Source organism: Oncorhynchus gorbuscha, linkage group LG21 (genome assembly GCF_021184085.1).
Source record: "Oncorhynchus gorbuscha isolate QuinsamMale2020 ecotype Even-year linkage group LG21, OgorEven_v1.0, whole genome shotgun sequence".
Taxonomy (NCBI): Eukaryota; Metazoa; Chordata; class Actinopteri; order Salmoniformes; family Salmonidae; genus Oncorhynchus; species Oncorhynchus gorbuscha.
Window position 1 is genome coordinate 14,142,646 of NC_060193.1, and position 109,068 is coordinate 14,251,713.

The 109,068-nt window shown below is 42.8% G+C and overlaps 5 protein-coding genes and 2 long non-coding RNA genes across 10 annotated transcripts in view; 3 read left to right on the forward strand and 4 right to left on the reverse strand.

Moving 5' to 3' along the window:
* The first annotated feature begins 324 nt into the window (after positions 1 to 324).
* On the forward strand, positions 325 to 10,177 carry LOC124007801. Its single transcript, XR_006834011.1, has 3 exons — positions 325 to 359; positions 497 to 547; positions 9,523 to 10,177. It is a non-coding gene; the product is annotated as an uncharacterized LOC124007801 (long non-coding RNA).
* On the reverse strand, positions 6,327 to 22,656 carry LOC124007785 (zinc finger protein 354C-like). Its single transcript, XM_046318545.1, has 5 exons — positions 22,083 to 22,656; positions 17,842 to 17,933; positions 17,517 to 17,592; positions 14,812 to 15,624; positions 6,327 to 7,274 (listed from the first exon to the last, which is right to left on the reverse strand). The coding sequence occupies exons 1-5, from the start codon at positions 22,345 to 22,347 to the stop codon at positions 6,871 to 6,873; spliced, it is 1,650 nt and encodes a 549-aa protein (XP_046174501.1). The 5' UTR covers positions 22,348 to 22,656; the 3' UTR covers positions 6,327 to 6,870.
* Positions 22,284 to 30,154, forward strand: LOC124007788 (E3 ubiquitin/ISG15 ligase TRIM25-like). Of its 2 annotated transcripts, none has more exons than XM_046318550.1 (9): positions 22,284 to 22,573; positions 23,901 to 24,209; positions 24,303 to 24,488; positions 24,808 to 25,026; positions 25,916 to 26,011; positions 27,566 to 27,799; positions 28,072 to 28,094; positions 28,281 to 28,426; positions 28,594 to 30,154. In XM_046318550.1, exons 2-9 carry the CDS (start codon positions 23,952 to 23,954, stop codon positions 28,842 to 28,844), a joined length of 1,413 nt encoding a protein of 470 aa, XP_046174506.1. In that variant the 5' UTR covers positions 22,284 to 22,573; positions 23,901 to 23,951; the 3' UTR covers positions 28,845 to 30,154. The 2 variants fall into 2 exon arrangements, with proteins under 2 accessions (XP_046174506.1, XP_046174507.1); XM_046318551.1 differs by having other exon boundaries at positions 23,929 to 24,209.
* Positions 30,155 to 33,002: 2,848 nt separating this feature from the next.
* On the reverse strand, positions 33,003 to 37,264 carry LOC124007802. The gene is made up of 3 exons (XR_006834012.1): positions 37,222 to 37,264; positions 36,388 to 36,471; positions 33,003 to 36,163 (listed from the first exon to the last, which is right to left on the reverse strand). It is a non-coding gene; the product is annotated as an uncharacterized LOC124007802 (long non-coding RNA).
* Positions 37,265 to 38,668: 1,404 nt separating this feature from the next.
* On the forward strand, positions 38,669 to 44,564 carry LOC124007792 (zinc finger protein 2-like). The gene is made up of 2 exons (XM_046318556.1): positions 38,669 to 38,707; positions 41,996 to 44,564. Exons 1-2 carry the CDS (start codon positions 38,695 to 38,697, stop codon positions 43,069 to 43,071), a joined length of 1,089 nt encoding a protein of 362 aa, XP_046174512.1. The 5' UTR covers positions 38,669 to 38,694; the 3' UTR covers positions 43,072 to 44,564.
* Positions 44,124 to 82,474, reverse strand: LOC124007777 (sterile alpha motif domain-containing protein 9-like). 3 transcript variants are annotated; one of them, XM_046318530.1, is made up of 8 exons: positions 82,412 to 82,474; positions 67,201 to 67,370; positions 67,004 to 67,054; positions 51,300 to 54,290; positions 49,600 to 49,637; positions 45,862 to 45,923; positions 45,354 to 45,565; positions 44,124 to 45,237 (listed from the first exon to the last, which is right to left on the reverse strand). In XM_046318530.1, the coding sequence occupies exons 4-8, from the start codon at positions 54,217 to 54,219 to the stop codon at positions 45,020 to 45,022; spliced, it is 3,450 nt and encodes a 1,149-aa protein (XP_046174486.1). In that variant the 5' UTR covers positions 54,220 to 54,290; positions 67,004 to 67,054; positions 67,201 to 67,370; positions 82,412 to 82,474; the 3' UTR covers positions 44,124 to 45,019. The 3 variants fall into 3 exon arrangements, 2 of the variants coding, with proteins under 2 accessions (XP_046174486.1, XP_046174487.1); XR_006834005.1 differs by lacking the exon at positions 44,124 to 45,237 and adding an exon at positions 50,886 to 50,923 and having other exon boundaries at positions 45,524 to 45,565; XM_046318531.1 differs by lacking the exon at positions 82,412 to 82,474 and having other exon boundaries at positions 67,201 to 68,405.
* A 24,571-nt stretch (positions 82,475 to 107,045) lies between these two features.
* LOC124007798 (astrocytic phosphoprotein PEA-15-like) overlaps positions 107,046 to 109,068 on the reverse strand; it is a 60,130-nt gene continuing 58,107 nt past the window's right edge. The window contains exons 2-4 of the mRNA XM_046318569.1: positions 108,279 to 108,453; positions 107,802 to 107,957; positions 107,046 to 107,186 (exon numbers count right to left, since the gene is read on the reverse strand). Of these exons, the coding sequence (XP_046174525.1) occupies positions 107,122 to 107,186; positions 107,802 to 107,957; positions 108,279 to 108,450 (393 nt within the window). The 5' untranslated portion in view covers positions 108,451 to 108,453 and the 3' untranslated portion in view covers positions 107,046 to 107,121. The remainder of the gene's footprint in view (positions 107,187 to 107,801; positions 107,958 to 108,278; positions 108,454 to 109,068) is intronic.

Below are 109,068 nucleotides of genomic sequence, written 5' to 3' on the forward strand. Positions count from 1 at the left end.
ATGGCACTCCCAGCCACAGCCGGTTGTGGCACAGCCCAGGAATGAACCCGGGGCTGTAGTAACACCTCTAGTACTGCACTGTGCCTTAGACCGCTGCGCCACTCGGGAGGTCCCCCAGCTTATTTTCATTTACAGTGAAATGTAACTTAAGTTAACAATGACAACTTCATCGTCATCTAATCTGTCTAGTTCATCCAGTTTACCTTGGAAACTTGGCACAGACTGATGCATAGAGACCAAATACACAGGGGAAAAACATCAACCTGAACCGGTTTGAATGTGGGTGGCTCAACTCAAATTTGACTATAAAAGGGACACATCATCCAGGGTCAGTCATTGCATTTCAAGAGCCAAGATAGGTAATAACTTAGCAACCTACGATTAGAAACCATTTCATGTATACAATACAAAGGTTGTACTTTCAGATGAACCTGATTTCAGATTAAAGTAATTGATTCTCTGAAGTGTAAATGTGATATAATGCATTTCTTTCCAGACTCGGCCGTGATTCCCACAAAGATATAGAACCTTCTTCAAACAGACAAAGGTAAGAGTAATGTCTATTTTCCATGGAATATTTTATCTTGGTAGGGAATATCAAATGTACTCATTGAAGTTAGTCAATCAATTCTGTGTGTTGTTGACTATGAACGATTGACTAACTTTACACTCAAGGGAATTGGCCTATATGGACAGGGCACAATTTCTAACCGAATCAATGTATTTATTTATTTGAGATGGACAATGCAAATCAATGAACTTTTCTGTAAATGTGTCAGATTTTGTCAGCTGGCTAGTTTTCAGCTGTAGTCCCCGGGGAGATATATATGTATATATATATAAAACATTTAAAAAAGCTTCCTAAACATTTCACATAACAACCCCCCCATAGGTTCTCAAAGTAGGGTCCGTGGACAGTTAGCAAGAATATAAAATATTTAAGAAAATTGCTCTGCCCCATGACAAGATGTGTAGAATGGCAGGAAATTGGCTAGAAAACGGCAACATTTTCTCTCCAATGGTAAGACGCAAATGTTCCTTGCCTGGGCCCTAAGACATAGTTCGTCCGGCCATGCTCCGCAAAAGTGATATTAAAACATACATCCAGGATAGTGTTAAGGCTTGTGTTAATAAACATTTGTTGAAGCCCCAAAACCTATTCCTTCCATTTTTGTCATTGTTAAATTTCTAGACTTTGAAAGTAGAATGCACCCTTTCAATGACCTCAGTCACTTTCTCCGGACAAGAGGAAGACAATAAACGTGTCCGGATGAAGCATCCAATGATAGCTGATCAGTGTGCCAAGTTACTGGCTATGTCCAGTGTGAAAAGGGGTGCCACAACAATAAACTTCTTGGAGTACTTTTGTAAGGCAGAGGTGCCACAACATTTAGTGGCCGTCATCAAAGACATGCTAACAAAGAGGGAAATCACAGAAGCAAAAGCACTAGTGGACGAACAGCAGACCGCAGAAGAGGAAACACAGGATTCCTTTTCCAAACTGATTCAAGATATAAAGAAGGATGAAGGATTAGCCATGTGTGAACACATTCTGAAAGAAGCAGTGGATAAGTTTGGGGCAAATCCTTTTTTCCCTCAAGCTCTAGCACACCTCTACTACATTGAAATTCAAAACTACGAAAAAGCTGAATATTGTGGTTTAAAGGCTAAAAAGAGGGCTCCCAACAATTCCTTCATCGCAGATACTCTTGGGCAAGTTCACAAGGGCAATTTAAGAAAGAAAATAGGACACACACCGTGTCCACCTGCATGTGAGATTTTGGAAATAGCAGGAAAGGCTATAATCGCTTTCAAAGAAGAGGAGAAGGCTGCAGAAAAAGAAGTGGAACTAGAATCAAAGAGTTTCAATGACAGGGGAAGCTTTGGCTATCTACAAGTGGCTAACTATCTTCTTGAGGCACTCACAACGTGTGATAATAGGTGGAAAGACATTCTCACAGGGAAAAAGCAAACTCCCTACATAGCTGATGATTTTCCCGGAGGAAATCTCAATGAGTATTTGCCTCTCATTGCACAACTCAAAGACGGAGTGAAGAAAAGGTATGAGTTCTTTGAAAAGTACCTGACTTACTCAAAGCCCAAAATAGGAAAAGAGGAACCAGGGTGCTTCCATGATGATGTTATCGGTTGCTACCAGAAATACACTGGAATGATGCCAATCAGCTTTCCTGGACTGCTCTCATGTCTTGATCAAGAGATAATTGATCCTAACCTGCAGTGGATGGAACAGCACTACAGAACAATCAATGGTGAAAAAAGGTCAGATGCCCAAGCTACTCAAAACTACATTCTTGTCAACATCCTTCTGAGCCAAAGGGGAGTAAGACGTCAAACGAGAACCATGCCTCTACAAACCTTACAAGACATGCTAAAGAAATATGTCAGTGAACAGATTGACCAACCCACTGAATTTCATCTCTTGGCTTTGATGTTGTTTTGGCCTGAGGGTGGGGCCACCCACAACTTTCCCTATGAACAAACCATTGATCTCCTGAGAGGGTCCTTTGAGTGGGACCTCAGTATGTACTTCCGCTCCAGGTACCTTGTTCCATTGTTCCTACTCGGAAAGGGTCAGGGTTTAAGCAGATTGGTCCACAAATCAAGAGTGGACATTCTGATCATGAATAATCTTTCCCCAAAGCAGAACAGAAAACTGGGTAAAGTGTGGAGCAGTGGAAAGATATGGGAACTTGAAGCAATCAAGGATCGTCTACTTAGGATCAGGGGCGTGGTCAAACAGTATGAAATATTCCTGAACATTGCAGACAACAGAATCAAGATTTTCCCGGATCAATTGGCCAGCATTCGGAATCCTGGACCAGTTTCGTTCTACCTTGGCATCAACATCGGAGGACCTGTGGCCTTCAACATCAAGTATGAGGCCAAGTGAAACATTAACATCTGAGAAAATCTCAAAGTCAGTCTACCATGTTAGACATCCAAACAGTAGAGTCTAACCCACTGTATATATTTCAGCATCAACAAAATGGTGTAGGGATCTTTCCTTATTATACCTAGTTTACTTATTATACCTGTAACAAGCATGTGGTAGCATGCTTGTATTGTGAGACCAAAGACAAAATAAATAAAGTGACATGTAAGGGGAAGTTGTGAACATGTTATTGTAATATCTTTGAAATGTTGACATGAATGTGTTTATACTGTATTATGTGATCTTGAAATGTGATAACTACAGCACTGCATTGTAAAAAAGAAAAGGGCCAGTAGGTAGCCCAGCTATCTGAAGGGTGTTCAGATCCTGACAACAATTCCCTACTGTTGGGCCCTTGAGCAAGGCCCTAACCCCACTGCATGCTTTCTACATAGAAAAGCTGCATTGCAACTCTGTGTATGAGATGTGTCCTATCTGAGGGAGTTGAGCAATCAGAGGACAAATGTTCACTGTAACACGAACAAAGTTGCATTGTATGTGTAATCAATCACAGCATAGACCCACCATTTAATTTAATGCGTAAAAGAACAATGTACGGTTTGATATGAAAAGCTGACGTGACACTCATAATATTACCAATAAAAGTAAAGTACTTCAATTAAATAAACCAGTTATTTTGCATACTTTACTCCTATATCTGATGTCAATGGTGCAACAAAACAACACAATTACAAGTCCATATACAGTGCACTTCAAAGTATTCAGACCACTTGGATTGACACATTTTCATCTTAATATTTTATCAATGTATTTTACCTTATTTTTTTTATACTGACAGATTGTTGACCAAAAAAATAAAAAAAGACAAATCTATTTTAAGTCCACTTTGTAACGCAATGTGATGAAAACAAAGGGGTCTGAATACTTTTGCAAGGCACTGCATCAATGCATGAATCTGTGGGAGAAACAAAAATATAGCAAATGATAACTGAATAATTATGATCAAATGAAAGTAAAGAGTCAGTGTCCAAACATCCTCCTGACAGAACAATTAAATATTACTCCAAGAACTTCCTTCCACCAAAGAGTACACATGAACATGTATTTGGGTTCAATCACTTCAACAGAAAACATTGGCATCCGCAGATGGTGTTAGTGTATTTGTCTGAAAGAGACATTTAGTATGCTAGCTAGTAACTACACTACAGTATAGTACCATATGATCTGCCTAGGTAGGGTCAGGAGTGCTTCAAACATGGTTTGACCAGAGGAGTATAATACAAAGTAGGATCAAAGCCAGCTAACTTTGATAAAACCAGAAATAATTATTTTATCATTGATAAAATAACTTAAGATATGCATTTTTGGTTGTCGAGTTAAGTAGACCATGCTCATCTTTCAATTTTTGTTTTGTTATTTCAGAATATTTAGGCAATTTAGCAGGTTTACTCCTTGAGCCTGCATTGTAGTATAGCCCTCTGGACATCTAGGGCCCAGAATGTTTTCCTGATCAGGAGAAACTGCCTCAGTACCTAGGGGAATGTAAATGTCATACTCCTCGAGTCCTCCGTAACAAAACCAATTGTAGGAGAAGGTCAAAGTGGAGGGACCTCTGGCTTTCTCATCCAATGGATTTTGAGAAGGAGGCACGGAGAAAGGACGTGAGGAATATGGAATTGAGAATCTCACATGGTGTTCTATAACATTATCAGTGTATGAGTACAACGAGGTGTGTTATCCATTGTTGTAAGGACCATAGTGTTCATAGTTATAGGTCAGCCATCTTAGGAAGAGGCATGCAAAACACTAGTTTCTAATGGTGCGTTCAAGACAACAAGGTCAAATCATGACATCAGTGATCTTAAAGGTCGGTTCTAGAAAGAATACCGTGTTCCCGACTTGGAATACCGTAAAAAAAACTGACACGGAAAATGTGTTTTGATCACAATTTCCCAGTTGTCTTGAACGCACTGATATCTGACATTTCCGATCTCCGAATCGGCATAAGGCTTAGAGTATGCAACAACCAGGCAGGAAAGACCTTTTCTCAACATCCTGGCTCATCATTCACTGTGTCAACAGCATCCAGCTCTAACCTTTCTCTCACGTACACACTTTGTTTTCAAAGTCTGTCAGCAAGTGGTTTTCCTGTGTACAATATGAAACATCTAAATGGATCTAACATGTTTTGAAGGATGGATCTACAACATATTGAAGGACTTTACACATGGTCATAGCTTTACAGTTGAAGTCGGAAGTTTACATACACTTAGGTTGGAATCATTAAAACTTGTTTTTAAACCACTCCACAAATTTCTTGTTAACAAACTATTAGGGCATCTACTTTTGTGCAAGTAATTTTTCCAACAATTGTTTACAAACGTATAATTCACTGTATCACAATTCCAGTGGGTCAGAAGTTAACATGCACTAAGCTGACTGCCTTTAAAAAGCTTGGAAAATTCAAGAAAATGACAATATGGCTTTAGAAGCTTCTGCTAGGCTAATTGACACCATTTGAGTCAATTGGAGGTGCACCTGTGGATGTATTTCAAGGCCTACCTTCAAACAACTCAGGGCCTCTTTGCTTGACATCATGGGAAATTCAAAAGAAAATCGGCCAAGACCTCAGGACATTTTTTTTTTTGATCTTCACAAGTCTGGTTCATTCTTGGGAGCAATTTCCAAACGCCTGACGGTACCACGTTTATCTGTACAAACAATAGTACGCAAGTATAAACACCATAGGACCACGCAGCCATCATACCGCTCAGGAAGGAGATGCTTTCTGTCTCCTAGAGATGAACGTGCTTTGGTGAAAAAGTGCAAATCAATCCCAGAACAACAGCAAAGGACCCTGTGAAGATGCTGGAGGAAACTGGTGCAAAAGCATCTATATTCACAGTAAAACGAGTCCTATATTGACATAACCTGAAAGGCTGTTCAGGAAGGAAAAAGTCACTGCTCCAAAACCACCATGTAAAAAAGCCAGACTACAGTTTGCAACTGCACATGGTGACAAAGATTGTGCACTTTGGAGAAATGTCCTCTGGTCTGATGAAACTGTTTGAACATAATGACCATTGTTATGTTTGGAGGAAAAAGGGAGGCTGGTAAGCCGAAGAGCACCATTCCAACCGTGAAGCACAGGGGGTGACAGCATCATGTTGGGGGGGTGCTTTGCAGCAGCAGGGACTGGTGCACTTCACAAAATAGATAGCATCATGAGGCAGGAACATTATGTGGATATATTGAAGCAACAGCAAGACAGTCAGGAAGTTAAAGCTCGGCTGCAAATGGGTCTTCCAAATGGACAGTGACCCCAAGCATACTTCCAAAGTTGAGGCAAAATGGCTTAAGATAAAGTCAAGGTATTGGAGTGGCCATCACAAAGCTCTGACCTCAATCCTATAGAAAATGTGTGGGCAGAACTGAAAATGCGTGTGTGAGCAAGGAGGCCTCCAAACCTGACTCAGTTACACCAGCTCTTTCAAGAGGAATGGGCCAAAATTCACCCAACTTATTGTGGGAAGCTAGTGGAAGTAAACAGCTGAAATATAACACTCTACTATTATTGACATTTCACATTCTTAAAATAAAGTGGTGATCCTAACTGACCTAAGACAGGGACTTTTTTTTACTACGATTCAATCTCAGGAATTGTGAAAAACTGAGTTGAAATGTATTTGGTTAAGGTGTATGTAAACTTCCGACTTCAACCGTAGTTGTAGATCTCTAGATAACACGAAGGCCGCCTACACTGCATCCCACTAAAGTATTCTATCCAGAATCTTCTACTATTCAGTCTTTCACTGTATTGGGGTGGTCTTTCACCTCAATGTCTTTATGTCTGGATGTCATGTGTCGAGTTCTTCCGCCCCTTGTTCCCAGAGGGAGCAATATAATACAAAAGTAGTGTAATACAAAAGGGAATAGGGTACCATTTTGGACGTGTTCTAACGGTTAAGACATCGGCCAGGGTGTGGGTGTGCGGTGGCTATGTGTGTCTTTAAGTTCTTTAGCACCCTGTATTTTTTCCTACAGAGGGTGCAGCCGAAGGGTTTCTCCCCTGTGTGAAATCTCATGTGGGTCGTCAGTTTCCCGTTGCACCGGAACTGCTTCCCGCAGTCTTTACAGTGGTACGGTTTCTCACCTGTGTGGGCCCTCTGGTGGTGCTTCAGATTCTTCCGGAGCGAGAACGCCCGGTGACACTGGGAGCAGCAGTACGGTTTCTCTCCGGTGTGGATTAAACGGCGGTGCCACCTCAGCTTCCGTTTCCGGTAGAAGATCTTGCCACAGTCCCAGCAGATGCGCAGAGGACGGTGGCAGTGTCCCACCAGCCGCAAGTCCTCAAGCTTCACTAGGGAGAATGAGATAAAATAGGATAAAATAGGTTTATGAATGCAAGACTCCAGTAATTTGTAAAGTGGGAAACCTGGCAAATTTGGGAAAGTTACCAGAATTTTGCACCCCTGGATAAGATAAGACAGGACAAATTATCCACTGGGGTAAAACTGGGGCGGCAGGTAGCTTTGTGGTTAGAGCGTAGGGCCAGTAAGGTTTGCTGATTCGAATCCCCAAGCTAACAAGGTAAAAAAAGTCATTCTGCCCCTGAACAAGGCAATTAACCCACTGTTCCCCGGGTAGGTGTTATTGTAAATAAGAATTTGTTCTTAACTGACTTGCCTAGCTAAATAAAATAAAAACTATACATTGAACACAACACATACAGGTCCTTCAGAAAGTATTTATATCCCATTTTGTTGTGTTTCAGTCTTCATTAGATTAAGTCAAAACTGTATCTCGGTCACTGAGGAACATTCACTGTGTAAGCAGCTCCAGTGAAGATTTGGCCTTGTGTTTAAGGTTATCGTGCTGAAAGATTAACTCATCTCCTGTTGTCTGGTGTAAAGCGAACAACCAGTTTTTCCCTCTAGTCTTTTGTCTGTGCTTAGCGCCATTATATTTATTTTTTTAAATCATGAAACAAGCCCAAGTACTTAAATTACAAGCACACCCAAGTATTACTTTAGTGCCTTGTTGCAAACAGGATGCATCTTTTGAAATATTTTTGTTCTGCACAGGCTTCCTTTTCACTCTGTCAAATAGATTAGTATTGTGTAGTAACTACAATGTTGTTGATCCATCCTCAGTTCTCATATCCAAACTATTAAACTTGGTTTTAAAGTCTAAAGTGAAAGTGAAAAAGTGAAAGTGAGACAGATTTTTTGTTTGAGGAATCTTTGAGTGTTATGATTCAAACAGGAACTGAGGAGCTGTTTCTGCAAAACTCCTGGACAGTCTGTGGTGCAACATGGCGTTGGTGGATGGAGCGAGACATGATGTCCCAGATGTGCTCAATTGGATTCAGGTCTGGGGAACATGCGGGCCAGTCCATAGCATCAATGCCGTCCTCTTGTAGGAAGTGCTGACACACTCCAGCTACATGAGGTCTAGCTGGGGAGGTCTACCAACCGCCCCAGCATATGGTCTCACAAGGGGTCTGAGGATCTCATCTCGGTACCTAATGGCAGTCAGGCTACCTCTGGCGAGCACATGGAGGGCTGTGCGGCCCCCCAAAGAAATGCCACCCCACACCATGACTGACCCACCGCCAAACCGGTCATGCTGGAGGATGTTGCAGGCAGCAGAACGTTCTCCACAGTGTCTCCAGACTGTGTCACATGTGCTCAGTGTGAACCTGCTTTCATCTGTAAAGAGCACAGGACGCCAGTGGCGAATTTGCCAATCTTTGTGTTCTCTGGCAAATGCCAAGCGTCCTGCACGGTGTTGGGCTGTAAGCACATCCCCCCCCACCTGTGGACGTCGGGCCCTCATAACACCCTCATGGAGTCTGTTTCTGACCGTTTGAGCAGACACATGCACATGTGTGGCCTGCTGGAGGTCATTTTGCACAAAGGCGGGGGTAGCGTTCCTGCTGCTGGGTTGTTGCCCTCCTACGGCCTCCCCCATGTCTCCTGATGTACTGGCCAGTCTCCTGGTAGCGCCTCCATGCTCTGGACACTACGCTGACAGACACAGCAAACCTTCTTGTGACCAAAACATCAGCCAGGAAGCATAGGAACTGAGAAGTGGTCTGTGGTCAGCACCTGCAGAACCACTCCTTTATTGGGGGTGTCTTGCTAATTGCCTATAATTTCCACCGGTTGTCTATTCCATTTGCACAACAGCATGTGAAATTTATTTTCAATCAGTGTTGCTTCCTAAGTGGACAGTTTGATTTCACAGAAGTGGGATTGACTTGGAGTTACATTGTTTAAGTGTTCCCTTTATTTTTTTGAGCAATGTATATATATATATATATATTTTTTTCATGTCAGATTATATTTTACATTTTTTTATTCAAATGGAATAGAGTAGAACAGCAAACACACACTTGGCCACTGCCACTGCGCCTGCTACTCCTCTCCATTTCCATATGAAATAGCCACTGGCTGCTGTTCAGGGGAGGGCAGGCCCACAACAATGGCCGGAGTTGAATGGAACAGCACTTTACCTTAGTGACCGTTTCCTCTGCTCTATACAATACATATGTTTACTTTGTGATGATAAAAGGCTCATACAATTTTTAAAATGTTCTTTCACAGTGATAGTGACTCCGACTGGGAGCCCCCGTTGCCAAGCTGCCCGCTCTACCTGTGCCCCCGTGGTGTTCATATGCCACAGTTCATTACTGCAGGCATGACTGTTCCTCAGGGCCAAAAGAGCACAGCATGGAGGAGTCGTGTTCTGTGTCGCATGAACTGCACCACTTGTTCAGTTTGCCTCTGCTTTACATCAGAAAGAGACTGCTATGGGACATGGCACAGGCAGCAAAATACTGTGACGAGGACTTCCAAAGGGTGTATTGTTTTTTATTTTTTTAAACATTTTTTTTCCTAATATTTTTTTAAACATTTGTGTGTGTTAGAATTGCTTTTTTATATGTTGTATATAGTTATATGTCATTTCACCAATTTGGCCACTTGGGTACATTTGGGCAACTTGTGTGGGACACTTGGGTGACTTCATGCTAAATGTCATGTAGCTCCACCCATTCCTGAAGTTATCAGTCTGAAACTTTGCACACCTACAGTTGCCCTCTTGTGTTATCCATCACAATTCTCCAGCATCCTATCTGACTGTGTGGCTATTCTAATACATGTGAAAGATGATACTACAACAATAAAAGACAGAAAATGTATGCTCTTTCTTGCTCTTTTCTTGCACCAGATATACTGTGTTAGACTCTCCTACCTTCTATTAACATTTCCACAAACTTCAGAATGTTTACATTCAAATGATACCAAGAATATGCATATCCTTGCCTCTGGGGACTGAGCTACGGGCAGTTAGATTTGGGTATGTCTTCAGGCGGAAATTGAGAACAAAGGGATGTAGCCATAACAGGTTAAACAGCTCCTTGCGCGTTTCTCTTCAATTGTTTTATCCATTTCAATAAAATAATTTTCCAGCTGGTCAACAATTTGTTATTAAACCAATAGAACATGTTTTCAAGGTTTGTCGTTCTTGACACAAACCTGTGCACCTACTACCATACCCTGTTCAAACACACTGAAGCCTTGTCCTGCCCATTCACCCTCTTAACACACATGCACAATACATGTTAACTCATTATTTTAAAGTGTCTAGACCTCTCCTCCCCTTTATCTACACTGACTTGAAGTGGATTTAACAAATGACATCAATAAGGGATGATAGTATACCCCTGGTTAGTCTGTCAAGGAAAGAGCAGTTGTTAAATGGTTTGTATGCTCCGTGCCATAAAAGTATTCACACCCATTGACTTATTCCACATTTTGTTATAGCATTCATTTGAAATCTATTAAATAGATTTTAAAAAATAAAGTCAAAGTGAACTCCAAAAGACAAGCTGAAATATCTTGAGTCAAGTATTTAAGGGAATACTTTAGCTCCCCTAATTTCTACTGAATGTGTAAGCTGCTCACCTGTACATTCTGACTCCTTTTAGAAGCAAGAATTACTTTGTACCTCCAGCCAATCACAAGCACTATTGAGACATTGCAGACTTTAACCAGATGTTGGTAATCTCCTTAACATGTCCTTCCATAATTTACCTAAGGACGAACAATCTTTGCTTTACAATCTGATAACTCAAGTCCTTATTCATCCTGCTGATAAGGGTGGGTCGGTTGTACTCATGGACTGGACATCTTATGTAAATTACTGTCATAGACAACTGCTTGACAACACCTTTTACAAGAAACGCATAAGTGACCCCACTTCGCAATTTCAGAACATTATCTACCACCGTCCTAGATAGGCAAGTTCTGGTCAAATCACCAAAATAAGAACAACCTTTTGGACATTCAACACCCTAAAATTGCCACTTTCTATACTTTGTCAAAATTACACAAGAATGTTACAAAAACCTCCAGGGCGCCCTATTGTTACGGGCTTTGATGCAGTAACGGCTCCCTTATCAACTTTATTTATTAGACCACTTGCAGAACAGCTCCCTTCCTTTGTAAAGGACACTAGTAGTATCATCTATATTATTGAATCTCTTGATCCTCTCTATGATAAAACTTTTAGTTACTTTTTGATGTGGGGTCGTTATACACTAATATTCCACACTCGGCGGTATTGAAGCAATGGAACATTTTCTTCTGCAACGTGACCCTAATGAAATACCTTCCAGTGAATGCACTGTAACATTGGCTGAAATAGTACTCTCACACACACGTTTCTAAAGGATTTCTTTATTCAGACGAAGGGTACTGCTATGGGACCCCATATGGCTCCTAACTACACTAATTGTATGTGGGTTACATGGAAACAGTCCATTTTCAATCCCTTCAAAAATATCAACGTACCAGTTTCCAAAAAGTAATGTTAGAAATTACAACACTTTTCGTTCTATGGAGGTGTGATGCAAAATAGATCCAGGCATTCCATGCTTCTCATCTCTTGTTTTGAGCACCTGATATTTACTATGCAATCTGACACAAGTCAAATCAGTTTCCTTGATCTGCTGATTTTGTGTGATAATGTTCCATACACTGATCTTTACAGGAAACCTACTGACTGTTTGTTGAGGGCTGATGGTTGTCACCCGCTTCCCTTGAAAAACTGTTCGACCTACAGCCAATTGTCGAATCAAAAGAATTTGCAATAGAACTGTCAGATTGCGACAGAAATATGGCTGAGACACAAAGAACACTCAACGAGAGAGAGTACAAAAACCGTTTGCTTAATACAGACATTGAGAATTTTAAACAAGGAGACATCTTTCAAGGATAGTATCCCAAAAATAAGCATTCTAACTACCCGCTACTCAAAGTGCTCTGAACAAATTAAAGCAATTGTTCAAACATTGGCACATTCTAAGATCCGATGACAGTATCCGTAATGTGTTTTTGGACCCTCCCTTGATTGGAATCTCACAGGGCAGAAATCTCAGAGATCAGTTGGTAAACTCTGATTTACCACTTCAAAATATCCCTTCACAACATGTATTTGCACCTCTACCGGATGGAAACTAAAAGTGTAATAGCTGCACTCAATACAATGGCACTTGCAAATGTAGAGCCTGCAAACACCCAAACAGGAAAATAGATCCCAATGAAAGGTGTTATGTGCTCCACTAAGGCAGTATTTTTGTACATAATGCTTCTGCAACCATCTCTTATGGCAGAAAAGAGCTTCTGGATATCAGGACAGCGATCACTCACCTCGGATTAGACAAAGATTTTTTCTACAACAACCAAGACACGCAGGACATTCTCCAAAAACCCGGCAGGGTCGACATCCCCGTTATTTGCAAGAGGAAACGACGCAGGTACAGAGGACAAAGAGCCGGTTGCCTCGTCGGGACCCGCAGAAGGCGAGTGGGAAAGCCGCACCACATCAGTCACTGGCGTTATCAATAAGCGCACCGAGGACGTCGTCCCCACAGTGACTGTACGTACATACCCCAACCAGAAGCCATGGATTACAGGCAACACTCGCACTGAGCTAAAGGGTAGAGCTACTGCTTTCAAGGTGCTGGACTCTAACCCGGAAGCTTACAAGAAATACTGCTATGCCCTGTGACGAACCGTCAAACAGGCAAAGCGTCAATACAGGGCTAAGATTGAATCATACTACACTGGCTCCGACACTAGTCTTGTGGCAGGGCTCACTAACTATTACAGAATACAAAAAAGGGAAGCACAGCCACGAGCTGCCCAGTGACACAAGCCTAACAGACTAGCTAAATCACTCCTATGCTTAGCTAAATCACTTCCATGTTCGCGTCGAGGCAAGCAACACTGCGGCATGCATGAGAGCATGAGCTGTTCGGGACGACTGATCTTGCGTCGGCTACAGGTCAACATACACAAGGCTGTGGGACCAGACGGATGACCAGGACGTGTGCTCCAGGCATGTGCTGACCAACCTGCAGGTGTCTTCACTGACATTTTCAACATGTCCCTGATTGAGTCTGTAATGCCAACATGTTTTAAGCACACCACCATAGTCCCTGTGCCCAAGAACACAAAGGCAACCTGCCTAAATGACCAGACCCGTAGCACTCACGTCCTTAGCCATGAAGTGCTTTGAAAGGCTGGTAATGGCTTACATCAACACCATTATCCCAGAAACCCTAGACCCACTCCAATTTGCATACTGCCCCAACAGATCCACAGATGATGCAATCTGTTGCACTCCACTGCCCTTTCCCACCTGGACAAAAGGGACACTTATGTGAGAATGCTATTCATTGACTCCAGCTCAGCATTCAACACCATAGTACCCTCAAAGCTCATCGCTAAGGATCCTGGGACTAAACTTATCCCTCTGCAACTGGATCCTGGAGTTCCTGACAGGCCGCCCCCAGGTGGTGAGGGTAGGTAGCAACATATCTGCCATGCTGATCCTCAACACTGGAGCTTCCCAGGGACAGCCTATAGGGAAGGAGGTCAGAGACCTGGCCAGGTGGTGCCAGAATAACAACCTATCCCTCAATGTAACAAAGACTAAGTAGATTATTGTGGACTACAGGAAAAGGAGGACAGAGCACACCCCTATTCTCATCGACAGGGCTGTAGTGAAGCCGGTTGAGAGCTTCAACCTGCTTCAACCTGTGTCCACATCAACAAACTAGAATGGGCCAAACACAACAACTGCCTGGATCTTTAATTTAAAGACCCTTGCTCCCTTCAAGGTCCACGTTGAGACCGATCTGAAGTCATTCTTGTGTATTTTCTATTCATTGTTAATGTTTGTAGGCCTATGTAGCCAAATTGTATCTATTATCATATGCTATGCATTCATGTTTTTGTATGTTCTTATATCTGAGAATATACCAATGATGTCAATCCACCCGGTCATGATTAGACACCTGTGTGCGTCCTTTGACACTTCACAAACTAGTGACCCACAGCGTTTGTCATGATACCCTGATGAAGACAGCTTCTGTTGAAACGTTGGTTATTACATTATTGCATCTAGGCTCCTAGAGTGTACAGCTGTGTTTCTTTTTCAAAAACTGCAAACACAGTAGCGTTCATGCTCAGTTTCCTGTGTGTATCAAGAATGGTCCACCATCCAGACAACTGGGAAACAAGAATCAACATCCCTGTGGAACGCTTTCGACACCTTGTAGAGTCAATGCCCCAACAAATTGAGGCTGTTCTGAGGCCAAAAGGGGGTGCAACTCAATATTAGGATTGTGTTCCTAACGTTTGGTATACTCAGTGTATATTGCACAAATGAGAAGGGAGTGTTCTTTCTCAATTCCTTGCATACTCACCGCCTTCTCAAAACGCATTGGAAAAGGTCAGAGGAGGCTTGGACTTCCTCATCCAATAAGGTTGAGGAGGCGAGGAGATCCGATTCAAGGAATTGAGAGTTACAGCATGGGTAAATACCTGAACAGGTTCTCATCTGCTTCTCTAGCTCATGGGGTAGTAGTGATGGAGTGGAGGGGGTGAGGGGAGAGTGGTGAGGTGATATGGAGGAGGTGGCTTGAAGTGCTGTGAAAGTGGTGTCACAGCCTTTTCTGCTTCTGGTCCCGCTCAACACTGGTCCCCCTCGGTCTCGCTGCTCTTCCTTTGCTGCTGGGTTTAGTATAATGCTTGCTTGTGTGGCCTCATGTACATTGGGCTTTACTTGGGTGAGAATGGGCTCTTGTAGCGTGCTTCGTTGTGTTGTTTCTGTAATGTCATTGTACCGTTGTGTACTTGGTTGTGCAGTATGCCGGACCAGCTCAATCTCCTCCTTGACTTCCGCTTCTTTGAGAGCAGCACCACTGATGTCGTAGTCAGTGAGTGCTTCCAGGTGTCCCACAGGTGTTCTAAGCATGGGTTCTGCATCTATAATCCTAAGGATGTTGGCTGGCTGTTGCTCCGAATCCACCGGCGTGCTGATGGCAATGGGAACAGGCTCCAGTTTCCCACTTTCTAATTCCACTTTTTTTACTGGGCCGACCGAGATAGGAAGAGGAAATAGAAGCCATTTCAGGGGCACTGGATGTGGGGCCTGGGAAGAACCCACCTGCACCTCCTGTTCAGTCAGTCTGTCTGTCGGGGAGTTAAACAATACGGTGTCATTTGAACACAGTGACAGGGTGGTGGTGGCGGTGGCACTGTCTTCAGTGTGTATGCAGTGGGGGTCCGAGACCTCTAAGGATGTTGATGGTTCAAACGTCAATTCAGAGACAAGACATTCATATTCTTGACTCTCTGGAACAAACAAAGAAACATACTGTTGGCCTCGTAACATTCATCTTTTTCATATCAGTGAGAAACAAAGCACAAATATTGCCCTCCAAATGCACTTAATACAGAAACCTATACAGTGCATTCAGAAAGTATTCAGATGACCTTTCCCACATTTTGTTACAGCCTTATTTCAAGATTAATTACATTTATTAAATATATATATACAATTTAAAAAAAGATTACATTTACAAAAGTATGACGCTACAAGCTTGGCACACGTGTATTTAGGAAGTTTCTCCCATTCTTCTCTGCAGGTCTCTCAAGCACTGACAGGTTGGACGAGGTGAGTTGCAGTACATGTTCAATTGGGTTTGAGTCTGGGCTCTGGCTGTGCCCCTCAAGGATATTCAGAGACATGTCCCGAAGCCACTCCTGCTTTGTCTTGGCTGTGTGGTTAGGGTCATTGTCCTGTTGGTAGGGGAACTTTTGCCCCAGTCTGCTCTGGAGCAGATTCATCAAGGAACTCTGTACTTTGCTCCGTTCATCTTTCCCTAGATCCTGGCTGGTCTCCCAGTCTCTGTCACTTAAAAAAATAAATAAAAGGGCATGATGCTGCCAACACCAAAGCTTTACCGTAGGGATGGTGCGAGGGTTCCTCCAGACGTACTGCTAGTCATTCAGGAAAAATAATTCACTCTTGACTTCATCAGACCTGAGAATCTTGTTTCTCATGGTCTGACAGTCCTGTAACTCCAAGCAGGCTGTCATATGCATTTTACTGAGGAGTGGCTTCAGTCTGGCCACTATCATAAAGGACTGATTGGTGGAGTGGTGCAGAGGTTGTTGTCCTTCTGGAAGATTCTCCCAGAACTCTGGAGCTCTGTCAGAGTGACCATCAGGTTCTTGGTCACCTTCCTGGCCAAGCCCCCCCGATTGGCCAGCTCGAGGAATAGTCTTGGTGGTTCCAAACTTCTTCCATTTAAAAATGGTGGGGGCCGCTGCGTTCTTGGGCACTCTTCCCCAGATCTGTGCCTCGACACAATCCTGTCTCAGACGATTCCTTAGTCCCCATGGCTTGGTTTTTGCTCTGACATGCAATGTCAACTCTGGGACCTTATATAGACAGGTGTGTGCCTTTCCAAATCATGTCCAGTCAATTGAACTTACCACAGGTGGACTGCGATCGAGTTGTAGAAACAGCTCGAGGATGATGAATGGAAACAGGATGCACTGGAGCGCAATTTCAAGTCTCATAGCAAAGGATCAGGATACTTATGTAAATAAGGTTTTTCATTTATGAGAAATAGATTGAGGAAAAATATTAATTTAATACATTTTAGAAAAAGGCTGTAACGTAACAAAATGTGGGGAAAGTCAAGGGGTCCGAATTCTTTCCGAATGCACTGTAGATGATTGTTGTTTCACACTGGCTGCACTATGAATGTCCCAATGGCAAACATGCATAAAGATGGAGGAATTCAGATATGTCATCATCATTTTAGCACTATCCACTGAGTTGGTAAACTACGTTGCGTGACATGGTTCAATAAATATCTAAATAATCTACCTTTTGCGGCAATTAGGAAAAAACCTCAAGATAGAATTGGGATCATGTATACGGTGCTAATGAACATACAAATAAATTATAAGGAGTGTGATGTACACTACGGCAAACTTAGGCAAACGAGTCATTTGTGGTAAGTGCATGAGGGCCATCATCTTTATGCACCTCTACTACTGGGACAATAAAGGCATGACTTAAATTCTTTCCATCCACTACTCTGTCATTTCAATAACTCAAATCCAACGCATTTTATAAAGCCCTTTTACACCAGAAGTTGTCACAAAGTGCTTTATGGTTACCCAGCCTAAATCCCCAAATAGCAAGAAATCCACTTGTCTGGTCCACTTACTTTGCATGCTTTTCCCAATGCTGTCACCCTCCTCGAAGACACCAACCTTCACCACCTCCCAGTCCATGTCCAATCTCTACAGGCATAACAATGAATATACTGTTTACTTACATTAGCATTTAGATACTGCTACAGAAGGAAACTACTGACACTAAACATTATAGGGGCCATTAAGTCAAATGGTCCACTAAAAGGGAGGCTGTGTTTCACACACAATCCAGAGCATTCTAACCACAGAACTAGGATGCGCAGAACGGGATTCCCCATTCAGGTCACTGATGCTGTTCCGTTTCATTCATTCCATCTTTTATTTTAACCATCTCACCTCATATTTAAGATTAACGTGCATGTCTTCACCATCACGTCTTGGCATAGCAACAGAGCCACTGGGGGCCTCACCACTATCATGTCGAGTTGCTAGGGTCAACACAACAGAAGATGAACAACACACAGAAAACTTTTTTTTTTTTTTTACAAATAAACATACCTTTCTGTTAAAGAAAGGTCCAGTAAGCAAAATTACATTGAAAAGACACTTAAAAAAAACATGTTCCCTGGACATTAACGTTATGTTAAATTTAGGTTCTGGGTGGCATTTTCCAGGATGTTGCAATCAGGCTCATTTTTGGTTCTTAACCTCTTCAAGATAGGGGGCGCTCTTTTAATTTTTGGATAAAAAACGTTCCCGTTTTAAACAAGATATATTGTCACGAAAAGATGCTCGACTATGCATGTAATTGACAGCCTTGGAAAGACAAAACTCTGACGTTTCCAAAACTGCAAAGATATTATCTGTGAGTGCCCCAGAACTAATGCTACAGGCGAAACCAAGATGAAGTTTCATACAGGAAATGCCCCAGATTCTGAAGGCGCTGTGTTCCAATGTCTCCTTATATGGCTGTGAATGCGCCAGGAATGAGCCTGCGCTTTGTCGTTTCCCCCCCCATTGTCTGCAGCATTGTGAAGTGTTTGTAGGCATATCATTGGAAGATTGACCATAGACTACATTTACCTGGTGTCCCGCCCTGTGTCCTGTGTCGAAATTATTGCGTAATATGTAGGTCCATGCGCGTTCCATTTCTTCAGAAGAGAAAGTCAACTGCCACGATGGATTTTATCATCGATAGATATGTGAAAAAAACCTTGATTGATTCTAAACATCGGTTGGCCATGTTCGTCGATATTATGGAGTTAATTTGGGAAAAAGTTTGCGTTTTAATGGACTTATTATTATTTTTTCTTACCCAAACGTGATGAACAAAACGGAGCGATTAGTCGACACAGATAATATTTTTTTGTAAAAACGGAACATTTGCTATCTAACAGAGTCTCCTCACTGAAAACATCTGAAGTTCTTCAAAGGTAAATGATTTTATTTGAATTATTTTCTGGTTTTTGTGGAAAATGTTGCATGCTGAAATAGAGGAATAATCCTATGCTAGGCTAATACTAATACTGTTACACAAATGCTTGTTTAGCTATGGTTCAAAAGCATATTTTGAAAATCTGAGATGACAGTGTTGTTAACAAAAGGCTAAGCTTGAGAGCAAATATATTAATTTCATTTCATTTGCGATTTTCATGAATAGTTAACATTGCGTTATGGTAATGAGCTTGAGGCTGTAGTCACGATACCGGATCCGGGATGGCTCGACGCAAGAAGTTAATGGTTCTTAATGAAAGTGTGTCAAAGTGTTACTTGAAATGGCATTTTATGAACGCCCATCTATGCGTTAAGCCCAGTGTTGCCAAATCCCCAGTAAGGACTAGAGGTCGACCAAAAAAGCAGATCGATTAAATCGGACGATTTTTATGAATTTATATTAATGACAATTACAACAATACTGAATGAACACTTATTTTTAACTTAATATAACACAGCAATAAAATCAATGTAGCCTCAAGTAAATAATTAAACATGTTCAACTTGGTTTAAATAATGCAAAAACAAAGTGTTGGAGAAGAAAGTAAAAGTGCAATATGTGCTATGTAAGAAAGCTAACATTCCAGTTCCTTGCTCAGAACATGAGAACATATGAAAGCGGGTGGTTCCTTTTAACATGAGTCTTCAATATTCCCAGGTAAGAAGTTTTAGATTATTATTATTATAGGACTAGTTCCCCATATACCATTTGTATTTCATTAACCTTTGACTATTGGCACTTTAGTATTGATTTAATATAGCTTCCGTCTCGAAGCAGTGTTACCCATGCAGAGCAAGGGAAACAACCACTGCAAGGCTCAGAGCGAGTGACGTTTGAAATGCTATTAGCGATTCGGTTACACCAGCCTCATCTCGGGAGTTGATAGGCTGGAAGTCATAAACAGCGCAATGCTTGACACACAACGAAGAGCTGCTGGCAAAACGCACAAGAGTGCTGTTTGAATGAATGTTTACGGGCCTGCTTCTATCTACCACCGCTCAGTCAGATACTTGTATGCTTAGTCATATTTTATGCAACGCAGGACACGCTAGATAATATCTAATAATATCAACCATGTAAAGTTAACTAGTGATTCATTGTTTTTTTAAAAGATAAGTTTAATGCTAGCTAGCAACCTACCTTGGCTTACTGCATTCGCGTAACAGGCAGTCTCCGTGGAGTGCAACGAGAGAGCCAGGTCGTTATTGCGTTGGACTAGTTAACGGTAAGGTTGCAAGATTGTGTCTCCTGACCCCTCCTGTCTCAGCCTCCAGTATTTATGCTGCAGTAGTTTGTGTCGGGGGGCTAGGGTCAGTTTGTTATATCTGGAGTACTTCTCCTGTCCTAGTCGGTGTCCTGTGTGAATCTAAGTGTGCGTTCTCTAATTCTCTCCTTATCTCTTTCTTTCTCTCGGAGGACCTGAGCCCTAGGACCATGCCCCAGGACTACCTGACATGATGACTCCTTGCTGTCCCCAGTCCACCTGGCCATGCTGCTGCTCCAGTTTCAACTGTTCTGCCTTACTATTATTCGACCATGCTGGTCATTTATGAACATTTGAACATCTTGGCCATGTTCTGTTATAATCTCCACCCGGCACAGCCAGAAGATGACTGGCCACCCCACATAGCCTGGTCCCTCTCTAGGTTTCTTCCTAGGTTTTGGCCTTTCTAGGGAGTTTTTCCTAGCCACCGTGCTTCTACACCTGTATTGCTTGCTGTTTGGGGTTTTAGGCTGGGTTTCTGTACAGCACTTTGAAATATCAGCTGATGTACGATATCAGCTGATGTATATAAATAAATTTGATTTGAGTTGATTGTGTCCCCCAAGCTGACAAGGTGAAAATCTGTCTTTCTGCTCCTGAACGAGGCAGTTAACCCACCGTTCATAGGCAGTCATTGAAAATAAGAATGTGTTCTTAACTACAAGGCCATGCTAGGCAAAGAGGCCTTATCTCAGCTCACTGGTCACGATGGCAACACCCATCCGTAGCACTCGCTCCAGCAGGTGTATCTCATTGATCATCCCTAAAGCCAACACCTCAGTCGGCCGCCTTTCGTTCCAGTACTCTGCTGCCTGTGATTGGAACGAATTGCAATTATTCGCCTACCTCATGCCTTTTGCACACATTGTATATTGTATATTATATTGTTATTGACTTGTTAATTGTTTACTCCATGTGTAACTCTGTGTTGTCTGTTCACACTGCTATGCTTTATCTTGGCCAGGTCGCAGTTGCAAATGAGAACCTGTTCTCAACTAGCCTACCTGGTTAAATGAAGGTGAAATAAATAAAAAAATAAGAATGTGTTCTTAACTGACGTGCAGTTAAATTAAGGTATATTTAAAAAAATAAAAACAATTCCAACCCTCCGTTATCTGGGCTTGGGACCGGCAAAAGTGACCCAAAAGAGACACTGTCAGAGTTACTTCGTTTTTTATTTTATTTATTTTAATTTGATTTTAACCTTATGGTCCACTTAGGAGCCTACAACAGGTCACAATAAAACATGATTTTTTTTGCATAGAATCTACATTAACAATCTAAATGGACTAAAAAGAGAATAGAAAAAAAGTCGAAGGCAATGTGAGAAAATTATGGTAACTTGTCTGGCCCTAATTCAGGATAAAAACCATTCTCTTTTTTTAATGTAAACCAGGGCGGGATAAACCAGGGGCGGCTTCCCGCATGCGCAATTCATTTGCAGTCTGGACGTGGAGGAGTGAATATCTCCTGTTCTGACTACAGCTGGGAGGGACTGCTGCGCGAGGACTGGGCCGCCTGTGAGTGCTTTGGGACGGGGGTGGGATCCACAACAGCACCAGCTGCTCGTTGAGAAGAGTAAGAACGATACGTGCTTTCACGTCAGTCTCAAAGTCTCCAATAACACCAGAAGTCCCTAGATTTGTCGCTAGTCGCTTTTAAAAACATTTTTCGTTAGAGGGGTCTGAATACTCGCTAAATATAGCAACAAAGTCGCTAAATTGGCAACGCCGGTTAAGCCTACCGTTTGGAAACCACACAAAAAGACGTGTGCACGTGCAGCCTTATTCTCCAGCCCATTAATTCAACTAACGCTGAGACTTCCTGGCAATGTTACATTAGGCCTACTTTAAAATTATGTATGTTAAAGTTACTCACCACGTGGTGTCACTTCAGTGGTTTCCCGTGTGTATGTGGATATTGCCATCTCCAATGCATTCTTCAGTCTGCATGCCTGCACCGCCTCTATGGTGTGGTCTCCGGCGCAAAGAGCAACGGGTAATACTGTATTCTGGATATTAGCATTACCCGAAGTGCCTTGGAAAACATGCGTTATCTCCGATATGGCGACATTTAACAGAATATCCAAAACCATTTTAACTTGTGTTTTAAAAGTGTTCACGAAGTCTTCGCGTCCCTCCATAACTGAATCAGAAGAGATTCTGCGCGCGCATTTCTTTGATTTTGTCCCAGGTGTCACGTGCTCCAGGTGTCACGAGGTTACGGATTGAGCCCACCTGCTGTTCCCCGGCAGGAATGGTCAAACAACAATTGTTAGTGCCTGAATCGTGTTCGCCTGAGATTTCGCTGACCAGGAACCAGAGAGACTAAATAAGAAGTTGTAAAATACGGTGTCTTCTGAGATCTAGGTAAGCGACCAATGTTTGTAAATAAGTTACCGTTAGTTGTCAACTGTAGCTAGTTAGCTCCACAAGGTGCGCTCGGGCTGCTATTATGCCACAGACTTGGCTAGAAGGGATCCAGCTTTTGTCAAGTTAACGTCAGACTTTACATTTAATAGTAGGTTAGAAGAATTTACGCAGCATGTTAGTATAATTATGTTAAGGTTAGGAAAAGCGTTGGCGTTAGCTAAAATGCAAAAAATTAACTTTTGAATTCAATTTGACAAAATATGGATCCCGTCTAGCCATGACCTTATCCCACCTTCTAAACTAGAGCAGCTAGTTAGTTAATTCGATTCTCAGCCCTCTAAACTGGAACATGCCATCCATGTAGGTCAGCGTAATCTATTTAAAATATAAATACGTTTCAATTCAACTACGGCTATTTAGAAGCATTGCACTTGCATACAACACACCCCAAACCCACGGCTATATTTGCAGTGTCTTGAAATATATATATATATTGGTTATTATGGTGATTTACAGTGGTGTAAAAATACTGCATTTTTGGGGGTATCTGCACTTTACTATTTATATTTTTGACTACTTTTACTTCACTACATTCCTAAAGAATATACTCGATACATTTCCCCTGACATACTTCCCCTGACATCCAAAAGTACTCGTTACATTTGAATGCTTAGCAGGACCGGAAAATGGTCTAATTCACACAGTAGGGATGAACATCACTGGTCATCCCTACTGTCTCTGATCTGGGGGACTCGCTAAACACATGCTTCATTTTGTAAATCATGTCTGAGTGGCGGAGGTGCCCCTGGCTATCTATAAATGTTTGCTTAATATAAGGAATTTGAAATTATTTCTACTTTTACCTTTGATACTAAAGTATATTTTAGCACTTACATTTAATTTGGATACTTAAGCTTATTTAAACTCTTAGACTTTTACTCAAGTAGTATTTTACTGGATGACTTTCACTTTTAATTGAGTCATTTTCTAATAAGGTATCTTTACTTTTACCCAAGTATGACAATTTGGTACTTTTTTCCACCACTGGTGATTAATGAGGCTACTATTGAAATTTAAATTGGCCTATTAGCAGTCATGCAACTATGGCCACACATTACCTTTTGAACTTTAGGTTTACATCAGCAAGTTCAGAGCTGGTCCAACATCAACATTGTTGATAGGAAAGGGGAAGTGAAAAGTTTAAAAATAGTTTTGTTATAAACTGCCACATTGGTTACTTCTTAGATGATTACCTTATTATTTAGGCTTTTAGGTTTGTCATTGTTTTACTACTCTGCATATATATCCCCCCCCCCAACATCAGCTTTCCCCTTCCCCCTTCCCATCATCAGCTTTCCCCTTCCCCCTTCCCATCATGGCTACCTCTATGGACCAGTCCACTCTTCTAGAAGACGAGCTCACCTGTCCCGTGTGCTTGGACCTGTTCCGGGACCCCCACCTGCTGCCCTGCGGCCACAATTTCTGCCTGCTGTGCGTCCGCCGGCTCAAACGCCAAGCGGAGCGAGGCCGCTTCCGTTGCCCCGAGTGCAGAGAGAGCCACCGCTGCTCCACGGCCTTCCAGAAGAACTTTAAGCTCGCCAACATCGCAGACGACTTCCGCTGCAGGGGACGGGTATGTGCTGTCTGGGGGCTGTATTCATAGCCTATAGGCCCCACCCAACAAACACGCTACCTCTCTTCCTCTTCCTTTCTCTATGATGTCCAGGCAGTATCGTCAAGACAACAACAACCAGACAGCAGCCCGACAACAGCCAAGACCCCCGTATCCGTGCCGTGTGACTACTGCTCTCCAGGGGACACTAGCGAGGCGGGGAAAGGGGAACCTGGGGCTGGAGTGGTGGTCGAGGTAGCGGTCAAGACGTGTCTGAAATGCGAGGTGTCCATGTGTCAGGTAAAGATCTGAGAGGCATCCATAATTTTAGCATCCATAATTTTAGCATCCATAATTTTAGCATCCATAATTTTAGCATCCATAATTCCAAATTCACCCATGGTAAAGCACTGGGGAGCAGAAATATTCCAATATTCTTATTCCGTTATCTAAGCACTCTTTTTTTTGCACAGCACCAGTATTCTCAACACATTCAAGTGTTGGATGTGCATAACACCTTTTTTTTTTTTTTTTTTTAAAGCTTTGTTTTATATTACATTTTCAATCAGCAGGTAAGTCAAGACAAACATGAACTTTTTCTTCATTTTGTCCATTTCAGGAGCACGTGAAGCCCCACCTGGAGCTGCCTGCGTTTAGGGAGCACCCCCTGACTGAACCCCTGGGGGATCTGAGGAAGCGGAAGTGTCCTGAACATGATGAGATGTACCGCTACTACTGCATAGACGACCGGGTGTGTGTCTGCAACGCCTGTACCATCGAGGGGGGCCACGCGGGACACACCATCAAGACCCTGAAGAACACTATGAAGGATCTGAAGGTAACGGGTCTAAAGTTATAAAACCTCTAAAACAGTGAATAGGTTAATGACTGTGTGTTTAAGTCACGGGCACAACTTTCACTGGGGACAGGGGTGACATGCCCCCACCCCACACATTCTGAAATTGCATTTTTGTCCGAGGCAAATGTCTGCTTTAGGACCATGCGGACGCCTCTGAGCGTGTTGGAGTGTTTAACTGACTGGATACCCCCACTTCTAAAACCAAAATTGCACCCCTGGTTTAGGTTACATATCGTTATGGAGGAGTGGTAGAGTTAAGAGGTCTCTGTTTGTTGGTCTACTGGTCAGGAGGGGGATGTACAGGACTAAATGAAGCACTCTAAAAATGAAAGACCGTCACTTAGAACACACTCGCACACAATAAGTATGTACTCCCTATCACTTTCGATCAAACAAAAGGTACACCCACAAAGAACACACCTCTATACTCTAGACGAGGCCTCCACAGAATGGCAATTGATGAGTCTAGAACACAGGTGAATGTCATTGTCACTGCTGTTGTCTGACATGGTTTAGCGAATGAGAGACAATGGGTGGGTCCCAAATGTCACCCGAAACCTAAATAGTGGGGAAGAGAGAGATCCAATAGGGCTCTGGTCAAAAGCAATGCACTATAACGGGAATAGGGTCCATTCGGGACTGTGACAAAACATAATGTGATCTCACTGTTTGAATGAATTGTTCAAGCTGCTTCCTGAAGTGACTTGTCTGAACCAATGTGAAAAAGGGAGACATTTCCAGTTGAGTTCACCATTTAACCTCACTATAGTCTTGTTGTCATAGTGAATGTAATCTATCTCCCCTCCCTCAAACCCACTCTCTCCCTCTGTTTCTCTCTCTCTCTCCCAAACTCCCTCTCTGTTCTCAGGGCTCTCTGGAGAACCAGCTACAGAAGGTGGACAGGAAGCTGAACAAAGCAGAGAAAAATCTCCAGGAGCAAAAGGAACAAGAACGACTGAACAAGGTGATATTGCTGATCTAGGATGAGGGCAGCCGGTGATTGTCACGCAAATAACTGCCGGTCTCACGGTAATTGACCGTTAATTAACATAAACACATTTCCCATCTCCTGGCTCCTACGCATAGCCTATAAGCCAATGATGCAGAACTTTGGAACATCTACATAAAAAGTTAATATAGCCTACACCATCACAATAAATCCATTATTTATTTTAGTCTAAAGAAAAATGATATGAAGAAAATTAAGTGTTATTTCAGAACAGCATAATCTGAGTTGTCTTTGTTAGGCTGTGATATGGCTGTGGGCTACCCTAGTTCATTTAGCAGACGAGATTTGTTTAGAATTCCGTGGCATTATTTTATAGTGTGAAAAATACAGTTGAACATAGCTGAATAAAATAGGAGTGCGCACATGGGCCTATTCTGTGTTGAGCGGTTAACAAAGAAACTGTTCCTCCTATATGCTTCATTTAGAGTTATTTATGCAACTTTAGTTGTTCTACAAACGTTGGGCTATATGTTTTGATTTTTAATATATTCTAAGTCGAAATCAAAGGCATGACCTCTGCTTTGTTTATTGCTCGGGCTGTACACACTTAATCAGTCTCTCATTCACAATTTAACAAGCTCTTGATAATGCCCCGAATTTCCCGGCCGCATCTACTTTGTGTGGCCGTAATGCCCCCTAAAAAAAATGTAATGCCCCCCCCATGCATTCTTTTGGCCGTTGTGCCCTTGTGCTGAATATAATATTTATAATTTCCTTCTCCCAGCTTCATGCTCCAAAGCACCTCACTCACATGGCTCTCTCAGATTACTCAATTCTTATTGGCCAATGCCCGTCATGTGATCAGGTCCTTCTCACAGGCTAGGTGCATATTAAAGACATTAGAATAACTGTCCACATTTACTTTTTGGCATACTATTCTTGATTTAATATTGTCTTTACATATACTAAATCATATAAGTGTGAAATTAGTTTTAATTTAGAATGGACCATTATCATGCACCTGTCTCGAAACAGGGGCAGTGGGAAAAAATACATGTCATCTCTGCTCTTAAATAGCAAATGGAAGACTCTTTTCACGTGGTTCATTTTCATGCCAACCAGTGTGTTCGATTAGATTTTTGATTACATTTGCATTGATGTCAGAGTGATTAGAAGGACAGTAGAGGCTACTAATGACCATCAGCAACAACAGAGTTTGGAGAAGCCTAATTACAGTGACTAAACTGTCACATGAAATGTGACTGCCATCATGACTTGTGACCACCCGTGTGGCGTTAATATGATCACCGCAACAGACCTATCTAGGATCAGTTTTGCATTTAAGATTGTAATGAACAAGATTATGGACAGGTGTTCGCACCTGATCCTTGATCAACACTCCTTTTTGTTTACAGAGCTGTATATATATTTTTTTATTTGTTGTATTAAAAAAATATATATATTTCATCTATTTTCATGTCTGAAGATGAGGAAACTTTTGATCACTGATTAGTTTGTTTTTGGTTAAACACACACCTACCTCTCAACCCTCTCCCTCTCTCTGTGCAGAGGTTCCTGGAGGACTCAGACCAGGGGGTCACAGCCTTGGGAGAGGTGTTACAAGTCCACTTGGAGGGCTTCCTCACCTCCCTCAGGGACTGTTCCTGCTCCCACGGGGTCGAGTGTGGCCCCAGCATCCAGCGGAACATAGCCAAGGCGGTCCAGGACCAGTCCCGTCTGCAGGATGTCCACAGTGGCATCCAGACCCTCGCCCAGGAGAACGACCCCTTCCGCTTCCTAGAGGTCAGTGTGCGGATGAATTGATATACATGGACAAATGGATGTGCCTTTAACATTCTTTTTAAAACCGTCCTGCTGTTCCTAAGTAGCTTTATTGTTTTATTTTCATTAACTAAATGTTATACTTTTTTTGATGGGGATTGGAAAAGATGCAGACAATTACATTGATGCAAGCCACAATCCCTGCAATAGTAAAGCTGATCTACCACCCAAAAATAAAAATAAAATAAAATAATGAATGTTGTTATTCTTTGCTTCTCTGATTTGCTGTTTAGGCATACAAGTCATCAAGCAAAAAGTAAGTGGGTTGTGTGTATGTCTCCAACTGTCTATGGGTGTTGCGCCATTTGCAGTGTGTTTGTACGTGTGTGTGAGCTATGTCTATGGGTGACATTTCATTTGTAATGCGTGTCTTTCTCTCTCCATCTGTCTATGGGTGATGTGCCATTGCTAATGCGAGTGTGTTTGTGTGTGTTTGTCCCAGTTTCTGCAGGCAGTTGAAGAAGCCTCTGTTCCACCCAGAATGCGCTTGTGTGGACTCAGACGGCCTGGCCGAGTCCATGGAGGCTAAACAGGAAGACTTCCTCACTGAAGTACACTCTCACGTCTCTCACCTCATCAACGAGCTCTGTAAGTAACAGACTGGTGGGTGTGTGAAAGGGTAGAGGGAACAACGCTGTCGCACGCTCCTCTTCTCTGTTTCATCAACAAAACCAATAACAAAAGGCTCTGAGGCGAACAGTGGCACATTTTCACCAAATGTGGATTCTACCTTTAACAGTTTTGTCTTCTACCAGGTCCCGTAGTCCGGGAAGAGGAGGAGAGCGGAGGAGAGGAGGAGGATGAAGATTATGACAACAGCAGTGATGGCGATGAGCAAGAAGAAGCTGAGGAGGAGATGAGGAGTGAGGAAGAGGAGGCTGTACACGACCAGAGTGAGTCATCAGATGAACTTTACAGTCCCGAAGGGCAGGAAGAGGAGGAGGAGGAGGAGGAGGAAGAAGAAGAGGAGGAGGAGGAAGAAGAGGAGGAGATTCATTCAGACTGATGAAATGACTTCCATTTAAGTCTGATTTTCAGTCAAAAAGTTATGTATTGATGTCAGCGGGAGAATGTGTGAAAAGGCTACTTTGGATTTTTCCATAAATGACCAAAATAACCATTTTGGGAAACCTTTTAAATATTATACATCAATCTTTAGAAGATGAGCTGTTTGAGTGCATCCCAAATGGCACCCTATTTCTTATATAGGGCACTACTTTTGACCAGGGCCCTATATAGGCAATAGGGTGTCATTTGGAACAGAGAGTCTTTTTTTTTTGCTCAAGATTATACTGTAATAACTATACACTTGAAACTGGGTTTTCATTCTAACCTCATACATTCTTTTTTTGACTAAAGCACTTTATGTGCCCAACCTCTCTTTTGTAGACCTGGGTTCAAATAGTATTTGCTATATATATTTTTTTTAAAGTATTTTTTTGATTCTCAGGAAGATGTATTACGATGTGTTTATTATTTGATGGCACTTTGATAAATAATTATACATAATATAAATAATTGAAAGGTATTGCACTGACCACTTGCAGAAATGTATCTCTTCATAAACTACAATGGGCTACCTGACTAATTATACACTATTATTGCATTTAGTTAGCATGGTCCCAGATCTGTTTGTGCTGTCTTGCCAGCACCAATATGAATGACCATCAGAGTTGGCAAGACAGCAGAAATAGATCTGGGACCAGGCTAGCATTTAGGTGTTCATGTGTGACCAGACAAATGTGAATTCTGATTGATGTGAATTTTATACCAATGAAAGTTAGATGATGGAAGACTTGTGGATGAGTGTATGAAGCGTGGGTGTGTTTTTCAAAAGCTGTTTGAAAGTTATGTAAAAGTTGGTGAGCTATATGTTTATCAGTCTATCATTTTAATAATTAATTGTTCTTATGTTATTATGTTTCATCAGTTGCATGCCTGGGTTGTATTCATTAGGCATCAAATATATAACAGACTGAAACAGAGGGAGCTCTACCAGCACTGGTCCAATAAGTAGCCCTTGTTGTCGTTTGGAAAAGGTGTGCACTAATGAACACAACCCATGTCTCATGACTTGTAGTTCTGAGAAATATTTGAAGGCCTACTTCTAGTGGTTGTAGCAATAGATAACTTGTTAGTTTAGACATGTTTTGTATCGTTATCAATTTGCACAGTTCTGCAAAGAACATAGTGAAAAACTGCTTTTTTGTCCAGCAAGGGATTGAAAAAAAAAAATGTGATCTGAAAAATCGATAATATTTTGGGGGGATTTTCATACTGGTGATTTTGTATGTGGTAAAATTGTCATTCTATCCAGCCAATGAACTCAGCATGAATGTTATTATAATAGCACATTGCATTGATATTTATAATATTTCATTGGCTTCTTTCAGACCCCCTATTCTTTTACATTAGACTGTCAAATTGCATTTGGATTGTTAATTATTTTCTTCCTTTCACTTTTATGAATTCTTGAAACTGTAATTCCAAGAAATGTATAATATGTCAGCCTGACCTCAAAGATGTAACATAGTATCTGTGACACAAAGGTTAAATAAAAAAAGAATACCCATTAAACCTAGCGGTTAAACAGGGAAACAGTTTTTCCACTGTCCTTTTTTCCCATAAGGGATTTTAGAAACACAATAAGGGCTGTATTTCATGTAGGCTTACCTTGGTGTAACGTTTTGATAACAATGTAAATCTTATGAGGACCAGATTCATTTTATCAATATATTTGGCTCTATTTACTCCCAGATTCGAAAATGCTAATTCACACCGGAGTAGACTTAATGTAAAACAACAAATCCCTGCAAGCTCCTGCACGTCATCTCTAGCTGACACCTTTGGCCTGGGAGTATGGGTGGGTGTATAAAGTGAATGTTCGAATCACATCACAGACAATTTTAGCAACATTGCAACTACTTAGCATGTTAGCTAACCCTAACTCCTAAATTGAACCCTAAACTTAACCCAGCTAATGAAACAGCTGGAGGCAGGGCTTTCTCCTATCAAGCTCAATTTTTATGGAATGGTCTGCTTACCCATGTGAGAGACGCAAACTCGGTCTCAACCTTTAAGTCTTTACTGAAGTCTCATTTCTTCAGTGGGTCATATGATTGAGTGTAGTCTGGCCCAGGAGTGTGAAGGTGAACGGAAAGGCTCTGGAGCAACGAACCGCCCTTGCTGTCTCTGCCTGCCCGATACCCCTCTTTCCACTGGGATTCTCTGCCTCTAACCCTATTACAGGGGCTGAGTCACTGGCTTACTGGTGCTCTTTCATGCCATCCCTAGGAGGGGTGCGTCACTTGAGTGGGTTGAGTCACAGATGTGATCTTCCTGTCTGGGTTGGCGCCCCCCCCCTTGGGTTGTGCCGTGGCGGAGATCTTTGTGGGCTATACCCGGCCATGTCTCAGGATGGTAAGTTGGTGGTTGAAGATATCCCTCTAGTGGTGTGGCGGCTGTGCTTTGGAAAAGTGGGTGGGGTTATATCCTTCCTATTTGTCCCTGTCCGCGGGTATCATTGGATTGGGTCACAGTGTCTCCTGACCCCTCCTGTCTCAGCCTCCAGTATTTATGCTGCAGTAGTTTATGTGTCGGGGGGCTAGGGTCAGTTTGTTATATCTGGAGTACTTCTCCTGTCCTATCCGGTGTCCTGTGTGAATTTAAGTATGCTCTCTCTAATTCTCTCTTTCTTTCTATATTTCTCTCGCCTGGAGGACCTGAGCCCTAGGACCATGCCTCAGGACTGCCTGGCATGATGACTCCTTGCTGTCCCCAGTCCACCTGGCCGTGCTGCTGCTCCAGTTTCAACTGTTCTCAAGAGCAATTCCTGAGGGACACACCAAAAGTAGTGCTGTAACACATAGCCTACGTCAGGGGTGTCAAACTCATTTCGCATCGTGGGCCACATACGGCCTAGGGAGATGTCAAGTGGGCCGGACCATTAAAATTATACCATACTCTGCTATAAATAACCAAAATATCATGTCTTTCCTTTGTTTTGGTGTAAAGAAGCACAAGAACATTAGGAAAATATTGAAATTTAATGAACTATCCTTTTACAAAACATTTCATGAAACACCTCATATTTCCTTAGACAAATGTGCAATTTACTTTTATCATTCACAAATATGCATTGCTACTGATCCCAGACCCGCCAGCAATTCGTTAATCTTATCTCTTCTCAGTTGTCCTTGCAAGCCGTCATATTTTTCGCTGTGATGAGTCTCGTAGTGGCGTCGAATATTATATTCCTTCAATACCGAAACTTGTTGCAAACACACCAAGCACAAAGGTTTTCCGTGCATCTCTGTAAATAGGACGTGGTCCATTTTTCTTTGAAAATTCTACACTCCTTATCTACTTTTCTCCGTTTGGATAACGACATTTTGGCTAATGAGGGTGTAGCGGAGAGGTAGAGACCAAGGTATTAACAACGTCGTAACAAGCAGCAGATGGCGCATTGATACCGTCTGCTGTTTTCAGTCTGTCTCAGTGATGCGGCTTGTCTTCTACTCTGATGGAAAGAGTGCGCCCCTTAGCGGATAATCCACGAATTGCAGCGAATTAAAAATATTAATTCCATGTCTTTTATGCATTTTTTCCACTTTCAAATTATCCTGCGGGCCTGATCGAACCTCCTTGGGGGCCGGTTCCGGCCCGCGGGCCGTATGTTTGACACCCCTGGCCTACGTTGTAATTTGTTAAATGTATATTGAGGAACCATAATTACTACTTCTGGATAATTGATAGGTACCGCAGTTAACTGAAGGGTTGTACCAATTTGTTCAGATGTTTAAATTATTATAAGACTACTACTGGATAATAGTTATAGCAGTGTTCCTTATCAGTCCAGCATGTATGCAGGTATTTGTATTTACAACCAGCAATATGAAGAAAGGCCAGTAGGTGGCAATAGTACTGTACACTGTATGGGTGCAGTTTTTGTAAATACAATGAACATGTGATCTCATCTAATAGAATCTCCATTGAGAACCATCACAAAGTTGGCCTTTTAATTAGACCTTTTCTGATATTTATATAGTCTTATATAGTCATTAAATATGTCTACTACAATATTTTTACAAGAACAAAAAGCTCAAAATAAGGAGTTCTAAAAGTGAAAGAACTACTTCAATGAATAACCAAAATATCCTTCAAAAATACTTATTTATTGTTCAGTCAGTGTCTCAACTCTTCAAACAACAACTATGGACAAGTATATCACACAAAGTATGCAATTTTAAATAAAATAACAAAATAAATCATTAGTAAGTGTACTGTCTGTCATGTAATAAAAACTGAAAACTACTAAACAAAATAACAAATATCATACTATACACCAGGGGTTCTCAAACAGGGGTCAGTGGACCCCTAGGGGTCCCTGGTGTAATTTCAAGGGGTCCGTGAAATAAAAAAGTGTAAAGAACATATTCAGCACCACAAGGTTTCCAGTAACTTTATATATACATAGTACTGAACATAAGAACCAAACATGTTTGTGGGTTTCAATGGATCCAACAAATTGCTGGCAGATATATTCCCTCCAGTCTGTCTTTATGTACATTACAGACAACTACGCTGTTCCGTCTCTTTTCGCCCATGCCAGCTCGTAGCCAAGTCTTGAACCTACGGAGTGCACTGAAACTCCTCTAAGCCTCACATGAAGACACTGGCACCACAAACAAAATCCTGATCAGCACCTCAACTTGGTCAAACAACCCCCGCACCTCCACTGGAACCTTCCTGAGGACCTCCGCTGCCTCTCCACTGCTGCTACAGGGGTATTTGTTGTGAAATAGAGGCAACTGCACTGAAAGAGAATCTATGTTCAGCTCAGGGTACTGATCTAGAGACTCATCCAACTCCCCCGTGAGAAGCGTTCTTTCCAACTTGTGCAGGACGTTTAGACTGTCCTGGTCAAAACGGCCGAACACTGAACCTCCATAGCATCCAACACTTAAAAAAATGATGCCCTATAGTGATCCACGCTTTGCCAGCAAATCATCTTGAGTGTGTCTCAATGGATTCAATCAATGTTGTTGCTTTCTCATACAGTGCAAGGTAGCTTTCATCATTTCTCTTGCACCTAAGAGATGACCGCACACACTCGACTGCAGCCTGCACACCAGAGACAATCCAAGTTTTTTTCTGCAGTGAAATAATGTTTAGGCATTCAAGTTCTTCAAGAACAGCAGAGGCAAGTGTGACGCCCAACATACTCTTGCCTTTGCTGAAGTGCTCAAATAAGCCACTGGCAGTTGAAGCTGTCTTGGATGCAGTTTTTGCCATCTCCTCTAGGCTGCTTAGTACCCGTTCATACTGCCCTAGCACAGCTCTAATTGCAGTATTCTGCACAGCACCTTGTTGGACATAGGGGTTTCATGGTGGTCAGATGTGTATCTTTGGACGTGGCAATTGATTCCAACATGCTCTTAAACTTTCCTGACTGGCCATAGAGGACACCTAACTGATGGACCCAAGAAAGGGAATCCCGGATCAGTGGGGAGGCTGAGCAGACAGCCTGTGTAATCAGATTAACACAGTGTGCTCCACAATGCACATAGAGCTCTAATGGCTGCTGCCTCCTCACAATTGCCTGTGCACCTCTGTATGTTCCTGTCATGTTTGAGGCACTATCGTTACTCTGCCCACGTAAGTCAGACAAGGGGCAAATTGAGCTTCAACAACACATAATTTGCCACTTTTGCAATGCCCTCGCCTGTTGTCTCCGACACCTTGTATAGCCCAATAAACTCCTCGTTAGGGACACGGTCATGGTGAACATAATGCAGGCAGACACTCTCCTGTTCAGCACCAGAAACATCTTACATTTACATTTACATTTAAGTCATTTAGCAGACGCTCTTATCCAGAGCGACTTACTTCAGTACCATCAACAATTACTGAAAATTCTTCAATCGGAAGATACCTAATCTCAGCTGCAAGGCCTCGAATGACTGTATTGGCCATGATGTACAGAACTTTATTCTGTGCTTTGGGGCCTGTGTACATTGTGGTATGCTCTGTTAACCACTTCAGTAAAATGGGATCATCCTCTTCTGCCCTAAGTTTCAAAAGCTGGTATAAATTCCCACTGTCATCCGTATGGCATCTAAAGGCTTGTCCCTGTCTTACTACATGCCACACCTATTGGAGATGCTCCAGTACATGTTGTGCATCTTAGGGTAAGCAGAATCCATGTGAATGTGCAAAGCTGGTACGCAGAATCAATATAAGGGTTAACCATTAGACATGCGTAAGCAGAATCCATGTGAATGTGCAAAGCTGTATCAACACAGGCCTAACGATTCTGGGTCATGCCTGGTCTTGTGCAGGCCATTGTACATACACATTAGTTAATCATTTACAAGCACCATAAGACATGTACGTGCATGAAGAGCATGGGTTTGTATTGCTTAAGCACCATTAGACATGCACCAGCATTAGGAGTGTGCATGTCTGTTTATTTCTGTCATTGCTATGGTTACGCCACGAATAGAATCTATGCCCTAATGTCTGTGCCAATAAGAATGAGGAAACTAAGCTAAAATGAGTACAAGTCAAAAAGATAATGGTGGCCAGTACCAGAGGTGATGAAGCATTAACATAAAGAGGAGATAATGTGTGTGACGTAAGGATGAGAACTGTATAGAAAGTGTGTGCCGAAGCTGGGAAGACAGTTGATCCATGGACCAGCTCGGCTTGTTACTTTGTAATAAAGTCTATTTGAATTCACAAGTTCCGGTATCTGAGAAATATTATTGACCAAATATTTCTACGAAACACCGAACTAACAATTTTCATCAAGCAATGCCTTGCGTCCTCCTGCTGTTTACCCCACTTGCTGGATAACTGGACACTGATTGGATTTAGCTGGTGTGCTGATACAGTTACAAAGTGGAGGTGGGATGGGCAGTTTTGATGTGCTGTGAATTTTACAATGGCTTTTCTCCAGTTCCTAAATCCTGCACTAATGAAGGCAGCATCCTCTCTTTGGCCAAAAGATGGCTGGCTTGAAAACAATTGGCTACAGTGAAAACACAACACTCATTTTATTGATGGATTATAATGTAGCCAGGGGAAATCGCAAAACCATTTCTATTGAAACATCAACACTCTGTTGGCAAGAGTTTGCGGTTCTATAAATTGATATGGTTTTGTGCCATAACTGAGGTAACTGGACAATGCTGTGCCACTGTTCCATATACTGGTGCTGCTGGCAACAAGGTTGACACCTGGTCCTGCCGTGGCTGTGACACTGTCCTCTGAAGTCTCTCTCCCTGGCTCTTTCACCACCCTCATTGCCTCACAGTCTGTCTCCTAGAAAATAAATGAGGTGTTTGCCATACTCCTAACAACAGATTTCCAAAACTACACAATTAATCACAATAGCAATACCATTGCCTTAAACAAATCTTGGTTCAGTCACCAGTTTAAGTTGAGTGGGGGTATCCATGGTATTTTCCAATTATGTCCCTATTTTACAGGTCTAAAAAAGAGAGAACCTTTCATTATTTTGCCAAAGAAAGACTCAACAAACTTACCTGAGACTCCTTGTCTCTGCCAGTCTGTCCCTGCCGATCTGTCCCCAGCTCTGCTGTCTGTGTGCCATCTGTTGCTTGCTCTGCCTAATGAGATCATTGTGAAACATTTCCATCGGCATGGCTCCTGGGCTTGAGGAGGAGCAACTGAAGTCGCTGTCCATTCCTTGGTCGGTTCCTTCTGTCATGCTGGTGAAAGAGGACCCAAACGCGACTTAACAGAAACAGAGTTTATTAACTGAAATCCTCTAGATAGTAAAAAAATGAGAACTAGGGACAGACTGAGACACAGCAAGGGCAGGGACAAGAACACCTGAGAGATGCGAAGGCACAAAACAGACAGAGACAGCAAGACCAAGCAGAAGCAAAAAACACGACAGACTTCTTCTGCGGGTCTGAAACGCAGCCACAAAACAGGGACGCTCCTGAGTCGGAGAACGGCAAAGGAATAAATAGGGCAAATAGACGCAAGAGTGATCAGAACTGCAGAGCAGGAAACAGGAACGAAAAAGGAGTTAAGACAAGAGCGAGAGCAGTGTAGAAGGAGGGAGAGACTGCAAGGGACAACGAATAGAAGAAATCCCCTCGGGACAAGAACAAGAAGAATAAATGAGGCTGCCGATCTGTCCCCAGCTCTGCTGTCTGTGTGCCATCTGTTGCTTGCTCTGCCTAATGAGATCATTGTGAAACATTTCCATTAGCATTTCACTTCTTATTATGGCTAGACTTTAAACTCTCCTTCCAGACTCACATTAAGCATCTCCAATCACAAATGTAATCTAGAATCGGCTTCCTATTTCGCAACAAAGCTTCCTTCACTCATGCTGCCAAACATACCCTCGTAAAACTGACCATCCTACCGATCCTTGACTTTGGCGATGTCATCTATAAAATAGCCTCCAACACTCTACTCAGCAAACTGGATGTAGTCTATCGCAGTGCCATCCGTTTTGTCACCAAAGCCCCATATACTACCCACCACTGTGGCCTGTACGCTCTCGTTGGCTGGCCCTCGCTTCATACTCGTCGCCAAACCCACTGGCTACAGGTTATCTACAAGTCTCTGCTAGGTAAAGCCCCACCCTATCTCAGCTCGCTGGTCACCATAGCAGCACCCACTCATAGCACACGCTCCAGCAGGTATATCTCACTGGTCACCCCCAAAGCCAATTCCTCCTTTGGTTGCCTTTCCTTCCAGTTCTCTGCTACCACTGACTGGAACGAACTGCAAAAATCACTGAAGCTAGAGATTCCCATCTCCCTCACTAGCTTTAAGAACCAGCTGTCAGAGCAGCTCACAGATCACTGCACCTGTTCATAGCCCATCTGTATACAGCCCATCTATCTACCTCATCCCCATACTGTATTTATTTATTTTGCTCCTTTTGCACCACAGTATCTCTACTTGCACATCCATCTCTTGCACATCTACCATTCCAGTGTTTAATTGCCATATTGTAATTACTTCGCCACCATGGCCTATTTATTGCCTTAACTCCCTTATTTGACCTTATTTGCACTCATTGTATATAGACTTTTTTTCTACTGTATTATCGACTGTATGTTTTATTCATTCCATGTGTAACTCTGTGTTGTTGTATGTGTCAAACTGCTACGCTTTATCTTGGCCAAGTCGCAGTTGCAAATGAGAACTTGTTCTCAACTAGCTTACCTGGTTAAATAAAGGTGAAAAAAAAATGTATCAACTAGTCTTTGTGATATTAGGCTACTAGGGTTCTTACCTTGCGTTTTGGTGTACTGAAAAATGCTCTGATGTCCGTCTTTTTACTGTCATTTTTCTACCTGGCTGGCTGGACACACACATAGTGTGTAGGTTATTTACAGTAGGAGATGGGCTTCTATCATCTATTAGCTTCTATCATTCTATAATGGGCTTCGATCTACAAGGAAGCGAGCTGGTCAGCTAGCAAATGTGAACGGATTGCAGTGACAAAGGTTGACAGCTGTATGTATGAGTTCACCATTTACACAACGTAAGCTGCAACATTTTGTAATTTTAATATAGTTTCTGTTGTCATTTTATATTTGCTGGCTTCCCACAATAGCTGCATTTGCAGAGCTAGCGAGCACCAATTCCGTTTCTGTGAGGAACCCGTCCGTAAAAACGCTTCTTGGTAGAGTGTGCGCATAGAATTACATATAACTTTAACGTACCTCTTAGGGGGTGGGGTGGGGCAGTGGATATTTAGCTACTTTGGGTTGGGCTGCGCAACCAGGGGACTTTCCTCTTTCAGTTTACAGAAAGACACGTCTTTTGTGAGAAGCGAAGGAAATATAGAGGTCTGATACATGGAGAAATGTGGTAAGTCAGAGGAAGTAGATTTTCTGCGTTATTTGCTAAAACTAGTCAGTAGCCTACAACTGAATTGTGTCATCAAAACCTCCGAACTGTTGAGTTGTCTGGAATATATCGGCATGCTGGAGAGAATCTACTCTAGGATACAGTTTGCCAGATGCACGTGTCTATTACCACCTTAAATTGTAGTTGAACCATGTGCACCTTTGTAAAGGAGAGTTCGACATGTGCGCAATAGTTACCAGTATTAAAATAGGGCAGGGTCATGCGTTTTCATTTACAGCCAGAGGGAGGGTTTCTTATTTTTATTATATTTTTGAGTCAATGGGAGGGTAATGTAATTTGCAATCGATTAAATGTCATATTTCTCATTTGAGAATGAGTGGCTTATTATTATTATTATTACAATATCAAGTGCGCCTAGTGTGGTCTCCATAAAATGATGCATAGCCTATACTATAGGCCCCCTCAAACCTGAACCTCGAAGCCAGTTCTGCTGCATTTTTTATTGTCCCCTTTACTCAGGGACTGATTTAGACCAGGGACACCTGGTGGGTGCAATTAATTATCAAAATACAACAGAAAACCGGCCAGCTCCTGACCTCGTGGTGTAAGAGTTGAATACCCCTGCTATCGGCCTAGGCTATGCGAGGAGCGTGCTCAGAGAAACACAGGGCAAAGTTATATTTCTAAGAAAATGTACTTCCTTTCCGAGTGATTGCGGCGCACTGATGGTGTAGGCTATATACAACTAGGCCACACTTCATTACATGTTGCAACTGATAGGCGTTCCTTATCCTGAACCCCGGCCTACCCTGCTCTTGCTGATGGAAGCCCCTTTCTGCTGCCTAATCAAAGACTGTGCTGTGTACAGAGGCACTTCAGGAGTCGAGTCAATTTGTCCCAAATAATCTATATCTGTGCACGCAAACTAGGCCTACTGATGTCCTGTTCGGTTTGAGAGGGAGAGCTTGAATATGAGTTTGGGCTCCCGAGTGGCGCAGCGGTCTGCATCTCAGTGCTAGAGGCGTCACTACAGACCTTAGTTCGGTTCCAGACTGTATCACAACCGGCCGTGATTTGGAGTCCCATAGGGCGACGCACAATTGGCCCAGCGTCTTCCGGGTTTGGCCAGGGTAGGCCGTCATTTGAAATAATAAGTTGTTCTTAATTAACTGACTTGCCTAGTTAAATTAAAATAAAAAATTAGGACCGGAGTTTTATAATTTATTCCGGAACCCTAGTAGTTGCTGCCAAGTCAGCAGCTACTCTTCCTGGGGTTCAAAGCTTGCTACTGATATAATATATTTTATTAAAAATCAAATTAACCTGATTCATATAAAACGATGTATTACGACGCTTTAGCCCCCAATACTTTATCCTAAAAACAAGCTATAAAATGCCAGGGAAAGACGTGTCTCCGATGCATATGTGATTGGGATATTTTTGGTTTGTCCCTATGACATTCAGATGAAGCGTTACGACTTCTATTGAGCTATTTCTATGCGAGGGAGCGCAAAAAATGTTTTTAATTAAAATAATTTCTCAAAGTTTGTAAGACTGTAACAATTGAAGGATGCATTTCATATTGTAACGATATTCAATCTGTCCTTACAAACACGTCTTTCCCTGGCATTTTCAAGGTAGGCCATTATCACTGTCAATCGTTAATGATAATTCTTCACATTTTACCGGTAAAATGTCCAAAATGCGTCTGAATGGCAATCATTTGATCTCAATCAGTTTCATGGGAATATGCTCTTGAAAAACTATTTTGCGGGCGAATTAAAGCAAGTGCTGTTAACAAACTATTAGCATTTCTTGTAAGCATATTTTTTTCTACAATCAAAGCATAGCGTTCGCGCACGCAGGTTGTGTGTTTAGAAAATATTTGACTATTCAGCTTCAGATAAACAATGACTGAGGTGTTTTTCGTGTAACATATTATAGGCATACTATGCTACAGTATGATTATTACATTCTGATCTGCTATGTAAAATACTAATGAATCATTATGTGATCTTGCAAGACATTAATTCACACTTTACTAAACGAACACCATTGCGAGACGTGATCATCTTCTATTTGTAATAATAAATCATGCGTAGAACTACTAGTAGGCAACATCTTGATGAGCTTTCTTTCTTTCTTTTTTTTAAAACCAATTTGAGCGCCCTTCGAATCGTGGTGCTGGAATGTCAGCAGTGGTCACGTATCCTTCTGGGTTCCACTGAGGGAGGGGGTCCGTGGAGTTTAATCATCATGACAGACACGCAGTACATTTGAATAGTACATATTGTTGGTGTGATGATGTATTTGATGATAAGGTTCATGCGGTGGATCTGTTTGTCTGCATATGCAATAGAAGTGGTACGTTTCTGTAAGCTATTTGACAAGGCATTCAGATGGATTCTGTCACCAAGCTGTCAGTGATTGGGTTCCAAGGTCACGTGTCGAGTTGCAGCGCTCTGTAACCACTCGGACAGTAGGGCGAGTGCAATACTGTAGGGCGAGTGCAATACTCTTTCAGATGTGAAGCTTTTTCTTTTCCCGCACTCGGAGCAGCAGTGTGGTTTCAGTCCGGAATGAAGGAGCTTTGTGTACGTTTAACTCTGTAAGACTCATCAACCCTCGGTTGCACGTGGTGCATCGGTGAGGTTTACTTCGTTCAACCGGCCTCTGCACACACGCCTTATGTAAAATCATTCGTGCCACAGCGATAGAGAAAGAATACAGGGGGAAAACACGATTTAGGATATCTACAAATAGGCTGCTATAGCCTACATACTTATTATGTTTGTCATTCTATCGTTTCCATGGAATTAATTTTAGTGGTAATTAGGCTTAAATACACTGAACAAAAATAGAAACACAACAAGTGTTGGTCCCATGTTTCTTGAGCAGAAATAAAAGCCCCCAGAAATGTTCTATATGCAATTTTTTTTTCTCTCTCTCAAATTTGGGGCACAAATTGGTTTACATCCCTATTAGTAAGTATTTCTTATTTGCCAAGATAATCCATCCACCTGACAGGTGTGGCATATCAAGAAGCTGATTAAAAAGCATGATCATTACACAGATGCACCTTGTGCTGGAGAGAATAAAAGGACACTGTAAAATGTTCCGTTTTGTCACACAACACAATGCCACAGATGTCTCAAGTTTTGAGGGAGCGTGCAATTGGCATGTTGACTGCAGGAATGTCCAACAGAGCTGTTGCCTGAGAAATTAATGTCTATTTTCTACTATAAGCAGTCGTTTCTGTTCTGATATGTTGATCATTTGTATTTGCAGAATATCTACACTGTAAACTACCCCACACTGACACTGAGATGGATTCTCCCAGAGCCTCTGGAACAGAACCCCTTGTTGCTACGGTGGACACTGGGCAGATAACCAGTAAACCTAATTGGTCACAGGTTAAAACAGATGATGGTGAAACGGAATGGGATTGTTTTCTGCAGGCGTACCTCACAAACCAAAAACGCCAAGATGGAATGTTTGGGAACTCTCTGGACATTTACATCAATATTCCAGAGGAGGAGGACACTGGGTTGGATCTTCTTGAAGACCAACCACATAATTCTGAATCGCTGTCGGACGTTGAATGCGTCTCCAACAGTGTCTCCACTTCAGAGAAAGGGACCAGTAGATGGGACACAAGCCCTAAGACACAGAAGCCCACATGGGGTCCTGACCCCCAGTATGGGAACTGCAGCACTAAGTCCAATCGTGAATGTGTGAATATAAAACCTTCCAGAGAACACTGTGCAAGAACTGACCAACAACAGAGTGACTCAAGTGAGTCAGTTGTTACCGAAAGCAGCCTTGTGATTGTTGCACTGGACAAGCGGGTCAGAATGGCTCCGGAGCAGTCACGTGACCAAAGGAATTGTACAGGTAGATATGACAAGGAGAGTGTTATGCGGTCAAACGCTCATCCATCTATCAGAGATATGCCCCGGTGTTATGTCCAGTGTGGGAAAAGACTAAGCAAGGCAGACATTTTGAAAATACAACAGCAAACTAGAATGCGAGGGAGACACAAATGTGACACCTGTGGGAAAACGTTCACCAAATCCACTTACTTAAAACTACACATCTTGACGCACACGGGAGAGAGGCCACACGGTTGTAAACTCTGTGGGAATCGGTTCACCCAGTCATCTTATTTAAACACCCACATGCGCAGACACACAGGACTGAAGCCATTTTCATTTCCTGTATGTGGGCAAACATTTATCGACTCAAAATCCTGCCAGATCCACCAGCGAACGCACACAGGTGAAAAGCCGTACCCTTGTTCTCAATGTGGCCAGGCCTTCAGTCACACCGGTAACTTTAAAAAAACACATGATGGCCTTCCATAGCACTGATGGTGCAGGGAAACCTCACCGATGCACCATGTGCGACCGATGCTTCATGAGTCTTACAAAGTTAAATGTTCACAAGCTCCTTCATTCCGGACTGAAACCACACTGCTGCTCCGAGTGCGGGAAAAGCTTCTGACTTCAATCACATCTGAAAGATCACCAACGGGTTCACACAGACGCCAAACCCTTCTCCTGCAATGTATGTGGCAGCAAGTTCTCCAACTACACCACCTGGTCCAGACACAAACAGATCCACACGGGCAACAAACCGCAGGAATGCTCGCAATGCGGGCTGAGGTTCCAATTTCTGGCCACCCTGAAGACGCACCAGCGAAGTCACACCAAGGAGAAACCATACACTTGCAGTTTATCCGACTGTGGTAAACAGTTCAGTCATGCGTTGAGTTTGCAAATACATGTTCGTACTCATACAGGAGAGAAACCATTTGCTTGTTCCACATGTGATTACAGAGCCGCGGACAAATCGTCGCTCAGACCCCACGAGAAGAGACACACTGGGGTGACACTTTACTACTGTGATGAGTGTGGGAAGTCCTTTTTATTACCATACAAGCTTAATATCCATCAGAGAATCCACACAGGGGAGAAGCCATACCATTGTGACATATGCGGGAAAGATTTTGCCCAGCTAAGTAACATGAAAACACATCAAACACACATCAAGGAGAAGCCGTACGCTTGCAGTTTCCCTGACCGCAGTTAACAGTTCAGTCAAGACTTGAGTTTGGGAAGACATGTTCCGACACACACGAGAGAAATCGTTTGCGTGTTGAACATGTGATTGCAGATCCGTGGACAAATTGTCACTCAGAACCCACGAGAAGAGACACGGGTGAAGCTTCACTACTGTGACGAGTGTTGGAAGTCCTCTTTTAAAATTTCAAGTGGAGCTGGAAGTCCATCAGAGAATCCACACAGGGGAGAAGCCATACCATTGTGACATATGCAGGAAATATTTGGCCCAGCTAGGTAACATTAAAGGGCATCAGAAAACGCATCAGAAATAAATGAAGTTTGTATGCAGCAGGTGTGGCAGAGGGTTTGCTTTAATGCAATTATTTACAAGACACAAACAAAGCCACTCGTAAGAGTTTTTCATATTGATGCTTGGGAGGACACGCCTGCCCAGTACGGATGATAGAAACAGCTGTTATAAGCTGTTGAGTAAAGCTTTACAATGTTATATATTTGTATTTTGATTGACATGCTGATCACTGGTATTCCTTACCATCACTGATTTGTCATTCACATAGTTGCCTAAATTAAGTCAATACATTTTTCTTTAAAATCTTTCCTTTATATATTTTCTTGTCTCTAAATAAATAAATAGAATTCTAATCAAACTCCAACACTCCATAAAAAAGTGTTTTCTTTTAAATATTTGTGATTATATTCAAAGTCATTAACACACAAAGAAACAAAGTGAAATTGCCATCAGATTTCTGCCCTTTTTTAAAGAAACATTTCACCACCCCTCCTTCATTCACCTATCAATGATTATAGGTGGTTTGTCAATGAATAGTTCATCGATCAGGGATGATACAAGCTCCTCCAGGATGACATAGAAGGTGTCTTTGGTGCCACTTAACGTTGTTGGTCCTGAGTAGAGCGTCCTCATCTGGTCCTGGGTGGTGCATTTAGCCATCAACTTATCATAGCCTTCGTCAGCGATAACCCCTGTCTAGGAGTCTTGTCATTCGTGTCCTTTCCCCTAAAATTAAACTTCAAATGTATTCAGCTTCTCATTCACCCTTCAATTCTCTGATTAGAAATGGCTCCTGCTCTTTCAGGATCTCTAATAAAATATCTTTGCCTTTGGGGCCACATCCTGTCAGGGGCCCATCAAAGAGCTCCTTCATCTTCTTCTGTTTGGTTCTTTCAGATCTCACGTCACTGTAGCCATTGTCAGTGATGACTCCTCTCTTCAGGGGTCTGTCCAAGATGGGGGCTTGGCCTGGTAGATGAGCAAGTCACTGTGTACATTCAGCGGAAAGCCAGATCTCACGAGAACTCCTTTTGTAGAGAAGGTTGGATGGAGGATCTTGACGTGGAAGCGGGTGACTTCCTCCACTTGTTCTACGGACACACCACAGTCTTCTACATGTAGAACTCTCACTTTCTCCTTAAAAGAGGGATCATCGCCTGCAGAGATAAAAACAGGTACATTTGCATAAACATCAGGTTGACATCAACAACAAGGCTTTTTAAAAGTAGTTTGCATCAGTTATATTTTAGTTTTAAAAAATCTACGCCCATACCGAAACAGGCAAAATGTGGCAGATGCACTTCTTCCAGTTCTCCTGCAAGGATTGTGACGTCCAATAGGGGGCCTCCTTGCTTGTACCCCAAGCTTTTCATAATTGCACTGTGAGGTTCCCAGGAGCTGAATTGATACTGCAGACTGACATGGTCTTTACACACCCATCGGAGCCCTGATACTCTGCACTCGTAGCGCCCTAGGAGAGACATGCTAGGTACGGCATGAAAGAAGACAGAATGGATTTAGTAAGTAAGTCATGTATTTAATTGTTTATCAGTAGTTGACAAACATAATAATAGTTACTTTACTTTGTTAAACTTTTCTGTAGATCCTCACATACTTGTATTTCCTACGTTTTTACAAGTAGTTCAACAAATGCTATAAAGTCAGACTTTCTTTAAATAATGGATAGGAGGTTTATTCCATCTAGTTACTGTTATCCTAAGACATAATTGTTGGATATCATTCTGTATATGGTGAGGGACTAATACATTCCAGGAGTTTACCTGAACATTGGGGCTTCTTCAGTGATGACCACAGGTTCAACCTGAACCCAGTTGGTAGACTCCTGAATAAGAGAACATTGATCTCTGATTATCACAGATGATCAAACTGTATTTACGACATCATTTTAAAAACATTGCAGTGTAAAATATGTACTTTGAAGGGTTTCTTTTCCTTCACTTTTGTAAACCTTATTCTATACATTTCTTTTTACTTGAATGAAGAATGCTTTCTGATTTGAACAATACACTCTTAGAAAAAAAGTAGCTAAATTAAACAATATAGGGTTCTTTGGTTGGTCCCCATAGGGGAACCCTTTTTTTGTGCTAGGTAGAACCCTTTGCAGAGGTTTCTACCTAGAACCCTCTATGTAGGCTTCGTCATAGAACCCCCTGTAAATGGTTCTACCTAGAACCCTCTATGAATGGATCTACTTAGAACCCTTTTATTTTTGGAGGGTTCTTCCTGAGAACCCTCTATGAATGGTTCCACCAACCTTAACCAATGAAACTTTTTATGACAATACATTACATATATCATAAGGCCTTTCTTTGAATGCCTAGTTATACAATAACACAGTGGTGGTAGGAAACTCCTGGTTTACAGGCTACAGCAGGCCTGCAAGTCACATTATGCTCACTTGCAAAGTGATGTGTAATTCTAATTGGAATCCAGACAGAGTGAGGATATCCAACAATTCTAATTTGTATCACCCACAACCTGCATTCAGAATAACTGTCAGGATAGGGAATATTGATAAATGAGACTAAATCTAAACTTGAACAACCATCCCAGTAATGGGTGCAATAAGTCCAAGGACTAACAGACTGTGTTAGTTTAGGAAAATGTATGTTATTTATCTTTTTTGTAGCACAAGATTAATCAACCAGTCAATGTACATGCAATAACAGGTTTTGAAACAAACAATTCTTAAAATCAACCGGCAATAGAATATGCTGGGAAAAACACTGCTCAAAAAAATAAAGGGAACACTAAAATAACACATCCTAGATTTGAATGAATGAAATATTCTTATTAAATACCTTTTTCTTTACATTGTTGAATGTGCTGACAACAAAATCACACAAAAATTATCAATGGAAATCAAATTTATCAACCCATGGAGGCCTGGATTTGGAGTCACGCTCAAAATTAAAGTGGAAAACCACACTACAGGCTGATCCAACTTTGATGTAATGTCCTTAAAACAAGTCAAAATGAGGCTCAGTAGTGTGTGTGGCCTCCGTGTGCCTGTATGACCTCCCTACAACGCCTGGGCATGCTTCTGACGAGGTGATGGATGGTCTCCTGAGGGATCTCCTCCCAGACCTGGACTACAGCATCCGCCAACTCCTGGACAGTCTGTGGTGCAATGTGACGTTGGTGGATGGAGCGAGACATGATGTCCCACATCTGCTCAATTGGATTCAGGTCTGGGGAACGGGCAGACCAGTCCATAGCATCAATGCCTTCCTCTTGCAGGAACTGCTGACACACTCCAGCCACATGAGGTCTAGCATTGCCTTGCATTAGGAGGAACCCAGGGCCAACCGCACCAGCATATGGTCTCACAAGGGGTCTGAGGATCTCATCTCGGTACCTAATGGCAGTCAGGCTACCTCTGGCAGGCACATGGAGGGCTGAGCGGCCCCCCAAAGAAATGCCACCCCACACCATGACTGATCCACCGCCAAACTGGTCATGCTGGAGGATGTTGCAGGCAGCAGAACGTTCTCCACGGCGTCTCCAGACTGTCACGTCTGTCACATGTGCTCAGTGTGAACCTGCTTTCATCTGTGAAGAGCACAGGGCGCCAGTAACGAATTTGCCAATCTTGGTGTTCTCTGGCAAATGCCAAACGTCCTGCACGGTGTTGGGCTGTAAGCACAACCCCCACCTGTGTACGTCGGGCCCTCATACCACCCTCATGGAGTCTGTTTCTGACAGTTTGAGCAGATACATGCACATTTGTGGCCTGCTGGAGGTCATTTTGCAGGGCTCTGGCAGTGCTCCTCCTTGCACAAAGGCGGAGGTAGCGGTCCTGCTGCTGGGTTGTTGCCCTCCTACGGCCTCCTCCACATCTCCTGATGTACTGGCCTGTCTCCTGGTAGCGCCTCCATGCTCTGGACACTACGCTGACAGACACAGCAAACCTTCTTGCCACAGCTCGCATTGATGTGCCATCCTGGATGAGCTGCACTACCTGAGCCACTTGTGTGGGTTGTAGACTCCGTCTCATGCTACCACAAGAGTGAAAGCACCGCCAGCCTTCAAAAGTGACCAAAACATCAGCCAGGAAGCATAGAAACTGAGAAGTAGCTCAGTTGGTAGAGCATGGCGCTTGTAACGCCAGGGTAGTGGGTTCAATCCCCGGGACCACCCATACGTAGAATGTATGCACACATGACTGTAAGTCGCTTTGGATAAAAGCGTCTGCTAAATGGCATATATTATTATTATATTATAAGTGGTCTGTGGTTATCACCTGCATAACCACACCTTTATTGCCTATAATTGCCTATAATTTCCACCTGTTGTCGATTCCATTTGCACAACAGCATGTGACATTTATTGTCAATCAGTGTTGCTTCCTAAGTGGACAGTTTGATTTCACAGAAGTGTGATTGACTTGGAGTTACATTGTGTTGTTTAAGTGTTCCCTTTATTTTTTTGAGCAGTGTATGATATTGATGGGTGTGGTTTTTAATGTTATACTCTACATAGAGGAAAAATGACAGCCACTCAACTGGTTATTAATATCAACACTGGGGTTATTTTACACCACTATGTCAGTTACATGTTAAATGATAAAAGGGAATACCAGATATATGCACAAATATTCCCATATAGGTTTACTCACTGTCACGTTCTGACCTTTATTTCTTGTGTTTTGTATTTAGTTAGTATGGTCAGGGCGTGAGTTGGGTGGGCAGTCTATGTTTGTTTTTCTAGGTTTTGGGAATTTCTATGTTTCGGCCTAGTATGGTTCTCAATCAAAGGCAGGTGTCATTAGTTGTCTCTGATTGAGAATCATACTTAGGTAGCCTGGGTTTCACTGTGTGTTTGTGGGTGATTGTTCCTGTCTCTGTGTTTGCACCAGATGGGACTGTTTTAGGTTTTCTCACATTTGTTGTTTTTTTGTTAGTTATCTCATGTGTAGTTTCTTTATAAATTAAAGAACATGAATAACCACCATGCTGCTTTTTGGTCCGCGTCTCTTTCACCAGAAAACCCTTACACTCACACCTATCTTTTTAAACTCCTGAAGTTAAAGTTTAAACACAAATGTCCAGGCACTATGTAAAATAAAAATGTACAATAAATAAACTCATTCAGATTCAGAAAGGGTTCTGTGTAGAAGGCTTCTTGCCTTCCAAAGAAACCTTCTTGCCTTAAAAAAAAATCTAAATATACTTTTCTTCCAAAAATGGTTCTTTGCATGTTAATGGTTTTACGTAGAACCCTTTGCCTTACAAATATCCATTGTCTCCCAAAAAGGGTTCTTCAGATGACAAGGATTGTTGGTAGAACCCTACCCCTCCACAAAGAACCCTTTTATGACCCTGCTGTCAATTGGGTAATTCCATCTGAAAATGGAGCAAAATATTTTGGATTTTCCCACCATATTTTCTTATTTTTCCTGAAAACAATTTACATTCATGAATTCTGAGCACAGTCAATATAGGTGGTGGTAAAGAATTTGGATTTGTCAAACACTTATCTACTACTATTGTACTCACCATGACATTGGCACATGTTGCGCAGCTTCTCACAGGCTCTGGGGACAGACATATCAATCAGAAAATCAAGTACACAAAGTACTAACCACTGTGTTAATACAGTCGTGGCCAAACGTTTTGAGAATGACACAAATATACATTTTCACAAAGTCTGCTGCCTCAGTTTGTATGATGGCAATTTACATATACTCCAGAATGTTATGAAGTGATGAGATGAATTGCAATTAATTGCAAAGTTCCTCTTTGCCATGCAAATGAACTGAATCCCCAAAAAACATTTCCACTGCATTTCAGCCCTGCCACAAAAGGACCAGCTGACATCACGTCAGTGATTCTCTTTCCGATTGTTTGGGGCATCCGGGAGAAGGCAAGGTGAACGCTACCATCAGTCCTGTGTCATGCCAACAGTAAAGCATCCTGAGACCATTCATGTGTGGGGATGCTTCTCAGCCAAGGGAGTGGGCTCACTCACAATTTTGCCTAAGAACACAGCCATGAATAAAGAATGGTACCAACACATCCTCCTAGAGAAACTTCTCCTAACCATCCAGGAACAGTTTGGTGATGAACAATGCCTTTCCCAACATGATGGAGCACCTTGACATAAGGCAAAAGTGATAACTAAGTGGCTCGGGGAACAAAACATCAATATTTTGGGTCCATGGCCAGGAAACTCCCCAGACCTTAATCTCATTGAGAACTTGTGGACAATCCTCAAGAGGCGGGTGGACAAACAAAAAACCCACAACTTCTGACAAACTCCAAGCATTGATTATGCAAGAATGGGCTGCCATCAGTCAGGATGTGGCCCAGAAGTTAATTGACAGCATGCTTGGGCGGATTGCAGAGGTCTTGAAAAAGAAGAGTCAACACTGCAAATATTGACTCTTTGCATCAACTTCATGTAATTGTCAATAAAAGCCTTTGACACTTATGAAATGCTTGTAATTACACTTCAGTATTCCATAGTAACATCTGACAAAACTATCTAAAGACACTGAAGCAGCAAACTTTGTGTAAATTAATATTTGCGTCATTCTCATATCTTTTGGCAACGACTGTACAGTCTTAATTTCCTGGTACTCAAAGCAATGTAAAATCAATGATATGACAAATATCATAAGAATTATATTTAGTGCTAACAATAATCTCCATGATTAAATACTCCCAGCATCACTGTTTCCCCCGTGTAGATTGGTGGTGATGGGTTCTGAGTTCTAAACTTGAAAATATGAAGTATATGTATTCATTTCACTGAGGGAGAGAGGGGAATGTAGAATGTTTACCTTCAGTCAGAATATGTTATTGTTAGACATGAGGGATCCTATGGGAAGAAGAATGGCCACAGTCTGGTACATGTCAACATGACAGTTGTGAGTTGGGGAGAAGTGAGGAATTTGGGCAGAGGTCAGGTCAGATAAAGTGAGGAAGAACAGATATCACTAAAATTCTGTCTAGCAACAGAGGTGTATTGGATGTTCAGAGGTGTAAGGGTAGGATCATAGGAAGAAGGGTTAAATACCAGTGACTGTGTGAAGATGTCTTATCCTTTGGGTGATTAAACTTGGTTTGAGCTTTACTAATCGTCAGTGGGTTTGGAAGTCTCTTGTGTCACTCGTGTCAAAAACGTGAATGGACGTTAGTGGGGAGACAATAGAGATGAAAATGAGAAATATATGACTATACAGTAACTTTCTTACCGTCTTTGATCGATTTGATGTCAGGTACTTCCAACATTTTACGAGGTACCTCCCCTGTCATCCTATCTGAATGGGAGACATGTCCGTGATGGGATGGGTAGTTGATGCCATAGGCCACAGGACCTCTAATGGTGAAGCCAAGGTAGAAGCAGACGTCTCCAGACTTCCAAACTTTGCTTTGTTGGTCGGCACAGACTTCAATCTCCTTGGCATCAACATGCGCAAACACCCGGTGCTGTCTAACCACTCCATTGACTGGAAGAAGAAGGTCCTGGATACTGGGTTTTCTCCACACTTCACCACTGCTCCACTTTTGAGAGATAAAGTCTGGCCTTGCCTCTGGCCTTGCCATTGGATTCTCCTCTATCAATAGGTTGTCTATTTTTGCTCTATGAACCAGTCTGCTCAAACCCTCACCCTTACCCAGGAAAATAAGGGGGAGAAGGTACCTTGAGCGAAGATGCTTTTTGTATGTGTTTTTGTAGGACTCTTGCATCTCCAGAACACATTTGTTGAGGTCAATATTGAAATCCATTTTCTTATGCTCCTCAGGCCAAAACAGCAAAAGGACTAAGAAGTAAAACTCTGGGGTTTGGTTACTGAGATTAGCCACTAGATGTCTCTCCAGACTGCTTCTTAGGCTTGACAACGGGGTAAGCACTGGAGATGCTGCTTCCACTTTGCTTAAGATGATGTTGGCAAGGATGAAGTTTTGGGAAGCTTGATTCTCACCACCACCATCTTTATTTTTTTCACATTCTTGTATTTCCTCCCACAATTTTGTTATTCGGCGCAAGTTAGATTCATCATAGCCCTTATCAAGACAGCAAAGCAGTCCAGGGAAAGTAATGGCCATTTCTTCTTTGAGCTTCTGGAGGGGTACATCTATTGCAGACTCTGAGTGTATCGGTGTACATGTCCCCACGTATTTGCAGTAACAGTTCTTGACATCAGTCTGAAAGTAATTTGGTTCATTTATTTTCATGCTGGGCTTGGAGTACGTCAGGTAACCATCAAAAAACTCACATTTCCTCTCCACCTCATCCCTGAGGCTGATGATGAGTGGCTTGTACTTGAAGAGCTTTTTATGTCTGATTGATATGAAGAAAGAGTCAGCAGATATTTCCATGGTAAGGACCTTTTGCCAGTCATTGTCATGAGAGACAAGTGAGTCAAAAACGATGTTGGCAACCTGTAGATATCCAAATAGTCCTCTGTTGTTAAAGATGTGTGAGACTTTTGTCATACCATCATCTTGCATGTCTGCTCCTTGCTCATTTTCAGCAGCCCTTTCCACATCTTTGAAAGCCTCAAATGCCTTTACTGCCAGTTGCAAGATGTCTTGTGCAGAGATGGAAGGATCATGGACTCTGCTATTTAAATGGTTCTTGTATACTTGCCCCAGAGTGTCAGCAACAAATGAATTCTTAGGATCTCTGTCTTTTGCTATTTTTGCCCACTGCTCTGCTTCATCATATTCCCCCATCCTAAGGTAAAAGAAACGAGCAAGAGCTTGAGGAAAAAATGGGTTTTGCGTGATTTTCTCTGAAGCTAATTGCAAAACAGATACACAATTGCTTTTGAATTCATTGTCTTCAATATCGTGAATCAACCTGGAAAACATGTCTTTCCTCTCTTCTCCCATTTCCCTTTTCGTTGGCTTGTTTTGTAAAACACATACATATCCTGTATTCTGCTGACGGTCCACTGTGATTTCCCTCTTAGTTAGCATGTCTTTGATGACAGGCATCAAATGTTGCTGCACCTCTTCTCCACAAAAGTCTATCAGAAAGTTCCTTGCTGTATCACTCCTGGTCACACCTGCTGTAGCCAATACCTTAACACACTGCTGTGCAATCAGTGGGTGAGCCATGCGGACGTGTTTGTCGTGTCCCTGTTCTGAAGGGAATGTCACTATCAGATGACTGAAAGGCTCCATTCGCTGCTCAAAGGAAGGGCCTCCATAAATGGGATCTGGAGGCCCCAGGAATGCCTGACATTGAGACTGCAGAAAGTGGGATCCAGGGACGTAGGCATTCACCAGTGATAAGAATGCAAGAAGCTGTTTTTTTTTAGGTCTTCTTTTTTTCCTGACATCTAAAAAGACACATGTTTCTTTAACATAATCTCCACTGAAATTTTCTCGCATTATGTTAAAGCCATGAAACTGTTTGTGTTCATTGCTGTAGCTTCGACTGATCTCAATCTGTTTCTCCTCAAACTGTTTTTTCTCTGCTTCAGAAAGTTCCGCCCTGAGAATAACATGTCTTGAGTTGTTATGGTCCTCTTGTTTGATAACTTCCTTACGCACACAGTTTAAAATGATGACCACAGGCATGTGGGTTGTAATGTTTCGGTCTGTAATCTCTTTCATGATGGCATCCTGCAGATTCTCCAGAATACGCTCATCTTCCAGCAGTAAGAGCACAGTGTTCTGGTGGCCTTGGCTGCCTGCAATGAAAAGGTGAATCACCTGCTTGGCGATAGCTGTGAAGTCTGAGGTAGGGCCTGTTAGAACAGCACATCTGAGCTTTTTACGCATATCCCAGAGCACCTGCTTGGCCAGAGTGGTTCCTCCGCTGCCTGGCTGATGCAGCAGATTCATGGTAGGTGTCAGGTTGCCCTTACGCCGTTTCTTAATATTTTCTATCAGCTCCGTGTACCCGTCTCTTTTGATAAAGGGGGTTATTTTATCAACTGACGTTGCCCTTTCAGCCCAGTAGAAGTTAAGCCATTGAGGTGGGGCTCCTCTGTAAAAATCTACCTCGGTCTTCTTAGCTACTGCGGAGTCTATGTCCTCTTCTTCAAATTCATTTGCGTACAAAACATCCAGAAGTGAAATGGAATCCCTGATTTGACTTCCAACATAAATTTCACGACCACGGGCATTGGACAGGGATGACCCCTTGTTGTGTGCCATCTTTGTTGTCTCCGGTCCCAAGCTGAACCATTAGTTGAATATTAGTTGTACTTCATGTGGTGGTATGGACTCTGAGAAAGGAGACAATAATGCTTCAGTAAGAATGTTGAAGGTCATTATTGGTTATAAACAAAAGGCTGATTACAGTATATCTTTGACTTTTTTGGAGTTTCATTTATATAGCTGATATGTTGGACATTGGTTTGATTTATCTACTGACACTGCATGGAGCTGACAAATACAGACTGTGTTTTGCTGCTTGTTGCTACCCTGTAATTAATAGGCATCTATTGTAGCAACCCAACACCTAGCGACCTTGTGAAGAGGTTTGGATCTCTTCATGTAATGGCTAAGGTGTTGGGTCGAAAGTCGTGGGACCCGGGGTCATGTCCCAGGCAGGGCTACCCCCGAATTCGGTGCATTGGTGTCAGAAGTTGGATGGCACCTGAGGCCATCGGAGGGGCGTGTACACATGAGGGACGTGGTATAGGGAAGCATGGGGACACACTCTCCCAAGGAACGGGGAAGTGTTGTGAACTTAAACCAACATCTAACGATGGCTGGGTTGACAATCATGCGACTGTCCGGAAATCCAGACATGTTTTGTGCGAAAGTTTCACTCCTTGAGCTCCGTGTCATACAGTGGCAAGAAAAAGTATGTGAACTATTTGGAATTACCAGGATTTCTGCATAAATTGGTCATACAATTTGATCTGACCTTCATCTAAGTCACAACAATAGACACACACAGTCTGCTTAAACTAATAGCACACAAACAATTTTAAGTTTTCATGTCTTTATAGAACACAACATGTAAACATTCACAGTGCAGGGTGGAAAAAAGTATGCGAACCCTTGAATTTAATAACTGTTTGAGTAAATTTGGACCATTACACTTTACAAAACTGTTTCAGTTCAGCAATATTCTTGTGATGTCTGGTGTGAACCTCTTTCTTGAGGTCATGTCACTCCATCTTAATCTGTTGAGGTCAGGACTCTGACTGGGCCACTCCAGAAGGTCTATTTTTGTTTTGGGTCGTTGTCCTGTTGCAACACCCAACTTCTGTTGACCTTCAACTGGCAGACAGGTAGCCTTACATTCTCCTGCCAAAAGTCTTGATAAACTTGGGAATGAATTTTTCCATCGATGATAGCAAACTGTTGCAGCAAAGCAGACCCAAATCATGATGCTCCCTCCACCATACTTTACAGTTGGGATGAGGTTTTGATGTTGGTGTGCTGTGCCTTTTTCTCTCCACACATAGTGTTATGTGTTCCTTCCTTCCAAACAACTCAGAATATTTTGGAACATCTAGGTGCTCTTTTGCGAACATCAGACATGTAGCATTGTTTTTTTTTGGACAGCAGTGGCTTCTTCCGTGGTGTCCTCCCATGAACACCATTCTTGTTTAGTGTTTTACGTATCGTAGACTCGTCGACAGAGATGTTAGCATGTTCCAGAGATTTCTGTAAGTCTTTAGCTGATACTCTAGGATTCTTCTTTACCTCATTGAGCATTCTGAGCTGTGCACTTGCAGTCATCTTTGCAGGAAGGCCAGTCCTAGGGAGAGTAGCAACAGTGCGGAACTCTCTCCATTTATAGACAATTGTTTTACAGTGGACTGATGAACATCAAGGCTTTTAGAGATACTTTTGTAACCTATTCCAGCTTTATGCAAGTCAACAATTCTTAATCTTAGCTCTTCTGTGATCTTTTTTGTTTGAGGTATGGTTCACATCAGGCAATGCTTCTTGTGAAAAGCAAACTCAAATTTTGTGAGTGTTTTGTAAAGAGCAGGGCAACTCTAACCAACATCTCCAATCTCATCCCATTGATTGGACTCCAGGTTAGCTGACTCCTGACTCCAATTAGGTTTTGGAGAAGTCACTAGCCTTGGGGTTTCCAACCTACACTGTGAACGTTTAAATGATGTATTCAAAATAGACAAGAGGAATACAATCATTTGTGTGTTATTAGTTTTAGCACACTGTGTGCGTCTATTGTTGTGACTTAGATGGTCAGATCAAAACTAGGGTGTAGATCAGCTTTAAAATTGCGGATAGATTGTAAATTCCATCAATGTAATTGTCTGCATCATTTCCAATCCCCCATATATTTTTTTGGTAAATATATATGCAGTATATCACAAAAGTGAGTCCTCCCCTCACATTTTTGTATATATTTGAGTATATCTTTTCATGTGACAACACTGAAGAAATGACACTTTGCTACAATGTAAAGTAGTGAGTGTATAGCTTGTATAACAGTGTAAATTTGCTGTCCCCTCAAAATAACTCAACACACAGCCATTAATGTCTAAACCGCTGGCAACAAAAGTGAGTACACCCCTAAGTGAAAATGTCCAAATTGGACCCAATTAGCCATTTGTCCTCCCCGGTGTCATGTGACTCGTTAGTGTTACAAGGTCTCAGGTGTGAATGGGGAACAGGTGTGTTAAATTTGGTGTCATTGCTCTCACACTCCCTCATACTGACTGGTCACTGGAAGTTCAACCAGGCACCTCATGGCAAAGAACTCTCTGAAGTGTACAGAATGGTGTCGTCTGCGTAGAGGTGGATCAGGGAATCACCAGCAGCAAGAGCGACATCATTGATGTATACAGAGAAAAGAGTCAGCCCGAGAATTGAACCCTGTGGCAACCCCATAGACAGCCAGAGATCTGGAAAACAGGCCCTCCGATTTGACACATTGAACTCGATCTGAGAAGTAGTTGGTGAACCTGGCGAGGCAGTCATTTGAGAAACCAAGGCTGTTGAGTCTGCCGGTAAGAATGCGGTGATTGACAGAGTCAAAAGCCTTTGCCAGGTCGATGAAGACGGCTGCACAGTATTGTCTTTTATCGATGGCGGTTATGATATCGTTTAGGACCTTGAGCGTGGTCGAGGTGGACCCATGACCCGCTGGGAAACCAGATTGCATAGCGGAGAAGGTACGGTGGGATTCGAAATGATCAGTCATCTGTTTGTTATCTTGGCTTCCGAAGACTTCAGAAAGGCAGGGTAGGATAGATATAGGTCTGTAACAGTTTGGGTCTAGAAAGTCTCCCCCTTTGAAGAGAGCGAGGACGGCAGGAGCTTTCCAATCTTTGGGGAACTCTGAGAGGGTAAATAGGCTAGTAATAGGGTTTGGAACAATTGCAGCGGATAATTTTAGAAATAGAGGGTCCAGATTGTCTAGCCCAGCTGATTTGTAGGGGTCCAGATTTTGCAACTCTTTCAGAACATCAGCTATCTGTATTGGGGTGAAGGAGAAATGAGGGAGGCTTGGGCAAGTTTCTGTGGGGGGTGCAGAGCTGTTGACTGGGGTATGAGTAGCAAGGTGGAAAGCATGGCCATTCGTGGAAAAATGCTTATGGAAATTCTCAATTATCGTAGATTTATCGTGGTGACAGTGTTTCCTGGCCTCAGTGCAGTGAGGCAGCTGGGAGGAGGTGCTCTTATTCTCCATGGACTTTACCGTGTCCCAGAATGTTTTGGAGTTTGTGCTACAGGATGCAAATTTCTTTTTGAAAAAGCTAGCCTTTACTTTCCTAACTGCCTGTGTATATTGGTTCCTAACTTCCCTAAAGAGTTACATATCGCGGGGGCTATTCGATGCTAATGCAGTATGCCACAGGATGTTTTTGTGCTGGACAAGGGCAGTCAGGTCTGGAGTGAACCAAGGGCTATACAGGTATCTGTTCTTAGTTCAAAAAAATTTAACGGGCATGTTCATTGAAGATGGTGACGGAAACACTTTTAAAGAATAACCAGGCATCCTCTACTGACGGGATGAAGTCCATATCCTTCCAGGATACCCTGGCCAGGTCGATTAGAAAGGCCTGCTCGCTGAAGTGTTTTAGGGAGCATTTGACAGTGATACGGGGTGGTTGTTTGACCGCGGACCCATTACGGACACATGCAATGATGCAGTAATCGCTGAGATCTTGGTTGAAAACAGCAGAGGTGTATTTGGAGGGCAGGTTGGTCAGGATGATATCTGTGAGGGTGCACGTGTTTATGGATTTAGGGTTGTACCTGGTAGGTTCCTTGATAATTTGTGTGAGATTGAGGGCATCTAGCTTAGATTGTAGGACAGCTGGGCTGTTAAGCATATCCTAGTTTAGGTTACCTAACAGTATAATCTCTGAAGATAAATGGGGGGTAATTAATCCACATATGATGTCCAGGGCACAGCTGGGGGCTGAGGGGGGTCTATAACAAGTGGCAACAGCAAGAGATTTATTTCTGGAAAGGTGGATTTTTAAAGGTTGAAGCTTGAACTGTTTGGGCACATATCTGGAAAACATGACAGGCTCTCTCTGCAGTAGATTGCAACTCCACCCCCTTTGTCAGTTCTATCTTGGTGGAAAATGTTGTAGTTGGGGATGGACATCTCAGAATATTTGGTGGCCTTCCTAAGCCAGGATTCAGACATGGCAAGGACATCAGGGTTTGCGGAGTGTGCTAAAGCAGTGAATAAAAAAACTTAGGGAGGAGGCTTCTGATGTTAACATGCATGAAACCAAGGCTTTTACGGTTACAGAAGTCAACAAAAGATAGCGCCCGGGGAATAGGAGTGGAACTGGGGGCTACATGGCCTCGGTTAACCTCTACATCACCAGAGGAACAGAGTAGGAGTAGGATAAGGGTACGGCTAACGGCTATAAAAAGATCAGAGAATAAAAAGATGAGATTTATGAGCATGGTAGAGTAGATTCAGGGCATAATGTACAGACAATGGTATGGTAGGATGTGAGTACAGTGGAGGTAAACCTAGGCATTGAGTGACGATGAGAGAGGTTTCGTCTCTGGAGGCACCAGTTAAGCCAGGTGAGGTCTCCGCATGTGTGTGGGGTGGGACAAAAGAGCTATCTAAGGCATTTTGAGTGGGAATGAGGGCTATACAGTGAAATAAAACAGCAAGAACTAGCCGAGACAGCAGTAGACAAGTCATATTGACATTAGAGAGAGGCATAAAGCAAACACATGTGTGGATCAGGAGAGCTAAGACAACAACGGGTAAATGGCGATGAATGGGCAGAGCAGGTTAGTTAGGTACGCACTTGACCTGAGTTCAAGGCTGGGGCCAACAGGTAAACAAAATGAGGTGCTGTGTTATTGAAACAGGGGGCATCAGCTGTGTAGCCGAGTGATCATAGGGTCAAAAGAGTAGCAATAGGTGAGTCAGGGTGCTGTTTGGTAGTCACTACTAAGCTAGGCGAGCAGGGGACACAGCGTTCAGAAAAGCTAGCGGGCTGGGGATAGTAGGTGGTTCTTCGGTGACATCGTAACAGAATAGCCTGTTGAGACCCACTCGAACGGTTACGTCGGTAGACCAGTCGTGATTGGTCGGCGGGGATCCGTGTTGGCAGTAAAAGGGTCCAGGCCAATTGGCAAAATGGGTTTTGTAGTCCAATAATTGGCTGGAGATGGGCCTAGCTCCAGGCTAACTAGTGCTTGCTTTGGACAGAGACGTTAGCCAGGAGTAGCCACTTGGATAGCAGCTAGCCAGCTGCGACAATCCGATGTAAAGGTTCATTGCTTGCGGTAGGAATCCGGAGATGTGGTAGAGAAAAAGCAGTCCAATATACTCTGGGTTGATATTGAGCTGTGCAACTGTCAGGAATTGACCGGGCTGAGGCTAGCTGATGTCCGAGTTAACGTGATGACCGCTCGCAGTGGCTAACTGACTACTAGCTAGTAGCTAGTTAGCTGGCTAGCTCCTGATAGGGGTTCCGGTTCTAAAGTGTAAAAAAAATAGCAGATCCGGGCCACATTGGGTGAGGTGGGTTGCAGGAGAATATGTTCAGTCCGTAGATGGAAATTAAAATTAAAAATATAAAAAGTCTATATGAAATATACACGAAGACGATATATACATGGGACGGGACGAGACAAGACAAATGGACGTCCGACTGAAAAGCCATCTTGGATATGTATGAGGTAGTCACCTGGAACGCATTTCAATTAACAGTTGTGCCTTGTTAAAAGTTAATTTGTTGATTTTCTTTCCTTCTTAAGGCATTTGAGCCAATCAGTTGTGTGTGACAAGGTAGGAGTGGTATACAGAAGATAGCACTATTAGGTAAAAGACCAAGTCCCTGTTATGGCAAGAACAGCTCAAAAATCAAAGAGAAACAACAGTCCATCATTACATAAGACATGAAGGTCAGTCAATTTGGAACATTTCAGTTTCTTCAAGTGCAAAAACTCTATGATGAAACTTGCTCTCATGAGGACCACCACAGGAAAGAAGACCCAGAGTTACTGCTGCTGCAGAGGATACGTTCATTAGAGTTACCAGCCTCAGAAATTGCAGCCCAAATAAATGCTTCATAGAGTTTAAGTAACAGACACATCTCAACATCAACTGTTCAGAGGAGATTGCGTGAATCAGGCCTTCATGGTCGAATTGCTACAAAGAAACCACTACTAAAGGACACCAATAATAAGAAGAGACTTGCTTGGAACTAGAAACACGAGCAATGGACATTAGACCTTTGAAAAATCTGTCCTTTGGTCTGATGAGTCCAAATTCGAGATATCTGGTTCCAACCACTGTGTCTTTGTGAGACGCAGTGTAGGTGAACGGATTAAATCTGCATGTGTGGTTCCCACCGTGAAGCATGGAAGAGGTGTTATGGTGTGGGGATGCTTTGCTGGTGACGCTGACTGTGATTGATTTAGAATTCAAGGCACACCTACCAGCATGGCTACCACAGCATTCTGCAGCAAAATGTCATCCCATCTGGTTTGCGCTTAGTGGGACAATAATAATTTTTTTAACAGGACAATGACCAAACACATCTCCAGGCTGTGTAAGAGCTATTTGACCAAGAAGGAGAATGATGCAGTGCTGAATCAGATGACCTGGCCTCACCAATCACCCAACCTCAACCCAATTAAGATGGTTTGGGATAAGTTGAATCGCAGAGGGAAGGAAATGCTGCCAACAAGTCCTCAGCATATGTGGGAACTCCTTCAAGACGGTTAGAAAAGCATTCCAGGTGAAGCTGGTTGAGAGAATGCCAAGAGTGTACAAAGTTTTCATCAGGGCAAATGGTGGCTATTTTGAAGAATCTCAAATATAAAATATATTTTGATTTGTCTAACACTTTTTTGGTTACTATCTGATTCCATATTTGTTATTTCACAGTTTTGATGTCTTCACTATTATTCTACAATATAGAAAATAGTTAAAATTAAGAAAAACACTTGAATGAGTAGGTGTCCAAACTTTTGACTGGTACTCTATGTGGACACCCCTTCAAATGAGTGGATTCTGCGATTACAGCCACACCCATTGCTGACAGGTGTATAAAATCGAGCACAGAGTCATGAAATCTCCATAGACAAACATTGGCAGTAGAATGGCACCGTCATAGGATGCAACCATTCCAACAAGTCAGTTCATAACATTTCTGCCCTGCCCCGGTCAACTGTAAGTGCTGTTATTGTGAAGTGGAAATGTATAGGAGCAACAACGGCTCAGTTGTGAAGTGGTAGACCATACAAGCTCACCGAACGGGACTCCCGAGTTCCGAAACACGTAAAAATCTACTCTGTTGCAACACTACTGCCTCTGGAAGAAACGTCCACACAACAAACTGTTTGTCGGGAGCTTTAGGAAATGGGATTCAATGGGCAAACCTAATATCACCATGAGCAATGCCAAGCATCGGCTGGAGTGGTGTAAAGCTCACCGCCATTGGACTCTGGAGCAGTGGAAATGCCTTATCTGGAGTGATGAATCACGTTTCACCATCGGGCAGTCCGACGAACGAGTCTGGGTTTGGCGGTTGCCAGGAGAACGCTACCTGCCCGAATGCATTGTGCCAACTGTAAAGTTTGGGGAAGGGTCTTAGGCTGTTCTGGTTCGGGCTAGGCCCCTTAGTTCTAGTGAAGGGAAATCATAACACTACAGCATACAATGACATTCTAGACAATTCTGTGCTTCAAGATTTTGTCACAACAGCTTGGGGAAGGCCCTTTCCTGTTTCAGCATGACAATGCCCCCGTGCTCAAAGCGAGGTCCATACAGAAATGATTTGTCGCGATCAGTGTGGAAGAACTTGACTGGCCTGCACAGAGCCTTGACCTTAACCCAAATGAACACCTTTGGGATGAATTGGAATGCCAACTACAGGCAAGGCCTAACTGCCCAACATCAGTGCTCAACCTCACTATTGCTCTTGTGGCTGAATGGAAGCAAGTCCCTGCAACAATGTTCCAAAATCTAGTGGAAAGCCTTCCCAGAAAAGTGGTGGCTGTTATAGCAGCAAAGGGGGGATCAACTCCATATTAATGCCATGATTTTAGAATGAGATATTCGACAAGCAGGTGTCAACATACTTTTGGCCATGTAGTGTATCATTTTGATATATTGCATGGTCAGTCCTTGCATCCATAACTCTGTTCATGAATTTGAGAGTGGTTTAATTTATCCAGCCCCATCCCTCAGTTCAGGGGTGGGGAGCACTCTTTGTTATTGTTTCTACTGCTGATTGCCCCTTAAAGCAAGAAATGTCTTTTGCATGGGCTGCGTCTCAATCCACCGCATCTGCCGATGTCGGCCATCTGCTTCTGCAGTGGAAGGTGACAGAGCTACAGCAGTGTTTATCAGACCAGGAGATATCCGAAAATCGGTAATAGAGAACATTTGTAGCGTCCGAATAGTATGATAATAATATGACCCCACCATCGAAAGGTGAGACTCTCATGAACACGTACGTCGGTTGTTTTGATCTAGGATGCCATAAAGCCTCATAAGACTCGTCTGAAAGTAGCCCGGTACCAGTTAAAATAATGAATTGCATTGCAACTGGAAAGTATTCAGACCCCTTGACTTTTTCCACATTTTGTGACATTACAGTCTTATTCTAAAATGGATTGAATAAATAAAGTTCCTCATCAATCTACACACAATACCCCATAATGACAAAGAGAAAACAGTTTTAAGAAATGTTTGCAAATTGATTAAAAATAAAACCAAAATACCTTATTTGCATAGAGTGGGGAGAACAAGTATTTGAATCACTGCCGATTTAGCAGGTTTTCCTACTTACAAAGCATGTAGAGGTTTGTAATTTTTAAGTAATTAATTTGCATTTTATTGCATGACATATGTATTTGATCACCTACCAACCAGTAAGAATTCCGGCTCTCACAGACCTGTTAGTTTTTCTTTAAGAAGCCCTCCTGTTCTCCACTCATTACCTGTATTAACTGCACCTGTTTGAACTTGTTACCTGTATAAAAGACACCTGTCCACACACTCAATGAAACAGACTCCAACCTCTCCACAATGGCCAAGACCAGAGAGGGTGTAATGACATCAGGGATACAATTGTAGACCTGCACAAGGCTAGCTTGGTGAGAAGGCAACAACTGTTGGCGCAATAATTAGAAAATGGAAGAAGATCAAGATGACGGTCAATCACACTCGGTCTGGGGCTCCATGCAAGATCTCACCTCGTGGGGCATCAATGATCATGAGGAAGGTGAGGGATCAGCCCAGAACTACACGGCAGGACCTGGTCAAGGACCTGAAGAGAGCTGGGACCACAGTCTCAAAAAAAACATTAGTAACACCCTACGCCGTCATGGATTAAAATCCTGCAGCGCACGCAAGGTCCCCCTGCTCAAGCCAGCGAATGTCCAGGCCCGTCTGAAGTTTGCCACTGACCATCTGGATGATCCAGAGGAGGAATGAGAGAAGGTCATGTGGTCTTGATGAGACAAAAATAGAGCTTTTTGGTCTAAACTCCACTCGCCGTGTTTGGAGGAAGAAGAAGGATGAGTACAACCCCAAGAACACCATCCCAACCGTGAAGCATGGAGGTGGAAACATCATTCTTTGGGTAGCTTTTCTGTAAAGGGGACAGGACGACTGCACCGTATTGAGGGTAGGATGGATGGGGCCATGTATCATGAGATCTTGGCCAACAACCTCCTTCCCTCAGTAAGAGCATTGAACATGGGTCGTGGCTGTGTCTTCCAGCATGACAACGACCCGAAACACACAGCCAGGGCAACTATAAGGAGTGGCTCCGTAAGAAGCATCTCAAGGTCCTGGAGTGGCCTAGCCAGTCTCCAGACCTGAACCCAATATAAAATCCTTGGAGGGAGCTGAAAGTCCGTATTGCCCAGCATTTGCAATAAAATGCAAATGAATGACTTAAAAATCATACAATGTGATTTTCTGGATTTTCGTTTTAGATTCCGTCTCTCACAGTTGAAGTGTACCTATAATAAAAATTATAGACCTCTACATGCTTTGTAAGTAGGAAAACCTGCAAAATCGGCAGTGTTTCAAATACTTGTTCTCCCCACTGTAGGTATTAAGACCCTTTGCTATGAGACTCGAAAATCAGGTCAGGTACATCATGTTTCCATTGATCATCCTTGAGATGTTTGTACAACTTGATTGGACTCCTCAGTAAAAGGCACATGGCAGCTCGCTTGGAATTTGCCAAAAGGCACCTACAGGATTCTCAGACCATGAGAAACATGATTGTCTGGTCTTATGAAAGATGTAACTCTTTGGCCTGAATGCCAAGCATCACGTCCTTGATGAGCGCTCAGGACCTCAGAATGGGGCGGAAGTTCACCTTCCAACAGGAAAACGACCCTAAGCACACAGGCAAGACAACACATGAGTGGCTTAGGGACAAGTCTCTTGTCCCTGGCCCAGCCAGAGCAAGGACTTGAACCCATTCGATCTCTGGAGAGACTTGAAAATAGCTGTTCAACGATGCTCCCCATCCAACCTGACAGGATCTGCTGATGTAAATGTAATATTTCAGTTTTTAATTTTTAATACATTTGCAATCATTTCTAAAAACCTGTTTTTGCTTTGCTATTATGGGGTATTGTGTGTAGATTTATGAGGGGGAAAAACAATTGAATCCATTTTAGAATAAGGCTGTAATATAACAAAATGTTGAAAAAGTCAAGGGGTCTGAATACTTTCCAAACGCACTGTATATATGGAAGTAGTTTAGTGTCAAAAAAGGGGTTAAATATGGGTCACAAAATGTTTTCTATTAATTCCTGATCTTTCTTATTTCTCTCAGACACTTCAAAACAAATGTCCTGTTAGTCAAAAAACAATCTGGTCACGTCTCCAATGGATGGGCCTCTGCAAGATTAAATATGGGTCACAAAAAGTTTTCTATAATTTTCGGATCTTTCTTATATCACTCAGACACTTCAAGACACATTTCCTGTTTGTTTTTTGACTATCTGGTCACGCCTCCAATGGAGGGGCCTCTGCACACACACCTACAGTAAATCATTCAGACCAGCGCCATCGACAAAGAATATAGGGAAGAGACCACGATTTAGACTTCCTACCTTTAGGCTGCTATAGCCCACATATATATTTCGTTTGTCATTCTATCGTTTTCATGGAATTTTAGTGGTAATTAGGCCTAAATACACTGAACAAATATATAAACACAACATGTAAAGTGTTTGTTCCATGTTTCATGAGATTAAATAAAAAATCACAGAACATTTTCCATACTCAGAAATAATGTATTGCTCTCAAATATTGTGAAGAAATTCATTTACATCCTTGTTTGTGAGCATTTCTTCTTTGCCAAGATATTCCATCCACCTGACAGGTGTGGCATATCAAGAAGCTGATTAAACAGCATGATCATTACACAGGTGCACCTTGTGCTGGGGACACTAAAATACCACTCTAAATGTGCAGTTTTGTCACAACACAATGCCACAGATGTCTGTTTTGAGGTAGCATGCAATTGGCATGCTGACTACAGGAATGTACACCAGAGCTGTTGCCAGAGAATTCAACATCATTTTAGAGAAATTGGCAGTACGTCTAACCGGCCTCACAACCACAGAGCACGTGTTACCAAGCCAGCCTCCACATCCACCTTCTTTACCTGCAGGACTGTCTGAGACCAGCCACCCTGACAGTATTTCTGTCTGTAATAAACCCCTTTAGTGGGGAAAAACTCATTCTGAATGTCTGGGCCTGGCTCCCCAGTGGGTGGGCCTTGCTCCCAAGAGGTTGGGCCATTGCCCTCCCACACCCACCCATGGATGCGCCACTGCCCAGTCATGTGAAATCCATAGATTAGGGCCTAATGAATATATTTTAATTGACTGACTTAGTTATACGAACTGTAACTCAGTAAAATTGTTGAAATTATGGCATATTGTGTTTCTATTTTTGTTTAGTATAGTTTGCCATCTATGAACATGTTATTCAATGTGTTTCTATGGACTAATGCCAAATTCAATGTTTCATCAAATAATTGTTGTATTTATATCATTTTCTTCCCTTCCCTACAGGGGTCCTAGAATTCAAAATCAAATTGCAAAATTATCCATGGTATGACCATCTTAAAACAATTTCATATGTTAGCTTAGCAGAACCCCCCTTAGACTTGTAGGGGTTAATTGATGTGCATTGTCCATGTCAAATAAATAAATACATGGATTCTGTTAGAAATGTGGCCCTGTCCATATAGGCCAATTCCCTTGAGTGTAAAGTCTTCTTATATCTTATAATTCTGCATGTTGTCTACTAATGGCTCAATTCAATCCGTAATGCTGAAGTTCTGCGTTACAGCATTATTTGAATTTAAAGGCAATGTTCCAGTGTTTGTGGAGACTACATTCACTGTAAAGGCTGCTTGAGTCGGCTCAACCACAAATAACTTTTACATTTCAAGTGCGATATAGCACTGAACTTCAGCAATACAAATCTATACCAATACAAAATGGAAAATACTGGCATTGTACTTACCTTTTTCTGTTTCAAGACGGTTTTATCCTTTTGTGGGAATCATAGGCGAATCTGCAAAGGAAAGCATGATATCACAGTTACATTATCTGTAAAACTTCAGAGAATCAATGACTTTTTTTCTGAAATAAGGATAATCTGAAGGTACGACCTTTGTATTGCATTTTCTGGTTAATACTCGTAGGTTGCTAAGTTATTACCTGTCTTGGCTCTTGAAATGCAATGACTGACCCTGGATGATGTGTCCTTTTTATAGTCAAATTTGAGTTGAGCCACCCACATTCAAACCGGTTCAGGTTGATGTTTTCCCCCTGTGTAGTTAGTCTCTATGCATCAGTCTGTGCCAAGTTTCCAAGGTAAACTGGATGACCTGGACAAATTAGATGCCAGTGATGAAGATGTCATTGTTAACTTAAGTTACATTTCACTGTAAATGAAACTGAGTTGGATGGTTGTAAATGGTGCTTTGTTTCTGTACAGCAGTATCACAGGGAGATGCATGAAGGTATACATGTATTTCCAACTACAATATGAAAGTTCCTGACTGTATAGCTTTCTGGAGCCACAGCCATATCAAGGGTAGAAAATATGGTTCCCTGATCAATTTGTTATAATACTGTATTTTTTATGTTTTTCCGGGGACTTGGAAGATTATCCCCCACTGTGACATATTCAAATCAACAAACAAATTATTCTGTTGGATAAAATACACATACATACACATTTTAGACCTGAGGGGTTTACAACAACGCAGGATCAGTGGGTTAGCTATCGAATTTGACTACATATTTTTTTTACATATTATCTTGTGGCAGATGTACATGTTACTTTTCCAGGAAATGGTGTGACAGAAAGAACAGTATGTGCCAAGTTCACATTCCCAAACCACCTCTCTTAATCTTCACATCACTTCCGCAATAGTGGAAACTTATAAATCAAAGTCATTATGATGTAATAGGAATGTCAAGAGCACATTTTAACATTGTGGGCAAGAATTGTATTACTCATCATTGTATTCTCTACCAGAAAGTTTGTTGATCTTCTTTGATGTCATATAGGTTGATACATTGCTATGTTTTAGTTTATAAAGCCTTTTTTACAAAAGGTCCCACTGTAGGCTACTAAGCTCTTTGCTAAACTTTAGACATAGGAGTTACCACAGGGATGTCTAACTCTGGAAATTACTTTGGTCTCTCATGAGTTAGCTAGGTAGATCAGCTATTCCTTTTCATGAATCATATTTGTGGAACAATCTTTGAAATGTTCTTCCATTTGATGTTTTGGTGCCTCTGGGATATTCAGAAAGCTGATTGAGGACCTTATTACTTGTCACGTTCTGACCTTTATTTCCTGTGTTTTGTATATAGTTAGTATGGTCAGGGCGTGAGTTGGGTGGGCAGTCTATGTTTGTTTTTCTATGATTTGGGTATTTCTATGTTTCGGCCTAGTATGGTTCTCAATCAGAGGCAGGTGTCATTAGTTGTCTCTGATTGAGAATCATACTTAGGTAGCCTGGGTTTCACTGTGTGTTTGTGGGTGAGTGTTCCTGTCTCTGTGTTTGCACCAGATAGGACTGTTTTGAGTTTTCACATTTCTTGTTTATTGTAGTCAGTTGTTCATGTGTACCTTAACGTATTAAAAAGAACCATGGACACTTACCACGCCGCATATTGGTCTTACCACGCCGCGTATTTCGCCTCTCCTCTTCGGAAGAAGAGGAGGAAATTCATTACAGAATCACCCACCCAACTCGGACCAAGCGGCGTGGTAAACAGCAGCGACGACAGCAGCAGCAGCAACAACAGCGGCTAGCATCAGAGCAGAATCTGGACTACACAACTTGGGAGGAGATAGACAGGTGGGCGGTCGACCCAGGGAGAGTGCCGGAGCCCGCCTGGGATTCGATGGAACAGTGCAAGGAAGGTTACAGGAGAATGAGGTTGGCGAAGCCAGCACGGCAGTGCGACAGGTACGAGAGGCAGCCCCAAAAAATGTTTTTTTTGGGGGGGGGCATACGAGGTGTGGTACTAAGCCAGGTAGCAGACCTGAGCTCACTCCTCATGCTTATGATAAGCAGTGCATTACTGGTCAGGCACCGTGTAATGCGGTTAAGCGCACGGTGTCGCCAGTGCGTGCCCATAGCCCGGTGCGCTATAGGGCAGCCCCCCGAAAGTGCCATGCGAGTGTGGGCATTGAGCCAGGGCGTATGGTGCCTGCTCAGCGGGTCTGGTCGCCGGTACGCAGTTTTGGTCCAGGTTATCCTGTGCCGGTTCTGTGTGCTGTGTCTCCGGGGCGCAGTGCGTCCTCTGCCTGCGCTCCGCTCGTGCCGGGCAAATGTGGGAGTGGAGCCTAAGGGAGAGGTGTGTGTAGTAAGCACTAGATCTCCCGTGCTTACCCACAGCCCGGTTCAACCTGTGCCTGCACTCTGGAGGGTCCGGGCTAGAATAGTTGTCCAGCCTGGGGAAGTGGTGCCAAGGTTGCGCACCAGAGCTCCAGTGCTCCCCCACAGCCCGGTCCTTCAGGCTCCTCTTAACACCAAGCCTCCTGAAGGTCTCCCCAGCCTGGTGGTTCCTGTGGCAGCTCCACGCACCAGGTTGTGTCTCTGTCTCCTCCCTGCAGGTGGTCCCGCCTGTCCGGCGCCGCTGCCGGAGTGTCCCGCCTGTCCGGCGCCGCTGCCGGAGTCTGAGGCGCCAGTCCCCCTCTGCCCAGAGGCGCCAGTCCCCCTCTGCCCAGAGGCGCCAGTCCCCCTCTGCCCAGAGGCGCCAGTCCCCCTCTGTCCAGAGCTGCCCCCTGTCCAGTGGGGTCATTTATAAGGGTGGCCATGGTGAGAAAGCCACGGAGGCGGACAATAAGGCGGACTAAGACAATTGTGAAGTGGGGTCCGCATCCCAAGGATGTAAATACCCCCCCTCTCTTTGACTTGGAGGATGTAAATACCCCACCCCCTCTCTCTTTGACTTGGAGGATGTAAATACCCCACCCCCTCTCTTTGACTTGGAGGATGAAAATCCCCCCCCCCTCTTTGACTTGGAGGATGTAAATTCCCCCCCTCTCTTTGACTTGGAGGATGTAAAATTCCCCCCTCTCTTTGACTTGGAGGATGTAAATTCCCCCCTCCTCTCTTTGACTTGGAGGATGTAAATACCCCCCTCTCTTTGACTTGGAGGATGTAAATACCCCCCCCCCTCTCTTTGACTTGGAGGATGTAAATACCCCCCCCCTCTCTTTGACTTGGAGGATGTAAATACCCCACCCCCTCTCTTTGACTTGGAGGATGTAAATACCCCACCCTCTCTTTGACTTGGAGGATGTAAATACCCCCCTCTCTTTGACTTGGAGGATTTAAATACCCCACCCCCTCTCTTTGACTTGGAGGATGTAAATACCCCCCTCTCTTTGACTTGGAGGATGTAAATACCCCCCCTCTCTTTGACTTGGAGGATTTAAATACCCCACCCCCTCTCTCTTTGACTTGGAGGATGTAAATACCCCCCCCCCCTCTCTTTGACTTGGAGGATGTAAATACCCCCCCCTCTCTTTGACTTGGAGGATGTAAATACCCCCCCCCCTCTCTTTGACTTGGAGGATGTAAATACCCCCCCCTCTCTTTGACTTGGAGGATGTAAATACCCCCTCTCTTTGATTGGAGGATGTAAATACCCCCCCCCCCTCTCTTTGACTTGGAGGATGTAAATACCCCACCCCCTCTCTTTGACTTGGAGGATGTAAATACCCCCCCTCTCTTTGACTTGGAGGATGTAAATACCCCCCTCTCTTTGACTTGGAGGATGTAAATACCCCACCCCTCTCTTTGACTTGGAGGATGTAAATACCCCCCTCTCTTTGACTTGGAGGATGTAAATACCCCCCCTCTCTTTGACTTGGAGGATTTAAATACCCCACCCCCCTCTCTCTTTGACTTGGAGGATGTAAATACCCCCCTCTCTTTGACTTGGAGGATGTAAATACCCCCCTCTCTTTGACTTGGAGGATGTAAATACCCCCCTCTCTTTGACTTGGAGGATGTAAATACCCCCCTCTCTTTGACTTGGAGGATGTAAATACCCCCCCTCTTTGACTTGGAGGATGTAAATACCCCACCCCCTCTCTTTGACTTGGAGGATGTAAATACCCCACCCCCTCTCTTTGACTTGGAGGATGTAAATACCCCACCCCCTCTCTTTGACTTGGAGGATGTAAATACCCCACCCCCTCTCTTTGACTTGGAGGATGTAAATACCCCCCCCTCTCTTTGACTTGGAGGATGTAAATACCCCACTCCCCTCTCTTTGACTTGGAGGATGTAAATACCCCCCCCTCTCTTTGACTTGGAGGATGTAAATACCCCCTCTCTTTGATTGGAGGATGTAAATACCCCCCTCTCTTTGACTTGGAGGATTTAAATACCCCACCCCCTCTCTCTTTGACTTGGAGGATTTAAATACCCCACCCCCTCTCTCTTTGACTTGGAGGATGTAAATACCCCCCTTCTCTTTGACTTGGAGGATGTAAATACCCCCCTTCTCTTTGACTTGGAGGATGTAAATACCCCCTTCTCTTTGACTTGGAGGATGTAAATACCCCCCCTCTCTTTGACTTGGAGGATGTAAATACCCCATCCCCCCTCTCTTTGACTTGGAGGATGTAAATACCCCATCCCCCTCTCTTTGACTTGGAGGATGTAAATACCCCATCCCCCTCTCTTTGACTTGGAGGATGTAAATACCCCATCCCCCTCTCTTTGACTTGGAGGATGTAAATACCCCATCCCCCTCTCTTTGACTTGGAGGATGTAAATACCCCACCCCCCTCTCTTTGACTTGGAGGATGTAAATACCCCACCCCCTCTCTTTGACTTGGAGGATGTAAATACCCCCCTCTCTCTTTGACTTGGAGGATGTAAATACCCTACCCCCCCTCTCTTTGATTGGAGGATGTAAATACCCTACCCCCTCTCTCTTTGACTTGGAGGATGTAAATACCCCACCCCCTCTCTTTGACTTGGAGGATGTAAATACCCCACCCCCTCTCTTTGACTTGGAGGATGTAAATACCCCCTCTCTTTGACTTGGAGGATGTAAATACCCCCCCCTCTCTTTGACTTGGAGGATGTAAATACCCCACCCCCTCTCTTTGACTTGGAGGGTGTAAATACCCCCCCCCCTCTCTCTTTGACTTGGAGGCTGTGTCATGACTTCCGCCGAAGTCGGCTCCTCTCCTTGTTCTTCCGCCGTTCGGCGGTCGACTTCACCGGCTTTCTAGCCATCGCCGCTCCATTTTTCATTGATCCATTTGTTTTGTCTTGTTCCCTGCACACCTGGTTTTCATTCCCCAATCACACTGCATGCATTTATTCCTCTGTTCTCCCTCATGTCTTTGTGTGGAATTGTTTGTGTTACGTGTTAATTGTTGACGCACCAGACTGGTTTGCTTTACCGTGTTGTTAAATAAACTCTCTCACTCTTTTATTGTTAAAGAGAGGGGGGATGGGTAGGGGGAGAGAGAGAAAAGTGGGTAGTGAGTGAAATAAGGGTGGGGAGAGAGAGAGGGGTGGGGTGTAAAAGAGAGAGAAAGGGGGTGGGGAGAGAGAGAGCATGGGATGGGATGGGGGAAAGAGCAATGGATGTGATTATTGTACAGAGAGAGATGGGTGGGGGGCAGAGAGAGTGGTGGGGTGGGGGGACAGAGAGAGAGGTGGGGTAGAGAGAGAGGGGGTGGGGTGTAAAAGAGAGAGAAAGGGGGTGGGAGAGAGAGCATGGGATGGGATGGGGGAAAGAGCAATGGATGTGATTATTGTACAGAGAGATGGGGTGGGGGGGGCAGAGAGAGTGGTGGGGTGGGGGGACAGAGAGGGTAAGGGAGACATAAGATGACATTTTAAATGTCTTTATTCTTTTCAATCTTTTGTGAGTAATGTTTTCTGTAAAATTTTTATTGTCTATGTCACTTGCTTTGGCAATGTAAACATATGTTTCCCATGCTAATAAAGCCCTTAAATTGAAATTCAATTGAATTGAGAGAGAGCGAGAGAGGGAATGAGGACGCTCTACAATGTACCATAGAGAATAGTCATTGTGTTAAATATATAACAACTGAATAGCTACAGAAGCATGGATCAAGACCAATGTATCCAATATCTCCAGGACAGGACATCAAAATGTACTGATGTCTATTTCTCCCCTGGGGTTGTTGATGCCAGTGTTCTCCAGTGAGTTACCGATGCAGATCTCAGCACCATAAGGACAGCATTGTCCTCTGTTGGTGATGGTGACAGCTGTCACTCTGTACACATCCAGCAGGTCCACTCTCCACCAGGGGTTGGTGTTAAATGCAGTGCTGCAGTGCAGCGGTTTCCATCGATGACTTTGCTTGGACTACACCACGAATCCCAAAGAGAAGATTGAACGGCCACTCCTCTCAATGCCAAGTTGTCTATTTGAGTGGCAGAGACAGATTTAATAGACAGGTTTATTCATTAGTGCACACTGTAGTAATATGTTTTGCAACTGAAACCATTTGGCAGGTTAGTTTAAGTTAGTCACTCTCCATTTTGGACATTTTGTTCCTTTTGATTTCTTAATGAATGCACCTCAGATATACACATCTCCATCAAAGTTCCATCTAAACTGCCCGCTTCACTCAACTCTCTGGAGCAGTGGTCACCTAACGGACGATCGCGACCGACTGGTCGATCCCCAAGGCATTACTAGTCGATCACTAAACATTTATGTAAAAACCCAACGATAAAGCCTTGTGCACCTATTTTGATTTATTTGTCATGGGCTGGTGGCGGCAGGTGCACACGATTCAGCTGCCCTGCGCACCGGGTAGGCTAACTGTTGCTATTTTCAACCATTGCATGTGCCTGAAGGTACTAACTCTGCTTTCCTGGCGGGCCCAGAGAGCAAATCAAGTGCACTCTAAGGTCAACCACTGGCCAATCCGATGGCTCAGATTACCTTGTCTGCAGTAACATAGCAGGCATAAAATAAATCTACAGCGAAGTTGATACTGTGAGATTTCAAAACATTGAAAACCACGACTAGAGAGAGACTGTCAATGAATACAGCAAAGAGATGCTGTGTTTGACTGAGTTCATGTTTACGTTCTTACTCAGCAATGGCAACAATTTGAATTCAACACTTTTACAAGCCATAAGATGTGTGTTCTTCCTATTTCCACTCAGCGCTACAACAAGCACTGCATCAGTAATGAATGAGTAGGAAAGTGTATCTATGGGCTTGCGTTGTTATTATTAGCGGCTGGGGTCTTTTTTAATATCGAGGAATATTTCACTTTCTCTGTTCATAGGTGTAACAACATGAATTTGTGCATGAGGCAGAAATAACACAGTACGACTCGAGTTTCGCCATCAGCTGCAAGATGGTGTCCCTTTTTGGTCAGTGTCAGCGGAGGAAAGGGAGATGGGTCTTCACTTTCCATCACAGCCATGTGCCTTCACCCTCCATCATAGTCATGCTCCTCACCATCCATCACAGCCATGGGTCTTCACCCTCCATCATAGTCATGTTCCTCACCATCCATCACAGCCATGGGTCTTCACCCTCCATCATAGTCATGCTCCTCACCATCCATCACAGCCATGGGTCTTCACCATCCATCACAGCCATGGGTCTTCACCATGCATCACAGCAATGGGTCTTCACCATGAATCACAGCCATGTGCCTTCACCATCCATCATAGTCATGCTCCTCACCATCCATCACAGCCATGGGTCTTCACCCTCCATCATAGTCATGCTCCTCACCATCCATCACAGCCATGGGTCTTCACCATGCATCACAGCAATGGGTCTTCACCATGAATCACAGCCATGTGCCTTCACCATCCATCATAGTCATGCTCCTCACCATCCATCACAGCCATGGGTCTTCACCATGCATCACAGCCATGGGTCTGTGTTTTGGCAATCTTCACCGCTAAATCAGCTTTGCAATTGCTTTGGCTGTGATACAGTGATGATGTCACATGTTTAAAGTCCCACTTATCAGAACATTTTTGAAAGTCATTCCGGAGAAGGTGGGGCCACTATCAGAAATAACAGTGTGGGCAACGCCATGTCTGCTGAACTGCTTTTTACAGCATTCAATGATGTGGTGTCAGTCAGCTCGTCGAGCTCTCAGTAGTCCGAGTATTAATCAAGTAATAATTAACTCCATTGTCTTAGGTGAGATGTTGACATCACTGGTGTGATCCACCTGTTCCAGGTCAGTTGTGGCTAGAGCCCTAGAGTAGACCGTGGCTGGTGTTTGTATTTGTCTGTGCTCGTGGTTGATTGAGCTGTTCTGGACAGGAAGTCAGCTACATGTAGTCATTTGCATTGTTTGTATTGCACGCAGAGTTGGTATCTTTGTAGCCTTAGCAACATTCTCTGCAGTCGCTTGGGTGCTGTGAGTAGGGATTTCTTGGAAATCATCTCAAGCGGTTTGTTTTCGCTGTGTATTGTGTTGAACTCTCTGCCAGATACTGAACAAACTTGTCCCATGCAAAAACAATGGAGAGACATTCTTTCTCAATCTGTGCATACCTTTGTTCTGTCTGAGTCAATGTTTGGGAGGCAATGTAACAGGTTGATCTTTCTGTAGAAGGGCTGTGCCAAAACTCTCACTGACAACACACTGCCGTGTGACTTCCTCATTCAGTTTGTAGTATTTGAACACTGGGTGTTGTGTGACAAACTGTTTGATATTCTCAACTGCTCTATCATGCTGTGGTAGCCATGTCCATTCAATGTCCTTGTCAGTCAGTCTTCTGAGTGGCTCACACCCATCAGATAGGCGGGGCATGAATTTTGAAACGTAGTTCACAAACCCCAAAAGCTGCTGTAGTGACTTGACGTCGGTCGGTGTACCCGTGTTCTAAATGGCTGTTATTTTCGCTGGTTCAGTACGAAGGCCCTCTGTGGTGAGAATATGACCCATGTATGTCACACTAGGTAGCTTTAAACAGAGTTTACTTTTGTTCAGCTTCAGGTTGACATCTCTTGCTCTCTGCAAGAGAGCTGTAAGGTATCTGTCATGATCTGCCATCGTCTCTTCGTGTGTGTCACCACATCCATAATGTAGAATGTCATCTCCTTTTTGTCCCTGTAGGGCTTGTCTGCACTGGTGTTCTTCAGCTGCTGTCTTGATTCGAAATGGCACTCAGCCATCTACAGTTCAAACCGGAAGTTTACATACACTTAGGTTGGAGTCATTTAAACTCGTTTTTCAACCACTCCACAAATTTCTTGTTAACAAACTATAGTTTTGCAAAGTTGGTTGGGACATCTACTTTGTGCATGACACAAGTATTTTTTTCAACAATCGTTTACAGACAGATTATTTCACTTATAATTCACTGTATCACAATTCCAGTGGGTCAGAAGTTTACATACACTAAGTTGACTGTGCCTTTAAACAATTTGGAAAATTCCAGAAAATGATGTTATGGCTTTAGAAGCTTCTGATAGGCTAATTGACATCATTTGAATCAATTGGAGGTATACCTGTGGATGTACTTCAAGGCCTACCTTCAAACTCAGTACCTCTTTGCTTGACATCATGGGAAAATCAAAAGAAATCAGCCAAGACCTATGAAAATAAATTGTAGACCTCCACAAGTCTGGATCATCCTTGGGAGCAATTTCAAAACGCCTCTGAAGGTACCACGTTCATCTTTACAAACAATAATACACAAGTATAAACACCATGGGACCACGCAGTCGTCATACTGCTCAGAAAGGAGACGCGTTCTGTCTCCTACAGATGAACGTACTTTGATGCAAAAAGTGCAAATCAATCCCAGAATAACAGCGAAGGACCTTGTGAAGATGCTGGAGGAAACGGATACAAAAGTATCTATGTCCACAGTAAAACGAGTCCTATATCGAAATAACCTGAAAGGCCGCTCAGCAAGGAAGAAGCCACTGCTCAAAACCGCCATAAAAAACCCAGACTACGGTTTGCAACTGCACATGGGGACAAAGATCGTACTTTTTGAAGAAATGGCCTCTGGTTTGAGGAAACAAAAATATAACTGTTTGGCCATAATACCATCGTTATGTTTGGAGGAAAAATGGGGACGCTTGCAAGGCGAAGAACACCATCCCAATCATGAAGTACGGGGGTGGCAGCATCATGTTGTGGGGCTGCTTTGCTGCAGGAGGGACTGGTGCACTTCACAAAATAGATGGAAAATTACATGGATATATTGAAGCAAAATCTCAAGACATCCGTCAGGAAGTGAAAGCTTGGTCATAAATGGGTCTTCCAAATGGATAATGACCCCAAGCATACTTCCAAAGTTGTGGCAAAATGGTTTAAGGACAATAAAGTCAAGGTATTGGAGAGGCCATCACAAAGCCTACAGCTCTGTCAGGAGGAATGGGCCAAAATTCACCCAACTTATTGTGGGAATCTTGTGGAAGGCTACCCGAAACATTTGACCTAAGTTAAGCAATTTAAAGGCAATGCTACCAAATACTAATTGAGTGTATGTAAACTTCTGACCCACTGGGAATGTGATGAAAGAAATTAAACCTGAAATAAATAATTATCTCTACTATTAATCTGACATTTCACATTCTTAAAATAAAAGTGGTGATCCTAACTGACCTAAGCCAGGGAATTGTTACAAGGATTAAGTGAAAAACTGAGTTGAAATGTGTTTGGCTAAGGTGTATGTAAACATCAGACTTCAACTGTATACCTACCTACAGCTGTCTAGAAAGTTGTTAGATAGCTGCTCACTTCATCAGCTTCGACTTGCCAATATCCATCTTTGCCATTGAGTGAGTACTGAGAATACCTTTGCATTGGATATCTCTGGTAGAATCTCTTCTATTGTGGGCATCTGGAAGTGAGATCTCAGTAAGGCTTCGTTGAGTGCACTGGGGTCCATGCATGACAACCACATTGCTAATCCACGGTGTTGGCCCCTTTTGACTTTCGTGATGATGTCTGCATTGTCCACTGAATGTATGGCCTGTGTGATCCTTTCCTTCAGTGGAATAGGTATCCGTCTTGGTAGCTGCCACACAGGCCGGGCTGCATTGTTTACTTCCAGGTGTAGCTCTCCAGGAAGGCAGCCAAGCCCATCCAACATGTCCTTGTACTTAGAGATGATCTCCTCAGTTGTCATGATGACCACAGTGGATGTGGTGCTTGGAGTGTTCACGTGATGTAACACATGGCTGTGGTTCACATGTATTAGGCTGAGTCTTTCACACGTGTCAGCAGAGGAAGCTGGGATGTCTCCATGACCTGTTGGCTTTATCAGTGTGCCGTCATTTAGCTTGAGTGTAGCTTTGCTGGGTAGGAGAACTGGATTGCTGTCTTCCATGACTCGCTGTATGTAGCTAGCTTATGACATTAACTGTTGATCCTGTGTCTAGTTGACATTTAATTGTATGGCTGGGGTCATATGTCTATGGCTCATCACTGAGTGGAGCTAGCTTAAGGTTAGTGAAAAAAATGTTTTGCCTTGTCTTCCACAGAATTAACATGTGAGATGTATCACATGGCATCTGTTGTTTGGTCATCTGGCTCATTATCTTCCTCTAATAGATTGAGTTTAGGTTTGTGTTGTGCTTGTTTACAAACTCAGGAAAAGTTGTTTTGTTTGCCACATGCTTTACAGGTGACACTGTATGCTGGGCATTTGGCTTTGTCATGTATTGAACCACAGTAATGACAGGGTAAGTCGTTTGGCATTCTATGTTTGTTATTATCCTCTGTAAACTCTGTTTACAACCATACGTTTGGCGTTTTGATTCTGAACGTCGCTCATAAGAGGACCGAGCACGCCCCCATTCTCATCGATGAGGACGTAGTGGAGCAGGTTGAGAGCTTCAAGTTCCTTGGTGTCCACATCAACAACAAACTAGAATGGTCCAAACACACAAAGACAGTCGTGAAGAGGGCATGACAAAGCCTAGCCCTCAGGAAACTAAAAAGATTTGGCATGGGTCCTGAGATCCTCAAAAGGTTCTACAGCTGCAACATCGAGAGCATCCTGGCTGGTTGCATCACTGCCTGGTATGGCAATTGCTCGGCCTCTGACTGCAAGGCACTCCAGATGGTAATGTGTTTGGCCCAGTACATCACTGGGGCTAAGCTGCCTGCCATCCAGGACATCAACACAAGGCGGTGTGAGAGGAAGGCCCTAAAAATTGTTAAAGACTCCAGCCACCCCAGTTATAGACTGTTCTCTCTGCTACCGTACGGCAAGCGGTACCGGAGCGCCAAGTCTAGGTCCAAGAGGCTTCTGAACAACTTCTACCCCCATGCCATAAGACTCCTGAACATCTAGTCAATTCGCTATCCAGACTATTTGCATTGCCCCCCACCCCTTCTCCCCCTCTTTACACCACTGCTACTCTCTGTTGTCATCTATGCATAGTCACTTTAATAACTCTACCTACATGTACATTCTACCTCAACTAACTAACTGCCCCCGCACATTCACTATGTATCGGTACCCCCCTGTATATAGTCTCACTGTTGTTAGTTTACTGCTGCTCTTCAATTACTTGTTACTTTTATCTCTTATTCTTATCCATATTTTTTTGTAACTGCATTGTTGGTTAGGGGCTCATAAGTAAGCATTTCACTGTAAGATCTACACCTGTTGTATTCGGCGCATGTGACAAATACATTTTGATTTGATTAGATTTATGGCAGAATACAGCTCTTTCAATGCTGTCTTAATGCCAGCCTCTGACTGTGGTAGTATGTAAACAGCTACAAAAAATACAGATGAAAACTCTCCAGGTAGATAGTGTGGTCTACAGCTTATCATGAGATACTCTACCTCAGGCGAACAATAGCTCGAGACTTCCTTCGATATCCTGTAACCAGCGGTTATTTACAGAAATACATAGTCCACCACCCCTTGTCTTACCAGACGCCACTTCTATCCTACCGGTCCAGCGTATAACCAGCCAGCTGAATGCTGATAGTGTTGTCATTCAGCCACGAATCTGTGACGCAGAAGATATTATAGTTTTGAATGTCCTGTTGGTAGTTTAATCTTCCATGTCAGTCATCATTTTATTGTCCATTGATTGCATGTTTGCTAGCAGAATGGAAGGAAGTGGGGTTTATTCCATCGCCTATGAATTTTCAGACGGCAGCCCACCCTCCAGCCCCTTTTTCTCCGCCTACTCTTTACACAAATCACAGGGATCTGAGCCTGTTCATTAATCTCTCGCGTCGGGCTCGTCAGACTCGTTAATGGAAAAAAAGGATTCTTCCAGTCCGTGGTGAGTAATCGCATTCCTGATGCCCCAAAGATATTTTCGGCCATAAGAGACGGTTGCGGCAACATTATGTACAAAATAAGTAAAAAATAATTTACGCAAAAACAACGCAAATAAACAAATCAGCTGAAAAGGAAACAGATACAATTACTATTCCTTTTACATGTGACTTGAATGACCTTAAACACACATTGAAATCATATTTGAGGACATGTACTGTATACAAATCACTGGATAATAGTCTTCTAACCTTTCCATATTGTATGGGCCCATGTGATGTACCCCTTTCAGTTTAGGGATTAGTTCCATCCTGAAGTAAAAATCTGCATCTTCTATAAACACCTCAAATAAATGTGTTAGATTGACATATCTCAGGACTATTTCCTGTTGAGACAATAGATTTAACAGAGAGACAGAGAGGAGAGAAAGAAAGAGAGAATGAGAAAGCGAGACTATAAAACTATAGCTGAAGACTGAAATGGAGCCTACAGTTTCTTCTGACACAAGGTTATTTACATTTCGGAAAGGTTATTTACATTTTGTCCCCATGTGCAGTTGCAAACTGTAGTCTGGGTTTTTTATGGCGATTTTGAGCAGTGGCTTCTTCCTTGCTGAGCGGCCTTTCAGGTTATTTCGATATAGGACTTGTGGGGACACCGTACGGAAGGGTGTCATGAATATTACCTAAGGTGGCTCCCCTTCTTGTTCGGGTGGCGCTCGGCGGTCATCGTGGCCGGTCTACTAGCTGCCACCGATCCCTTTTATCTTTTTCGTTTGTTTTGGTCTAATTGTTTTCACCTGTTCCTTGTTGGGGTTTTGGGGTGGGTATTATTTAAGTTTGTTTAGCCCGCTGGTGTTTGTGCGGGCATGTTGTTATTGTACGTTAGTGGTGTATTGTTGATTTTGGGTTTTCGCTGTCCGGTGTTTGTAACAGTGGTATTGGGTTGTTGTTTGCACCTGTGTTTTTGGGTTTCACCCTATTTTGTACCTGTTCCTGTTACGGAGGACATTAAAGCGTTTTTCCCATTTACCTTCTGCTCTCTGCGTCTGACTCCACACCCATCACTCTCCCGTCGTTACAAAGGGTCTTCAGAATGGTCACCATCAGAAGGACAGGATGTCGTGTGTATTATAATGTATACTGTATACATTCAATTCCGTTTTATTCTTAATATTGTTTTATGTGTGTCTGATCAGATTTGTTTTAATGTTTTGTGTGAGAGGATAATCCTGGTTGAATAAATACTTTAAATAGAAGCAACCATGGCTTCCGAGTGGCGCTGTAACATCTGCTTCCAACTCACACTCTCAAACACATAGATCCCCTGAACGCAGCTCACTCTCCAGATCCCAATCACCTGAATTCTGATCACCAATTCACACACCTGTATGTCATTATCACACACTATTTAGTTCAGTTCATTGCACCCCATCTTTGTGAGGTATTGTTTGTTTTGTGATACACTTCTATTCGGAGCGCTGGATTTCCTGTACTTTACGCTTCCTGTGTATAATAGTTTTTGCCTGCCTCACTAACAACCCCTTTTGCCTATTCCCTGTCTGTACCTTAGCCTATCGGATGTCCTGTTATCAACCTATTGCCTGATCTCCCGGACGAAGTTACTAGCCTTTTCCCTGCCTGTACTGTTGCCTTTTTCGACCCCCTGTGCATGACCTTCTGCTGGACCCGGTTACCTGCCTCCTCCTGGGGGCTTTTACACTAAACACCTGCTGCACCCTGCGCTTGAACCCAGCTCTCTGTCTCCCTTCGTGCTCATTACAGGCGCAGCGGTCTAAGGCACTGCAAGTCAGTGCAAGAGGCCCAGCATCGTCCGGGTTTGGCCGGGGTGTAGGCCGTCATCGTCAATAAGAATGTGTTCTTAACTGACATGCTTAGTTAAATAAAGGTTAAAGAAACTCTGAGGAGGCTCTGAGGTGTGGCCAGTCCTCTTCTGGCTGTGTCGGGTGGAGATTATAACAGAACATGGCCAAGATGTTCAAATGTTCATAGATGACCAGCAGTGTCAAATAATAATAATAATCGCAGTGGTTGTAGAGGGTAAAAATGTGAGTTTGCATTTCATAGCCGAGCATTCAGAGTTAGAGACAGAAGGTGCGTCAGAGAGAGAGAGAGAGAGTCGAAAACAACCTGTCCAGGACAAGGTAGCACATCCGGTGAACAGGTCAGGGTTCCATAGCCGCAGGCAGAACAGTTGAAACTGGAGCAGCAGCACGACCAGGTGGACTAGGGACAGCAACTAGTCATCAGGCCAGGAAGTCCTGAGGCATGGTCCCAGGGCTCAGGTCCTCCAGGAGGGGAGAGAGAAACAATTAGAGGGAGCATACTTAAACTCACATAGGACACCGGATAAGACAGGAGAAATACTCCAGACATAACAGAATGACCCTAGCCCCCCGACACAAACTATTGCAGCATAAATACTGGAGGCTGAGACAGGAGGGGTCGGGAGACACTGTGACCCTGTCCAACGATACCCCTGGACAGGGCCAAAGAGGCAGTATATAACCCCACCCACTTTTCCAAAGCACAGCCCCCACACCAATAGAGGGATATCTTCAAACCACCAATTTACTACCCTGAGACAATGTTGAGTATAGCCCACACTGTCAAAAGCTGGCTACCACCCGATTACTTATCCCTGCACATTAGAGGCTGCTGCCCTATGTTAAATAAAATACCCAACATTTTATCAAAATTATTAAAATGTATTTTGTGCTTGCAGATGCCCTGTGTGGACAAAGTCATGGAACCTTATGACAATCAGATTAAATTAACTACATTTTTCAGAGAGAACTTGTAAATCGGTCCAATTCGACCGGAAAAAAGGCAGGAGTGTTAAAGGGGTTTTGTCTGCTTTTTCATTTTTACCCATCTAACAACAGGTGCCCATCTTTGCAAGGCATTGCTTTGCCTAGCTGGCACCTTTGATATCCAGCCCAGGACTGGCAAGAGAAGAGAAAGAAAAATAGAAGACTCCTTCAGAGGTTTTAATTAAATAACGTTCTTTCCGGACTGTAGAATACAGGGGAGAATAACCACTTGGCCTGATCAGTTCTGTTCCAAGAGGTGTATTTTAGTAACAGAAGATGGAAACTTGGACTTTTCAACTTAAAATAATTTTGTGCAACATTGATAGCACCTCTTCATATTTGCTTTGGGATTGTTACATCCATGTTGTTGTGACATTTAAAAATCTAACTTCCAATTGTTGCTGCCTAGGAAAGCAGTTTAATGCTCATGATATGTAATGGCTATATATCTGGTTGAAAGTAACTCAGGTATTTATCTCTATTAGATCCTGGAAATTCAATTGACTCGAAGAGAAAAGAAGGCAGCTAACCCAGTATAAGGATCATCAACTAGATTCAGCCGTGGGCTGATGTTTACTTAAGCGGATGGTCAGGTTGGACAGAACATAATCACAAATCATTTGTAGACTTCAACTTGACCGCAAGAATCTCAGATATACGTAATATTTGACTAAAACAATCATTTCAAACCTTGCTTACATTTGCGTGTCACATACCTTCAGAAAGTATTCACACCACTTGACTTATTGCACATTTTGTTGTGTTACAGTCTGAATTTAAAATGGATTACATTGAGATTTTGTGTCACTGGCCTACACTTAATGTCAAAGTGGAATTATGTTTGTAGAAATGTGTACAATTTAATAAAACATGAAAAGCGGAAATGTCTTGAGTCAATAAGTTTTCAACTCGATAATTTTTAGAGTACACATTTGCTTAACAAGTCACATAATCATTTGCATGTACTTACTCTGTGTGCAATAATAGTGTTTAACATGATTATTGAATGACTACCTCATATATGTACCCTACACACACAATTATCTATAAGGTCCCTCAGTAGAGCAGTGAATTTAAAACACAGATTCAACCACATAGACAAAGGACATGCTGATCTCTGGTGGCCAAACCAGAGTCGTACACCCAACATCTCTGTGACCAAAGGATCTCGACGTTCAAGGACAGCTCAATAATAAATATAATAATTTTGCCGAATGAGTGGTTATTAGAGTGCTTAGGATTTGATTCCAATGAGCGTACTGTATAAAAGTCCAATAGAGAAATGCCTTTGTCTCTCTTCCTCCCCCCTTCCTCTCTCTGAATTCGCCATTGTGTTATAACCAAACTGTCATGTTTTGTTAGTCTTCTAGAGACTGTATTTACTGTATAATGTTAGTATACTTTGTGTATTCTCTAATTGTTTAATTAGTTAGTAAATAAATAATTGAGCCAACTTGTGTATCGCTGTGTAATGGTTTTCTGTGGAAAGAGAGGCGGACCAAAATGCAGCGTGGTTAGTTTTGTGCATCTTTTTTAAAGATGAATGTACAACAATCTACAAAACAAGAAACATGACAAAATCAAAACAGTCCTATCTGGTGCAAATACAGAGACAGGAACAATCACCCACAAAACCCAACACAAAACAGGCTACCTAAATATGGTTCCCAATCAGAGACAATGACTAGCACCTGCCTCTGATTGAGAACCATATCAGGCCAAACATAGAAATAGGCAAACCAGACACACAACATAGAATGCCCACCCAGCTCACGTCCTGACCAACACTACAACAAGGAAAACACACACGAACGATGGTCAGAACGTGACACGCTGATTCATAAATGAAATAGGGTTCGTGCAGAATACAAGAAATTACTATGTTCAAGGCGAGACTGACCGAGGTAATTATCCATTAAAAAGCGACTGTTATCTGTGATATGAAAATATCTTAGGAGATTTCAATTCGGAAGATAGTAACTCTTTAAACAAAAATTTCCTGTGATGGTCCCGGCTTCCTAGTTAATAAATGTTTACATGATTAGTTTAATCACGTTATAATTAACCATAGAGTAACATTAGAAGTGCCCTTCCAAGAAGGCTCAAGGTAATTTGCCACAGATAAAATGATGTCAAATCACATATGTACAGTAGCTTTGATTGGACTGATAATGTCAGCATCTTACTTTCAAAACGTCAGGGATCCTTCCAGAACTGTGTCATTACACACACCTGGTCCCCATTCCCACTGATTGTAATTGTATAAATGTGCCCTTTGATTCACCATTGGGCTGTTGATTATTGTTCCCATGTCCATTGGTCGTGTGAGTACCTATGCGGTGTCTCAGCCTGTGCTGCATGTTCTGTTCTTTGTGTATTACTGGTCTCATCCCATGTCGTTCTACGAGGTTTATCCGTGCTTTTTTGTTTGGGTACATCCCAGTGTTTTGAATACGTGTTTGTTTTGGGTGTATTAAAATCCCAGATGATTTATTGCTCTGCCTGTCTCCAAATCGTTTATACCAGTGTGACACAAAATCTTAGCTAGCAGTCATCATCATGAATCAAGTCGACAATCTACTGGCAAATCCTTTTTTATCCTTGTCAATTGGAGATAAATATTGAAGATAAATTATATATAAAACATATCAGTGCTCATCGGCCATTGGACATGAACATTACACACAACAAGTTGGAAATCGCAAATTCAACCATGAGTGGTTTGTGCCTCACGCTAATAATTTGGTCTATTTGCCCCTCTTAATTTCACCTAATGTTCTTACTTGATGGTGCACATGCAGCCTATAACCTGTTTTAGAAAAATGCTTATATGCCCACTTTATTGATCCTAACTCTAATTTGGTGTACAGGGGGAAACATGTAAAAACGCCCCATGTTCTGAATTCGGTCGCTGTACATTTCAAAAGGGCTAAACAAATAGTTATATTGACTACGTCTGTCCTAACTCGCTCATTAATGTCTTAATCGAAATTATGGATTGTCTCTTACCTACCTGTCGTCCCCTTATGCCACAGTTTGTACAACTCAATTATCAGTAGAAACCACATTTGTTCATGCAAGTCAGCCATATCAGCTCTGTTTTTTTAGAAGGCAGTAAATGAGGCTGAATGAAGTGTTTCGCTGCCAGACAAGGCTCTGCTGAAAGCCAGGTGTAGCAGTGGGGAAGATGTTGGGACTGCTTTATGTAAGCCCTAACAGTTTGTGGGCACCATTTGTCCCCGTTATAGTTCAATTAATGTATTGTTAAGTGTTGTGTTGTATAGTGGCTTTGCTGGCATGCATCCCACTTTCATTTATTTTTGCCCCCCCCCATGTTTTACACGCTAGAATTGCCACTTGCTGGGATACACAGTAGCAGATATCTGTCATTACATCTAAACCAGGCCCCTGTAACTGACTGAAAATGGCCACATCAATGTACTAAGGTGAGGGTTATACTGATTCCCTAAGTTTACTATAGTATGTATAGTAGTAGGGACTATTGGTATTTCATTGTAGGTAAAAACGTCATGTCCTATAAAAAGTGTGCTTTTATAACAGGTTATTAATAACAGTCAATAACAGGCTATTAATTATATTACAGAGAGTGTCATGCCCTGGCCATAGAGAGGCTTTTATTCTCTGTTTTGGTTAGGCCAGGGTGTGACTAGGGTGGGCATTCTAGTTTCTTTGTTTCTATGTTTATGTGGTTCCCAATCAGAGGCAGCTGTCTATCGTTGTCTCTGTTTGGGGATCATATATAAGTTGTCCTTTTCCAATGGGGTTTTGTGGGTAGTTATTTTCTGTTTAGTGTCTGCACCTGACAGAACAGTTTTTTTTCCATTTTTTTCTCTTTGTTACTTTGTTCAAGTGTTTTTTGATTAATAAAACATTATGCACACTTACCACGCTACGTTTTGGTCCAAGCATTCCGACAAGAGCCGTGACAGCGAGTAAGGAACTTTCAGAGACAAGTACAAACAGTAATTTCCACAATTTCCGCCTTCCCAGAAGTATCTAAAGCAATGTGAAGATAAAGTTAATCAAACGTTAATTTATTAAACAAAACATTGGGATGACAGATTATTTTTTGTTAAATTTGTTAAATGTGTTTGTGGGTTCTTGTTCTATGTTTAGTTGCCTATCTGCACTACTCATATTAGCTTCACGGTTCGTTTTGTTATTTTGTTCGTTTGTTCAGTGTTCATTCTTATAATAAAGAAGAATGGACGCATACCACGCTGCGCCTTGGTCTCATTCGTATAACGAACGTGACAGTTTTATACATAAGGAAGTGGATGGCAGAAAATGTTCGACTTTTAAACTCGGACAAAACAGAGATGCTTGTTCTAGGTCCCAAGAAACAAAGAGATCTTATTTTGAATTTGACGCTTAATCTTGATGGTTGCACAGTCGACTCAAATAAAACTGTGAAGGACCTCGGCGTTACTCTGGACCCTGATCTCTCTTTTGACTAACATATCAAGATTCAAGACTGTTTCAAAAACAGCTTTTTCCATCTACATAACATTGCAAAAATCTGAAACTTTCTGTCCAGAAATGATGCAGAAAAATGAATCCATGTGTTTGTCACTTCTAGGTTAGACTACTGCAATGCTCTACTTTCCGGCTACCCGGATAAAGCACTAAATAAACCGGCTGCTAGAATCTTGACTACAACCAAATGAAAATATCATATTACTCCAGTGCTAGTGTCACGGTTCATGAATCCACTCTCTCTCTCTCTCTCTCTCTCTCTCTCTCTCTCTCTCTCTCTCTCTCTCTCTCTCTCGTGTTTGTGTGGGCGTGGTTCCCAATCTCGGCCTGATTGTCTGCGCCAGCTGGAACCACTTATCTTCCCTTTATATGTTCTGTAACCAGTGTTTCTTGTTGTCAGATCGTTGTTACTTCCCTGAGGTTGTGTCGTGTGTCCGTGCTCATCTCTCGCCGCCCTTCTGTGGATTCTGCTGTGCTCCTTCCTACCCATCCGGACACACTCCCCTGGATTTCTCAGCACGCTATCATCGGAAGATGCGCCCTAGTCCCTGGTTCGGATTCCGTCTGAGTACAGTCTGTCTGTCCTGTTGCTGCTGTAAACTGTATTCATTAAACCATCGTTGCTTGCATCCGCCTCTGTATTGTCACAGAACGATCTGACCAGACCATGGATGCAGCGAGTTCAACGAGTCTGACCGAATTCATTTCCCGCAGTATCACGAGAATGGATCAACAAGAGGAGAACATCTCCAGCACAGGTCGGGCAGTACAAGCCCTTGCGACGCAGGTATCCCAGCTGACCCAACAATTACAACATCTGAGGGGTTCCGCTGCGCCACCTACACCGGCAGTTCAACCCGCCCCGCCAGAGCCGGATTCCCAGCTAGAGCCACGGCTACCGACACCAGAGGGTTATTCAGGTGATCCTGACTATTGCAGAGCTTTTTCCATGCATTTCTCGTTGCAGCCACGGACCTTCAACCGTGAACAGTCTAAGGTAGCATTCGTACTCACACTGCTATCAGGCAAAGCGGCTCTTTGGGGAACGGCGGTGTGGGCGAACCAGGACCCATGCTGCACCTCTTTCCAGACACTCTCCGAGGAGATAAGAAGGGTCTTCGATCGGGCCGTGGCGGGTAGGGAGGCGGCCAGACTACTCGCTGACCTTCGCCAAGGAGACCGTTCCGTATCGGAATACTCCATCCAATTCCGCACTCTGGCCGCAGAGTGTCAGTGGAACGAGGAGGCGCAGTGGGACATGTTCCTGCATGGGCTGGAGGACCGGATCCAGAAGAAGATTTATGTTCTGGACCTTCCCAGGAGTTTAGATGGACTAGTGGAACTAGCCTTGAGGGTCGACGCTCGTCTGAGTCGTATTGGCCGCCGAGCATGCCCTAACAGACCGTATAACGACACGGAGGGCTGGCATGCCAGCGGCGGGAACACGGCCAGTTCAGCCTCCGCTCACGAACCCATGCAGCTGGGGAGAGCTCGCCTCTCCCGGGAAGAGAGGGAGAGGTGGAGATCCCAAGGACTCTGTCTCTACTGTGGTAGAGCGGGCCACTTTATCCACTCCTGCCCGGTAAAAGATCAGGCCCGGTAGTAAGCATGAGGCTACTTTCGGGTGGTGTCACCACAGAGAAGACCTCATCATCTACTCTCCTCCCGGTAAGACTAAGATGGGCCACGCACACGCACGACACCCAAGCCTTACTGGACTCAGGAGCAGAGGGTAATTTCATGGACATCAAGCTCGCTCACAAACTCCAGATTCCTATCACCTCACTCACGCACAAGATATCCGTCAACGCTCTCAATGGTCAAGAACTCCCCAACATTTCTCACACCACTGAACCTATCACACTCATCACTTCTGGCAATCACACTGAGACACTATCATTTCTACTCATGGACTCACCCCTTGCACCATTAGTTCTCGGCCACCCTTGGCTCACCCAACACAACCCCAGAGTTGACTGGGTTCATAACTCTATATCCATGTGGAGTAACAAGGGTCTTGAGTCCTGTTTAGTGTCTGCTTGTTCGTCTGTGTCTGATTCTGTGTTTCTAGAGGAGGCAGTGGATTTGTCTAACGTGCCCGTTGAATACCTTGACCTGAAGGAGGTGTTCAGTAAGTCCCGTGCTGCTTCTCTTCCTCCGCATCGTCCCTATGACTGTGCAATAGAATTATTGCCAGGTGAGTCTCCGCCTAAAGGCAAGTTATATTCACCCTCTGTTCCGGAGAGGGAGGCTATGGAGAGATACATCTCTGATTCTCTGGCATCTGGATTCATTCGTCCTTCCTCTTCTCCAGCGGGGGCGGGGTTCTTTTTTGTGGGGAAGAAGGACGGATCTCTGCGTCCTTGCGTTGATTACCGTGGGTTGAATAACATCACAGTGAAGAATACCTATCCCTTACCGTTGATGTCCTCAGCCTTTGAAAGGTTACAGGGAGCATCCGTGTTCACAAAGTTGGATTTACGTAATGCATATCATTTGGTTCGCATAAGGGGGGGGACGAATGGAAGACCGAGTTTAACACCCCCAGAGGGCACTTCGAATATTTGGTCATGCCTTTTGGGCTATCCAACTCCCCAGCGGTTTTCCAGGCACTCATCAATGACGTGCTGAGAGATATGATTGATCAGTTCATATATGTTTACCTGGATGACATACTGATTTTTTCTTCTTCTCTCCAGGAACACGTTCAGCACGTCATACGAGTGCTTCAGAGGTTGTTGGAGAATGGACTTTTTGTCAAGGCGGAGAAATGCATTTTTCATGCACAATCCGTTCCATTCCTAGGTTACATCGTCTCGACTGAAGGTATTCGCATGGATCCTGACAAGGTTAAGGCTGTGATGGATTGGCCAAGCCCAGATTCCCGTAAGGCCCTACAGAGGTTTCTGGGATTCGCCAATTTCTACCGGCGTTTCGTTCGCAACTTTAGTCAGATAGTCGCTCCTCTTACCGCCTTAACCTCCCCCAGAGTGACGTTCAGGTGGTCCGATACAGCCGAGGCTGCATTCGCCAAACTCAAGAGCCGCTTTGTTTCGGCTCCCATCCTCATAGCTCCCGATCCCTCGCGTCAGTTCGTGGTGGAGGTGGACGCTTCAGAGGTGGGGGTAGGTGCGGTACATTCCCAACGTTCCTCTTCTGACGAAAAGATGCAACCTTGCGCGTTCCTTTCCATCGGTTATCACCTGCGGAACGCAACTATGACATTGGCAACAGAGAGTTGTTGGCAGTGAAGTTAGCACTGGAGGAGTGGCGCCATTGGTTAGAGGGGTCGGGGTACCTTTTATAGTTTGGACCGATCACAAAAATTTGGAATATATCAGAACCGCCAAGCGACTCAACTCCAGGCAGGCGCGGTGGGCACTCTTTTTCGGACGTTTTGACTTCTCTCTCTCGTATCGCCCGGGTTCCAAGAATGTCAAACCCGATTCCCTTTCTCGCATTTTTGACCATTCCGAACGCCCATCCAATCCCGAGTGCATCCTACCCGGGACCCTAGTGGTCTCCACACTCACATGGGAGGTTGAATCGAGGGTCAAAACAGCCTTAGAAGGGGTAACGCCTCCGCCCGGTTGCCCGCCTAATCGGTTGTTTGTGCCGGAGGGGTGTCGGTCCGATGTTGTTCGGTGGGGGCATTGCTCCAACGTAGCGTGTCATCCAGGAGTCAGCCGCACTAGCTTTTTGGTTAAGCAACGCTTTTGGTGGCCACTGATGGCTCGTGACATTCACAGTTTCGTCTTGGCTTGCTCGGTTTGTGCCACTGGGAAGACTTCTAATCGACCCCCAGATGGGTTACTCCAACCGCTGTCGGTCCCTTCGAGACCCTGGTCCCACATCGCGCTAGATTTTGTTACCGGCCTTCCGCCCTCCCAGGGCAAGATGGTTGTTTTGACCGTGGTGGACCGGTTCTCGAAGGCGGCTCATTTTATTCCCTTGCCTAAATTACCATCTGCCAAGGAGACAGCGGTAACTGTCGTGGATCACGTCTTTCGCTTACATGGCCTGCCGATGGACATAGTTTCTGACAGGGGGCCCCAATTTGTGTCCAAGTTTTGGCAAGAGTTTTGTAGGTTACTGGGAGCGAGTGTCAGCCTGTCTTCAGGGTTTCATCCCCAGAGCAACGGTCAAACGGAGAGGGCCAACCAAGATTTGGAGAGAGTGTTGCGATGTTTGGTTTCTAAGAATCCCTCTTCCTGGAGTCAACAACTCTCTATGGATGAGTACGCTCACAATTCGTTGCCAGTGGCAGCCACGGGTCTCTCTCCGTTTGAGTGTAGTTTAGGTTACCAGCCACCTATCTTTCCCAGTACGGAGTCCGAGGTCACTGTTCCCTCCGCTCACGCTTTCATCCAGAGGTGCCGTCATGCATGGAGCAGAGCCCGTGAGACTCTTCTCCGGGTGGGGGCGCGCACCAAGGCTAAGGCCGATCGCCACCGGTTGAAGCCTCCGGTATACGTCGTTGGCCAAAGAGTGTGGCTTTCTACTAAGAACATTACACTCCGATCCGTTTCGAACAAGCTTGCCCCCAAATTTATCGGCCCGTTCAAAGTCACCAGGATCATTAGTCCGGTGGCGGTCCGGCTCAAGCTTCCTCCGGCATATAGGAGAATTCATCCTACCTTTCATGTGTCTAAAATAAAACCTGTGTTTCAGACACGCATTAACCCGCCGGTCCCGGTTCCCCCGCCGCCACGACTTGTTGATGGGGAACCCACCTTTTCTGTCAATCGTATTTTGGACTCTAGAAGGAGGGGACGCGGATTCCAGTACCTGGTGGACTGGGAGGGTTACGGCCCGGAGGAGAGAAGTTGGGTACCTGCTAGGGACATTCTGGATCACTCCCTTATCAATGATTTCAATCGACAGGTAAATTCGCCTACCTTAGGGGGGGGGGGTATTGTCACGGTTCATGAATCCACTGCCTCCCTCTCTCTTTCTCTTTCTCTCTCTCTCTCTCTCCCGTGTCTGTGTGGGCGTGGTTCCCAATCTCTGCCTGATTGTCTGCGCCAGCTGGAACCACTTATCTTCCCTTTATATGTTCTGTAACCAGTGTTTCTTGTTGTCAGATCGTTGTTACTTCCCTGAGGTTGTGTTGTTACTTCCCTGAGGTTGTGTCGTGTGTCCGTGCTCATCTCTCGCCGCCCTTGTGTGGATTATCTGCTGTGCTCCTTCCTACCTATCCGGACACACTCCCCTGGATTTCTCAGCACGCTATCATCGGAAGATGCGCCCTAGTCCCTGGGTCGGATTCCGTCTGAGTACAGTCTGTCTGTCCTGTTGCTGCTGTAAACTGTATTTATTAAACCATCGTTGTTTGCATCTTGCATCCGCCTCTGTATTGTCACAGAGTCTTTGACAAAGCCTCTAGGCTAAAACACTGGGTTGCTGTTCTGCTGGCTACTAATATTTACATGTTGAAAAATAACAATGATAAAATAATGATGCTATACTCCTCTTATGTTGTATTGTCTTGTAAACACAAAGTAATAAAACAAAGCATAACTGCCATAATTTCTGCCCTTTTCCCCTAAAACAGACTTAAAATGCCTCCAATTCACCATTCCAGCTCCTCATTCACCCTTCAGGTCTTTGATTAGCAATGGCTCCAACTCCTTCAGGATCTCATAGAAAATATTTTTTGCTTTGATGCCACTTGCCCTCAAAGGTCCCATGTAGAGCTCCCTCATCTGGTCCTGTGTGGTGCGTTTGGCCATTACTGTACTGTAGCCCTCGTCAGTGATGACTCTCTTGGCCAGGATTTGATCCAATATGGGCTTCACCTGGCACATTCTCTGGATAATGTCTGTCCGGTGGAGGTCTACAAAGTGCAGGTCTGAGGCAAAGAATGGTTGCAGGACAATTGCATTTAAAGACAATGAAATTCACACATGTAATACACTAAAAACGAAATTAAAACCATGATAAATTGTGTTGAAGCTTGGATGCTACAGAAGATTATTAGGGTCATTTCAAGAGTAAAAAAGAAACGGCAAACGGTGGTGGTACTTATATTTTAGATTGTTTTTGCATGATGGTACTTTAAAAAAGTGGAAATATTTCGAGATTAACCTGTTGATCATACCCCCTACTTTTTCGAACATTCTATTAAATATCGCGCAACATTTCAGCGCCGTGCTACTCATGCCAGGACTATAGTATATGCATATGATTAGTATGTGTGGATAGAAAACACTCAGACGTTTCTAAAACTGGTTATATCACGGCTGTGACTATAACTGAACGTGCGTTTCATCGAAAAGCGCAGGAAAATCTAATCACTGAAAATGGGAAAATATATCAATGCGCCACTTGAATTTATTGTTGAATAGAAACCACATTACCTGGAGCCGAGGTTGCAATACCTACAGCTTCCACACGATGTCAACAGTCTTGTCATTTTCCTAGGATTTGTTTCTTGGTCAAACGGACAAGAGACAGCCCATTTCTTCCGGTCTCTGACCGGATATTTTGGTTGAGATTTACCCGGACATTATTTCAAGACGTACAGTTATAGAATATACATCGCCTCGTGATCAATTTGATCGATTATTAACGTTTACTAATACCTAAAGTTGCATTACAAAAGTATTTCGAAGTGTTTTGTGGAAGTTTAGTCGACTTTTTTAATTTAAAAAAATGACGTTGCGTTATAAAACGCTGTTTTTTTTCCTTGATCACACAGTCTTCATAGATCTATATCTAGGCTATATATAGACCGATTTAATCGAAAAAAAGACCCAATAGTGATGTTTATGGGACATCTAGGAGTGCCAACAAAGAAGATTATCAAAGGTAATGAATGTTTTATATTTTATTTGTGCGTTTTGTGTAGCGCCGACTATGCTAATTATTTTGTTTACGTCCCCTGCGGGTCTTTTGGGGTGTTACATGCTATCAGATAATAGCTTCTCATGCTTTCGCCGAAAAGAATTTAAAAAATCTGACTTGTTGGCTGGATTCACAACGAGTGTAGCTTTAATTCAGTATCCTGCATGTGTGTTTTAAAGAACGTTTGAGTTTTAACGAGTGCTATTAGCATTTAGCGTAGAGCATTTGCATTTCCAGATGTCTAGATGGGACGCCTGCGTGTCGGGGGGACGCAAGAGGTTAAACTAGATATTTTATTTTGAGAATAAAGTCAACATTTTGAAAATAAGGTCACACTTATTATTTCAATATTAAACTAGTGGATCTGGTTAAACACATGTCTCACTGGCTGCCTGTTGCTGTGCACGCCACCGTTGAAATGCCTGCAGTGTGATGACCTGGTGAAACTATACTTTACAATTGGGTTCTGTAACAAGGAAATACTTGGATAATGTTGTCCAACTTATTCCTTTATGGGGTTTGGTAGATTAGCTTTTTATGTTACAGATTGATAGACAAACATTTGCAAGTCTTGCTATAGATTTTCAAGCAGATTTAAGTCAAAACTAACTTGGCTACTATGGTTGACAAAAAAACTGTAAATGGGAATACATCCTTGACTGACAATATCTGAGTTTGCATGAAATCCAGACCTGCTTTGTGCTGGTATTCTACTCCTTGTAGTTTGTGTCATATGCCAAACTTGTCATGGCAAGGAGCAGCGGGGTCGCATGTTAGCACAAACATACTGGTACCTGTTGTGTAGCTGGTTTAAAAATGTATTCTCTTATTTTCACTGACGGCCTAGGAACTGCCTTGTTCAGGGGCAGAACAACAGATTTTTACCTTGTCAGCTCAGGGATTCAATCTTGCAACATGTCAGTTACTAGTCCAACACTCTAACCACGAGGGTACCTGCCATCCTGTTAGTTATAAGAGGAATCCATTGTGAGGAATATTTTAACCCTGGGCTTGTTTATTTGCATTCTGTCTCGTAGGCTAATTTTACATTTTCTATCCTGTTTATGTCGCCCTTAGCCAATAACGCTTGTGTACTCTTAAAGGGACAAACACCTATTTAACATGAACATAACAGTAACCAGCCTAGAAAACTTACCCATTTTAAAATTAATGATGTAGGCTTCATGTGTAAACAAAACATAAAAAACTACTACTAACACATTTAAATACATTTAACATGATTGATGTTAGCCTACTCACTGCAGGGGACAGAGACATTGTTTTCACAGAATATTAGGTTACAGTACTCACAGTGTCTTCATCATACTTCCCTCCATGGTGTCTCCCCATATCCAGAATGTAGGGCTAATATTATTTACAAACCAGATAATCAAGCAAATAATCTAGACCATCAAAAGACATATTGTCGAGAGTAGACTAGCAAACTGGAAAGTTAGTCAAGGTAAGCAGCAGCAATTTAGTTCAGTCTTCTCCCAGAAGGGCACGGCTGTATTTTATTATGTGTGTTTGTGGGAGTTACTCAATCTCATATTTCCTGACCACCTTTGATATATACAGTACCGTAAGTTTGGATTGAGTAGGTATATCCAAACCTTAAAAATATCATTTGTTCTGTCAAACAGGAGTTACCTTGCCAGGTAGATCAGTATCCAGTTTCTGCTCTCCTTGCTGGTCCTATACGCCAGCCTTTCAGAAGCTTTGCCTTCACACAGCCAAACCGGAAAACAGCCTACCCAAATGCTCTGAGGTGTCTGCATGGTCTTAACACACACCAGAGCCTTGTTTTGCTTCTCAGTGCAATTATAAAACAGGGGGACGATGACAAAAAAAGCAATTTCAGAATGTGCGCCGGGTCATGTCCTCCCCGTCCCCTGTGAAGGTTGCGCTCCTGCAGTGCACTCCTTTTGACCAGAGCCCTATGCTCTATATGAGGAATAGGACACATACCGGATGTTAATGTGGCAGGACAAATATCATCTTTACTCACATCAGTGTAGGCTTACTTGTACCTGTGTCCCTGGTGTGGATGATAGTAAAGGTGGATGATGAAACCATATTCTGCCTCCAAAATGACTCCCTATTCCCTATATAGTACACTAATTTTGACCAGAGCCCAGGGAATTAGAGTTAAATGATCACATGATACAGCTCTCAGTAGGTTAGCAAATATATTTTAATATATAATATAATATTTATATTCATTTTAGCACAATGACAAAATGGCATCAATTCAGTTTAGTGTCATTTAAATCAGGACAAAAGCCACATCTATAGTTATGTACTAATTTAAATACATATGCTAATACCTTGTCTTTTATTTATTTATTTGTTGCTGTCGTTGGAAAATAAATAATTCAAATGTTCTTTTGGTCCTGTAAAAGAAGCATCCTAATCCAATCCAACAGCATAAAGCCTACGGCATCCAGTGGGCGATATGACAACAATAAAACGTGTTGTAGTGGTTGTGATGGTTTTCCAGGCTGACTACATTGCAGACGCATGCCAGATCGCACAATGCATTGGCCTATCCATGTCCATGTTTAACATTTAAGATAACCCCAATCTGATGCCCAACTTCACAGTCCATCACGTGGCACGCAACCATTGGTAAATGCAGTGCAACGTCTGCAATGTGGTCAGCCTGGAACATGACCAATCTTTTATCACATGGTTAGAACAGAGTTTCAAGACGAGCAACACGGGAGATGCTATACGGACACGCCTGACACCCACATTTATTACGTATGTTGCAAATTGAGAGTCAAGTGGAGATTTTTTTTATCCCTTATTTTACTAGGCAAGTCAGTTAAGAACAAATTCTTATTTTCAATGACGGCCTAAGAACAGTGGGTTAACTTTCTATTCAGGGGCAGAACGACAGATTTGTACCTTGTCAGCTCAGGGATTCAAACTTGCTACCTTTCGGGTTACTAGTCCAACGCTCTAACCACAAGGCTACCCTGCCGCCCCAGATTCGGTTAAGTCAGTTCATTTAGTCAGTCATCCTGATGAGCCCTTCCCAGCTAGCTTACCGTATAGCCTCTCCCAAGCCATATCTCTCATTCAGATTGATGCAACATCCTGTCATGTGGGTAAGAATGAGACCGTTTCATTGGCTAATCAGAGAGAACCTGACCTTTGACCTGCATTTACCAAATGGTTTGTTACCACAGATATGTTGTGGTTGAGATATGATTCGATATAATGCAAGATACAGAATGATGACTGATGCTTTTGGACTTTGGACACCTATTATATTGTGGCTCAATAAAGTCCGTCTCAGTCTGTGATATCCTATTGAAACAGGATCATAAACAGTACACTTTCCAAGCACATTTAAAACAGCCAGATAAAATGCAGTGATCCATAAGGAAAACCTTATCTTACTTGTATTCACTTCGGAAACCTCCTGCCTGCTTTATACTACACTGCCTGAGTTCCCCCGGAAATATAAAGTTCCTACATGGTCAAATCAAACAGTTAGATGCCTCTATCTAGGCTACGTCCCAATTATCTATCCCTCCTCCTGTGTGGACTTGTTCACCTCCCTTTGCTGATTTAAAGAAAATGACTGCCCCATTTCTCCTGCAATACAGTGTTTTTAGATATGTGGGAAGAAGTGAACAAGTGTACACTTCAGGAGGAAGGAGATATTATTGGGACGCAGACCCTAGTCTATCCAACCCAAGCACAGGAATGTTGTGACTCATGACCTTACGATGACCTCTACTCACGTTGACAGACAACACCACACCACTGCAGTTCCAATTATTTCATTTTAAAAGATGAACGGAAACATTTTAGTAAGTACAGGTGATTTTAAAAACCAAATGTGATCAATATGCATGTTCCTACCCTTAAAACGGTTGAAAAACTCATATTTATGTTAAAACGTTTAGTAAACTGCCGCCATCTTAATGACGTCATCAGTCGAGATTACAATACATGTTAGTAACCTCATTGTTTTCATTTTGATAACAATAAAAAAAATGAAAATAAGTGCATTTCTTTTAAGGATATCCTGTTGGAGACGAGCCAGGTAACATGGCATGAATGATAAATTGAACAACAAAAATGTACTGTGCAAAGGGGGTTATCATCGCTAGCGAGCTAGTCCAAAACCACGGCAAGCTCAGTTGACATTGATGGATATTTTGCTAGCTAGTGATGTTAGCAGATCAGCTTGCTACAGTGCAGGATTTTACTATGGATTTTGGATTTCACTATGGACATTGGCAACATTATTAGGTAACTTGCTGCAATTGATTTAATAGGAGTGGACACTGTTAACAACCCTACTGTCTGAAGCTAACTCTTTCAGAAAATGCACCTAGTTAGCTAGCTAGCTTGCATTGACTAAATATTCATTTTTCTAGCCAGATGTGTCTAGCCCAGATATCTAGCTAGCCTCTCATATGTTTAGCACATCTGAAGTCCCTCACCACAAATCATATTGATTACCGATTTATGGTTATTATACGCAATGTTTTTCCTTCTCAAATTGGTAGTTTTTTCAAATTTATTTTATTCACTTCTTGATCAGAGTCTTGATCAGTGCCATACATTTAGAGTTTGGCCAACTTTTAGAATGGATAGCACATCCAAGCATTCTAATGATCCATTCATGACAAATGTTTGGATTGTAGTTGTAATCCTAGATGTTCAGTTATAGCATTTGTGAAATATAGACAATTCAATGACCTGCTATTTGTCAACATTGCCCACATAATAATGGGGAGCTAATATGACTGGTGATTTGTCAACATTTCTAAATATACGTCTCTGACAACGACACGAGGGGAGTTCAACAAGGATTTCATTTGCCGCGAACATATTATTCTATCTAGTAACAATTTCAGATTAATGATTCAAATGAACATTCCAGTGTTACAGTGAAGCCATAAAATCTTTTGAAGGGATTACTGTGGAAGTTTAGCAACAATATTCAAACAGAAAAAGATTTTTGCGATTTTTACTACATGTATTAGAACGTCTACATCACCACATGATTATTTGAAGTGGAAGTTTAAACCTGCAACAGACTTCATTATGCTATTATGTTTCCCGCACACTACCTGTTGGCTGTTAGCTAGCTAATAGCTGTTAGCAAGCTAATGTTAGTGAATATTTGCAGCGAACACAAACCAAAATGGAATGTGTTAGCTTCTGTTAGCTAACAATCGCAAACGGTCCACCTTGTTGAACTCACCTCTCAATGAGCACCTCAAAAAACGATACACAAATGCTGCTAGCTTTAATGCAAAAGCGTTATGTGGCCTATTTGGAATGCAATCTAGATAGTATGCTAGTGTGGATTTTTGGAGTGTAGCCTCTGAGAGGTTGTTCAGTACACATACCATTTTTGGAGTGTAGCCTCTGAGAGGTTGTTCAGTACACATACCATTTTTGGAGTGTAGCCTCTGAGAGGTTGTTCAGTACACATACCATTTTTGGAGTGTAGCCTCTGAGAGGTTGTTCAGTACACATACCATTTTTGGATTCATTCATGTCAACAGCACGTATAAGCAACTAAACTCAAGTTGGCACTTTTTTCTCTGGTGTAAAGCTTGCTTAATGTAATCATTTATTTGTCAACTTTCACATTTTACATGTTGCTATTTAGTCCTAGATGGTTGAATAGGGATGGTTTAAAAAAGCATTTGCACTTTTTTAAACCCAGTCTCTCTTTCTCTCGTGGTTCAAAGATGAACAGTGGTAATTGCAAAATCAAACATGTTTGTCATTGCTGTTTCTCCTTAAGAAATCTTTCAGACATTCAACATCCTCAACTTCACTACCTTCTTTCTGACAACACAGAACTCCACACAAACATCCCCAACACAACCTGCCTGGCCTATTGTACAGCATCATGTGCAAGTTCTGAACATTCAACACCTTAGAAGTTCTTGATTTCAGTAGCTAATGGCAGATGGTTCCTTCCATAATATTCTTTGGAAACAGAAACTGTCATCCATGTGTCGGGTTGGTTTCATGCTAAGGAACCAACTAACCTTAAGTTGTAAAATATTGAATTAATCCTAAAAACCTTTGTAATCTATAGTTCACCAGCCACTTCAAATCCAACTCGGACCCTGGATTCAATCTATTGCAGATAAAGGAAAACCACAATGTGGGGTCGCGCACATTGTTAACATGCTCGAAAGTGTAAAACCGCTAACCTGTAAAAAAACAATTTAAACCGATTAACCAAGTAAGTTGTTCCTCTCGCAGACCTTATTGCCATTGGATATTGAGACGAAACCACACCTGTTCTTAGAAGAACAACCCAAACACTTAGAATAAACCCATAGTACGGTTTTCCCAGTTATCTGTGATTGATTGAATTTAGAGTTTTCATCTAGTAGTTCACTGCACTGCACTGACCCCAAATCCACCCTCCTCTGTCTCTACCTCTCTATCCATGTGGTCACAACTGCAGATCAACACTTTATTCTACAACAAAATAAAGGAACAAACGTCTGAGTGAGAATAGGTATTTAGAGTTCTTTTGATTTTCGCTTTCCTTTTCAGTGGCCTGCCTATTGATCATTACATTTCACGACACAACAAAGAAAAGCATTTCTATCAAAAACAATGACAATAATCCGATCCCAACGAAGCCACAACAATGATGTGAAGCGATTATCACAATGGATCTTCTGTTTTAATTTAGCAACTGTCTGGATAGTCTTGGTTGTATTTTGGGTGTGTAGTCCACCCCCCCAAAAAGGGAAGATGTTTTTATTGTCACATACACCCGATAAGTGCAGTGAAATGTGCTGTTTAACAGGGTCAGTCAACCATAGTAGTTTGATGCCCCTGGAGAAAATTAGGGTTAAGTGCCTTGCTCAAGGGCACAGCGACAGGTTTTTCAACCTTTCGGTTACTGGCCCAATGCTCTATCCACTACCCTACCTGCTACCCTTAAATACATGAAATGATACAAATAAATGTAAAATAAAATACTGGAATATAATCTGTTTGTTGTTTTTTAAGAAAAGGTGGTCATGATCTCCTAATTATTAAAAGCAATGCAACCCCTAAATCCATATATAAAGATTAAAACATGGATAGAGAGCTAAATTGAAGTGTGGTCCCTGGAATATAAATTCTTACTCAACATCAGCTAAGTGACACGTTTTTATCCCATGATTTGTCTCCAGTTAGTGAACATATCAGGATACTTTAAAAAAATCAAAAACAAACAATATATTGGTATTAAATACATTAATCCATTACAAAACAAGCACATGGATATAAATTCACAATATATATGTACAACCTAATTTTTGAAAAAGAAAAACTTAGGAAAATTAACTACTTAAAAATTCCTTCAATCATAATTGAAGTGTATTGAATGCAAACTAAGGGAAAAGGGCAAGGTAAAACTCTTAGTTTGAAATTATTTAAATTGTAGTTTGATGAGCTCATTTTAACAGTAAGTAATGTACTGGTTATATTCTTAGATATTTGTCATATATGCTATATTTATTATTATTGTTATTATCATTATTATAGTTTTTTGTTGCATTTTTATGTTTATATTTTTCTCAGCATTTCTTTGTAACTTGATATGTAATATGTAATTCCAAATTGACATCATGTGTGAGTGATATGTAGTTATTGTATGTGCCAATGGCCACATAAAAAGCTAAACGATGTCATACACATAATTTCTAACCAATCAGAAAGATATGAAATCCACACAGAGCCTTATGGGTTTGAGATTTTACCATAGGTATTGAACATTAGGCTGATGTCATGAAGCCACAATGAATCAGAATGGAACAATTTCTCGGCCTTAGCTACGACCAGTTCTATCGATTTTACTGTACTTGGCATATGTAAGCTTGGATTAAAAAGAAACCATGAAATGAAAACGTCACCTAAGAACGTATGGTTGTATCTCACACAGTGTGAGTCCTTCCTTGTTGTCTTTGCATTGTAGCCAATGGGGAAAGGACTATATCAGAGTTGCCATTGGGAGGAAGGAAGGGAGTGGAAGAGGGGGAAGGGAGAAAGAGAGTAGCAGTACTTTCAGTGTTTTTTCTGAGAACAGGAATGAAAGGGGGGTTTGCATTCTTAGTAAAATATATGGCAACTTCCTCACTGCTTGAATTAATTTTCTGGGCTGGAATATAAAAATATGCATAAGCTACAGCAGCTACAACAACACGTAAACAAATACAAATGTGTTTAGATTTGAGGATAATCGTGAATGTTGTAAAGTGGAGGTTGGTCCTTATTGGTATAGGGCAATTGATTTGTATTATTGAGATTATCTGTGTGTGTGTGTGTGTGTGTGTGTGTGTGTGTGTGTGTGTGTGTGTGTGTGTGTGGTTCACCCATCACTCTATCTACTAACATCCTACCACACAATCGCTAACATGGCACAGTCCATTATTACCCATAGTGGAATTCTGACATGACAAAAATACCTAAGTAACATGGTCACAAACACAGATTCAAACATCCCTACTTACTGTTTAAGTATATAAATTTTTTAGCACAGAAAACAAAAACAAGACAAAAAACTAACAAGAAAACAACACCTCCCTTGCGATCCTCATAAGAATCTACAATGTATTTTTGTTTTTAGACACACTTCCTTTTACTGTTACGACAATTTATCTGCTTTTCTTCAGAGATCTGTTAGTGGTAAGTGAAATAGTAAGCCTAAGAGGATCTATAATGGTCATCTGACACAAACTCTTCCTCCAGCAAGGTGAGCACATATCGACCCTGTCTACCAGCACCCACAGATCATAGCGGTAAGTACAACTGATTGCCCTTGCCTGCAAGACGAACTGCTGCTCCCTAGCAACAGGTAAACCTAACCATAACCTATTCAGCACAAATTACAGTAGATTAGAAGTCGCAACAAACAACAGATCTAGGATCAGATCACACATTTTGGCACAGGGTTCATTAACAGCAGCCACCGCTTCACCATAAAGGGGTGCTGGCTTCCTAAGGGGGGCGTGCTTGACAGTCAACCTTACAAACAATTGGCCCTGAATATATTTACAATACTATTTTTTTACTCAGTTCAGTAGTTTGGGACGCATTCATTAGTCTCAGAGTAGGAGTGCTGATCTAGGATCAGTTTTGCCTTTCAGATTATAATGCATTATGATTATACAGACAGGGGGGACCTGATCCTAGATCAGGAATCCTATTATTAAGCGCTTCATGATTACAGTCCCTGGTTTACATAATGAGGATAATACATGTGGAGGAGACTATATCAAAGATAAGTGCATGGGATACTAATAAGTTCCAACACTATACGTTTAACAGTGAGCAATACAAAACCAGATCACAGAAACTGCGATGGAAATAAAAGTCTTGGTCATTGGCACTGGGGGTAGGGAAAGAGGGGGTGTGGGGAGAGGTGAGAGTAGAGGCTATGGGAGAGAAAAGGCAGTTTTTCCCCCCCAAAGAAAGTGGTGGCCGTGACTGTGCAATTATAGAATTAGTTGTATAGGTGTTTTTGAGATCTTAGGACCTCTGTGAAGGTTTCATCAGCCCTCAGCTCACACACTTATAATCAGTATCCCTGCCGAGACCCTTTAGTTTGGCAGACATCCACACAGACCAGTCGTGAGGTGTGAAGCCATCAGCAAACTCGCTAAATAGTCCCCCTTCTTTACGAGTGAGATTGAACGTGATGTGTACTGACTGTACAAGTGTGTGGGTGCAACCACACATGCTCACACACATTTTCACATTTGACACATTAGTTGTCATGGAGTGTATACACCGAATTCGGCTAAGTATTCTTCGTAGGGAGGAAACACAGTGTAATATATTTGAGTATTTTGTTTATTTGAATTAACAATCTTGCTTTGTTTTATGTATGGTGACTGAGACCCAAAATGTGTTAGGGATTAGGTGATTTGGATATTTAGAGCACAGTTGTCAATCTCATTCCACCGAGGGCTGAGTGTCTGTGGGTTTTTGCTACTCCCGTGTACTTGATTGATGAATTAAGGTCATTAATTAGTAAGGAACTCCCCTCACTTGGTTGTCTAGGTCTTAATTGAAAGGAAGAAGCAAAGACCTGCAGACACTAGCCCCTCCAGGGAATGAGTTTGACACACCTGATTTAAAGTGTAGTGCACTGTTGTGTGTGTGTGTGTGTGTGTGTGTGTGTGTGTGTGTGTGTGTGTGTGTGTGTGTGTGTGTGTGTGTGTGTGTGTGTGTGTGTGTGTGTGTGTGTGTGTGTGTGTGTGTGTGTGTGTGTGTGTGTGTGTTAATGATTAATGCAGTACTTGGGCTTTTCACAAAACAGATGATGAACTATGTATGTATATCATTGGTTTATATATTGTACTTTTTTTGTCATGATATTGCGGCAGTTTTTCTTTTTCTGCGTCTATCTACCGTTTTGTTATTTTCCTTACATTTCTTTCAGAGGCTGCAGTCCCTCCCCCTGATTCGTCCGTTGTTTTCTGTCCTGAAAAACTTTTGGCTTGGAATTTGAGTGGCACTTTCGGAGCAGAAAGATGTTGATTCTTATTCAAACACAGTAAATATCATACATATTTTATATCCTTATAAAATATATATATTTTAGTTTTTCTAATATTAGATAGTGTTTCATATAGAGTTTTTAAATTGATCCAATACAATAATTTTGTATATGTTTTTATAATAAGGTTTACAATAAGGTGTCTTTTTAAAATACTATTTCACATTAAAGGAGCATTGAATCTTTGTGTAAAATCACTGTTTAGAAACAATATTATTTGACAGACGTTGGATTACCGTTGGAATCACGTTACACAGCACTGTAATGAGAGTTCCCTGCTAGCATTAGCCTAAACCTAGCCTTAGAGTTAGCTTATAAGCTTTCATACCATAGACTTCAATAATGATATATGTATATATATAATTATATATGTATATAAAATAGATAATCATACAATTATATATTACATACTCAAAGCTTAGTATGAACAAAACAGAGAGTAGCCAATAGACTTTATTTCCCCCCTGCATGTGAATTCTATTGGTCCTTATAACGATGTAGAGTATAGGATAGCGTGTTCATTTTAAGTCAACAAAACAAAAAGATGATCAAATGATACTATTGTCATGGTGTAATACCATATAAATATAATAATAAATGTAATATAACATTTTCTTCTTCGATAATTCCATGTCTATGGCTAGGCTAAAGGCAAATATTGGCTTTTTCTATGAATCCCTAACTAAACACTTTTTAACATCCAATGATCTGATGATTTCGTCTGAGTTATGAGTGAAGGAAATATGACACCTGTACTATAGCTTTCTTTTTGCTCCACTGATAAAGCGTAATGTTAAGTTAAGTGAAATCCTACTTCCACTTAAGTGACATTTTCACTTAGTCTCCCATTGATTTGTCTCTTAGTGGAATAGCAATTCAAGTGTATTGCAAGAGTGATTCAAGGATATGTTTGCAAATGTATGTACCTAATGCAGCATGTTCATCCTAATGGCCTAACACAGGTCATGCAGATACCGTATCGGATATAATGCTGCTTTTCCTGCAACATTTCTAGGTCGAACTAGAGGGGATCCCATACAAACGCAAAGAGATATGTTTAAACTCACACACACGCGCACACGCATTCAGACACACACATACACACGCACACGCATTCAGACACACACATACACACACACACACACATACACACGCTCACACGCATTCAGACACACACATACACGCTCACACGCTTTCAGACACACACACACACACACACACGCTTTCAGACACACACACACACACACACACACACACACACACACACACACACACACACACACACACACACACACACACACACACACACACACACACACACACACACACGGACACACACACACACACACACACACACACACACACACACACACACACACACACACACGGACACACACACACACACACACACGGACACACACACGGACACACACACACACACGGACACACACACGGACACACACACGGACACACACACACACACACACACACACACACACACACACACACACACACACACACACACACACACACACACACACACGGACACACACGGACACGCACACACACACACACACACACGGACACGCATTCAGACACACACACACACACACACACGGACATACATTCAGACACACACACACACACACACACGGACATACATTCAGACACACACACACACACACACACGGACATGCATTCAGACACACACACACACACACGGACATGCATTCAGACACACACATACACACGGACATGCATTCAGACACACACATACACACGGACATGCATTCAGACACACACACACACACGCACACGCACATGCATTCAGACACACACACATTTTCTTAAAACAGTGTTACAAGTACAGGTATGTACACAAGCTCTAAACTGACCAACACATCTCTTAACAAGGGGGATTCATTCTCTTCATCCTTCATCTTCAGCTCTTCCTTAGCCTTGGATAAAGGGGCGGAGAAGCATCATGGCGATCTGATTGGTTGATTGGAGAGGTGTTGCTAGGGTCTCTGTGTAAAATGGTTTGTGTTAGTAGAACTGGGGGGAGGCGGGAGGGGGTCGAGATGGTTGGAGTGCCAGGGGTCAAAGTGCAAAGGTCAGAGGTGTAGACCTCACACTTTTTTAGGGGGAGGAGCCAGCTTGATGATCTCATCTTCAGAGGGTTGGCGAATGATATCTAGAGAGAGAGAGAGAGAGAGAGAGAGAGAGAGAGGTCTCAGTAAACTGCTGCAACAGACGTGAGAAAATGACTGAAAATAAATGAAGAAAAAGTCAAATAAGAAAGAAAGGATTTAGAAATTTGAGCTTAATTGAGAGGAACGCCTCGAGGAAGGACTAAAGAAGACAGAGCTCAGAGAAATACAGTTTATAGTTTGAGACCGATTAGGAAAGAGAGCTCAGAGAAATACAGTTTACAGTTTGAGACAGATTAGGAAAGAGAGCTCAGAGAAATACAGTTTACAGTTTGAGACAGATTAGGAAAGAGAGCTCAGAAATACAGTTTATAACTTGAGACAGATTAGGAAAGAGAGCTCAGAGAAATACAGTTTATAACTTGAGACAGATTAGGAAAGAGAGCTCAGAGAAATACAGTTTACAGTTTGAGACAGATTAGGAAAGAGAGCTCAGAGAAATACAGAAAAGATAAGGAAAAAGTGGAGAGAAGAGGGAGAGAAAGTGAGAAAAAACAAAAAGTGGAGTGAGAAAGATAAGGCAAGAGGAATAAGGAAGAAGAAATGCAAAAAAAGAGCCAGAATGTTAGAAACAGAAAAAAGAGGTATAGTAAAGTGACCTTTGTATTTCTTGGCGGAGGGGATGCGTGTGAGCTTGGTGTCGATCTCATCGTCCTCAGAGATCTTTAGAACAGTGGTGCGGTACTCGATGACACGGGTCAGCAGGTCTGGTCGCCGTGAGATCTCAAAGATGTGCTCAATGTACGACAGGTTATCTGCGAGGGAAACATAGGACATTTTTAAGGTGCAAAAGAGCACAGATCTTTGCAAAAATACAGTAAACCTCACTGTAACATGGCAGCGTGAATACATTTTTTGACTTTCTTCAACGTGCGTTATAAGATCTGTGCTCATTTGCAGCCTCCTTCCTCCTGCTCCCTCCTCTCCCTCTCTCTCTTTCTCCCTTGTGCCAGTTTGTCATTCTTCGCCAGGTAATTAAATCACTCTCCACTCCCCTCCTCCATCCATCCATCCTTCCCTCCCTTCCTCTCCCTTCCCAAATGCTGAGCTGGGAAACCTGGAAATGTCTCCCTCACCCTGTGCCAGCTTTTGGTTCTCCTCCAGGTAGTTGAACCACTCCTTGGAGGAGGTGATGGTGTTGCTCTGGTCCTCTGTGATGTCCTCCTTGCAGGCAGACTTCAGCTGGTCCAAGTCCTCATTGGTGATGTTTTCAGACAGGTCGCTGAGCAAAGAGCTGTACTCCGACATGGTCTGGTGGAAGGAGGGGGAGAGAGTGAGGATGAACGTTAGTCAATTCTGGTTCTTTATCAGAGAAAAAAACAGGATGAAAACAGCCCAGGTCATGAGGGTCACAGAGGCATCTTGCTAGCCTTAGTTTGGCATGACAAGGAGTGGCAAAGAGTGGAACGATAGCACACACAGATCTATGACCATGCTAGCCTCTTGCTGCCAAAACTAGTAAACTATTAGTAAATAATGTACATAAGAGCATGAATGTGTGGTTACCTTCCTTTAGTCTGTCAGTTCTATTTCTGATCCTAGAGCTGTGTTTACGGACACCCCCTACATGGAACTGAGACCACAATTCTATCTCTTTAGAGACGAGTAGGAGAGAGAGAATGGGACAGGGAGACAGAGAGAGAGAGACACATTGGACACTGTCCTTCTATTGTGATCTCTGTTACAACAAGTTCTCCCCCTCTACCGATGGCAGGCTGGAAAGTGGCTATTCTTACCATAGCCAGGAAGCCACAAACATCAAAACAGTATGCAGTATTGGAGACAGCTGTGTGTCTGTCTCTCTGTCTATCTCTCTGTGTAAGTCTGTCTGTGGGTTTGTGTGTGTGCACTATTGACTTCTGTACA

Bases quoted from the DNA above. Each gene is read 5' to 3' on its own strand.
- LOC124007785 (XM_046318545.1), bottom strand. From the start codon at position 22,347: ATGGAGGGACGCGAAGACTTCGTGAACACTTTTAAAACACAAGTTAAA. The intron at 15,625-17,516 runs GTAAGTGGACCA...TGTTTGTTCCAG, and splicing joins CATTGGGAAAAGCATGCAAA to AGAGTCAAGAATATGAATGT. The intron at 7,275-14,811 runs GTATTTACCCAT...CATTCTCCCTAG, and splicing joins GCAGATGAGAACCTGTTCAG to TGAAGCTTGAGGACTTGCGG.
- LOC124007788 (XM_046318550.1), top strand. From the start codon at position 23,952: ATGGCTACCTCTATGGACCAGTCCACTCTTCTAGAAGACGAGCTCACC. The intron at 27,800-28,071 runs GTCAGTGTGCGG...TTTGCTGTTTAG, and splicing joins ACCCCTTCCGCTTCCTAGAG to GCATACAAGTCATCAAGCAA. The intron at 28,427-28,593 runs GTAAGTAACAGA...GTCTTCTACCAG, and splicing joins TCACCTCATCAACGAGCTCT to GTCCCGTAGTCCGGGAAGAG.
- LOC124007777 (XM_046318530.1), bottom strand. From the start codon at position 54,219: ATGGCACACAACAAGGGGTCATCCCTGTCCAATGCCCGTGGTCGTGAA. The intron at 49,638-51,299 runs GTAAGAAAGTTA...GTCTGTCCCCAG, and splicing joins CATCAAATCGATCAAAGACG to AGCCTGTGAGAAGCTGCGCA. The intron at 45,924-49,599 runs GTGAGTACAATA...TCTCTTATTCAG, and splicing joins CAACATGTGCCAATGTCATG to GAGTCTACCAACTGGGTTCA.